Below are 105125 nucleotides of genomic sequence, written 5' to 3' on the forward strand. Positions count from 1 at the left end.
AATTCTATAATCCTGGAAAAGTGACATAGTTTCTATGTGGAAACTAATTGTGAACAAAAGCATGAACATTGTAAAGAGTGATTTTTGACTGTGGATATCAATTCCTAGGCCAAATTTTGGGAATGGTAAATATTACATGATTAAATGGTGAAATGAAGAGCGTTGGACCTAAGCCATTGATATTATGCTGTGTCAGTTGAAGAGCAGCTTGACTGATGGATTTTTAAGCATTTTTAGGATGGAAATGCACACCTCCTAAAAAGTGAAATGAAACATTTAATCTAATATATTTTGATGTGCATATTTTGTGAATCTAATTGCTGCAGCCACTGGCATTCAATGAATGTTTTTACATACAGTTGATTTCAGTCTGAAGGATGTAATGAAGTGGCCAGAAAGCTCTGACCAAATTGAAATGTAATGTTTTTAATTTACAGGAATAGTGAACAGTGGCAGATTTTCACCATGTCGTCCAAGAGAGTACCATTCTATCAAAAAAGTCACAAGCATTTTGATCTGTCTTATCGCAACCGTGATACTAGATACATGCTCCAGGAATATTCAGCAAGGAGGTAAGGGGCATCACCGCTGTTCCCATATGAAAGCAATTCATATCTGTATACCTTTTGATTTATAAAACTAATCAAAGTGAATAATGACAAGAACTATGGTATTATTAGATAGGCAACCTGTTCTACTTTTTGCCTTATTATTATTTGCCTTATTATTATGGGAGGATGACATTAGGAAATGTATGTGAGGCTATTGGGGCCTAAAAAAAATCTCAGGGTGATGAAGAGCTGTCATAAGAACAATGCAATGCAATTTTTTTTAAAAAAAGTTTCAAAATGCTTCTACAGGCATATTTTGAAAAGGATCAGCTCCTATTTGCAGTCGGACCATCATTTTTCAAGGGGTTATGAACTTCTTCCTTCTACAATAACAAGGAATTATTTTAGCAAATAAAATAGAGAAAATCAAACTTGCGTTTTGTTTTATAGAACACAAAATTTGGCATTTTCACCATATCTATCAGAAATATTACATTTATTGTTTTTAGAATAATGAATTTATTGATAAAACATTCTGAATGTTCATGAATGTTCCTATTACAGTGATACCTCAGTACTCATTGTTCTGGGAGGTGCAAAAAACGATGAGTACCAAACAAATTTTTCCCATAAGGAATAATGTAGTGAGTCACAAGGCAGTCAACATTGACAAATTCTAGCTTGTGCATTGAATACCAAACAAATGATGAGTACTGAGACAAACTTTTCATGTCAAAAAGTGTTGAGTACCAAATTCAATGAGTTTCAAAGCAGTAGAATACCAAGGTATCACTGTATTCTGTTCCCATTTGAATCTCTAATGGGACCCTAGTTCCTCTCAGCACAGAAGTAGAAATGTATCCTCACTATATTCTCTTGACTGCATGTGGGACTTAGTGAGCCTGAAAGATTCCCTGCATTCAGAAAGTCTGAGACATATGAGATAAGACTTCTGGGAGATATGAACTCCAACAAAAGAAAGAAATACAAATTTGCCAATCTCAACCTTCACTAGTTACTCTGCTTTAGAGGGTGGTTCAAGAGATCACAGGATTTCAGATGATTTGCCCCTTATGGCCCCACCTCCATGCAAGCACCACTTGGGCTATTGCAAACTCCAAGATGGAGAGTTTTATGCAAGAGTCCAGAATTATGCCATGAACAAGCCTCATGGGAGATAACTGAATTATTCTATCTGGGAATGTTTTGCTTGGAAAGAGGAACATCTCCTTCTTTATTGTTTGAAGTTGGTTTATCATTTCAATCAGAATGAGGCTTAGAGTGGGAAAGTGTTGTTTCAGATTCCTACAACTGATGTTGAACGTTAGTGTTTCTGACCTCCTTCCTCTTCTTCTTCTATCTCAAAGCTCAAATTTATTATTTGAAATAATTTCTGTATCAGTTTGACTTTTGTGTGGTAGGTCAAGGATTACACTCCCCAAAAGAATGGCTGGGTGTTAGTGCTAAATTAAAATGCAACTTACTTTAAAATTTAATTAAAACTAAATACAGTTAATATGATTGAAATTGTGCAATTAGTATTCTCTTTTTATCAGAATAAACTTGGTAACACTTTTGCAGATACATATGTAAGAATCATATCTAAGGCATTTGTAGGTTGTACCTCTCTACTCTATGCGATCTAAGACCTTGTCATCTAACCTGAAACAGCAATGGTCTAGATTAGGATCCCAATTCAGAATAAAACATCATATTAGATTATCTTCTTCTATTTAAAAGGTAGGCAAAGGCAGATGTGAAATGTAAGAATAGGTGATGTATACAAATTTGTCGATGGTCAGTTTTTTCTTTGCCTCAAAAGCTATAGAAAGCTTAAACTTGTTCAATGTGTTGCTGCCATTGTTATTATTATCACTACTACTAGAAGTATTATTTTGCATTTTGAAGGGCTGCTTCTAGACAGGCCTACCAAACATCATCCAGCCTAGGAAGAACAACATGCGTACTATGTGCCCGAAAAGTTCATAGAACGTCTGAAGAGGCCACACAGGAATCGCGGGAAAGGTAAAACTTTCTGCAGCTATAACAATAAAGGTATCCAGGGCCAAACATTTGTCTACTGGTTGGCTAAGCAGCTTTAGGGAACTGGCATGTGGAGAAAATGCCCTTGATTGAAATGCTTAGATCTAGCAAAGGTGAGTGAAAAAAGTAGAGTAGCAGTTGGTCCATATAAAGAAGAAAGCCAGAGGTTAGGACATTAGGAAAAAGAAAGAAGAGAAAGATTTTTATTGTCAACAGTTGCTGAAAAAGCAAAGGTCATGTTTACATGTTGAGTTGGAATACTCAGCTAGATCTTGGACAGCATTTTTTTTTAAATTTCTTCTAACATTCCTGGGGAGTGATGCTTATCTCCATAGCTTCACAGATATGGAGTCTCAGGAATATCCCTGAATGTCTCTTGGAACACTGTTGTAAAAACTGTTTAGGGCCCTCTTGCTCTTGCTCTCAAAGGCCTTCAGAAAAGAAAGAAAATTATCTTGAGAATTTTCAAATCCTCAGAGCTCTGGTGGATTGGCTGACGAGAACTGTCAACACGCATATACTTGCTGCATAGCAGGTTTTTCATTAATTTATTAGATCTAGAATACCGAAGCATTGGGTGTCTCCTAAATCTCATATGTGATATGTTCCCATGCTAGAAATAGATTTTAAAATTGGGTTGAACGCAAATCAGTTTTTCGGTTTAAAACAAACATGCAAGGTTCTAGCTAAATGCTGAAACATTGAACGACTTATCTTGAATATAGTTGTCTTCTAATCATTGGGGAGGTTTAAGGTGATCTCACAGTTGAAACCAGGAGATGTCCTCCTGGCAACTCTTTTCCTATTTGTGTGAATGGCTGTGTGCCCACTGACGTTCCGTACAGCAAATATATATCAGTGACCTGCTCCCAGTGTGTTATGAAAAGTAAAGTTATGGCGATATCTTCATCCCATTCCTCTGCAGTTCAGTTGAGGATCCTCATGTTTCCTCTTGGCAGTCTTACTTCTGCAATGAAGATGAATGCTGACCTTGGTTCAAGTGACCAATCTATAGCTAGTGATTTGGTCTACCATGAGGAACTGGGTCCAGAATGTAAAAAAATAGCTGGGATTCCTCATGAGGAAAAATGGTTGCCATGATAGGGAAGACTTCCCTGTTTAGTTCTCATACTGCCTCAGTACCACTAATATGGTGGTCCCTTGGAAACAAGGGAGCTAGCATTCACATTAGGAATACCCCAGAGGAGAAAGTGGGATATGTGTTTCTCTCTCTGTGTGAGTGTGTGTGTGTGTGAGAGAGAGAAAGAGAGAGAGAGAGAGAGAGGGAGGGAGAGAGAGAGAGAGAGAGAGAGAGAGAGAGAGAGAGAGAGAGAGAGAGAGAGAGAGAGAGAGAGAGAGAGAGAGAGAGAGAGAGACTTATCTGACTACCTCACCTCACCAAATCATATTAGCATGTCTGTCATCAATATTTTATAGCAGTTCTGCCATGGCAGTATGATAGCATCAGCTCTTCGAATATGCTGCATAACCAACTACGCAATAGAAAAAGGTGACAATATTGAAAATATTTTACTTATCCTGTCAGCCCTTTGCTCATTTAAAGTCATATTTATTTTAGAGATGTATAGACACACATGCACACAGGGTATGGCTTTGGAATGAGTTGGATATGCTGGGCTATTTATCCAGATATCTGAATCATGTATTGCTATTTGAGAAACCTGAAATGGTATTTTTAGTACTTAAAATATCTCTCTAGTGCTTGAAGCAATTCCAAGTTATTTATAAAAAGGTAAAGGTAAAGGTTCCCTCTCACATGCGTGCTAGTCGTTTCCGACTCTAGGGGCCGGTGCTCATCTCCATTTCAAAGCCGAAGAGCCAGCGCTTTTCCGAGGACATCTCCGTGGTCATGTGGCAGGCATGACTAGACGCCAAAGGCGCATGGAACGCTGTTACCTTCCCACCATAGTGGTCCCTATTTTTCTACTTGCATTTTTACGTGCTTTCGAACTGCTAGGTTGGCAGAAGCTGGGACGAGTAACAGGCGCTCACTCTGTTATTTATTTAAGTTATTTATGTAGGTGTCTAAATGTTCTTCTTATTGGTTTCACTTCTTTAGAGAGATGTACCAAGATTCTTTCTTTCTTTCTTTCTTTCTTTCTTTCTTTCTTTCTTTCTTTCTTTCTTTCTTTCTTTCTTTCTTTCTTTCTTTCTTTCTTTCTTTCTTCCTTCCTTCCTTCCTTCCTTCCTTCCTTCCTTCCTTCCTTTCTTTCTTTCTTTCTTTCTTTCTTTCTTTCTTTCTTTCTTTCTTTCTTTCTTTCTTTCTTTCTTCCTTCCTTCCTTCCTTCCTTCCTTCCTTCCTTCCTTCCTTCCTTCCTTTCTTTCTTTCTTTCTTTCTTTCTTTCTTTCTTTCTTTCTTTCTTTCTTTCTTTCTTTTTTCCTTCCTTCCTTCCTTCCTTCCTTCCTTCCTTCCTTCCTTCCTTCCTTCCTCCCTCCCTCCCTCCCTCCCTCCCTCCCTCCCTCCCTCCCTTGTTATGTAAAGCAGAGGAGGGCTGGCTAACATTGGTTTTTGGGTGTCAAGAAAGATGATAGAGTGGAGACAGGAGGAATTGTTCCCTGGAAATTTGTTTTGTGTAAACCTCTCTGTAAAGACAACACAAAACATCTTTGTTCAAAATAGGGACTTTCCTGCTTTTTGATGAATTTCTTTTCTGTGATAGAGGATTCTCCACCAAAGAATCTCAAGATAGTCTAACATATTTAGTGCATTAGATTAAATCTGGACAATACTATGCCCTTATTGGATGTTTCATTGTTTATTGTACGATTTTGATCACAGTATTACCAACCACAAGGAATTTTTGTGAGGATAAAATGGGATGTACATGGAGGCATCTTATAGGAAAGGTTCAGCTTACCTGTAATTAAAGAGAGATTGCAAAGTTCTCAGTCACTTTTATAGAATTTATTTATTTATTAGATTTTGAACCCACCTTTACTATTTTTGTAAATAACTCAAGGCGGTGAACTTACCCGATACTCCTTTCTCTTCCTATTTTTCCTATTCTTTTTGGGCTGAGAGAGAGTGACTGGTCCAAGGTCACCCAAAAGGCTTTCATGGCTAAGGAGGGACTAGAACTCCCAATCTCCTGGTTTCTAGGCCAGTGCCTTCACCACACACCAGAATGTAGTTTTTCCAGCTTAATACTGTCAAAGGGATAACTATCATAACTTTCTTTGGCCTTTTGATAACAGTACTATCACTTTGATACTGGGTGAAATCTAACTAGTTTTCCCTCTGATCTTGCAGGAGTCAGGAGCAAAAGTCCCTGCACTGGAGTGAACAGAGGAGGATCCGATACGTCAGGAGTTTGGCTACTTTAGAGGATGAGCTTCGCATAGCCCGACTCCTTGCTAGAGAACAATTGGATAAAGTTGCCATACAGAGGATGGTACCTTATTTTCATTTCTTTTCTATTGGTAGAAAATAATGTCCATCAATTACTTGTTTTCCTGCCAGAACAGGCTGAACACCAGGGTTCATAACTCACATTCAGCCATCATTTATTTGAACCATGATTTGTTGAATAAGTCAGAAGAGCTGGATTGCCATGTTGTCCTGCATTCCAGGGTGTCTCCAAACTTGGCAACTTTAAGACTTGTGGACTTCTGCTCCTAGAATTCCCTAACCAGCATGGGACTTGAAGTCCACAAGTCTTAAAGTTGCTAAATTTGGAGACCCATAATTTACAAAACATTGTTGCTTGTATAAAGTCAAGGCAAAATGAAGCAAGCCAACCTCATTATCACAACAGTTAAAGTTGGCCCAAAGTCACACTTATCATCGACATCTTTGGTTAATGGACACCATTGCTTGTTTCTTTCTAGAGAGTATTCCTATCCAATGTCTGTAGAATTTGGAGGTTTTTTAAATGCATTTATTAATATTCTATTTTTTTTTATTTAGTGGTAGTTTGAATTAAATGAACTAATTCCAGTTAATAAAATAACACATCTTAGTTGGTCATGTCCTTAGGATTATTAAAAAAAACATTAACATGTGGGCTGTAGATCTTCTAAATTAAAAAAAAAAAACGCTATAAAATTATAACTTAGCTCAATGTATGAACACATGGGCTCTTTCCAGGTTACTGAATTATTTCCCCACAATTACTATACAGGTAGAAGAAAAAATGGCCTTGGAAAGATATGCAGTTGAAGAAAGCATCAGCCGAGCCCCAGAATTTTTAGTGCGGCTGAGATCTCATACTGTGTGGGAAAAGATGTCCGTCAGGCTTTATTGTACAGTCCAAGGATTTCCCACCCCTGTTGTACAATGGTAAGCCTTTGACTCTTTCCAGGAATCTCAAGATGGTGCTAAGTGTTATTCATGTAATAACCCAGCTATTAAATGTCACTTTTATATTGGCTATGTTTAAGAATCTTTTATAATCCTCAAAGACATTCTGGATGGATGCCGTTGCCTTGACATGAATGAAACAGAAGCTTCCGACTATATACTTCAAGGCATATATTGGAGATTTCAGAGCTTGAAATGGGTTACATGCTGAGATGTTCATTGAGAAAAAGATCAGGGGACAGAGTGCCATATGCCATTCTGGACAAAGTTGAATAACCCTTCAATCAGTCATTATGTCCCAATTGATTTTAAGAGAGCTTCTTCATTAGGATATAAAAATATAAAAGCTTGAAGCTCAACAGAGAAAATGACATTCAATTAAAACTATGGATATATGCAGCAAGCATCATATTGTAAATCTAATCTTAAAAGTAAAGGTAAAGGTTCCCCCGCACATGCGTGCTAGTCGTTTCCAACTCTAGGGGCCAGTGCTCATCTCCGTTTCAAAGCTGAAGAGCCAGCGCTTGTCTGAGGACGTCTCCGTGGTCATGTGGCTGGCATGACTAGACGCCAAAGGCGCACGGAACGCTGTTACCTTCCCACCGTAGTGGTCCCTATTTTTCTACTTGTATTTTTTACATGCTTTCGAACTGCTAGGTTGGCAGAAGCTGGGACAAGTAACAGGCACTCACTCTGTTACGCGGCACTCGGGATTCGACCCGCCAAACTGCCGACCTTCTGATCGACAAGCTCAGCATCCTAACCCACTGAGCCACCGCGTCCCTAAAATCTAATCGTGGGGTACCTCAAATCTAACCTCAGGGTACCTCTGTGTGTAACCTTTGCATAGCATGCCAAATCTTGTGGTTTCACCCAAAAACTCATGGTGATTTTGATTCTTGCTTGTTTCTGCAATGGTTTTCTAATACCACTTCTATTTATGTTGATGGTCACCAAAAATGAAGCCAACAGCTAGTGTCTTTCCTGTCAAACTATAGAGTGACATCAGTTTTGCCTGAATTACATTGCAATTTACTTTTCAGCATAAGCTGCAAGCTTTTTTTTTAAAAATCCCATTTATATCCCGCCCTTCTCCGAAGACTCAGGGCAGCTTACAATCTAAAGCACAATGTGCTTAGCAATAGCCTTCATTCTATGTATATACCTGCTTATTAGGGCTTCCCCCCCCAGCGGCATTTTTACAAAGTCAGCTTATTGCCCCCAACAATCTGGGTCCTCATTTTACCTACCTCGGAAGGACGGAAGGCTGAGTCAACCTTGAGCCTGGTGGGATGCGAACCTGCACTAATTGCAGGCAGCTAGTGTTACTTAAGGAGGCATTAGCCCACTGTTCCACCAAGGCTCTTTTTTTTGATTTTTGTATGTTTGGTTTTGCTTCCTAGGTACAAAAATGAAGAACTGATTACTCCTGCAAGTGAGCCTGGGAAATATACAATTGAAAGCAAATATGGAGTGCACATGTTGGATATAAACAGGTACATGTCTCTGATGGAGCCATTATTAAGGCAATTTGATACTTGTTTTACAAAAAATCAATCCCCTCAAAATGCATAAGACTGATTGCCAGTTATGGAGCATAGAAGATCTGCCTACAGTTGAATACATATTGTGGTTTGGGTTCTTTGTGAAAGTTACTTTTCTGTCCACTACCCAACTCTTACATCTGAATTGTCACCCATGAAAAAGACACCATAAGCAAGGGAGATCCTGGCTGGGTCAGATCTACCCACCCATATTATCAACCTTGATAATACTGTATGTCGATGAAATTCTCAGTCATCCAGGTGGAATTGTCTGGAAGGTGAGTCATGGCAGCTGGACTTCTTCTTCTTCTTCTTCTTGTTCTAACCCCTAGGCCACAAATGCCTAATGTGCAATCAGCCCAGGTTCGAATCTCAGAAGGGTATGGCTGACTGATGAGAACAAATACGTTTGAAATGCATATCAGTCTCCCTTTAATTCTTTGTTAGCAATACAAAAAATTTACACAAATATGAGCTGTCACTACTGTGATCACTGCCTGTGGATGGCCTTGGGTTAGGCTGAAACAGGAAATAAGATTTGTCCCATGTATATATACTAGTCGTTTCCAACTCTAGGGACCGGTGCTCACCTCCGTTTCAAAGCCGAAGAGCCAGCGCTTGTCCGAGGACGTCTCCGTAATCATGTGGCCGGCATGACTAGACACCAAAGGCACACGGAACGCTGTTACCTTCCCACCGTAGTGGTCCCTATTTTTCTACTTGCATTTTTACGTGCTTTCGAACTGTTAGGTTGGCAGAAGCTGGGACGAGTAACAGGCGCTCACTCTGTTATGTGGCACTTGGGATTCGACCCGCCAAACTGCCGACCATCTGATTGACAAGCTCAGCGTCCTAACCCACTGATCCACCACGTCCCTTGTCATATATATATATATATATATATATATATATATATATATATATATATATATATATATATATATAACATTAAAAATATATCATAAAAAAGGAAGCACCAGGCCTTGAGATGTAATTCTTCTTGTTCCAGTGCAAATCTGATGAAAATCTCCCTATCTTTCCCACAGCAGAAACCCCAAGGAGAGGAGAGTGTGCTTTCCTTTCCGAAGGGACAATGGACAGTCTGAGAGAGCAGAATTTGAAGAGCTTGTAGTTAAAAGAGTTTGATCCACTCTCCCTAGCTGTGCATTATGGTCCTAATGTAAGTTGTCCTCCCTTTGGCCCATTATTATATCTAAATCCAGTTCCAGCTTGCTACACATCTAATGCAGTGGCGTTCATCCCTGGATCTTTGCCACAAGCAATTTGGTTTCCAAACGCTCTGCAGAAGAAAAATCAGATCATAGATGTGACATTTCATCTACTTTGGCCATTGTTTATTAACTATTATAAATCAATGTCCCTGGAATTAGCTGCCATACACATCAGAGGATGTGATTTAGTTGAATGCTAATATCTGAGTGAACTTCCCCTTCGTAGGACTCTTTTCCTTTTATGCAAAGTTGTTTTGGGGGCTATACCAAATATTCCTATTCCCCCCCACTACACGTAATACAGTTATTAAATATCTGAATAACTGCCTGATATTTTCAGGATATCTAATAGTTAGGATTCTCTACGTATTTCAGTATTCTTCTCAGCTGTTCATGCCACTGAGCCGGGTTTCAAGTCATCTGATATGTGGCCACTTAAAGCCCCTGAGCAGTTTCTTGGCTCTCATCTTCCCGGGTCTGTGAAGCTGAGGCTGAGAAAGCCTTTCCTTCTGATGTGAGTGAGTGACATTCATTCCTAGGAACATACGAGTGCTCCTTGGCTCCATTGGGAACATTCTTTAGGAGCCAAAGTGATGGCATCGTCTCATCATTTTAAAGTTGCTACTGGGTACCTTTTTATCTATGCAATTGGACGTCTTGGTGGACTTTTACATCTGTCCTAAAGTCTAAAGGTTTTATATTTTGGTCAAACCAATCCTATCATCTGTCTCTGTCTCTGTCTTTGTCCTCTGTCTCCATCCGTCTATCTATCTATCTATCTATCTATCTATCTATCTATCTATCTATCTATCTATCTATCTATCTATCTATCTATCTATCTATCTATCTATCTATCTATCTATCTATCATCTGTCAGTGGTCATCTATCTATATCTTCTGTCCCCTACCATCTCTCTCTGTCTCTCCCCTAACTACTTAGCTACCATCTATCCATTCTATCTATTATTCTCTCTCTCTCACTCCAAATATGGAATCTTATTTGACTCCACAAAGATATTCATGTACTTCCTTCTTGAAGGTAAACAAAAAGACAGAAGGCTTTACTTTCATTCCCAACTCTTAATTCTTCTTTGTTTCTACACAATGTGCACTATGTGTATAGATTCCAGTACAATTTTTTATGGTCTGGTTTCTTAACCTCTGGCATCCATTGATTTCATCCTGGATCACATTATATGGTTGCTTCTGAGAATGGAAGCTATTTGCCAAAGCAATATATGCTAATGGATGCATTTGCTTAGGTGTGGCTGGGAACATTGCCTGATTATAACTGGATAGCTGCCATAAAAAGGAAAAGACAAAACCATTTTCTAGCCTCTCTCTCTCTCTCTCTCTCTCTCTCTCTCTCTCTCTCTCTCTCTCTCTCTCTCTCTCTCTCTCTCTCTCTCTCTCTCTCTCTCTCTCTCTCTCTCTCTCTCTCTCTCTCTCTCTGTGTGTGTGTGTGTGTATGTGTGAGAGAGAGCATAATAAAATTAGTGGGCATGGAGCCTAACAATTACCAAGAAGTATGTCTGTAGCTACATTGTTGTTGAACCATCTAGACAAATCCTTGTAGTAATTATATTTACTGAATGACAGAAGTGCATATTTAAAATTTTCATTAGTTAAATTCTGTTTTGACATGAAATTCAATTATTCTCTCACATGGATAATCTGATTTAATGCCTTCCTTCCTTCCTTCCTTCCTTCCTTCCTTCCTTCCTTCCTTCCTTCCTTCCTTCCTTCCTTCCTTCCTTCCTTCCTTCCTTCCTTCCTTCCTTCCCTCCCTCCCTCCCTCCCTCCCTCCCTCCTTCCTTCCTTCCTTCCTTCCTTCCGTCACATTCTCTCTTACTAATTCGCTTTTATGAATGTAAACATTCAGGCTTCTCTTTGGGCCAGACTTCCCATGATGCAGATCTGTGATTCTTCTGCAACACAGTCAAGCAGCCTGAGTGAAAGGATGATCCAACTAATAACTTAGGGAATTAATGTTAGAGAAGCCCCGTGCTGTTTTCCCAAGAGAAATGCTCTCCTCACTCCATTTCTGTTAATTCCACTTGGAAGCAAGAAAAAACAGAAGCCTACTGTAAGAACAACAGTGCCCACGGAATAAATTTCTGGAAATACATAGGAAATATCTCTGGTTCAGTGTGGACAGTTGAAATCTATGTGGTCTTTTTCATATTCTTCCTTTTTGTTTTGATACACATTCTTTACTGTGCTACTCCTTTAGCCACAAGATGCTTCAGGAGTGATAATTGTAAGAACTGTTTGTCACCAAGGCTGTTACTTTTTCTCAAGGAAATTGGAAATTTAACACATCTAGGCTGAAGGGAGTTGGCAGTAAACAGAGATCTATAAATATTGATGCGGTAACCACATGAGACTTTCTGTTATATTATTGGTGAACCCCAGAATATATTCTATTTTCTACCATTCCAGCAACATTAAGTTGAAAAATTCACTCCAAAAGGAATAAATCTAACCCAAGGATTAAGTGTTAGCTATGTTGAGGCTCCTTGACATGAACAGCAAGATTTTTTTTAAAAAAAGAAATCCTTTCAATTCAAACTTTATCCCTCACTTTTTTTTAACAGCAATCGTGTCATATATTTTTGTAACACAAGAATTTTTCTGAGCTTTTGTGACTTCTAATAGAACGCAGTGCAATGCATAAGCGAAGATTTGCCTCTAGGGGGAGCTGTAGTCCTTATATATAACTAAAGAGAGTCATTTAGTGAGTTCTCGAAATGAATAGGTTGCTTCTGAGTGATGTCATAATGTCTAAATCCTTTGACTATAAGGTCTTCATGGTTGTTGTTTTTTTTTGTCTTCTTCCTCTTTCAGTCCCTTCTTCTCATTTAAAATAGGGCTCTGATAAGCCTTCTGTCTTTTGTAGAAAATAACCTTGCTTCACCATAAAATCTCCAGCTCTGTGGCAGTTGTTGCCCAGACTTTCTGTGTCACTTTTTGTCCTTCAAACCACTTTGCGTAACATCCCCAGTCAAGTATGAAAGCAACATTACATTTCTTTTCCTGGACGTTCTCAAGAGTTCTTTCCTCCCTCCACTTGAACTTTGGAGAGGAAATCTGATGCTTAAACTTTCAATCAAAGGCATGGAAACTTTAAAGAGACACCCACAAAGATGAAGTCTATAATTTAGTAATATGATCCCAGATGCAGCCACACCTTCTCATTTATATCAGGAGAAGAATTAAAGAGATTATTTTATTTTTTATTTTTCGCAGGAGATTAGGTGCTTGGAGGCCCAGTGAAAACAGCATTCTAATACGAGTCCCTAACAGCTTTTGATATTTTATATTATTCTTACCAAGTCATTTGTTGCAGTGGACAGTTTTGATTCTAATATCAGGTACCTGCCTTTATGAATAGAATTGTAGTTGGTCAACATAGGTTTCCTAATAAAACTTCATTCAGCCATTAATTTGTCTGGGAAGTCAAAGACATTCACAAAATCTTCACGACATTTAGCTGTCCCATGTTACTAATTTAACAAAGAGCAGAATTTATTTCTGTGCTATATTTCTGGATGCCATCTTATACTCTCATCAAAATTGTTTTTATCTGTACTTGCAAGGTTATTTTAAGTTGCTGAGTGGGTGCAGAAGCTACAATAACTCACCGCCCAAAAAAGTAATAGCTTGACCTACAGCTGATCCAGTCCTGATCAAAGGTGGCTTGAACCCATGGCCTCTCATCTTCAGAGAGAAAGACTGATAAAGGACAAGAGAGAGTGTGATGGAAGCAATTGCATTGGCCATTTGTGACACACTTTTATTTAGCAGAAAGAGCTGGGGGGAAATGACGGGAAAGAGAAAGGATAGATCTCATTTACTCTGACAAAGGAAAAAAAATACACAAGAAAATGTAGTTCACGTTGCAGAAGTTTCTCTACTATTATACAGCAAGTGATGTGTAGTGTTTCCCTTTTCCTTGGTTTGATGAAAGCTTATAGTAAATTAAATCTCAGTTATGGAAGTAAGGTAATAAAATGTAGAAGAAAGCAACTACCTGTTAGAAACCAGCATAATCAGAGCCACTAAACATTAAATTGTCTCTCCAGATGCTTGACAATTGTCCCTCCTGTATGCAGGCCACAGAAAGGCCCTTCTGGGTCCGTAGTGGGATTGTGTGATAGTCAAATTCTGTTTGCCTCCTAGATTAGCGCCCCTCCTCCCAAGGGGAGGAGATATCAGTTATTTTCTTTGATGTGATCCATTGTTTGTTCTTTTTGCTGTTTAGGGCTCACTATGATGACACTGCTACCTATACTGCAGTGGCAACAAATGTACATGGACAAGCCTCAACCAATGCCGCTGTGATTGTGAGAAGTGAGTAAAGCCACATGATGATGTGAAACAGATACAAATGTGGGGATACTTGAATGACTTGGTTCACAATGTTATCGCTTTCTTCCAGGATACAGAGGGGACGAAGAACCGTATCCTGTTGGAATATTTCCCTATCGCTGTAAGTTCTCCTTGTAGTTCGAAGCAACTCTAGACCTGTCATAAGCCTCAAAGATGTTCCTTTCCCTAGAATCTCATTTAAAAGACTACCAGAGAAGTTTACTATTAGGCTCAATTCAAGAAGTTGGTTTTGACCTAGAAAGTCAAACCAGTGGATGAGGAGCACTGAACCTTCTATTAACTTGCACTCCGCTTTCAGTTTAAGATGGGCCTCTCTCCTGGATAGGTGCTCTTTCTAATAATTATTTATGCTAAACTTTTTCCCAATTCTGAAAGAGGGTCTTGTGAAATTCCAACACCCAAACCACTTATTAAGATTTCACGGGTACACGTATGTAGGTCTTGGTGTATCCGGGTCTTTTCCTGTGTAAGATTGAGAGTGTCTTAGTGATGTTTCCACGAGGTCATCTTCAGGCTGGTGTCTTTGGCTTGCACAAGCACAGAAATCTCTTTTTTTCCCCCTGACTAGATAGGTAAAGACATTTTTCAGGAGCTTATAGAAGAGCTTGACTCCTAATTCTAACCTAGCTATTGAACCCAATAGGTGGAAATAGAGAACAAGCAATAAACATAATAAAAATAAAAATAACTACCTATTCAGGCACAGAATAAAAATCTCTTAAAAATCTTGAAAGAAAGAGGGTTTTTTAATAAAAAAAACCTGAGGGTTTAGTTTTAGTATTAATTTCATCCCATATTTGCCACAATGTAGCAGAACCTGGCCAGGTATATAGACTATAAGGCTGGAATTACTGAACTATATAATTACATCAGCTATCTAGGTGTCTATGAGTACTGCAGTAATAGCATTGTGGCTTGGTAATTCTTGCTGCCATCAATAATTATCCAAGGTTGTCTTTCTCCTATCCCTGGAATTAAGGCTCTCATACCTACTGCTGGCTTTCCGGCAATAAAAAGGTAAATCAATGAATGAAAATTTCTGAAATGCAACCTCCTGGCTATGTAACTTAGAGGTTTCTGGGTACATAACCCTTCCTTGGGAGATAAACCAATCTCACAAGAGATAAAGTAAATCAAGTGATATTTTTTTTAAAAAGAAGAAATAAAATTTCAAAACAATGTAACGTTAACTGACCCAAATGCACAATTCTAATAATAAAGAACATTAATTACAAATCTATTCAGATTATAGAAAAACAGCAAGTTGATTAAAATAAAATTTGCAAAAAGAAATGTTTCTGGTAGACCACAAGTCTAATACATTAATCTAATATAAATAACTTGAAATAACGAGGCTTCCGGTCTGTGCGTGTGGTGCCAGTGGATGTGCAGGAAGAAGCCTCTCCCCACCATCCAATCTATCTTCCTTGGAGGACCCTAAAAAGGGTCAAAAGTCACCCTGGAGGGGCGACCACCATGAGAAGGCCCTCCTTGTGATTGCGGAAGGGTAGCAACCCTCCGTTTGATCCGGAGCAGCTCCTCTGGCCTGAAGAAGAAGAGATCGGCCGTCACCATGGTCGATCACTAAGCTGCTCCCTGCCAAAAGCCAAAATCACCATCAAGCACAACAAAGCTATCTGGAGGATTTGGGTGAGACCTTACCTTTCTTACTTCCCTAATTACTTCCCTGTGGGACTCTTCTGAAAATCTTCTCCCCCTCTCTTGAAAGATCAGCGACCGCTTACTTGGGGAACTAACCTTAAAGCCTCAAAAGAAACCAAATGACTAAGCTAAATAATTAAACAACCCTATTTGTACCTCTGGAATTTTTGGGCTAGTAAAACGTTCTTATCTTTGTGGGGACCTTCTACCCTATTTATTGCTAAAAATGGACTAATTGGATAAAAGCCTCATATTAATCTGGAAAAAGATTCTACATGTTATTGAGGACATCTTGTGGCAAAACCTGGTATAGCAAGTAAACCTTTTTTTATTGTGAGATCTGGCTGTAACAGATATGTCCTTGACATTATCTGTAAAGATAAGAATTGGGAACAGCTGGCACTGAAAACAACCTTTACGAATAGTGGAGGTGGACATTCACTGATTCTTATTAAAATAGCCTCCACTAAAGACCTATCTGTAAACATCAAAGAAATGGAGAATTATATTCCACCACTTGACTATAAACTTACACTTGACTATAAACTTATACAATTTTGGCAATGACTGAACAAATGAAAGCCAGACTTAAAGACAAATCTGATAGCATAAACCCACTAAATGAGACTCTGACTTCAATTGATGAACTGACAATCCAAAAACTAACAGAAGAGGAGGAAATCAAGAACAAAATAGGGGACTTTAAAGAACAACAAATACAATTTACTGAGAGCCTTAATGCCCAAACTTCGATTTCAACTATAAAATCTACAATTCAACAAACAACATAAGCTGAAGAAAGCAATACTAAGATGGAGGATGCCAAAGGCCTTCAAATACAGTACATTAAGAATCTAACCAAACAAACAAAAACTATAACACCGGACGTGACCTCTTACCTAAGCCAGATGGGACTGAAAGAAGAAGACCAGACTGAATTAATGACAACTATACTATGCCAAACATGGAGACCTGATTTATTACAATGACAATTTAATGACTATAAAGGGGTCACTCTCTTTGAAAAATTGACAACTGGATGGTTTCCCTGGATTCAAACAACACGTGTAGGAAGAAAGGGAGACACATTTGAGAAGTTAAAGGCAATGATATGGAAGCCTGCCTGGCACAAAAAGAAACCTAGAGTTAGATTTAAAAATGGGTTTTTTTAATGTTGGGATTTGTAATAATAAAGCTTAAAATTGTTTTTAATGGGCTAAGGGGAACTGTTAAAAGATACAAACTGATTTTATATTTAGGACCTAGATTTTTAAGGGAATGAAAATTAGCTACTAGAGCATAACTTTGAATTATATTATAGAACTTGGAATGACACAACAAAAGATACCTTGCTAATTATTGATAATTCTAAAGATGATAGATAGAATATGTTTTTGAAATATAACAAGAATGCACTTAAATGAACAATGTATGTATTTCAGATATGATAACTACTATATAATGAAATAGGGGAAATGTGGGTTACCCGAAAATTAAGTTTCTTAGATACCATAGGCTAATTTGGAGCACTGTATTGAAATTAGATAAAACTTAAAAACAGGATGTGGATGTATTAAACTCGACTCCCATTGATTCACTTCAAAGACACCTAGACATATCAAGGCATGTTGATGCATATTAAATAATTTTAAAGGTTTATCTCAACAATGGTCTTTTCAATTAACCTCATTTTTGTTTGCTTCCAGTGCCACTGCCAGATGAAATCTGTTTCACACATTTTGATGTTCAGTTTTTGGAGAGGTTTGGAGTCACCTTTGGTACGGAAGGGGAAACCCTTAATTTAAGGTGTAACATCTTGGTCACACCAGAACTGAAGCGTCTCCATCCTCGGGTTGAATGGTACAGAGATGGTAAGACCCTTAATGATTTAATGTGATTTGCAGAGCTTCCTTTACGTTTCTGAATTTCCTAAGGATTGTTGAAATCCGTGACAACTTTTCGTGAGCTCTCCATCCCAATCACAATAGTTGCCACTTAACCAAATGGCTTTTTTATATTTCTTGAACAGTTCTGCATATTTCTTTCATAACTGGAATACCTCTGCAGAGCTCAGAGCCTAAAATGTAAGGCTCATTGATTAATGGGTGCCTAAGCAAAATAGCTGTTGAGGATCAAAACCCCCATCTCCACAAAAGTCCAAACACAATTACTTGGTCAATTAGTAAGGTAATAGGACAAAAACTAAATAATAGGGTTTACTTTAGCTGAGATAAAACATCCTATATGTTTTATTGCCCCATTGCACTACTCAGTGAGTTTAATTTATATTAAAGTTAGGTTGCAACCTCTCACCTGTGAGAATCACAAACTATTTGACAGGAATGCTCCAAAGATTTCAAATTAAATATATCTTTATAAGAAGCATAAGATTAAACCTAACACTGGCTTTCTCTTGCCTCTTTCCAGGTTTAATGTGAATATATTCCTCAGTTAGCAAATTTTACTGTAAAAGATCAAAAAGATGTAAAAAAATAAGTCTTGATTCTGACTACGGTTGAAACCAAACCAAACATATTTAAATCCTGTTGACTTTAGTGCAGGGTTGTCAAACTGTCAGCCTGCGGGCCGGATGTATTATGTTGAAACCGCACCCACCCCATTTCCAGCAATGGAAAAAAGTTGCAATATGTCGCGACATGTCACGTGATGTTGCAAGTTTGACACCCCTGCTTTAGGGGAAAGAAAACAAGTGATTTATCCCAACTCTGTTAATAGAGTTTTAAAAGCTTTAATGTTGGCTCATACAGGTGCTTGACAAGATTTTTGTGACATGGTTTCAACACACAAATTGTAAAGTTTCAGATTAGTTAACATTGATACAGATTAGTGGACCCCACACAATATCACCAAACTTTGCCAAACAAGGCACAGGTACTTATATATTACTAGAAGTAGCATACATCTGAAGCATGATGGTTTCTTCTAGATATATTTGCTCTAAAATGGCTGATTTGGAGATTGCAATGCAGAATACTTCTTTATTGCTGCTATCTTATTAACATGTATTGAATTGCAAACTGTCTTCCAGATGTGCTAATCAAAGACTCCAAGTGGACAAAGTCCTACTTTGGTGAAGGACAAGCAGCACTGTCTTTCTCTCATTTGCACAAGGACGACGAAGGCTTATATACCCTGCGCATAATTTCTAGAGGCGGAGTGCATGAATATAGTGCATTTCTGTTTGTCAGAGGTAGGATAGCCTTGCTATTTAGGAGCTGATCCTGCTTGATTTTTTTGAGGGATGATCATTAAGGGTAGGGAGTAGGGAATTTTTGGCCTTCCAAAAATGTTGAATCTGTTCCCCTGAAATGTTTAACTATTGTTCTGGTGGTTGTAAACAGACAGACAAAACTTTGGTGTGGTCCGCTTAAAGAGAGAACTCATGGTTAGCAGAGTATTTTGCCATATTTGTATCATGAGAAAGAAAAGGAGAATGGTTGCCATTCTGGTTTGACAAAAAAGGAAGTGACTATATAAGATGGAATGAGGGTCATAATTTGATCTCATCCTGACATGGACAAGTCCCTAGCAAATCTGGATGGGATTATCCGAATCCTTAAGGGCAAAAGTGCAGCTGGAATACCTTCTTTATATACAGCCTTTTAGACTAAGTTAAATATCTAAGCCAGCATTCTCAGCAGATGAAAGCTATAGAGGTGAACTGATTTATAATCTGGGACATTTTGACTCTGGTGACAAGCTCACCATCTTGTAAACAAGTCTAGTTGATTTCAGTGGAATTTACCCAAGCTTACCAACTGACACACAGTAGGTTGTACTTGCAAGCTTTCCACACTGTTCCATTTGTTTTTGCATGGGTGAATGGTAGGAGGACTGCATTTTTTCATTTCTCTCTCGGCTGGAAGCACCAACATTCTCAGTGAAAAAACATAGCAATTCTTATTCCATGCCTTCCCTGGAGCTATGCTGTCTTTTTCTACAATATTGCTCCATGCTGTTCAACAACAGGAAGAAACCAACCTCAGGAGAATAAACATAACACTAGGAGAATTCAGCCAGGGAAGCCAGAGAAAGCTAAAGTTGCCCACTGTTAACTTCAGTCAAATGCTGGGTAACACAACTCCTAAAATATCTTGCTATTAGATCTATTGGCCTGGGTTAATGGGAGTTGGAATCCAAAATAGCTGAAAAGGATTAGTGTGCTAATTTCATATATCCATCCATTAATCCTTAGACTATTGGCATGTGAGCCAATATGAGTTATGAAAATGTTTCCATGTTATGGGCATGCAATATGGAAAGTGTTGGATATGGAGGCCTATCTCCTGGTGTATGTAGGTTCCTCTTTATGAGATTACTGCTGGTTCAGTGTCTCCTGCTGAACAAGTCAGACTGAACCTTCAGCAAATTTGGCTGAAAGCAACTTAATTTACATAAAAGAGCCATTGAGAATGTCAGAGTAAAGCCTGAATTAGGATATAACATCTTTTAAAAGGTCCCACTGCTTACTTCCATAAAGGAATCTTCCATAAAGTTCTTGTTAAGGAAGTAAGAAGATGCCTCACAAAATATTTTTAAAGGACATGTCCTTAGGTAGCTACTTTTGTCTCATCTCCAACCCCCCCATGGAGACAGGAATATTTAGCTATTCCATTTTGAAAGTAGCATTTTCCCTCTTTTCTTGAGTTCTGCCCTCCAAATGATTGATAATGCATACTTCCTTGATAATGCTTGTGATAAAGTAATCAAGATCTGGGATCTGCTTAATTCTGATTGGTCACTTTGGACTGCTCCTTCCCTCTTTTCTTTCATACTTGAGTTTTGTTTTCCAGGTTCATTCTGCTTTTATCAGCTGGAGAGACCGGTTTTTTTCAGACTGGCCTCTCCTCTTATATATTGCCCATCTATAGTAACAATGAGCCTTTAGTAGCACATCCCACTCTGTTTAGAACAGTGCAGCTGTCAACCCAACTTGTCTATGATCTACAATGTCCCCATAGTTTGAGCTCAGGCTGAACAGGAAAGCAAATCTTATTTGAAAAAAGTCCCAAGATGTGGTTAACATCTCTTACTTTCTCTAGCTGAAAGGAAGTCAAGGAATTTAGGTGAGGTTTAGTGGGCATGTGGGTCCTCCTCCCATCATCCATAAATGATAGTCTCTTGCAAATTCTCAGCAGCAATTACTATTTTTTTAAAACTTCACATGCTCCCTGTCCCTATACCTCAAGAGGAGCAACTTGGTCAAGAAAGATGTTCAAGCAGCTTCTGACAATTAGGAGAATAGAGGGATAATTTAGGATGGAGTTTTCCCACTAAACTCTGCAACCATCTTTTCAGCAATCCTCCATTTCGGTCTCTTTTTTGACATGGATATGGAATTGTTTCAGAATACCCTGCTTTGGAACAGAACAGAATTCTATTCCAGAATAGTGTTATTCCATGCATAAAACCTAGAGCAAGATTTGATAGATGACTAAAATCACTGATGTAGCCATTGGTTAAAATTCATCTACTCTCCATCCCCCAGCCCAGCCTTTCCTTTATTAAGGAAAAGTTATTGATGAATGTTTTTGCTAACAACCTGTGACGTTTGCTGGAAGGGGAAATTCAGTCTGGGGAATCCCCCAATCACGTTCTTAACATGACTCACACTAAACAGTAAGGACAGTACCATTCTGTGTCTTTGTTTTTAAAAGCAGCAAAGATGATCAGGGGACTGGAGGCTAAAACATATAAAGAGCAGTTGCTGGAATTGGGTACGTCTAGTTTAATGAAGAGAAGGACTAGGGGTGACATGATAGCAGTCTTCCACTATCTCAGGGGCTGCCACAAAGAAGAGGGAGTCAAGCTATTCCCCAAAGCACCTGAAGGCAGGACAAGAAGCAAAGGATGGAAGCTAATCAAGGAGAGAAGCAACCTAGAACTAAGGAGAAATTTCCTGACAGTTAGAACAATGAATCAGTGGAAGAACCTGACTCCAGAAGTTGTGAATGCTCCAACGCTGAAAGTTTTTAAGAAGAGATTGGACAACCATTTGTCTGAAATGGTATAGGGTTTCTTGCCTGAGCAGGGGCTTGGATTAGAAGACCTCCAAGGTCCCTTCCAATTCTATTATTCTAATTCTAATTCTAAAAAACAGAAAAGGGATCTGCAATGAAGACAGTGAGAGGTCTTTGGTGTTCTCTGAGCCTGGTTGTTTTCTTGCAGACATTTCATTACTCAAACTAGGAAACATCATCAGTGCTAGAAGGGAATGGGGTTTGCTCTTAATTTAAAGTCTAGTGGCTTGCCCTGTCAGTATTGGTGAGACTGGTCTTAGAGGCTTTTTGATTCATCTGGGTGTTGATTGCTCTGACAAATTGGCTATCAATGGACATATGTACATAAACAACATCTACATATATGCAAAAGAGACAATCGACAACTCAGAAAAGACCCAAACACCTCCCCACTAGCAATCGATACCCAGATGAGCATAGATTAACACCATGGTCAACATCAGACCAATGATCAAGAAGTAAACAATACCCAATCAAGGAACTGCCAAACAAGCCAACAATAAACCGCCCAACCAAAAAGTCTCCAAGACTATTCCCACCCACAACCAACCAAGCTCAGAGAGCACCAAGGACTCCCTCATTTCAACCCTGATCTACAAATATTCTCCCTTAATGAAGACAGCACAATTAATGCTGGTATACTTTTCTCCTAGTAAAAGAATGGGGGAAAAAATGAATTCACTTGATTGTGAGGGAAACCCCACTGTTACCCAGTAGTGTTATTTATGGTGTCATATTTATAGTAGCTGAATTATAGAAGAGTGATTTTATCTGAGCTTTTCTTGGGGTTTTAGATGCTGATGCCCTAGTGATGGGGGCCCCTGGGGCACCAATGGATGTGAGCTGCCACGATGCCAACAGAGATTATGTTATTGTTACCTGGAAACCACCAAATACAACCCATGAAGCTTCAGTGATCGGCTATTTTGTGGACAGGTATATGTGGAAGGAGTAGCATTTGATTCTTCTGTATTTCAAATAAATTACCAGTGCTCAAAAACACAGTTTTTGAACTTGATGTAGGTTTTGCTTTCTGTGGAAAGTTACTATAATATTGTTAAAATTTTATTTCAATGGAATTTATGGCATTTTGTGGTTTATCAACGAGTTACAAACCTCCAACTCAATTTGGATCTCTTTGAATTGGTTTACACATACATGAAGATCTTTTAATTGCTCAATATGTGATAAATTAGCCCTGAAAAAATGATTACTCCATTGAATAGGCCTGTCCTGGATATAAAATATATAACATATTTTGTTATAAAGATCAGTCCTTTATTTCAGAAACCTGTCCTAGATTTATTTATTGTTTTTTTTTAAAAAAACTCATTTTAGTCCTTTATTTTGGTCATTTAAATTTTACCGTGCAAATGAGATGACTTAATCATGTACAATCCTATTATATTCATGTGAAAACTATGGATTTTAAGGAGATAGATGCCCTATTTGATTTTAGGTATTTTTATTAGAATATACATTTTTGTAAAGTTTTTGTTTTGCTCTTGAATTATCCTTCATAAAGCAGAGTTTAAACAATCACAATTTTTATCTAATGAATCTCTTTCAGATTTGCCCCTGTTTCAGGTCATATTTTTTATTTTTTTCTGAGAAAATATAGTCACTGTAATTATGGCACAAGCATGATCTACACTACACATCCCTCCCTGCAAGTTGCTGCTTGGTGATCACAATTACCAAGTGATCGACATACACATGTGGATCATTTAGTTCCTTACTTTCTGGTTTCTTACTTGTTAGGTTAATGTGTTAATTTCCCTTTTTATTACATGATAGTGGGATTATTTTATTTTATTTATTTGATTTTTATCCTGTCTTTATTATTATTTTAAAGTGATTGGCCCAAGATCACCCAATTGGCTTCCATGCTTAAGGAGGGACCCATTGTCTCCTGGTTCCTAGGCCAGCACCTAAACCACTAGACCACACTGGCTCTCCTGGTCTTATTTATCTCCAATGACTGATGTCCAAGCTTCATTAACGTCACTTCTTGAATGTGTATTCAGTGACCCTGCTAACGATACACATGCTTTGTCCATTCCACATAATCCCATAGGTTAAATTGTCAAACATTCCTGAGTCATCCTAATCATTTCCTGGGAAATATCCCATGTTCATCTTATATAAAAATGGTCCTGCTGTTCGAGTCAAGAACCAACTTAGTTTAGCATTTTGCCAAATTCCTTGAAGGGGACTTGGAAGTGGGACACAGAAACATACCCCTCCCTTGCCATTGCTGCCCCGCTATTATTATTTCAAGGCACACAATCCTCTACCTTGCATCTCAGCTCTACCAGCCCTTGATAGATTTGTCATCCATTAAGTTCTCCAATTCCCCTTGATAATCTATTTAGGAGAGTGCCTGTGCTAGTTTGGGCTAGTGGCTAAAGCACCAGTCTGGAAATATGGAGACCTTGCTTTTAGCTCCATCTTAGGCACAGCTGGGTGACATCTTGGGCCAATCATACTTCTCAGCCCTAGGAAGGAGGCAAGGACAAACCACTTTTGAACTCTTGCCTAGGAAATTTCTGGGGCTTGAAGGAGATGCATAGGAACCCTGCTGGTGCAGTGGTTAGAATGCAGCATTGCAGGCTAACTCTGCTCACTGCCAGGAGTTTGATCCTGACCTGCTCAAGGTTGACTCCCTTCCATCCTTCTGAGGTCGGTAAAATGAAGACCCAGATTGTTGGGGGCAATATGTTGACTCTGTAAACTGCCTAGAGAGGGCTGTAAAGCACTGTGAAGAGGTATATAAGTCTAAGTGTTATTGCTATTGCTTTCCAGAGCAATAGTCACTGGCTTTAAAATGTGTATAAAAGGGAGCAGGACCACAACTGCCTGGTTGTGCCTACTATTTGGCAGCCAATTAACATCATTGTGGTTGCCCATGTCCATGAGTCCATGAGTCCATGAGACAGCTACTACAATTTCCTTTTTCCTCACTGTATACCTGTGAAGTTACAATATTTTATCCTAATACGTATTATTTAATACTTACTTCATTTCAACTATCTTTGGCATCTGATTCAGTCAGTCTCCCAGTTTAAAGAAATCATTCTCACAGTTTCGGCAGATTGTTAGAAAACCTGAAGTTTTCCTCTCCATCTTTTTGTCATTTGCTAAAACCAGATGTGAAGTGGGTACTGAAAACTGGGTGCAATGCAATGATGCTCCTGTAAAAATCTGCAAATATCCAGTCACCGGTTTGTTGGAAGGGCGTTCCTACATTTTCCAAGTGAGGGCAGTCAACCAGGCAGGGATCAGCCGGCCCTCCAGATCCTCTGATGCTGTGGCAGCTCTTGACCCCGTGGACCTGGAGAGATCACAGAGTAAGAAAAAAAGGCATATTTCTTCAGGGGAAATTATAAGCAGTCTTATAAAAGATGAATCTTGCTGCTAAATGAGTGGGGCAGGTTACATTTCATTTCTGAGCCAGCCATAAATCACGCTCGCAAGCTTACTTATGGCTACTTAAAATAAGTGTTATGATTTCAGCCTATGTATGTAATGTATGTATGTATGTATGTATGTATCATCATCATTTTAGCCATTGTCTATCCAGGATGAAGTTCTCTTCCACATGTTTCCATGTATGTATGTATATATCTACACACACACACACACACACACACACACACACAAAGAGTGGAGGTCCCATTGTGAACTATTATGGCTAATAACTTTCAACAATTGTCTCACGCTCTGTATATAAGTAGTCCTTGACTTGTTCAAAATTACAACAGCACTGGTAAAAGTGACATGATGATTTTTTTCACTCTTATGACCCTTGCAACATCACCATGGTCATGTGATCAAAATTCAGACATTTGGCAACTGGCATGTAGTTATGACAGTTGCAGTGTCCTGGGGGTTCTGCAATCACTATTGGTAACCTTTCCAGCTGGCCTTTCACAAGCAAAGTCAATGGGGGAAGCCAGACTCATTTAACGACCACATGAGTCACTTAACAACTACAATGACCTGTTTAACAACGGTGGCAAAAAAGGTGGTTAAAATGAGCACAATTGTCTTTAACAACCGTCTTGCTTACCAGTGGAAATCTTGAGCTCAGTTGTTGTTGTAAGTCGAGGATTCCACTGATAAATTATATTAGGCCTAACATGTGCTTCATTTTTGTCCGAAGTGTCAGGGGTTTCTGGTCAGTTGATTAATTTGTTCAGAATAAAAATGTGATCTTTTAAGGGTTTGTTCACCTTTAGCATGGAAAGAGCACTCATCTGAATTAATAACCTCAGATGCTAGAGCTATCAGTATTTGCATAATGCTGCTGATATAAAAATCCATAACAGTGAGAAGCAATCAAATGCTACAAAGAGGATGATTCAATCTAATGTTCAGAAGGCGTTCTGTTAGTACAGAAACTTAAATATAAATAATGTTTTCTTTCACCTTCAGCCATTCACATGGAAGGAGGCAGGGACATTGTCTTCCATCATGATGACTTTGAAGGTATGCTAAAACTTTTGTCTTCCGGCTGACATTCAGATTTCTTTTTCTGGCTAGACTCCTTTTGTTATGCATTTAATATAGAGGTAAACATATGCATCTCTCTTGTTGTCCACATGAGGAATTTAGTAGAAGGAGAACTTCAGAACTAAGTTAATACATTCTTGAGTGATTACTGTTTGTGAGTACCGGGAAAGTATTCCATTTTCATTTTGTGCACGTAAGCATTATGCATGTTTGCATTATCAGGCTATCCCAGTATTGCTGTTTTAATTTTTCTGGTTTTCCAACAGGATCTTAAGAACAGTAATTTGTTGAAGTGCTTTAAAGTTTAAAGCGCAATAAATCATACCCGCTGATGCAGTTTAAGACCACAGTGTAAATATATTTTAACATTTGTCTTCCCAGAGCAGAAACATCTTTTTTGCTCTTTTGAATATGGAACATAAGAGGGCCAGAAAAGGCTAGTTAATCAGCACAGGGCTTATTTCCTTCCAAATTCAAATTGCAATGCAAAATGTATATGTACAATGTGCTAAAATGCACAGTGATAGTTCTCTCAGTGCCTAGAGAATGCATGTCGATGATAATAGTTAAGACAAATCAAGTCACAGGTTTTATTCCCCCCCACCACTCTTTCTGTGACAAGCTATTTTGCCTACCAAATATCTCAGGGCTCAGCTTTTGAAAGAAAACAGGTGTGGAGATACCAGATACAAGAGCTGCGCCAGTAGTCATAGTATTAAGAAAAAGTGCTGGGGATTTTCTCTGACTAGGACTAAAATTAAACCAGCTCAGCAAGCTGATCCATCCCAGATGGATCTTAAAACTCCCATTGTCTCTTTGAACTGCTGATCTTTGGTGAGAAACAGAGAGCAGCCACAGCTGTTACAGGAAAATGACAATTCATTCCTATGCCACATATTACCCAATGATTGTAATTGTCATTCCTAAACTAGGAGAGGTTTCTACATCCTACTTTTTTTTTTTGCCGGTACAACTTTATATTTAATTGCTGTGATTCTTCATGAAAATTTTCCTCCTGGCTCATTTTTCAGAGGCAAGGAACTATCAGGCTCCTCACTTTCATCAACCTGTCTCCTATTTGCATAAAGCATTAAGACTTTATCAGGGCATTTAGTACCGCACACGAAAGCGATTCAAATACGATCAAAGTAAAACAAAAATCTTAGGAGATGAATGCAATCTTTCCTCCTTCTCCCTTCATTTTTTTTTAAAGCCAGCTATGAAAAATAGCTGCTACTCTTCTTGCTTGGTTTTCACAAACTGGAAACAAATTAGCTTTGATAAGTCACAGAGCTGATGTTGAGCCCTTAATAGCTGAGCAGTGCGCTCTAATGAGATAGTTTGGAAATACAACTTTTTGCATCAATGCTAGCCTGGGAGATTAATCTGGCGCTGAGCAGTCATTGAATGTATTACTCTTCTAGGTGATGTTAAAATCCTTGGACCTCCCACCAATGTGCATGCTTCTGAAACCAGCAGGACATATGTCGTTCTCAGTTGGGACCCACCTGTTCCTCGTGGCAGAGACCCACTATCATATTTCATCGAGAAGGTACTATGCTTTATAGGGGTATTTGCCTGGATGGCATTTCAGGACCACATCCATTTCAAATAGGGTGCTCAGTAGCAGAAAAGGAAAAAATATGAACATTAGCAGAACAAAGTTTGAAGGGATCTTGGAGGTCTTCTAGCTCAGAGGTGTCCAAACTTGAAAACTTTTAAGACTTGTGGACTTCAACTGCCAGAATTCCTTAGCTAGCCATGCTGGCTGGGGAATTCTGGGAGCTGAAGTCCACAAGCCTTAAAGTTGCCAGGTTTGGAGAGCCCTATTCTAGTGCAATCCCCTGCTCAAGCTGGAGACCCTATACCATTTCATTCAAATGGTTGTCCAATCTCTTCTTAAAAACAAATCCGGGAATGTAATAGGGATGGTTGAAGAGATCCAAGACAAAAAAAATATATGCTTTAATTACATTTATTTAAATGACACTGAAATTGAGGATCAGGGGAAAAGTGCTTTTTTCCATACTGGGGAACATTGGATAGATAAGACTTGGGAGTAAGCAAGCCACAGGAGCAGCATAGATGCTGAAGTAGTTTAGCCTTCCTTCTAAAAAAATCTACAGGTGAAACTCGAAAAATTAGAATATCGTGCAAAAGTTCATTTATTTCAGTAACACAACTTAAAAGGGGAAACTAATATATGAGATAGACTCATTACATGCAAAGCAAGATAGTTCAAGCCGTGATTTGTCATAATTGTGATGATTATGGCGTACAGCTCATGAAAATCCCAAATCCACAATCTCGGTAATTAGAATATTGTGAAAAGGTGCAATATTCCAGGCTCAAAGTGTCCCACTCTAATCAGCTAATTAAGCCATAACACCTGCAAAGGGTTCCTGAGCCTTTAAATGGTCTCTCAGTCTGGTTCAGTAGGAATCACAATCATGGGGAAGACTGCTGACCTGACAGTTCTGCAGAAAACCATCACTGACACCCTCCATAAGGAGGGAAAGCCTCAAAAGGTAATTGCAAAAGAAGTTGGATGTTCCCAAAGTGCTGTATCAAAGCACATTAATAGAAAGTTATGTGGAAGGGATAAGTGTGGAAGAAAAAGGTGCACAAGTAGCAGGGATGACCGCAGCCTGGAGAGGATTGTCAGGAAAAGGCCATTCAAAAGTTTTGGGGACTTTCACAAGGAGTGGACTGAGGCTGGAGTCAGTGCATCAAGAGCCACCACACACAGACAGATCCTGGACATGGGCTTCAAATGTCGTATTCCTCTAGTCAAGCCGCTCCTGAACAACAAACAACGTCAGAAGCATCTTACCTGGACTAAAGAAAAACAGACCTGGTCTGTTGCTCAGTGGTCCAAAGTCCTCTTTTCTGATGAGAGCAACTTTTGCATCTCATTTGGAAACCAAGGACCCAGAGTCTGGAGGAAGAATGGAGAGGCACACACTGCAAGATGCTTGAAGTCCAGTGTGAAGTTTCCACAGTCTGTGTTGATATGGGGAGCCATGTCGTCTGCTGGTGTTGGTCAACTGTGGTTCATTAAATCCAGGGTCAATGCACCTGTCTACCAGGAGATTTTGGAGCACTTCATGCTTCCTTCCACAGACGAGCTTTATGGGGATGCTGACTTCATTTTCCAGCAGGACGTGGCACCTGCCCACACTGCCAAAAGCACCAAAACCTGGTTCAATGACCGTGGGATTACTGTGCTTGATTGGTCAGCAAACTCACCTGACCTGAACCCCATAGAGAATCTATGGGGCATTGCCAAGAAAAAGATGAGAGACATGAGACCGAACAATGCAGAAGAGCTGAAGGCCGCTATTGAAGCATCCTGGTCTTCCATAACACCTCAGCAGTGACACAGGCTGATAGCTTCCATGCCACACCGCATTGAGGCAGTAATTGCTGCAAAAGGGGCCCAAACTAAGTACTGAGTACATATGCATGCTTATACTTTTCAGAGGTCAGATATTGTTCTATGTACACTCCTTGTTTTATTGATTGCATGTAATATTCTAATTTTCTGAGATTGTGGATTTGGGGTTTTCATGAGCTGTACGCTATAATCATCACAATTATGACAAATCATGGCTTGAACTATCTTGCTTTGCATGTAATGAGTCTATCTCATATATTAGTTTCCCCTTTTAAGTTGTATTACTGAAATAAATGAACTTTTGCATGATATTCTAATTTTTCAAGTTTCACCTGTAGCATGTGTGGAGCTACCTAAGCAGAAAGACTGGTACTTGTTCTGATCTTACCATCTCTGAATAGATAAATTAGTCTAATCTACCCCAACCTAAGCAAAATCTCTCCCAAGATAACCTGAATTCCTGGTGGGTAGAACATAATATGTGTTGTTTTCTAGGCAATACTAGGAGAAAGTGCTGCTATTGATGCCATCTGGGATGTTTTGCGATCTAGTTTACAGTCAGTAGATTTTTTTAAATTGTTATTTTACACTAGAATACTAACCAGGTTTGATCCAGTTTAACTTTGAGGGCTATTGCCAAAAACAGCTCAATGATATCATCTGGCATGCTGAGTGGCACTCCGGGAGTTGCCCTCTCAATATATCTGAAGAGCTGAAGGTTCTCGATGGCTGACTTAAGCTATCTTAGGACATTATCACTCCATTGGCCAGAGCTGATACTCACTAGCCCAGTATTTTTCAACTTCGGCAGATTGAAGATGTGTGGACTTCAACTCTCAGAAATGCTGGCTGGGGAATTCTGGGAGCTGAAGTACACATGTCTTCAAGTTGCCAAGGCTGAGAAACATTGCATTGTCTATGATGGCAATATGCAAAGGAAAATAAGGCTCCCCTAACTCCATAATATTGTGTGTGATAAGAAAAAGCAGTTCAGTGACTAAAGTTGCAACACTGTACACCAGCTTTCCCTACATAGAACCTGCTCAAACTTTACAATTCTCAGCAGCATGGCCAGCATCAGGTTACTTGGGGAATCATGGAAGCTGAAACCCCATACATTTAGAGGGGAGCAGATTAAGCAAAACTCCTTTGATGCACCTATCTCAGAGAGAATCCCCGTGTAGCTTTTATTTCTGGAAAAATACGCTCAGGCTGGGCCTTGAATGAACTAATGACATCCTGTAGAATAGATCAGTGGACCTCCAGCTTGGCAGCCTGGCGGTGGGGTGGGGGGAAGAGGGGATGATTCTGTGGGAGTGGAAGGCATGCATGCAAGTGCGTGCATCTCCATTTGCCAAAATGGTGGGTGCATGTACCCGCTGCTCACACAAATAGATCTTTGTGTGCTAGCACAAGCACCCACCACTCATGCAAATGGAGCTGTACGTGGACACAAACTCACTTGCCACTCAAGTGGCCCACTTCTGAAAGGCCGAAGCCTGGTAGTGGGGTGTGGCTCAGGGCTTGGGAACCCCTGCTCTAGAACATGCTGTGTCAACTCTGGCCACTTTAAAATGTGTGGGCTTCAACTTCCAGAAAGCTGGCTGGGGAATTCTTGGAACTGAAGTCCATCCTTCTTAAAGTGGCCAAGGTTGATAATCATAACAAAATCGTAACATGACTAGAATTGAGCAAGACTCACAATATATTTATTTGTCAGATTGCTCTAAATGGTATCAAAACTCTCAGAAATCAAAATCCCTGCTTGAACGAAGTCTATTTGTATCTATTTGTATGAAGTAGAGGAATTTATTGCTTTAACTGTTTAAAGTCAAACACAGTCACCAACTAGAGCAAGCAAATCCATGTGCTTCCATATCGCATCTGGCAGATTACCTAAGAAATAGAAGATTGTGTCGCTATAGTTCATTAATTCAAGCACTTTTAATTCAAGTACTTTGAGGGCCTTTGCAACTCTGTACATGCAGTAATGATCTTGATCTTTTCTTTACAGTCTGTTGTTGGCAGTGGGACTTGGCAGAGGGTGAACGCTCAAGTGCCAGTCCGATCTCCTCGCTATGCAGTGTTTGATCTTGCGGAAGGGAAATCCTATGTTTTCCGAGTTTTGTCAGCCAACAAGCACGGGATTAGTGATCCTTCTGAAATAACACCACCTATTCAGGCAAAAGAGGCCATCGGTGAGGAATCTACTGCATTGGATTAGAGCTAGGATAATTCAGGAGCAAATCTGTCTCCAGCTATGAAACTCTGTCTAATTTTGGGCCCACCTTCAGCACTGTGTAATTTTCAGAATCATTATTATGGGGGGAAATTGAAGGGAAATGTTATTTGCAGGGCTAGCTGTAGACATGTTGGCACCCTAGACAAAATCATAAACTGACACCTCGTATGATTTGACTCATCTTCCCATTTGGGTAGGAATTGCAAAAAAGTGCCCTTTTACGAGTTTTACGATTTTTAGGTTTGGAAAATTGTTTTATTTTCCTTTTCTCAGACATTTTCACCCTATTGCACATTGAGTAACAGAATTAGAGAGTGGGAAGGGACCTTGGAGGTCTTCTAGTCCAACCTCCTGGGTCGAGCAGGGAATCGTTTACCATTTCAAACAAATGGTTGTTAACATTACATCAGCACCCATTTTTGCCTTATGGTAACATTTCTGTGAAATTGTATTTCACCCTCAAGCAGGCACACTAGCTAATGGGTTCTGCTGCTACTGCTTTTTGCTTTTTTACTGTGGTTTTTGGAAGTCTTTACCATTTTGATACCCCTTATATTTTGGTGCCTCTCGGCTGGTGCTTTCTTATCCTTAGCTTAAAAACAGCCCTGGTTATTTGTTTTGACATCTTGGAAGGAAGGGAGAATATAAATCTGTCAAATAAATACAAATAAACTTAAAGTATGTGATAGATGGGAAAACTCTTGATGGTCAAGGCCAGACAGCTTGATTGTTTTTGAAGGGAGAAAGGATACAGCTGGATCAGACAGGGGGATAAAGTGGGTAAGAGCTAATTTTCCAGCTTCTCTTTAGGTTGAAAAAGTTCAGGGTTTTCCTTATTTCTTTAAACTTTTAACTTATTTTCTCATAATGCAGATGTTATATTTCCCACTCAAAATGGCTCTAAACTATGTCTGATTTTCAGTGATAGCTATCAAAGGGGATCCCAGAAACCATGACTAGTAGGAATTTCATCCTGAGCCCTCAGGATGCCTAGCCCTTATATAGAACAAGAAACGATGCTGGGAAAAGGGCTCAATGAGAATTAATTTAGTAATGAACAACCTTGTGTTTGGCAACATAAAACTGACTGAGATACTTTGAGATAACTTGTTAAAGCTCAGAGTACAAATCATGGCCTAGTATTTCCTAGGAACCATTGCTTTCCAAAACACACCCATCTAACTTGTTATGATTTGTGCTGTACAATAGCGGTCCTCAGTCTTTCTGTGTGGCAGCCCAGCATGGAGGCAGGGGGAGAGGGGATTGTTATGTGTGAGTGGTGGCAGGCATGCACACACCCACAAGCACATCTCCATTTGTGTAAACACCTGGTGCTTGTGCAGCCTGGCAGTGGGTCACAGCTCGGGGGTTGAGAACCCCTGCTATAAAATGGTGTTTCTCAGGGATTTTGATTACCATTTCTAAAAATTTGTTTTAATAGAACTACCACACAATACTGTCCAGAGCAGTACGTATTGTATGTATGTCAAAATTGGCAAGAGGCTGGACGGAATGTTGCAATGAAAGCCCTGCCCCTTTTATATGGCCCATGTATGAAAAGAGGCGGGGCTGGCTTCATGACATTCCATCCACCATCTTCCTAGTTTGGAACACCCTTGCAAGCACTGTTGTTATAGTTCCTGGGCTGCAAAACTCCAGACATTCACAACTTATTTCCTGTATGTCTTTGTTGCCACCTCAGGATTTGTTGCCACCTGTTCTTTTGCAGGACATATACAGTAGTCCTGGTGCTATCACAGCAGTCAGTAGAGTCTGTGTAATATGACTTCGTCATCAACTGTTTTCTACCAAGGCCCTTTGTGAATGTGGCTTTAAAAATTCTGTTTTCAAGAGAAAAAAATACACAAGAATTCCTCTTGGTTAAATGTTTAGAATCAAGATATTTAGTCATTAGCATCTTTGAAGAACACTAGAAAAAGTCCAATTCTGATGAGTTCCATATGGTTCCTAATTTTTATGAGTGCATTCTTTCTTTGTGGGAGACAGGGTCATTATCACAGTGGGGTTGAGGGTTGTAGGGAAGGAGACATTAGCTCCAGGGGTGTCTCAGGCATCAGCACTTTTGAAATACATAGGACAGGTCCAGCTGCTACTGAAATGGGTATTAGTTGTCATGGAGAAGCTCCATCTTCTCCCTGATCTTTTTTGTGTGCAAACAGAGGCAGATCCCAGTGAATGAGGGAGGAGGAATTTTAATGAGTTTTTCTCCCCAAGGTCAGCCTTGTGAATTTCTCCAAAGGTCTCATTTACATACTGTATTTCTTAGAGGGATTCTGGACTTATTTTCAACTTGGAAATCCCTAGACCAATTGATAGTTCAGAAACCAAGATCGCTTTTTGAAAATTACACCTCCTCCCCTTTTAGAAATGTTAAGACCAATTCAGGAATTTAGTAATGGAAAGGACTTGATAGGTAGACAAAAATGCCAGATTCAGTCTAAATATCTGACTAAAATATTATTATTTTAAATTTGCAGTGTATAGCACCTTCTAATATTTGCTAGGAAAATCACATGGAAGACTTGAGAAAAGTTGGTTATATTATTTATTTATTTATTAGGCTTGTATGCTGCCCATCTTGCCTAGAGGTGACTCTGGACAGTTTACAAATATATACCAATATTTGGTATACCATATATCAAGGACATACATTCAGTTTTGCAGTTACTAATATTGTTGGCCGTGCAAGTACAAAGATAGCCAGGGAAATGATTGAAGCCTGGAAAACGGGTGCCTTATTAGTCTACAGGAGTGTTGATTTACCACCAGCTTATCAGGTGCTTAGGAGCTGAGGACTTGGCAGCACAAGGAAACAACAGCTAATCACCAGCCATCAACACACCAATTAACAAATAGGAAGGCACCACATAAATACTACTCATAGAATATTCCAAAGCATGTATTCCAGCACAGACAAATTCCCTGAAGCTGAGCTCTGAAGGATGAGTCTGAAAGCTTGGAAGATTAAAACTCTGGTCCCAGTGACTGACCCAAATTCAATCTTGAAATATACCAATGTGTTGCTATGGAGAGAGTAAGTGTCTTTGTTTGTGCTGCAGTGGCGCCATCAGCCCCTGGACGTGTTGTTGCGACAAGAAACACAAAAACCTCTGTTACTGTGAACTGGGACAAGCCCAAATATGAAGAAGATCTGATCGGCTATTACATTGATTATTCTGTGGTAGGAACAAATCACTGGGAACCGTGTAACCATAAGCCAATCAAGTATAACAGGTAAAAGCAATGTAATGTGTTTAAAGAATTGCTTGCTGTTCTAAATATGCATGTGTAGATTTTGGTTAGTCCATTCTACAAGCATGGCTGGCTGGAGAATTCTGGGAGTTGAAATCCTGAGGTCTTAAAGTTGCCAAGGTTGAACACCCTTCTACTAGGGTGAGGATAATCAACTGATTTAATGAGCAACCACAAGATTATTAATAAATAAATAACAAACAAATAAATACAATAAACAAACAAACAAATAAAACAGCAGAGAACACAGCAGGAGGGCTACATAGGAATGTCACTGGCTGCTGGTGGGAGGGAGTTGCCGGCTTTGCAGCCAATCATCGTGGGGCCTCTTTCTGGAATGGAATGACACGCTGGGGATCATCTACACTTAAAGGGCTTAAGACAGCTCAGGTAGGAAACCAGTGAATTAAATTGAATTAAAGCTGGAAAACAAAGGCATTTGCAATGGTGTTGGAGTGGCAGAATGTCCCCACAAAGCGGTGAGTAACTGGCCCGCACCTACAACGGGCCAAGCAGAAAGTGTGCATCTGTCTTCTGTCCCAAAGACTAGAAATAAAACAATCTTCTCTGAAAAGAGCAAGTACAATTTCTCTGAGCCATCCGTTGTCTGTGTAAAATGGCAACTGGTCAACAGTCTGCAAAAATCCCATTGGGCATATCAGGACGGATTAGATAACCTGTTCAGGCCTCCTATCTTAAAAACAGTGCGGGCGTGTTTGTAGATTCATGGTTTTCCACCTCACGTCTCTTTTGCTCCAATAAATTGTTTGTTGCATGGACAGGGGAAGCCTTTTCATTTTGTAACAATCCAAGCATATGCCTTTAAAATTAAACCACAATAGCAGCTCACTGCCCTGTTTTTTTCAGGTTCACTGCGCACGGCCTGACAACAGGAGAGAAATACATCTTCCGTGTGAAAGCAGCCAATGCAGTGGGGATGAGTGAAAATTCTCAGGAGTCTGACCCCATCACGGTACAGGCAGCCCTCAGTAAGTGGGACTTGGTTAGGCAGATGCCTTGAAAGATTAAGTAGTGGTCTGATCCATTAGAAACCATTTCTCCCTAGTAACACTATAGTAGCTACAGCCAATAGCAGCAGCCATTACGGGTAGCCCTCAACTTACAGCCATTCGTTTAGTGACTGTTTTAAGTTACAACAGCACTGAAAACAGTGACTTATGACCAGTGCTTTTTTTGTAAAAGAAAAGGTGCTGGAACTCACCCGCCTTGCCTACCCTACAAGGTTCCATCCAAAAAAGGTGCCGGAACTCCGTTCTGGGCATTCTATGACAAAAAAAGCCCTGCTTATGACCATCTTTCACACTTATGACTATAGTGCATCCTCGTGGTCACATGATCAAAATTTCATACTAAATACTGGGGTGTATTTATGACGGTTGCAGAGTCCCGGGGTCATGTGAATCCTCTTTTGTGATCTTCCCAGTCAATTTCCGACAAACAAAGTCAATGGGGAAGCCAGATTCACTTAATGACCAATTGATTCACTTAACAACAGCAATGATTTGCGCCACAGTCTGTGACAAAAAAGTCGTGAAATGGGACAAAACTCATTTAACAACTGTTTTGCTTAGCAACAGAAATTTTGGGCTTAAATTGTGTTTGCACGTTGAGGATTACCTGTACTCTCAATAATGTACACTTTTCCCATTTTTTTAAAGAAAATTTTATTAAATGTATATTTAAAAACAAAAATGGACATGATTCAACTTCCCTGGCTACAACACTACTATTAATATTACCTTATGTTACAGAAAGAAAAACAAAAACTTAAAATACATTCTATGAGAGGACAGAGTATAACAAATTGTACATATAACATCTGTAATTTTTTTGGTAAACTGTCTTTCAGTCATCAGCGTTATATTTACATATCTTTCAGTTGTGTCCTGATATAGGTGCTAATAAGAAGTCCTTTCCTTTGCATCCTGTAATAATTTTAATTTAATTCTCAGTTTTCTACCTTGCCAGATAAATTTGGATGTAATTCTGTTTAAATTTTCAAAAAAAATCCTTACTTAATTTAATTGGTACACATTGGAATAAAAAGAGTAATTTGGGAAGTATATTCATCTTAATTGTCACTATTCTCCCCATAAAGGAGAGCTGCAAGTTTTTCCATCTGTCTAGGTCTGCTGTAATTTGGTCTATTAACTTGTCATAATTTTCTCTTTTGAGTGTAATACATCTTGCCGACAGTTGGATCCCCAAGTACCTTACTCTTTTGGAAGTCTGGATATTAATTTTTTTCTACTAGCTCAGTTTCTTGTAAATTGGACATATTTTAAACTAACATTTTAGTTTTTTCAGTATTGATCTTCAATCCCGCAACATGTCCATAATTTTCCAGCACCTGTAATAATCTTGTTCCAGATTCTAAGGGGTCTTCCAGAATGAAAACTAAATCGTCTGCATAAGCCTGTAATTTAAATGTCTCTTTTCTGATTTCTAATCTTTTAATCAGCTTACCTTTTCAGATTATTCTTGTGAGTGCTTCTAAAGAAAGAATGAGTAATAAAGGAGATAGTGGACAGCCTTGTCTCGTACCTTTTTGTATTTGAATGCTATTTGTTAATTCTCCGTTTATGATTACTTTTTACTCTTGTTTGGAATAGATTGCTTTAAACATATTTATAAATTCCCCCCCCCCCCCAAATTCCATCTGTTTGAGTTGAGTCAACATAAAATTCCATTTGACATTATCAAACGCTTTCTGAGCACCAACAAAAATTAATGCCACTTGTTTTTCCCTGTGTAATTCATAATATTCTAAGATGTATAGTATGATCCTGACATTATGTCTAATTTGTCTTTTAGGCAAGAAGCTGTTTTGGTCAGCTAAATATTTTTTTAATCTTTCTGCTATTATAGTTGTGAAAATCTGTGTTCAGTAAAGAAATGGGCCTATAGTTTTTAATGCAGGTCAAATCAGAGTTTTCTTTAGGAATTAGTGAGGTGATTGCTTCTTTCCATGAGTTTGGGTTTTTTGCTGTGTTTAGTACCTCATTAAATAAATCCAATAGGGTTGGGACCAAAAGTTCTTGGAGGTTTTTATATATTTCAGATGGTAATCCATCAGGGACAAGTGTTTTATTACTTTTTTGTTTTTTAATGGCTTCTATAATTTCCTGGACTGTTATATCTTTATTTAAAATATTTTGAAATTCTTCCGGAACCTTCGGTAAGTCTACTTTCATAAGATATTGTGATATTCTCTCCTCAGTGATCATTTCATCCTCTTTATAAAGATTTTTATAGAATTCATGTCACCCATTTTTCCCCTTCATTTTGATGTACTCTCTCCCCTGCTTGATTACATAATTTACTAATCCATCTATTATCTTTTTGTTTTTTCAATCTATAGGCCAGCCATCTCCCGGGTTTATTTGCCTGTTCAAAAAAAATTGTCTAATGCTTTTTATTTTTTGTGCCATTTCTCCCTTTTCTACAATATTCACTTTTCCCATCTTGATGCCTCCATCCTTTGCTAGCATGAGGACGTTTCACATAATTGTAAGCTTCCACATGATGTCATTGTTACATGAAAATGTGGGTACCTGCTATGCGGAAAGGGCTAGACTTATAAAAGGAGACTAATATCAAAGAAGAATATGTAAACTGGAAGAAGAACATGTAAAGTTGGAGAGAACAACCTTATTTTATCTTTTATCTAAGACTTTAGGGCAAATTATTTCAGCAAATAAAGTTATACACACAGAAAGAAGAAAATATTGTTCCAAGAAAGGCAGAAGTAATATTCTGGTTAAGTTTACTTAACTTCTAATATACCTAGATTTAAAAATGCTATTCTATATATTTATTATGGATAATCCCCATTGATGATAAAGGGTCTTACCTCTTAGAAAACATTCATGACTGCCTTAAATGCATCATTTTCTTAGACAAGTCAATCCATAAATTCATCATAATGTAATCAAAGTATAAAAGAAAACAATAAGATATTATTGCATTGTATGTGAACTATTCAGAAGTTTGCTTGACTTTTATAGCTTGCCCGTCCTATCCTTATGGTATCACCCTTCTCAACTGCAATGGCCAATCTATGACTATTGGCTGGAAGCTTCCAAGATACAGCGGTGGATCAACTATTCTGGGTTATTACATAGACAAACGGGAGGCAGAACACCACAACTGGCATGAAGTCAACTCTTCCCTTGTTAAAGAGAGGATTTATAAGGTCTGTATTGTTGCATACTCTAAATACTTGCAGCCAAGATTGCTTGAGTTTGCCAATTTCATAGCAGATGTGATGGACTGATCCAGATCAGATTCCACAATATAGACTAAGCAGTATTTTATTTTTGTGTATCTTTCACACTACACTTTTTTTAAAAAAAAATAACAATATTATTTTTTCATTATCTAAGTACAAATCCGATATTAACTATATTGATGAACATACCATACACATAGAAATAATAGCAATAGCAATAGCACTTAGACTTATACAACCATCTCTAAGCGGTTTACAGAATCAGCATATTCTTGGGCCTCATTTTACTGACCTCAGAAGAATGGAAGGCTGAGTCAACCTTGAGCTGGTAAGACTCGAACTGCTAAATTGCAGGCAGCCAGCAGTCAGCAGAAGTAGCCTGCAGTACTCCATTCTAACCACTGTGCCATGGCTCTCAATAATGCCTGTTCATGTTCATACACACACACATACAAACATACATTATAAGAAAAAAAATGAAATGTTCAAAACTCATTTCTTTGTTTATTGATTTGTCTGAATCTATTCTATTCTATTCTATTCTATTCTATTCTATTCTATTCTATTCTATTCTATTCTATTCTATTCTATTCTATTCTATTCTATTCTATTCTATTCTATTCTATTCTATTCTATTCTATTCTATTCTTTCATTCAATGGTATCATTTCCAGTCACAATCAATAGATTGATACTGGTTGGATCTGAACAAAGTGGACACTGCACTTGCAGGAAACTGCAAGCAAGGAAAAAAAACTATAGAAAGTTAATATAATGCAATTTAATTCCTGCCTGATTTGAAATTATGCACCCTCTGATGATCCAGATTATCAAACTTGTCTCTCTTGCATCGACCTTCCAAATTAGCAACCTCACATAGAAAGCTTGGGTTATCTCAGCGTAACATAAAGCTATTTGTTGATCCTATGGAAGCAGTTTGAGCTGAGTCTAGGAAAGGACAAAAATATACTTTACTAGGAAACCAGCCAAAAGAGTTGTGATTTGGGAGGTTTCTTTTCAGCCAGCAAAACAGAGTGTTTCTTAATGCCCTCTCCACTCAATAAGTAGTTGTATCTCTCTTTTGTATTATTATTGAGGATGCATATTATGCTTGCTTAGGTCAAATAGTAAGATACGCTGTTCCTCTTTCTCACCCATTGGAATAATTCTCCTTCAGAATGTATTCTGAATCATTCTGATCAAGAAAACCTAGTGTACACCCTATTTTCCTGATCCAATATGGGAGTGGAACTTGCATGAGACTGCAGCAAAGCCTGTGTAGATAGACACAGCTGTAGTGTGCTCAAGATTATTGTACGTTGCCCAGCATTAAATATGATAAATAGGTAAAAGAAATTAGTTAATTTATTGGAATATGAACAATTTTGAACAAGAGCGGACTCAACTCTAGGCTGCCATCTACAAATGTTCACAATGCCAAAAGCTATTTTATCCATTAAGGCAGGGGTCCCCAACTTCTGGTCCATGGATCAGCAGTGGTCCGCAGCATGCCAAAAACCAGGGTGCACAAACAAGCAAAGCCCCATCCACAGGATGCAGGCAGCACATGAAACCATGCCCCCTCTGGTCCGTGGAAAAACTTCTTTCCATGGATCTGGTCCCTGGTGGCCAAAAGGTTGGGGGCCGCTGCTTTAAGGCATCACAGGTCGCTTTTCCATCATTACTTTTGAATTGCAAACAAGCTTCCCTTTTAGGATTTCACCATATTTGTAATCATTTTTATTTTCTTTTTTAAAAAAATCTTGTTTATTCAGCTTTGCAGGAATTAAGTCCAGGTGAAATAAACAGTTTTTAACTGGTTTTCTCTTATTATGAGGTCATACAGTTATTACCTACATTAATTTTGGATTATTATTATTTTTTTAATGCTAACTCTTCTGTAAAGGTAGAGGATTTGCAAGAAAATGCATACTATGAATTCAAAATTGCTGCTACAAATATTACTGGCGTAGGGAAATCATCTGAACCCAGTGAGCTTTTCAAATGTGAGGCTTGGAACATGCCAGAACCAGGTAGGTAATTTGGATATGAAAGTAATTACCATCTTTAACATCGATTAGTGTTCAAAAAATGCTGTATCTTAATAATAATTAACATGCTTGTTTTTAAACCATACTTCCTATGTATCCCATAGCTAAGAGCATGCCCACGTTGTCAGGATTCTAAAACTTAGAAGCCAGGGGAAGATACAGTTGGTTCTGAGGAGCAGCCGTTATGTTCCAAGCAGGAGTGTCTATGGGCTGGGAATGGGGAATTAAGAAGTTAAGATGGCAGCTATGACTGCATAATGGAAACTTTGCCTCTTTTTTACATGTATCATATACATTAAAAAGGTGCAGGAGTTCATCCACATGGTCACAGCTGTCTTCTTCACTTCTTTAACCTTCCACCCACAAATGCTCCTGGTTCCAAGTTTGCTTTGGATTGACTCAGATCTTTCTTTCCTTCCTTCCTTCCTTCCTTCCTTCCTTCCTTCCTTCCTTCCTTCCTTCCTTCCTTCCTTCCTTCCTTCCTTCCTTCCTTCCTTCCTTCCTTCCTTCCTCCCTCCCTCCCTCCCTCCCTCCCTCCCTCCCTTCCCATTTCTCAAAACCCTTTCCTTATTCTGCTTTTACCTTCCCCAACTAAGTGAGTCAGTTCTTCAAACCCCAAAGCACACACTTGGCATTGAAGTATGAGGAATAGGAGCAGGCACAGAAGAAATGTTTGTATCAAGATTCAAGACACCAAGGGAACATGGGACATGCAGTTTTTGAAGGGAAAAATTTTCCCCAGTTCCTGCTTTTTTTAAAAGGTTCTTTAAAGGTTGAAGGTAAAATTTAGATAATTTCCAAGTTTAACCCAAGTTAGCTTTGGATTGTTTGTTTGTCTCTATAATTAAGGAAAGCAAACAGCAATTTATACTTAATGTTTGTTTCTTTTGTTGTGGGGAATATGCCTTTAGGCTCAAGTTTTTGATCCAAAATGAATGAAGCTGTCAAGAAAACAACAATTCTCATGCTGATAGGGAAGGAATTGTTGTTTATCTCCCAGAGTCCTTTCTCTCACCTTCTACTATAGATTATTGCCTTTGTACATGTTTGCAAAGTGTCTGTTGAATTTCAAGCAGTCCCTTCATCTACAACGGATGCATCCGGAACAGAGAAAATGTTTGGTTTATATACAACCTGCTTTGTCCTGCATTATTTGAATAAAAGGGATTGAATAATGAAGTAGGGAGATTGGCACAAATCTGCTCTTGTTCTTTTAATAGGATGTTATTTTAATACTGAGATATAAATATTAATATGGAGAGCTGTCTGCACTGGCATTACTAAGTTCGCAACCAGAAAGACTCAAAAGATGGTGCCAGATTCTTCCTTCCTTTTAAGGGCCCCTCCATCAATGGCCTTTCTGTCAATCTGATATCAATCTTGCATGTGGTGTTCCAACAACATTGCTCTTCCGCCTTGGTGGTGACACAGCTCACAATGCAGAACTTCCACGTAGCAGTTTGTGAAGCTGGAGCTCCAAGGCCTTGGCAACAGGAAAGTTTCCCAGAGTCTGTGGTCTTATCTTGTTTCCTGCTACCTAAGCTGGGGATTTCAGTTGGATTGCATGGGCAACCCTTTCAATCTTTTCATAGTCATGCACCTTCCTTCCTTCCTTCCTTCCTTCCTTCCTTCCTTCCTTCCTTCCTTCCTTCCTTCCTTCCTTCCTTCCTTCCTTCCTTCCTTCCTTCCTTCCTTCCTTCCTTCCTTCCTTCCTTCCATAACAGAGTAACAGAGTTGGAAGGGACCTGGAGGTCTGCTAGTCCAACCCCCTGCTCAAGCAGGAAATCCTATAACATTTCAGACAAATGGTCTCTTTTGATCCTAACACCTCTGCATGGAAATGATTTGGAAAATGCTGGAATAGCTGTACCACTCCCTTTGTAGCTCACAACAAGACCAGCTTTGGTTGTCTGCACTATTAACACAGGATGCAATCAAATTATGACATAAAACAAACAAGATTATGTAGCTAAGGAAATAATGATGGGTGAAAGATCATTTCTGCAATACACACACACATACACACACATACACACACACACACACACACACACACACACAATGTCATACAATGCTCCATAAAACTCATATGTCTTCTTTTTGGAGAAAAGAGGCCTCTTTTAAAAAAAATAGCAATAGTAATAGCACTTAGACTTATATACTGCTTCACAGTGCTTTACAGCCATCTCTGTGCGGTTTACAGGGTCAGCAAATGGTATCTTTTAGATCTGGGCATTACAACAGTTAACTAACATGAATTACTTGATTGATATTAAATTGAAGTTAAGCATTAGCCGTTTTGTCCAAAGTAAGGAACCACTTTTATGATTTGATGGGAGATTTAGATCCAGATCATCCATTAAGAAACTCCACATTTGCGTACCAAAATTGTGTTTGGATTAAAAATGGGACAATATATGCTTTTGATCTCCCAAACTAAAATTGTAATAAAAAGGACATCATATATCCTATGTACCCGGTGAGCTCTACAATATTAGAGCCACACAAACAGATTTCAAACTTACGCATATTTTAATTTGAATCTACTGATTGGTGCCTAGGGAAAAAAAAGTCTCCATTCGGATTAAATAATTTTTAATACACTGGAGCATGTCAGAACGCCATTCTTTTGCCCAAAAATCGGTATCGTCATTTCAGCAATATTGTGGACGTGATGGGGGTTGGCAGATGTGGCACATTTTGTGGCTTGGATTGCTAAATCAAATGTAGGCATTCAGATGCTCAGAGACACAGACTTTTCCTTTGATAGCCAGCAGATGTCTGCTCCTAGTTGGCTTTTTAAAAAAATAAATAAATCTTTTAAATAAGATATATTTATATTTATATTTATTAAATTTTTATACCGCCCTTCTCCCGAAGGACTCAGGGCGGTGTACAGGGCAATAAATATTAAAAAACAAAGTACAATGATGCACCATCCTTTATCTCTTTAGGTCCTCCCTATGATCTTACATTTTGCGAGATTAGAAATACCTCCCTTGTAATACTCTGGAAAGCTCCTATTTATATTGGGAACAGCCCTGTTACTGGATATTTTGTTGACTATAAAGAGGAAGAAGAGGAAAACTGGACCACGTTCAGTGAGAAACCAATATCACACCGTTACTTAAAGGTAAAAACTTGTTCTGTGGGCTGCATTTTTGCTTTAATTTTGTAATTCCGCCAGTCTTAACAATTACACTTAATCAGTGCCTTTTTTGTAAGAAAAAAAGACGCCAGAACTCATATTTTGTTTATCTTTTATTAAAAAAAAAATTCAATTCTTAACATAAATTTAATGTATTGTGTTTAAGGCAAATGTTCATAGTAAATTTTACACTAAAAATTAAAAAAGTATTTTCAATTCACCAACCATTTTTTAAAAGAAAGAAATTATTTACCTTTTCCACGTAGTCAATCGCTGTACACACACCCACACATGTCAGTTGTGTAACGAAACATAACGGTCGCCACTCACAGTAAGCACTCAGCAGGCGACCACACAACCAATCACAAGCCGAGCAGTGCCACAAGCCGAGCAGCGCTATCACAACCAGCGCAGATGAAGTATGGATATATCAGACTCAACACACAAGCAGCACGCGTGCACTGTTTTAATGATTTTGCTGCCGACCTGCTATGCTCGAGAGGGTGATTCAAATCCACATGGACCAAACATCAAATTTTCAAAAGTTACTTTTAAAACTTGGAAAATCCATCAAAATAAGGTACCAGAACTCCGTTCTGGTGTGTTCTATGACAAAAAGCACTGTACTTAATATATTTAAAAATAAGTATGCTGTTAATAATTTACTTCTTTTGGTTGAGCTGTTTTGAGCTCCAGGATTTAGTGATTATGGTCTAAACAACAGATTTCCTGACATTTCACCAAAATTGTACTTAGTATCTTCAGAAACAAGGTGGTCTGCTATGACTCCAGGCAGTTGAGCAGGGGTCCTGTCTTTATAGCTGGGTAACCTAACTTTGATTGGTCTTTGGCTGAGCTATTTTCCAAATGGTGCAGATTGGTGAAGACTCATCTCCATTGGTTCTTTCTTTTTGCCTGATCTTGATTGGTCACTTTGATAGTCTTGGTTCCTGACTGGTCCTTTGCTCATGATGACTTCCGATTGGTCAGTTTTGAAGTGCTGATTCCTGATTGATTCTTAGTACATGCTGGGTTCTAGTTGGTTAATCTAAGCAGCTGTGTCCTTATTGGGTCTTTGTGTAGCAGACCACCTTGCTATGGAAGAGGCCAGACATAGTTCCTAGTGAAACATCAGGAAATCTGCAATCCAGATCATAGCCACTAAACCTTTGAAGCTCAACATTGTCCAACAGATACAGCCCATGAAAGCCTATACCAATTAACCATTTTGTTTGCTATTTTTTTTAAACAATAAACTAAAGTACCAGTCATTCTTTGTCCCTCATTGCTATAATTCTCTTAACCCTTTGTTAACCAGCTTTATGCATTTTATTGTTATAGTTTCTTTTCTATGAATAAGACAAGGGAACCACTAGGGAAGATTTTGGATTTACAAGTTTGCAAAAATGTATTTGACAGAGAGGATCTATTAGAGCCAAACCCAAGAAAGACATATGCTGATTGATCCAACTAGATTTCTTTACTGTTCCATACTTATAGACAGAATCTTGCCAAACTGAACACCATCTATATGCATCTACCATGCATTCTGAGAATTATTAGGAAGAGGCTGTCTTCACCGTCTTTCTCTCACACATAACATCTGGACATCTTACTCCCCTCCCTCCTGGGAATTCACGTCCTTACTACATTCTATCACAGTATCAAAGCAAACTCTTACACTATTTCTTAAGTTCCATGAACTATATATTTGACTTATTAAATCTTCTTGGTGTATCTTCTTTCAGGTCACAGAACTACATGAAGGCAAATGCTACATGTTTCGAGTTCGCCCAGTGAATAATGCTGGTATAGGCAAGCCGTCTGATGTTTCTGAAGCTGTCCTTGTACAGGCTAAGCCTGGTAAGAAATAGGACCTCACTCTGTCAGATTTGTTTACTCCTAAAGCCAAGTTTTTTTAAAAAAACCTTTCATTCTTTTTCAGCCATTTAAAGTTTGCAAAGGTTGGTAGGTTCATATCATAACTGATCAGAACCACAGATGTTCCCACAACCAAATTCGGTAGAAGCACTTGTTCTCATGATATAAAATAAAAACACAGAGCTGCTACTGAAAATTTATCACCTAAAACATGGCTGAATATGCAGGGATTAAGAAATCCAAAACATGGTATTCAAAAGCCTCCAGCTCCCCTTCAGATTTTATTTTGACCTCCAGTTCTTTCTGTTCCAGTTTATCAAGAGATTTGTGGATTCATTTCAGGGAACAAAATGATCCATTTTCCCCTTCAAAGTTGACCGAGGGCATATTAAGACAGGGAATTTGCTGGGAATGATACCTTCAGAAGGATGAGGGACCATAGAAAGATGCAGAAATTCATACTGTATAGCACCAATGATCTCTTTAAACAATACAGAAGATGAGATGACGGGTCATTCGGTATGGTTAAGCGTGCTGGTAACTATGGCAGGCACTGCGGCTGCTACTAGGATAACAAGTCTAGAGGTACTGCATGGATACAGACTCGAGCAATGTCACCAATTTTTTTTGCACTCTGCCTGCTTCTGGCATTTGATTCTGTGAATATGCTGGATGAAGTATTACCAACTTCAACAGTTCTGTTTTTTATTTTTCTGTAAAGAATTCTAAAATTAAGCTGCCTTTCTTTTTTGATTTGTAATTTCTATGAATTCTTTCAGGTTGCAGCAGGAAAGTGAAATAATTAAGAGAACGTTTGGACTAATTAAAGCCAATAAAGCCTTTGTAATGTATTGGGTTTTGTCTTACTAAAGAGTATCATGTGGGGTTAATTGCTGGAAGGTTGTTTAAGCAGGGAAGCTGGCTAACAGCTCCCAGCTCCTCAGACAACCTGTCTTCAGCGCTGCCATTGGCTGCCTCTAGGGTGGCAATTGGTTGCTTTAAACCTATTGGCTGCCACCTATAGGCCAAGGTATAAATAGCTGCATTCGCAGCCCTGTTTCTCAGTTCAGTTCCTGTAAGCAAATAAAGAATGATTCTTGCTGAACTCACTTGCCTCGTCTCATCAATCAAGCAATGAACCCAGTATATAAAAGCCTTAATGACTCAGATTTGGGGAGAACAAACATTTATCCCAATGCTTATATTTCGAACTACAATCCTGTCTTATAGGTACAAAGGAGATCAGTGCTGGTGTGAATGAGGAAGGCAATATTTATCTTGAGTTCGACTGCAAAGAAATTTCAGATGCTTCTCATTTCACCTGGAGTAAGTTCTATGAAGAGATAGAGGATACCAATAAATTTAACATCGAAACCATTGGAGATCAGTAAGTTTGTCAGGTTCTTTATGAATGTTTTTAAAAGTATGGTTCCCTTTAGCAAAATACTGATCTTCCTTTTTTTGCAAATTAAAAACATATATTTCAGCTCTAAACTTTATTTTAAAAATCCTGACAAAGATGATTTGGGAACTTACTCCGTTGCTGTTAGTGATACTGATGGTGTCTCATCTAGTTTCGTTATGGACGAAGAAGGTAAAAACAAAATTTATATTTTCCTCTTAATCTGCACATTTGAGTAAAGCTGTTATCCACATTTTCTTCTTTCTAGGCCTGAAAGGATTTGTTACATTTTTAAAAGAAAAAAGCTATTCATAAAATAAATATTTGGAATTTTAAACCGGCAGAATTGGCATTTTTGTGTTGTAAATATGCATTAATATTTTACAATCAAAGTCTTCCACAAAATTCATTAGGGTTATTCCCTCAAGACATTATTGTATTCAAAGCCAACCTTCACCAACTTTTGTATCTCATGGGGAGTAATATCTCTCTGTTTCTATAGATAATAAAACTTTTAAATGGGCTAGCTTGCTTCTAATAAAGATAGAAATGAGAGCTAAACATTTGTTCGTTTCTTCAATGTTACACTAGTTAATTTTGTCATTTCATTTTGTTATTTGAAAATTGGCAGACCCTGCAATTACTTCCACTTCCTGAGACTTTATTAGCAATTCTAATATGTTAAGTCGAGCTAATCCTAGTCTCCAGTGCTTTGCACAATTTTTGTGAGAGCTTACTGACAGTTACTACATACACTAAAAAACATTTGCTCTTCACCAGATTTCATGCTTTTGCTGAAATGAGACCCCTTTTAAAATGATATGCTATGGAATTATGTTGGCAGATAAAGCAAGATATAGAACCTGTGGATATTTTACCTCATATTTACATTTTAGTGCATTTCTTTATCATTAAAATGTGGGCCATTATTTTTAAACTTGTGTTGCATTGGATTATTATGATAAGCTATGATTTAGCATGAGAACGTGTCTACATTTCCTGAACTATTGTATTTTCCTCACTTTTTAGTGGAGCTGTAAGAAGGTCAAAAATTCTTGCTTCATTATTTGAGCTATAGCCAGCATCAGTTATAGTTGCTTTAATAATCCAGTTTTGAAAGCAATGGTTGAATGGTAGCTTGTTTCTATTAGACCACAATTAAAATTACACATTTGGTGGTTGGATGATACAACTAAAATGAATCTTTAAAGATAGTGCCCCTTCAGGTTTTATCCAAGGGGAATACATGGGATGGGGGTGCAGCTAAGCTTGATTCTGTCACAAGATAGTTTATCATCAAGGTTTGATTCCATCATAGGATGCTTTGTCATGATACCAGAATCCAAACTTTGCCTCTTCTTATCTCCTGTGTTTCAAGGCTTGAATTTTCAGACTTGTGTTCCTTTATTCTAAAGTTTCTTGGTATTTCATGGACTCATACATTCTTATTAATGTTTAGTTTGACAACCAACATATATTAAAACAATAGGTTAAAATTTGCTCTTCATTTCAGAGCTTGAACGTTTGATGACACTAAGCCGTGAAGTCAAGAATCCAAGTAAGTAGGAGGTCTGAATCTAATGCGCAGTCCCTGAAGTAATGCATTTGTACACGGTGATTGAAGTTAAGCAATAAAAACCTTTTTAGTAGAACAGCTTGCTTATCCTTGTATTAATTAAATGCAAATATTAGTTTCTGTTTAAGGGAGATCTTCTTCACTATTGCAAATGTATTTGGATGAATGGAGTCATATGGAATATATCCAATATTTGTTGGATTATGTATTTAAGAGCTGTAAATGGTGAAATAAATGCAGGTGAAGTTTGTGTCCTTAATTGTGCAGAATGTTTTTTTAATAAATACCTGTGATACAGGCAGAAGAGAATATTTGTAGCTCAGGGTTGAATTGTGGCATCCTTGGTGGTTTTCTTGCAGATGTTCCGTTACTCAACTAGGTAGTAGCAATAGCAATAGCACTTAGACTTATATACCACTTCATAGTGCTTTACAGCCCTCTCTAAGCGGTTTACTGAGTTAGTATATTGCCCCCAACAATCTGAGTTTACTGACCTTGGAAGGATGGAAGGCTGAGTCAACCTTGAGCTGGTGAGACTCGAACTGCTGAAATGCTGGAATCAGCAATCAACAGAAGTAGCTCCAGTACTGCATTCTAACCACTATGCCAGTTCGGCTCGGTAACATCACAAGTGCAGAGAGGATGATGATGCTCATCAATGCTGATGTTATCTAGTTGGGTAATGAAATATCTGCAAGAAAATCACTAAGCTCAGAAAGCATCAAAGACTCCACATACCTGTGAAAATACACTGGAAAAGTTGCAAAGCTTTCATTGTATTTCTGTTGTGTGTTGGTTAGGATTTTTAGAAGCGTCAAGCTACTGGCACTTATGTTCTGGATAGGTCTTCACAGAGTTGCTTTATATATGCTGTTTTCTTCCAGCTATTCCTCTGAAGTCTGAATTAGCCTATGAGATTTTGGACAAAGGAGAAGTGCGTTTCTGGATTCAGACGGAGAGCCTTTCATCTGAGGCCACCTATCGATTTGTAATCAATGATAATGAAGTTTCCAATGATGATGTAAGTATAAAATGTGGATGATATAAAGCAAACTTGGGAGAAGTAGTCCAATTCAGTCATGAAAGAATGCAAAATTTTATTGTATATATATATATATATATATATATATATATATATATATATATATATATATATATATATATATATATATATATATATATATATATATATATATATATATATATATATATATATATATATATATATATATATATATATATATATATATATATATATATATATATGAAATGCAGATAACAGGCATAACTTTATAAAATTGTTTGCAATTTAATTAATTTCCCACCTATGTGGCAAATATCTTTAGTGATATTATGACTGAGCAAAACATATATTTTTAAAAAAGGCAATCACACATGAAGATGTTTTAAATGGCAGCATTAAAAAGCTCCTCTTACAACCACAACTGAACCTAAAATTTCCACTGCTAAGCAAAAGTTATTCAGCTTCGCCCTTTTTATGGCCTTTCTTGCCACAGTTGTTAAGTGAATCACTGCAGTTGTTTAGTCAGTAACACAGTTGTTAAGTAAAACTGGCTTTCCCATTAACTTTGCTTGTCAGAAGTTCCCAAAAGGTGATCACATGACCCTGGGACACTGCAACCATCATAAATATGATGGGATATGCCATCCGAATTTTGATCACCTAACAGTTGTATGTGTGAAAAATAGTCATAAGTCACCTTTTTTTCAGTGCAGTTGTAACATCAAATGGTCATTAAACGAATGGGTGCAAGTCGAGCACTACCTGCAAACTTATTAAAAATTAAGATTAAATGCCTTTTTGGAAAAGGTAGGGCTTTGCTTGGCATCTGAACAATTCAATGTCCAATGGGTGGTGGATTGCCCAAGGGATGACTTTGACATGTCAGGTGCAAACTGTTAATTAGAGAAATGCCTTCCAGTAATGTCAGGATAGAGGAAATAACATAAAGTTGATGTTTGTTAGGAATACAGAGTAGCACCAGCCACATATGGGTTGCACAGGCAAGACAAACTCTTATCCAAGAACCTCTGTGAAAAGATCTGATGGGCCTTTCCTTCATTTTAGTGAAGGTACCGCAGAGGCAGACACCAAAAATATTCTGACATCAACCTTTCCCATAATGCCCCAGAAGACTGATCTGCCCCAGGAACATGTGGGAAAATAATCATTTCTTCTTGTAGCATTAGGAAGATGTGCTTTAATTATGGACATTAGGTAGGAGGACATGAGGAATCTGGTGAAAATGTCAGGTGCTGGTGCTCAACCTGCTTGGTGGGAATTGGCTAATAGAGAAGCTGAGAATTTGTCCCCAGCTTCATTTTTCTATCCTTCCTTAACTTTTCCTAACTTTCTGCAGTAGACAGTGTTAAAGATGGAGGGCAATCACATTAGTCCATAAGATGTCTGTGCCTATAGTGCATAATTTCCTTTATTGCCCTTGAGGGGTATGGATAACTTTTTGCAAAGCAGTATTTTTAAAGCATGAACCACTGTTTTAACAAAGAGAGGACAGTCTTGCTTCTGGCGTCCTCATTTGCACCCTCCGGTTCTTCATTACATTATACGAGAAGTAGTTCTTGCTCCTTTTACTACAAAGAGCAAGGTGTTCTGCTTCCCTCTAAGTTTCATAGGACCAACTAGGAGGTCATTTCCCTTTCATTCCTTCTCTTTCAATGTTTTAGAGTACAATGCAGATTCCAATTTTTTTTGAAACTGAGCCCTCCTCTCAACCCAAGTAAGGTCTCCACTCCCGATGACTTCAGAGGCATAGTCAAATAGTTTTTCTGTTCACAATATAAACATGGCTCGCCACTGCCTTCTTTTGTGGCATTTTCCCCAAAATTAACATTCTAGTTTACAGCTGTCTCCATCTCATCTTGCTTAGCTTCTTTCTTTCAGCCAAGGTCAGCTCAGTCAGCTTCCTAGATGAGTCCATCTCAGTGAATGCCTGGAATTAAATGTACAAATAGAAATGGGTTTAGTAGCATCAGTATATTTAAAAATGCACATACATTTTCCCCTTTTTCTTCACTGAAGAGGTTTTATAATGCTAGTGTTACATGAAAAGCTTTTTAGGTCTTATAAAATATTCTTTCATTTCATTTCACTGTTCTATTATATAGAGACAGGTCTAAACAAGAAACATTCTGCATTAGAAAATTGTAACTTGCTCACTGTTCATACTCTTAGTGGAGTCCTAAAATCCTGACTGACAGTAGCTGATTTTTGTTGTTTGCATTCCCAGAGCGAATAAACTCTTAATTTTCCCTTTCTTTTTTAACTTCTATATTTTTGGCAATGCTACAAAAGCTTTAGCATCAGGGCCACTGTTTTTATTTTCAAAGTACTATATATTATTTTGAGGGATGCGGTGGCTCAGTGGGTTAGGACGCTGAGCTTGTTGATCAGAAGGTCGGCAGTTTGGTGGGTCGAATCCCCAGTGCTGCGTAACAGAGTGAGCGCCTGTTACTCGTCCCAGCTTCTGCCAACCTAGCAGTTCGAAAGCACGTAAAAATGCAAGTAGAAAAATAGGGACCACTATGGTGGGAAGGGAACAGCGCTCCGTGCACCTTTGGTGTCTAGTCATGCCAGCCACATGACCATGGAGATGTCCTCGGACAAGCGCTGGCTCTTCAGCTTTGAAACGGAGATGAGCACTGGTCCCTAGAGTTGGAAACAACGAGCACGCATGTGCAGGGGAACCTTTACCTTTACCTATATATTATTTTATCTCTGAAATATATATTTAAAATAAAAATGTATCATTAAAAGAAGATGAATTTTATTAATATCTCTAGCTGGTAGTTTTTATCTCAGGAACTGTGGCTATAAAATAGGAAAGGTATTATATGCAAACATCACATGAACAACAAATTGTATGTTTCTTTTTGGCTAAGACTGAGAACCAATAGCTTGTTGAACTACACCTCCCGGCATTCTATTTCAGTAGCTGATCCAGCAAGTCCTATTGGGAATTATAACTCAACCATAACTAGTGGCCAAAACTTTCCACATCCAGTGTAGAAAGGGTACAGTTAAGGTTAGAGGCTCCCATAGAGCCTCCAAACTTGGCAACTTAAAGACTTGTGGACTTCAACTCCCAGAATTCCTCAGCCAGTCTTAAAGTTGCCAGGTTTGGAGGCCCCTGCCCTAGAGGGTGGTCAATATTTCCATAACTGTGGGTGTGACTCAGCAATGTAGCCCCACCCATTTTCTATCTTAGAAGAAGTTTTCAGTGTCTGTTAAATAGGAGGTACACCTTTGATTATCGGGTTGCATCCACCATTTTGACTTGGTGTCCCTTCCGAGTGAACGTTCTTGGTTAATATTTCTCTTTTCTATATCAATTTAGGGACAGAATATCTTTTCTGGGAGTTTGGTAGGATTCTCTGCTTTTATTCTATTATTAAAAGCAGAGTTGGTCCAAGCACTAAGAGTGCTTCCGTCCTACATCCTCATCTGAATATTCAGTTTTGATTTGGGTAGTATTTATCCTATCACAGATTCATTAGAGGAAAGAAATTGTCCTTTGTTCCCAGCAGAATTCCTGCCAGATTTTTTTTTTAACGCCCTTCCGGGGAACAATTTTATGTGCCTTTGTCATGGATTTCTTTCCCTGTGGACCAAGATAGCTATGATTGTTTTTCACATACATAAGATTAAACAAAGGCTGCACAGCATATGCATGCATCAGTTCCCTGCTGTGCAAGTATCTAAAATGGAGCCTGGGGCACTGTAGAATTGCAGTAGCCATTTGAAGCAGGTCTTCGTTCTCATACCATCTAAACAAGGAATGTGTAAAGATAGTGAAGGGGAATACCTGATAAGTAAATCTTTTTTTTTTTGAGACAGAGTGAGTCCCTGCTGTTATAGAAGTGGCAGATAGTACGGACAGATCCATAGATGTGATCCATAGGATGCAACCATTTTTAACTTCCTTGGGACCTCTCTTCATATTTAAAAGGTCCTTAAAGGGTGTGTGCCTAAGTGCACTAATTTGCCTATCATCCCTGTCACATTTTAATTTTCTTATTTTGCTTATTCAAATTTGTAATTTTTGTTTGATGAATAAAAAATAAATATAAAAGACCCAGTTGTTAAACTCTGTCTACTCCTTAAGAGAGATTAAGGTACTGTAGTTATAATTCCCACTGAGTTAATTTCGTCTCCAAGATTTCAATCATTGTGCCAGCATATTTCATTCTGTGGCAATTCTCAGCTGCAGCTATCCTATGCCTCAGATCATCTTTGACCTATCTATTTTCCAGACACATAAGATTAAGTGTGACCATGCAACTGGCACTATTGAGATGGTTATGGACCACTTTACTCTTGAAAATGAAGGTACCTACACAGTTCAACTTCAAGATGGGAAAGCCAAGGGTCAATCCTCTTTGGTTCTCATTGGTGATGGTAAGTGGCCTAAATTTTTTGACCTGGATTGTATATGATAAGTTTAAAAAAATCTTTTGGAATATCTGATTCATCCGTTTATTCCTCCTCTTGTGTTCTTTTTCAGCTTTTAAGGCTGTTTTGGCTGAGGCCCAATTGCAGAGAAAGGAATTCCTGAGGAAACAAGGTAAAATGGGATCAACTGGAGAATAGTATTCCTTTTTTTTTGTTTCTTTCATGGCAGGAACATTCTATAAAAACAACACACATCCTTAATTCACACTGGGATTAGCGAGGTCTACATAACACAATTGAAAATACAAAAGAAAGCAATATTTTTTTTATTTATTTTTATTTTATTTTAATTCCATTTATATCCCGCCCTTCTCCGAAGACTCAGGGCGGCTTACAAGCTTAGCAGTAGCCTTCATTCTATGTATATGCCTGCTTGTTAGGGCTTTCACACACACCCCAAGCGGCATTATTACAAAGTCAGCTTAATTGCCCCCAACAATCTGGGTCCTATGCTGAATTTAATTTGGTTATTACATACTTTTGTCAATTTTATATTCTTTCTGAATAATTTCTAATATATCTCCATACTGTAGCAAATAAATTCAGTTTCCTCCTGCTTCACCCTATTCATTTGCCATTGTTAACATAAGGCAAGCAGTTTAGTGATAATAACATTGGATTATGATTTGCTCTCAAACTCTTTTTTGGAACACAAAAATAAAAGTAATATAGGAGCTTCATGCAGAATATATAAAATATAATTCCAAGTCAATATTTTTTCAGTGCAGCAAAAATATTTGGCACTCTGTCTTTTTGTTTTCTTGTCTCACATGCATTTAGTTTCCCCTATATTTTAGAAATTTCTTTCTTCCCTCCCTCCCTCCCTCCCTCCCTCCCTTCCTTCCTTCCTTCCTTCCTTCCTTCCTTCCATTTTGCTTAGAGTTTTGTATTTAAAAAGCCAGTACTTTATTCATGGATACTTTTGTGAAGATAAATGTTAAATTACCACAATTTAATCAAACACTGTGCATTTTCCCCCAGAATGAGGATTGTCTTTGGCCTTTGACTAATATGGAGAAACTGCTGGATGGAACCAAAATAGAACTTTTTCTGGTTTCTTTAATCTTTATAATTTATGTATATAATATTCTCTAATCTGTGTTCACTAATTATCATGCCTTTTCACCCAAGACACTACAAGCTATTATCAGTCCAATGTTTAAAGATAGCTGGGAACTTCTGGGATTCCATGTGAACCTGGAACCTCAGATTTTGCTCATCTGCTTTATTTTATTCCCATTCCCATTCCAAAGCCTATTCATCTACACATTTTTTTCAGTTCTTATATGTCAATAATAGGGAACCTCTTTTATTTCCCTTGTGACCTGTGCCTGATCTCCTGTGCCACCCTAGACATCAGGAGCTCTCTGAAGTGTTGTTCCAATAGTTCTGTTTCTAACAGAATCTCTGGAAAGTACCCAAGGTTTCTGGCATGCAGCATTTTGATACACACAACTGCAATAATGTATGCATCCCAAATCCAGAGAAAAACAATACAATAAATTCAGATTTTTGGGATGTTGGACTTTCTGAGTTATAAAGGAGAATTAACATTGCCTCAGTTCATAATTCAGGGCTAACTTGGGTGAGTGTAGAGTATGTTTTGCTCTCTTTTTTTCATCCTGAACAGTGGTGCTTTCATCACTGTAGGAGCTTCTAAAGTTGATAAATCAGTATTCAACATACGATGACTTCCTCCTCAACAGATCCAGTTGCTGAAAAACCACTTTGGTTATGGGGTTGCAATTTTAACATCTTCCTTTTAATATTGGAATAATGAACCCAGCTACGTTCTTACTAAGTCTTTATAGAAAGTTAACATTTCTAAAACACTTATTTATCTTTGCTGAAGAACTGGAACAGTCCTACAAACTTTCTCTGCTCACAAATCCAAGGATTCCATTCACTTAATAAGTAGCTTTCTTAAATGGACAAACCAGGTGTATTCACTTAATGAACAATCTCTTTCCAGATTTATTTTTCCTGTCATATTTATGAATTCTCTGAAGATTTGAATATGGTATATCTACATTTTTTTCCCTCCTAGGTCCTCATTTTGAGGAGTATTTGCACTGGGAGGTTTCTGATGAATGTGAAGTCCTGCTGCTGTGTAAGGTGAACAATTATTTTTGGATGTATTTTAACAAAATTACTTCCCGAAGGGCCACATATGTCATTTCTTGCAACGAGAGTATGAATTTAAAACAAAGGTATGCTCTTTATTTATGAAATATTTTGTAATTTGGAGCTGTTTTGCAGAAACAACAAAACAAATAAGCTAAAACAAATGAACTCATGATTATGCCAATCAGGCTTAAGCATATTTGCAGTATAATCATGTGCTTGTTATCTCCGAACAAGTCCCATTAAGTACAATAGAATAATGCAAAAAAAATATATTTCTGGATTGCAGTACCAAAGTATTAATTCTGTCTATATTTAATGCTAAATATCTCTTAAAAGTGTGCATATACCCATGTGCACATACATACAAACACATACATATAGTATATACACACTAAAATACTTCATACCTTTTGAAAGGGACCTTATCTGATTAACTGAGATTCTTGACTCCTGTACTTATTTTAAAGTTTAGAAGGTTCAGATTTTCCTCAGTCCTCCTTTAATTATCAGAATTTGGGGTGTTTCACTTTCTGTCTGTTTCCCACCTTCTGATGGGCAATAGTTAGCCTCAGACCCATGGTTATATCTATATTTTAAAAAAAATTGCTGATCACAGAGCTATGTTAATGAATACAGAGCAATATCCACAGCCTTCATAACACGATCAAGTGCACATATCAGTGGAGTAAACTGTAATTATGAGACAAACAGATGATCCTTGAAAGACCATGTGGTACTACCACAAGCCACAAAACAGTACTGTAGTTGGGGAGAAACAGTAACTCGCTGATTCAAACTTTCTTTTTTTTAAGTCTGTTAGCTGCAGGATCATTTACCCAGAGATGCAGGAATATTGTATTTTTAAAATAAAGATTGCATAGAGTGTACCTCACAACCTTGCTGCATAATTTCTGAAGTTTGCTGTTGTTTTTTGAGAAGAGCAATTCCACATACATCTATACAACTAAGCAAGAATTCAGTTTTTAAAATAAAATAGTGACTTTATTCACTGCTACACAGATGTCCCTTCCCTTCCACCTGAAATCAAAATTGGGGGGGGGGGGAATGTAGGATTTCTTTTGACTGATCAAGGACACAAGCCACAGAGAACCATCTGGCTCTTGGGATGGGATTTTTCATTGTGTTTACTGTTGTCCTTATTCAGGTGGCAAATACCAAGAAGGAGACTTTTATGAAGTGGTACCGAGATGGAGCTGGGATGGATGTCAAAGAGCCACCCGACTTGCAAAAAGGCATTTGCTGCCTGACTATTCCAAAGGTATGAATACAATGGACCTTAAACTGTGCCTCTGGGTAGCTCAGCAGCATAGAGTTGTATTGCCTGGATAGTCTGGAAGTGTAAAAGTAAAAGTTTCATTCTTGATAATATTCAGTGCTTCCTCTTCCCAGGCCACTGCATGTGCAGGTTATATTTTTAAACAAATGTCAGCCAGGATAGACAATAACTTTTTAGTTATTAATAAAAACATTGTGTTAATAACTTAAAACTTAAGGAAGTTAAGCCATCATAATGAAGGCTTTAAGGATGAGCCAGCAGTGTGCTGCAGCTGCCAAAAAAGCTAACACAATCCTGGACTGCATCAACAGAGAATAGCATCAAGATTTTGGAAACTGATAGTGCCACTCTATACTGCACTGGTGAGGCCACACTTAAAATACTGCATCCAGTTTTGGTCACCACGTTACAAAAATGACATGGAGGCCCTAGAAAGTGTGCAGAGAATAGTTACAAAGATAACAAGGCATCTGGAAGCTAAATTGCTAAGGACACTTGATATGTTTAGCCCAATCAAGAGAAGGTTCAGAGGAGACCTGTTAGCAGTCTTCCAATACTTGAAGGATTGTCACAGGGAAGAGGGGATTGATTTATTCTCCATAGCACCTGAGGGCAGGAGAAGAAGTCATGGGTGGAAGCTCATCAGAAAGAGATCCAACCTGAAATTAAGGAAGAATATCCTGAAAGTGACAAATAAATGGAACAGCTTCACTGAAAGTTTCAAGACAAAATTGGCCAACTATTTGTCCTGGATGGCATAAGGGCAGGAGGTTAGACTAAAAGACTTCCAAGGTCTCCTCCAGTGTTATGATGTTAAAATTTTATGAAGGCAGATATGTAAAAAGATGGACAGCCCTCCTGTTCTAACTGTGGATAAAGATGTTGCCCTCAATACCGACAGAGAATGGTTGGATTTACCAAAGTTTTAATAACAATGATGTAAAAGGTAAAGGTAAAGGTTCCCCCGCACATGCGTGCTAGTCGTTTCCAACTCTAGGGGCCGGTGCTCATCGTACTTGACTATAAAAGCCAACCAGACTTGGAGAACCATGTTTTAATTGTGTCAAAATGTTTGCCTGCCTTTTTGAAACAACAAACATTCTGAGAGCCTATTTAAAAGAGGCAAAAGAGCTCTGTGACACCTCTTTCAACTCTCTGGATATCAGTCTTCAGGCTTACTTGTTCTTTAGCTTTATTTTCAGGATACTCTTTCTTCAGTGGTACAAAAGCAGTTCTATTTGCTTTATGATTTCCTTTTAACCTTAGCCAATTTTTACAACTATACTTTTATTGACTTTTAGCTTCCTCATTATCAAAAAGGTGTAGCTAATGGAGCAAAATAAGATCTTTACCCTATTTAACAGATCCCCAGATATTCCCAAACTTTTAAACTTCTATTTTTGTTCAATATGTACAGTTTCTTTTGATTACAAAATGTTGTAACTCCTGCATAACACTGCTTTAATGGCCTCATTTGAAACATTTGACTTTGGGAAGGAAGGAAGGAAGGAAGGAAGGAAGGAAGGAAGGAAGGAAGGAAGGAAGGAAGGAAAAAGATAGAAACTTGCTGTTCATGCATTCTTAGATCAGTCCTAATTACAGATATAATCTAACCAAACTCACATGTATTATCTTTTTTTAAAAAAATTTATTAAATATACATTTAAAAACAAAAGTGGACATGATTCAACTTCCCTAACTACAACACTATTATTAGTATTATCTTATGTTACAGAAAGAAATAACAAAAACCTAAAATACAATCTATAACAGGACAGTGTATAAAAAAATGTACATATAAGATCTGGTCGTTTTTTTTTTAGTAAACTGTCATTCAGTCCTCAGCGTTATATTTACATATCTTTCAGTTATATGTAAATATAGATGCTAATAAAAAATCCTTACATTATCAACCAATCAAACAATGTTCATCTCAGCGATCCTCCTTAACTCTAACCAATTGTACAAATTTTGCCAAATTTCATAATACTCCGTTTCGTTCTTATTTTTGATCTCTAGGGTTAACCTGTCCATTTCAGCGCAGGATAAAATTTTATCTATTATTTCTTCTTCAATGGGTGTTTCCTCTCTTTTCCATTTTTGGGCATATGCCAGTCTTGCTGCGGTTAAGATATGTACTAATAAGTAGAGAGATGCTTTACTGAGATTATCGTTAATAATCCCTAATAAAAAAATTCTGGTTTTAAATCATTTTTTTTGTTGTAATATTTCTTCCAACCATTTTTTAATCCGCTGCTAAAAATTTTTCCCTTCTGAACATTCCCACCACATATGATAATAAGTCCCTGGAAGCCTTCTGCATTTCCAGCACATTGGTGAGACTTTTTTATCTATTTTTGCTAACCTTGTAGGGGGAAGATGCCATCCATAAAACATCTTGTACAAATTCTCTTTATAGGAGGTGGCTAGTGTTAACCCCCTATTTCTATCCCATAGTAGTTGCCAATTATCTAAGTCAATATTATAACCAAAATTTTTACTCCAGGTTAACATTGTTTCTTTTACCTGTTCTTCTAATAAATCCTGTTCTAATAAATATTGGTATATCTTTTTTATCAATCGATCTTCTGTTCCTAGAAGAATTTTATCTAATTGTGTATGCTCTAATTTTATCCCTGGTTCTTTTTTATCTTTTCTGTATCGTGACTGTTATTTGTAAGTATGCCCACCATTCCAACTCTACACCATCTTCTGATAATCTTTTTCCTTGTTTTCAGGTCTCCATTTTCATCTAAAAGGTCTTTATATGTAATTACACTTCCTAGATTTATAAATTTGGGGTGCATAAAAATCTCTAATATAGATAGCCAATTGGGAATTTCTATATAATTATTTTTTTTAATTTTTATCCACACATCTAATAATGCCCGTCTAATATGATTCTGAAAATACTGATGAGCCTTATATTTTCCATCCCACATTATAGCATGCCACCCAATTTGCATGTCATGACCTTCTAAGGCTAGTAGTCTTCTATTCCTTAAATGTATCCAATCCTTTATCCATACCGCTATTGCTGTTTGATTATATTTTTCCCAATCTGGGAGGCCGAGCCCTCCTCTTTCCTTTGCATCCTGTAATAATTTTAACTTGATTCTTGGTTTTTTACCTTGCCAGATAAATTTAGATGTAACTCTATTTAAATTTTCAAAAAAATCCTTACCTAATTTAATTGGTACACATTGGAATAAAAAGAGTAATTTGGGCAGTATATTCATCTTGATCGTTGCTATTCTTCCCATAAAAGAGAGCTGCAGGTTTTTCCATCTATCTAGGTCTACTATAATTTGGTCCATTAATTTATCATAATTTTCTCTTTTAAGTGTAGTACATCTTGCTGATAGTTGGATCCCCAAATACTTTACTCTTTTAGATGTCTGGATGTCAATTTTTTTCTACTAACTCAGTCTCTTGTAAGTTGTAAGTTGGGCATATTTTTAACGAGCATTTTAGTTTTTTCTTTGTTAATTTTGTTAATTTTTAATCCGCAACATCTCCATAATTTTCCAGCACCTGTATTAATCTTGTTCCAGATTCTAAAGGAAAACTAAATCATCCGCATAAACCTGTAATTTAAATGTCTCTTTTCTGATTTCTAATCCTTTAATTATCTTATCTTTTCGGATTATTCTTGTAAGTACTTCTAAAGAAAGAATGAATAATAAAGGAGATAGTGGACAGCCTTGTCTCGTACCTTTTTGTATTTGAATGCTATTTGTTAATTCTCCGTTTATGATTACTTTTGCCTCTTGCTTGGAATAGATTGCTTTAAACATATTTATAAATTTTTCTCCGAATTCCATCTGTTTGAGTTCAGTCAACATAAAATTCCATTTGACATTATCAAAGGCTTTCTGAGCATCGACAAAAATTAATGCCACTTGTTTTTCGCTATGAAATTCATAGTATTCTAAGATGTCTAGTATGATCCTGATGTTATGTCTAATTTGTCCTTTAGGCAAGAAGCCGTTTTGGTCAGTATGAATAAATTCCGCTAAATATTTTTAAAATCTTTCTGCTATTATATTCATGAAAATCTTATAATCCATGTTCAGTAAAGAAATGGGTCTATAATTTTTCATACAGGTCAAATCAGAGTTTTCTTTAGGGATTAGTGAGGTGATTGCTTCTTTCCATGAGTTTGGAATTTTTGGTGTGTTTAGTACCTCATTAAATAAATCCAATAGTGTTGGGACCATAGGTTCTTGGAAGTTTTTATATATTTCGGACGGTAGTCCATCAGGGCCAGGTGTTTTATTACTTTTTCATTTTTTAATAGCTTCCATAATTTCCTGAACTGTTATATCTTTATTTAATATATTTTGAAATTCTTCTGAAACCTTCGGTAGGTCTGCTTTCATAAGATATTGTGATATTCTTTCCTCAGTGATCATTTCCTCCTCTTTATAAAGATTTTTATAGAATTCATACGTCACCGATTTTTTCCCATCATTTTGATGTACTATCTCCCCTGCTTGATTACGTAATTTACTAATCCATCTATTATCTTTTTGTTTTTTCAACCTATAGGCCAGCCATCTCCCAGGTTTATTTGCCTGCTCAAAAAATTTTGTCTAGTGCTTTTTATTTTTTGTGCCAATTCTCCCTTTTCTATAATATTCAATTTATGCTTATTTAAATCCAACTGTTGTTTTAAATTTCTACATTGTGGGTTTTTTTGTAGTTCTAATTCTAATTGTTTATGTTCATCCTCTAAACTTTTTCGATATTGCCTTTTCTTTTTATATTCATTGGCCATATACGCAATTGCAGTTCCTCTCATAACTGCTTTGGCCGTATCCCATAAATTTTGAGTGCTAGTCTCCTCTTTCTTATTTATCTGGAAGAATGTCCGCATTTGTTCCTCCATCTTATGTTTAAATTCTGTTTGGTTTAGGATTGCCTTTTTAAGAGTCCACCTCCTTGTTGTTGTCTTCTGTTCTTTCCATTTAATTACAATGGGATTATGATCTGCCCAAGTATCATCAATATCTGAATTTAGTTCTTTCATTGTCCAGACCATATCAATTCTAGACCACAATTGATGCCGCCCTGAATTGTATGTAAATTGCTTTTCATTCAATATCTTCAATATCCGGTTCCGGTGGCTGCGCAGCGCCGGAGACAGCCTTCCCGGGCTGCCCACGGCTCAGCTGAGTAATTTTCACCCAAAACAGCGTCGATCAGCTGTTCGGGTGAATTTGAAGCCCCCTCCTCGAGAGAAGAGGAGGGGGTGAGGCCCCAGGTAGGGGTTGAGTTCTCCGGGGCCGCCTGAGCTTGTAGCTTGGGCGGCTGAAGGATCGAACTCCCCCGTAGCCTGGGTCGCTCCCAGCTGGTCAGCGTCTCTGCTCCGGATTTCTTGGAGCAGAGCCAGGCGTTTGCGACCACCCCTGCCTGAAGGAAGGACTATGGAATAAAAAGAGCAGGCAGAGCGGTACAAGAGGAAAAGGTGAAGAGGATTATTTTATTTTACTCTCGAGCTTGATGGACTTTTTAAACTTAAAGTGAAAGTGCGTCACAATTGAAAGTAAAAGATGGCGGCTAAACCTCCCTCAAAAACTCTTCGGAGTGCTGGAACTTCTCCGACGCAACAATCATCATTGCAGGCGTTGCATCCTCCTGATGTATTGACACCGAAGGATCTACAAGATGCTCTTGAAAAACATGCCCAGGTAATTCTGGAATCAATGGGTGATAAATTTGCACGGATGGAGGAGAAATTGGAGAAATTGGAGGAGAGAATGGAAGAGAGGATGGAACAGAAGTTCAGTGTGATGAAGGCAGACATTTTGTCTTCAGTGTATAAAGTGGCTGAATGTGTGGAAGACCTGGATGAAAAAGTGGAAGATTTGACTCAAAAGAATGCCATATCAGAAGCAAAAGTATTGGAGAATGAAGATTTAAGAGACAAAATGGACAGAGAATTGAGTCTTGCTCAATATTATCAGATGCAGTTTGCTGTTAGAATCAGAGGCTTAAAAGAGAATATTAAGGAAGATCTAAAGCAGCTGATTTCTGAGGCTCTGGAAGTGGTATTGAACCAGCCAGCATCTGAAATAAAGGGAGGCATGGATAAAGTGTTTCGTGTGAATTCATGGATTGCTAGACAGAGAAAGCTGCCTAGAGATGTGGTGGTTTATTTTGTAAAGAGGGAAATTAGAGATGAAGTTATACAAGCTGCCTATGATTCTAAAGTTGTGATTGCTGATCAAGAAGTTTTGGTTCTAAAAGAAATTCCTCCAAAGATTTTAAGGAGAAGGAAGGATTTTACATTTCTTGTGCAAGAGCTCAAACAACGAGATATAAGGTTCAGATGGGAGATCCCAGTTGGGTTGATGGTGATGCACGAAGGTAAAAGGTACCGTTTGGTTACTGTGATGCAGGCGCGTGATTTTTACAATAACGTTTTAAAAGCAACCCCATTATTACTTTTGGAAGCTGCAAAGAGATCTGGAGAAGGAGAACATCAAGAGGCTGAAGATGGACAGACAGAGGAGAACGGTGCTGGAGGAGATCAAGCTACAACTTCTTTGGATGATCTTAGAGAGCAGAGGGTGATGCGTGCTGCTTTAAAATGATTAAAAAATAAAAAATAAAAGAACAAGATCAGCAGAAGTCTATGGAACTTTCACAACGTACTTATAGCCAAGCAGTGGGAGGAGCACGGCCTAAAAAAGATAGTCCTATCAGAGCAGCGCTTTAAGAGCTTTGGGATGATATGCATGACAACTAAATTTTTAACTTGGAACGTTAATGGACTAAATTCACCACAGAAGAGGCAGAAAGTTTTTCAATATTTAAAACAATTCAAGATAGATGTTATATGTTTGTAAGAAACGTATATTAGGGTTGTGGATCAAAAGTATTTACTGAACTCAAGGTTGGGTACGCGATCTGTTGCTTCTGCAATGAATAAGAAAAATGGAGTGGTTGTTTATGTTAAAAGTGCTTTAACAGCAGACTTAATTGAAGCAGATAAGCATGGAAGATACGTTATGATAGAGCTGCTGCTAGAAGGCAAAAAGACGCTTTTAGTTGGATTATATGCTCCTAATTAACAACAAGCTGACTTTTTTAGTTTACTTTATACAAAGCTTACCCAGTTGGATTATAAATCTGTTATTTTTATGGGGGATTGGAATGGTGTTTTGGATGTACAGATGGACAAGGCTGGAGCTTTTAAGTGCGTCCCAAGTCATGCTAGATTGCCTAAATCCTTTTTTTGAAATGAAGATTTTATATTAATAGTGTTTGTAGTTATTCTATATGAGCTAGAGAGTGATAGATTTTAGAGTTTACGGTTGTTAGCATGTGGTTGTTTATGATTCTTTTTTTTGTTTTTTATACCTTGTACTTAGCTCTGGGAAGTCGGGGGGGGAGGGGGGGAGGGGTAAGGAGGGAGGGATAGGGGAGGGGTAGGGGGGTTTGTTAAAGATAAAATGTATGATAAAACTTTTTAATAAAAAAAAATATCTTCAATATCTGCCCTGAGTCCTTCGGGAGAAGGGCGGTATATAAATCAAATAAATATAAATATATCTTGAATATTTAATTCCTCCACCATTTAAAAAAAAGTACCGGGTAATATTCTCCTGGTTCGTTTCCTAACTTCCTCACTCTTATAATCTAATTCTCTGTCTGTAATTGCATTAAAATCACCAATTATACAAATATTCTCATAATCCATATCAGCAATAACCTTGCGCAATTTCTTATAAAATTGTCTTTGTTTTTCATTGGGGCCATAAATTCCTACCAGGGCGACCTTTTTTTGTTCAAGGAAATTTCAATAATCAATATTCTACCTTCCTCATCTCGATAAATTTGTCTTGCTGGGATTCTTTCTTTAACGTATATCACAATACCTCTGTTGTGATTCAGGGTCAGCCTGTGGGTTCAGCAGTTGGGTCGGACGACTCAGAGGAGGAGGGGGGTGTTGAAGACCTTGCTGAGGGGGTTGAAGATCTTGCTGATGAGAGCCCTCAGCCAGGCCCCTCCCACTTGGTCACCACGGAGACCCAGCTGTGTGAGCCTGACAGCGTGGATGAAGATGACCCACAGCTGGCCCTGTTCAAGGACACCCGACGCAGGAGGCAGTCAATTAGGAGTAAACAGAGGAAGGCAATGGGGCTCCTCGGAAGGAGGCAGAGAGAAGCCACGCCCTAAACTCTATATAAGGGGAATGTGTGGGAGGGCTGGTTTGCTGAAGGCAACCGCTTGGATAGTTCCTGTTTCTTAAAGCTCCTGTTTCATGGTTGGTGTCTGTTTTATGTTAATAAACTTGGCAGGCTTTATTCCAGCCTCTTGCCGTTTGTAAAGGGGTTGTCCCTGCCTTTTCTGCAGGGCCGGTAGCAGGCTGGTACAGAACAACCTCCTTTCTTCTGCTGTGAAAGTGATACAAATGTAATTTCTAACTTAGGGTAGTTTAATAAATCCTGATCTTGAGTCTTTATATGTGTTTCTTGTAGAATTGTTATATCTAAATTTTTCTTACTGAGCTTATTCAAAATAATATTTCTCTTAGCTGGGGAGTTTAGTTCATTCACATTTAATGATAATACTGTTAATATTTCTATATTACTGCCTCTGTTTTGATCTTGTTGCCCTTGTCGGTCTATCTTCCTTAACTTCTTTGTGTCTACACTCATCATTGTTGTCATGGTGCATTCTCAATTTTTCTCTTCTCTGTTTCCTGTTCTTTGTCTTGTGATTCCCATGTCTTTCTATTATATCTCTCTGCATTGTTCCCTTCTCTTAACTCTCTTCTAGTTCATCTTCATTTCCTAGATGCTGCTGGAAAAACTCTTCTGCTTTATCAATCGAATCTAACCTATATCTCTTTTCTTGCCAGGTCACCATAATCTCTTCCGGCATCAGCCACCTAAAATTAATTTTTTGTCTTATTAATTTTGATGTAATATGCTGGTAGGGCCTTCTCAGATCTCTTACCCTCCTAGGGACTTGTTTGAGGACAATTAGTTCTTTACCTCTATATTCTATTGGGTCGTCCCTTGTTCTGTGCAAAATCTCATCCCTAATTGACTTCTTCACAAATCTGATATGTATCTTCTTGGGTAAGTTATTTCTTCTCGCATAATTTGTGTGAATTCTATATATTTCATCAATCTCATTTGCCATCTCATCTTTCCCTGTCCCTAGGGCCCTTGCTAGCAAGTCCATCATCATTTCTGGGAGGTCCTCCCCCTTCTCTTCCTTCACGTTTTGGAAACGTAAATAGTGGTCTGCTTTCTCAGTTTCAAGCAGTATAATGGTTTTTTCTAACTCTTTATTTGCTTGCAAAAGTTTTTCATTCATTTCATCTACTCTTCTTTCCTCCTTATTCATTCTATCCTCCATTTCTAATAATTTCTGTTCATTTTTCAATATTTGCTGTTGAAAACATTCAAATATTCCATCCATTGCTCCCATCCTCTCTTTGAGTTCTCCAGTATCATTCCTTATTTCACCTATTTCTCTTTTTAAATCCTCATGATTTCTCAACATAACCTCTTGCATGGATTGTAATATTGCTTGTATTCTTTAAGTGAGCTTGCTGTCTCCCGCGGCATCATCTCCTCTATAGATCTTTGCCCTGCTGGGCTTAATTCTGCTGATGCAGCTTGGGTCATCTGCCTTCTTCCAGTCCCAACTCTAGTGAGATTTGGGATGCTTGACATCTTTCTAAATGACGTCAGCCAACCCTCCCACTTATACACAATCTTTGTCTTTCCGTCCACCACACTTGGGGAGTTTATTGTTCTTCCAAGGTTATAATCACTAGTGACTTATATCTTAACAATGCTAGATTTTGTTGCTAACACAATATCCAACCTATTACACCTATTACACTAAAACATAATAATCATTATTAATCAATTTCAAATATCTATATTCCAAACAGTCCTAACTTTTCTATATAGAAACATGTAACAATAATATAACCAATATTATTCAATTCTTTAACAATAAAAACCAGATTTCACAGTCAGTTCAGTTATAAATATTATTATATACAACAAGGGGAGAAATAGATTTTCTCTCCCTCCTTAAACATTCAACTTTTTGTTCCTAATTAGTCTCCTCCAAATCAATCATACAATAGGTTATATTCAATTAATTCTTATTGGTCTAAATTCTCAAAACAATTACCATTTATCCCTTTTGTTTTAGAAACTTTTTGAAACAAATACCGTAGTTTCCGGCGTATAAGACTACTTTTTAACCCATGAAAATCTTCTCAAAAGTCAGGGATCGTCTTATACACCGGGTGCTGAAAATTTAGGGACAGGGCTGGCTGGAAAACCTGGAGCGGATCTCCCATTTAGTCTGCGCAGGGAAAGCGGGACCAATTGGAGAAGAAGCTGCAGTCTGTGATTTTTTTACAGGCTGGGGTCTGGGCGTCTTTCCTTCTAAAGTTGAAGAGCAGCTGTAGTATATCCCAACTTGAAAGGCAGGTGGGGAAGGCAGCAGCCAGAGCAGCGGCTTAGCTCTAAGGACACATTTGACTCAGGAACTGGGCGGGCTGGCTGGAAAACCTGGAGCGGATCTCCCATTTGGTCTTTTTTTTTTTTTTTTAAAAAAATCCCATTTATATCCTGCCCTTCTCCGAAGACTCAGGGTGGCTTACAATTTAAAGCACAAATCAATGTGCTTAGCAATAGCCTTCATTCTGTGTATATGCCTGTTTATTAGGGCTTTCACCCCCCCCCCAAGCAGCATTATTACAAAGTCAGCTTATTGCCCCCAACAATCTGGGTCCTCATTTTACCTACCTTGGAAGGATGGAAAGCTGAGTCAACCTTGAGCCTGGTGGGATGCGAACCTGCACTAATTGCAGGCAGCTGGGGTTACTTAAGGCTCTGCGCAGGGAAAGCTTTAGAGTGAATTAGGAAAAGTGAAAAAGTGAATTAGGAAAATAGGGAACAGTTGCTGGAATTGGGTATGTGTAGTTTAATAAAGAGAAGGGTGAGGGGTGACATGATAGCAGGGATCCAATATCTAAGGGGCTGCCACAAAGAAGAGGGAGCCAAGCTATTCTCCAAAGGACCTGAAAGCAGGACAAGAAGCAATGGATGGAAACTAGTCAAGGAGAGAAGCAACCTAGAACTAAGGAGAAACTTCCTGACAGTTAGAACAATTAACCAGTGGAACAACCTGCCTCCAGAAGTGGTGAATGCTCCAACACTGGAAGTTTTTAAGAAGAGACTGGACAGCCATTTGTCTGAAATGGTATAGGGTTTCCTGCCTTAGCAGGGGGTTGGACTAGATGACCTCCAAGGTCCCCTCCAAGGGCGCCATCCGGAGCTCTACCGGTAGCTGATTCCACAGCTCCGGAGCGCCCACAGAGAAGGATCTCCCCCTGGGGGCCACCAATCGACATTCTCTGATCGGTGGCACCCTGAGGAGGCCCTCTCTGTGGGAACGCACAGGGCGCAGGGAGCTTGATGCCGGCAGCAGATGTTCCCTAAGGTACTCCGGCCCCATGCCATGGAGGGCTTTGAACACCATTTCTCCACTAATGCCTCCTTTAAGAACTGGGTTCTTCTTCTTCTTCTTCTTCTTCTTCTTCTTCTTCTTCTTCTTCTTCTTCTTCTTCTTCTTCTTCTTCTTCTTATTATTATTATTATTATTATTATTATTATTATTATAGTTTAATCCACTTGCACTGTTTTATGTTTACATGTTTGATGACAAACAGCCTTATGTTTATAAGTGACAGTTTTCCTACTAAGCACCTGCATGTCATAAGCATTTGAATTAAAATTACCATATTAAAATCAAATCTGATGTTTTTTAATTTTTATTTGGTGTGCGTTGGAAGAGGGGTAGTCTTATATGGCGAGTATAGCCCAAACCCTATAATTTAACAGGAAATGTAGGGGGTTGTCTTATACGCCCAGTCGTCTTATACGCCGGAAAATACGGTAGTTCACTTCTTAAGTTATGTGTATCACTCTTCCCTCCTTTGATGCTAATTGGTCGTTAGTTTTTCTTCAAGATGTCCGCTCTCTCAGCTCAGTCCACGCTGTCACTCTTCAAGTTTATTTTGTTTTTTTTAAAACTCCTTCTTGGCTTTACTGCAAGAGCCAGAAAGAGAAACCACCCATGATCTCCAGTCCTTACAGCCTGTGAGCCTGTTGCTTTAAGGTCAGATCTCTTTTTCCCCTGTCTCCTTCTCGCCGTTATCTGACAGGGGAGATGAATTCCCCTTTTGCTCTGGGGCCTCTCCTCTTCTCTTCTCTTCTGTGAAATTCTCCGGAAAGATTTCACCATCCGGAAAACTTACAAGAGTTCACTGAGTGTTTCTTCTGCCAGGTTAGATGAATTGCTGTCCCACTGGCTCACCACTATTTTTGACAGCTGTCATTTCTTCACGGCCGCCATAATGGGCCGTCTCCTTCACCTGGCTCTCTCCTAGGCTTTCCTGCTTTCTGCAGCTCGAACCGCTGTCCTGAGCTGCTCAGTTGGGCGCCTCTGCTTCTAATCTCCCTCCGAGAGATCTGGGGCTTTTAAAAAACCCACCAGGAACAGAGAAACAGCTGTGAGATCAGCACGCTCATTTGGAGCGGCGTCTCAACACAACCATTCCATTTGACAGCTGGCTCCACCTCCCCCACATGTATTATCAATTGATTTCTCTGGAAAAATAAAATTTATATTCAAGTTCAGAACTGAAATCACTGGGGCTAAAAGATTTGACTGGATTATAACTGAAATTTATTGTTGATTTCAAGGCTTCCAAATAACTATGCTTACATGGATGCATTCTCCAGTTCATTTACAAGGTGGCAATTGCTAGATAATTTCTTGTTTTAGATGAAAATGTATAATAATGGATGTAAACAGAAACTGAGAAGACATGTTCAGAAGTGCTTCTGTATAAGCATTTAATACCTGATTGCCTTTCTGTCAAAATGAGTAAATCCCTGAGCTTTATCGAGTCATTTGTGATTTATATAGATTATGCTCACTTAAGATTGCCTTTTGAATTAAAAAGTGTGATAGGCAGCTTTGTTCATTTGAAGTGGAAGGTGTTAAAAGTACGAATACAATAATTGCCTCAACTTGCTAGGCCCACATTGGGAATCTCCTCATGTCGTTTCTGCTCAGACAAAATTCAAAAGAAATTTGCTTTCTGATAGAGGGAATGTAGCCTGATTATAAATAGTTTTTATTAATTTTCATGTCACAATAATGTTACCGTATTTTTCTCCTAGCTGTCCAAAAAGGACCAAGGTGAATATAAGGCAACACTGTCAGACGACAGAGGCCAGGATATTTCAGAACTTGACTTATCAGGGAAAGGTAATGCCACATTTTGAGCAAGTGAATGGTTCATCATTATCCCGAAACATGAGAAAGAGTTTCATTTAGTTAGGGTTGACTGGAAGAGGACATCCAGTTGCTTTCCAGATATTTTGAATGCCACTGCCACAAATGTCTTTCCAGTGGCCATACTGGTTGGGCTGGAAAATCCTAAAACTGAAGACCACAGGAACAAAGTAGTATTTTGCCTTTTCTTAAAGTAGGCAATATGAATATTCCTCTATGCTGCATCTAGTGTAGACAGGTCCCACAAAATATTTCTCACAGCGCTCTAGAAACTTCCCTCGAACCACGAAGAATGATCCTTTCCTTTAAAACTGAAAGTGGCAACTTTTGGATTTTTGACTTGGGATGGAGAAAGGAGATTTACCAAGCCCAGCAGAAGCCAGAAATCCAGTAGAACCTGGTTCAGCATTGCCATAACCATAGCTTGTGTATTGTCTCCTACCACTTAGAACCACACAGAATTGCTAACACTCATGCACCCACATGCCTAATATTGCAATTACACACATTCCCTTTGGCAATTCCCACAATTTAGGAGGGATGAAGAAGAACAACATATTTGGTGATCTCAGGTTCTCCATAATTGTCCTCTAACTTGGCACCACAGTTCTCCATCTGTTGTGGTTGTTCTTCTATGGGTACCTCACAAGATTTAGAGCCTGTTTTCTGATGCCTTCCTTTAAATCTAAAATACAAGTTATAGAAAAACTCGACATCTTTCAGATATGTTGGGGCCTGTAACCTCCTGCTGTCACTTGTGACAACCTCATGAAAACATTTTACAGTATTTCAGAGTGGCGTTTGTGTAGTGTCTGCTGCTACACATAAATTAAGCTAGATTAAGTTAAAATTAAGCAAGTTATTTGTAATTCATTAATTGAGGAGACTCAGCCATTGTCTCACATTATTGTGTGAATCAGATAGTTCATGAAATAGAGTGGTTTATTGGACAACATAAGGCATGGGAACATGGGAAGTAGATTGGTTAATTCCAGAGGTTTGCGTATGTGACATGAAGCAACAATGCATGCAAAAAGAGAATACAAACGTAGCTTTCACAGATTTCCACTTGATAGCAACTGATAAAGAAACCTTATCAGCAGCCTCTGTTTGTTCTACAGGACAATTACAGCCTAATATCCACCATAGCAACCTTTTCAGGAAAGAGGAATGTCTGTGGAAGGATAAGCCATTTGACATTTGTCATCCCAGAGTGCTTTACTCTGGCTCCTGATAGACTCACAGCCACAAAGAAGCTTACCCATCCATGAGTTGGCTGGGAGGTCAATCACAAATGCCAATCTCTCCCTTCTCTTGCTGACATCTCAATTCTCCCGAGGGTACGGTAACATCTGCTACCTAATGATTCTTTGCACAGTGGCAAACTTTGGAGAAAAAGAGGATGGAGGAGATTTGTTATTCTTTAAAATAAGAAAAAAAAAGATAATTGGAGAAAATGATAACAAATGTCCCCAGGATGTTAGCAAATGAGCAGGTGTGTGAACACACCTTTGCAATCATTAACCTTCCTATCTTTGAGATAATGATTTCAAGCAGTACAAAAATGTCCTTTAGAAAGCTCCACATATTTCCAAACTCTTCCCTATTTCCAAATGGCAGTTCTATTCTTTTTGAGACTTAAGTGTCCTGCTTTTGGGCAAATACTTCCTACTTAATGAAAACAGCAGCATTATTAGGAGTAGCAATTAAAACTTGCAGCTGTTGTCCAGTTTGCACTGCCAGTTTTATTAATTCAGAGTAGAAAAAGAAAAAAAAGATACTTCCCAGAAGTGTACACTTTTTGAGAGAGCTGTGCTCATGAGCAAAAGTCAGTTTAGGCCTTTGTTCTCTGAGGCAGCAGTTGCCTCATAGGTATTGTTCTCTGACCATGTCCATTTAATGGGCCTCCGAAGATGGTTTTACTTTTGTGCTTGATAGTTGTCTTCTAAGTGTTGTGTTCCTTCGGCAGTTGATACAACTGCTGCCATCTCCTCCTCTTAGGATTCCTGTTTTGCTGCCACTTTAAATGCATACCCGTCTGTAAAATGGCAACACTGTTGGTTGGCAACAGATTTATCAAAATCACCAATGAGACACAATGTACCAGAGGCAAAGTTTAAACAGGTCTCATTAGGCTTATCTGTGTACTTTACCTCTATGAGGACTACAACAGGTAAATGCAAAAGGAAGAGATACAAACTGTAAGGTTTTCTGAAATAATTCTTATGGCATTTTTGATGTTTATCTGAATGTTTTCTCAAATGAATACCACATAGCAGTCTGTTCTATACTGATTGAATATTGTTTCTCCTTTTCTCCTCAGTATATGATGATATAATTCAGGGATTGAGTAGAATCAGTGGTGAGTAAATGTCATTTGTATTTGTTTTATTTAGATTTATATGGCCGCTCATCTTAAGCACAACTCTGGATAGCTCAGAACAATAAAATGAATAACTATAAAATCATAAACCAAGCAGCGCGGTGGCTCAGTGGTTAAGAGGCTGGACTTGTCGGCTGGAAAGCCGGCAGCCTAGGTTTGAGACCCGAGTGCCACGTGACGGGGTGAGCTCCCGTTCTTGCTACAGCTCCTGCCAACCTAGCAGTTTGAAAGCATACAAATACTAGTGGACAAATAGGTACCAATTTGGTGGGAAGGTAACAGCACTCCATGACATCATGATTGCAGAAACGTCTTCAGACCGAGCTCTTTCAATGGCCTTGAAAGGGAGATGAGCCCGCTATAGTCAGCATCATCTCCTTGGGATACCTCACCACCAGCTTCAGATATCCTCATACTGTCCCAGTGCCTGGGTAAAAGGCCAGCTCTGATGGCCTTCTGAAAGGTTAAAAGGTGATCATTGAAGATTACTCTGTAAGAAGAGAACCAACCTAGAACTAAGGAGAAATTTTCTGACAGTTAAACAATTAATCAGTGGAACAACCCGCCTCCAGAAGTTCTGGTACTCTATCACTGGAGGTTTTAAAGAAGATATTAGACAACCATTTGTCTGAAATGGTGTAGGTAGGATTTCCTGCCTGAACAGCGTGTTGGACTAGAAGACCTCCAAGGTCCTTCCAACTCTGTTATTCTGTATTTCCAGGTTTTAGGAAATAAATATAAAATCTTTGAGCATTCATTAACATAGAGAATATTACGTAGCATATTCCTATCACCTGGGTGGTTAGAATTTGATTAGAATCCAAGTACTAAAGAGGTGCAGTTGTGCTTAGCTTGAGGTGACCCAGAATCAGCAAGGTGCTACTATCTGGCAGAAGTAAAATATTTTTCCATCTGTTAGGTTTTGCTTCATTTATTGAAGTAGACTTAAGACAATACAGTTTGTTATATCTGTAAATAAGAATCTATCAGACAGTACCATGTTCTTAGTCAAGGATTCAATTCAATACTAAATCATTTTAAATTTAGTACATCACCTTAAATAGAAATGCATGTCTTAAACTAAAAATTAGAAAATTGGCATTTACTGGCACTTTATAAGAATAGCAGAAGGTGATAGTAATATTTTCTATTTTTGACATTTATCATTATTATGTAGTAAATAGTAATAGCACTTAGACTTATATATTGCTTCACAGTGCTTTATAGCACCTCTCTGAGTAGTTGACAGAGTCAGCATAATTGCCTCCAACAATCTGGGTCCTCATTTTACCAACCTCAGAAGGATGGAAGGTAGAGTCAACCTTGAGCTGGTGAGACTCGAACTGCTAAACTGCTGGCAGCCGGCAGTCAACCGAAGTAGCCTGCAGTACTGCATTCTAACCACTGCGCCACGGCTCATAATGTTTGTACATTTTGGTAATGAAGATAATACTTTGTAATTTGGAGAGAGGACATTGGAGAGTTTTCTGATGGCAGAATTTTTTTTTAATCGATCAACAAGGGCCAGTAACAACTTTTGAAATAAATGTCATTTATGTTTACATATAACAAAAGTCTCTTGTACAGTTTTAAGGTGAGGTGTATTTTGTGGAAAACCTCCAGTAGAAGTATTTGGGGTTTCAAACTGTGAATTTTGAGCACAAAGCCCACTGCATTAAGAAACTGCTGTTATTATTTAAGAGGTTAGACCTTATAATTTAAGACTGTTTATGAACAACGTTTTTTTTCTGACTGCAGGTAAATCAGCTTTTCCTCTGAAGATCCATTGCACTCCGGAAGGAATAAGGCTGCAGTGTTTCTTGAAATATTACATGGAGGAAATGAAATCAAGCTGGTATCACAAGTAAGAGAGAACAAAGTTCTGCATCCTGCATGAATGTCATCTGGTATTCAGTAGCTATTGAAAACTCATTTTGGGAATGATGCTGATGATGCAGGCAGGAAAATTACAGCTCAGATGGTCATTTCCAACTTTTTTAAAAAGGAATAAATTATATTCCCCAGTGACAGGTTTTGCATGACAAATGAGCCGATATATGTTTTCATACTGTCATCAGCACAGCTGGCAGCATTGGCTGCAAATCCCCAGTCATCCCTGAATCATCCTCAGGACCTTGCAAAGCAGGAAGCCTGGGACAAATCTTCAAGCCAGCGGCCACTCACAGCAGCCAATCATCCACCCACTGAAAAGTGGAGATCTAATGGAGCTTCAAGCTGTAGGTCTGTTTGGCTGAGGAAGTTGATGCTTATTATTTATTGATTTTCCCACCCCCACCTTTATTACTTTATGAATAACTCAAGACAATAAACACACCTAATACTCTTTCCTCCTCCTATTTTCCCCCACAACAACCCTGTGATGCACCCAGCTGGCTTTCATGGCAGAGATGGGACTAGAATTCACAGTCTCCTGGTTTCTAGGACAACACATTAATCACTACATCTTTAACCATTCCTTCATAGATCAGTTTCTTGTTAGGTCAAATCCCATCAATTTGTATTGTTCTGTTCTGGACAGGTGGAATGTGAGCTGGTTCTTTTCCTGATTTAATCTCACACTCTACCGGGGAGCAATTTAGACCTCAGCATTAAATATGCAAAGCAATATGAAGGTCATCGTACCTAAAGTTATCAGTTAACAAAAGCACAAAGAAGTAAAGCATGCTATGATTCCCAGAGACTTTTTTAAACTTGAAAACTTTAGATGAAATATCAGGTTTCCTTTGAATTTTTCATGACTGCCCCATAGGATTGAAGAAATGTCTCTGATTCTTCAGCTATTCTTCTTCATAGCCAGCACCTCATTTCTGAATGTGGCTGCAGTTCTACAAAGTTCATAATTATCTGCTACAGTTGTTAGTAGTTCTATGAAGCTCCAAATAAGTGTTTTCCCAGCCCTGTCTGCAGGTATTGGAGACTGTACTGAGGATATGTTTTGATCCAGAGCTGAACGTGCCATTTTTCTTTGCCTCTCTTTTCTTCCTGTGTGTGACTCACAAAATTTTGATTAACCAGTCATACAACTGCATGCTTTTGCTTGCTCTCCTTTTGTGCATCTCTTTAATTGTGCCAATTTCCCCTCAGAATATTCAGCTACTCTTCCTTGTCTTTTTCCCCCTCACCCCTCTCTCTCTCAGAAAATGCAAGATACATCCTGAAACCACTATAAATGATAAACAGCAGAAGTAATATAAAACTCCCTAGGAGGGAAATGCTTTTCTTTAAAAAGCAAAAGAAAAACAAAATGAAATGCTTTTAAGCTTCATGTAGATTATTACATTGAAATACAAACAGAGCAAAAATAAGTATAAAATAGAAATGAAAGAGGAAAGAATTTAAAGGAAAGGCCAGCTGGAGATGTTATTTTCTGAAAAAAACAATCTTGCTGATTTTTTTTAAAAAATTATCTCAGAATTTCCTGTTCTTTATAGGTACAGAGGATATAATGCTTCAACAGTCTTTTTGCTCAAAGACAGTCCTTCGGATTGAAGTTTGCAAATTCCCAATCTTTTGCAAGATTGTATTGAGGCTGCAATGTGAAGAAAAATCAGCTTTTTTTAATTATTAGATTTCTTGATAGTCAGATAGCTCACATACCTCCAATAATGAAAATGTAGAAAACTTTTCTTGAACTGCAGCTTCAGTACTCTCTTGCAACAAACTTACATTTACAACTTTAACTATAATATCTATGTTTGCTTGCTTAAGATACACAAAGGATTTGAACATAATTGGTGGAATTTATTGGTACTTTTTTGAACACCAGCTTCCCACAGACATTTTTTTAAACATGCACTTTTAGGATTCATGTGGCATTTATACTTTTGCTTGAGACTTTCTGGCTGCTTGAAACTAGTTTTAAGAGAAACAGGAACATCCCTGTCAGCTGCCACCTTGTGCTTGCTTGTGTTTTGCTGTTATGCAGTGACAGACTGCCATGAACTGTGGGGAGCGGGGATGAAGAAGAGAATGCTTTGGGAAATGAAAGTAACTGCTATATCTCCTCGAGATGCTGCCTCAAGGTCACCCAGTTGAAAGAAGGAGGGGGCTGCATAGCAAACTACGCTTGGACTGACCATTAGGAAAACATCAATGCCTGAACCTGATTGGTTATACTGGCAGGGCAATGAAGACAGTTAAGGGAAGGAAAAGTAGAACCTAGGGATTTTGGCACATCATTTTCAGTTCTGGCTTTGCAATACTGCAATACACTTGATCTCTAATAAACTATGCCTTTCTCAACAAGTGGAGCCCACTATCATTTCTATTTAGGGATTTCAGTTGTGGCAGATCTGACAACCCCTCTCCTGTTTTGTAACATCCAGGTATATCAAAATGGTGCATGTTTGCTTGAATGCGGCCTCTTTGTTTAACTAGGGAAGCTAAGGTTTCTTCAAGTGAAAAGATGAGAATCGGTGGTAGCGATGAAGTTGCATGGATGCAGATATGTGAGCCTACTGAAAAAGATAAAGGGAAATATACTTTTGAGCTGTTTGATGGCAAAGAAGCCCACAAGCGGACAATCGACCTATCTGGGCAAGGTAGGAATTTTTACCACCCATTGAACATCAAACATATTGTGGAAATTGCCTATTTTCTCTTTGGTTTATTAATAAGCACTAATTGTGTGCTTGGAATGTTCAAGGAACATGCATTATCTTTATTCATTCCACGTCTCATGAAGACTGACTTTGATTCCTGTTTTTAGATTTTATATCACACTGTAGGCTGTGGCCGGGCCGGGGGGAGGGTGCAGAAAGAAATACATGCTAGCATTTCTGCCAACTCATGAAGTCAACTTCCTAACATGCTGAAATGTTTCACTGCAGCTTTCGATGAGGCCTATGAAGAATTCCAACGGCTCAAGTAAGATTTTAACTTTTTTTTTTTGCTTTAGACACAAATTTTGCAATTACTTTATTTGGGCCATCAGCATCATTGTACGGGGATGTTAATTTTCTCTACTTTTTTCCTCACTTTAGGGCAGCTGCTTTTGCTGAGAAAAGTGAGTATTTGAAAGTAAATATATAAAGGAATATCCAGTATGAATATGGAAGAATAGGAGATAGCATTCTAATAAAAATGAAAAGTTTTGATTGTATTATGAAAATTTAATTTAATTTAATTTAATGATATTTATATACTGCCCTTCTCCCTGAGGACTCAGGGCGGTTCACAGGGCAGAATAAAATACTGAATACAAACATTAAAAAGAGATTAAATAATTGCCCAAGTAAAACAATTGGAATACAATTCTAAAACCCCAAGATAAAATTAAGACACCAAAAATAAAAAACCCCACCAATCCCCATCAGGCTAGGCCGGCTTGTACAAACAGAAACGTCTTGAGATCGCGACGAAAGGAGCGAAGATCGGGCGCCATCCGGAGCTCTACCGGTAGCTGATTCCACAGCTCCGGAGCGCCCACAGAGAAGGATCTCCCCCTGGGGGCCACCAATCGACATTCTCTGATCGGTGGCACCCTGAGGAGGCCCTCTCTGTGGGAACGCACAGGGCGCAGGGAGCTTGATGCCGGCAGCAGATGTTCCCTAAGGTACTCCGGCCCCATGCCATGGAGGGCTTTGAACACCGTTACCAGTACCTTGAATCTCACCCGGAAGACAACTGGCAACCAATGCAGCTCACGGAGCAGAGGTGTAACGTGGGAGTATCGGGAGACTCCCAACACAACTCTCGCGGCTGCATTCTGTACCAGTTGGAGCTTCCGGGTGGTCCTCAAGGGCAGCCCCATGTAGAGAGCGTTGCAGTAGTCCAGACGAGAGGACACGAGCGCATGAGTGACCGTGCACAAATCATCCCGGCTAAGATAGGGCCGCAACTGGCGCACCAGGCGAACCTGGGCGAAGGCCCCCCTAGTCACAGCTCCTATATGGTCTTCCAAGGTGAGCCGTGAATCTAGGAGGACTCCCAAGTTGCGAGCCCTATCTACGGGGGGTAATAGTTCACCCCCCATAGCCAGAGGTGGGATGTCCGAATAAACCCGGGATGAAGGTATGCAAAGCCACTCAGTCTTGTCGGGGTTGAGTTGAAGTCTGTTCCTCCCCATCCAGACCCGAACCGCCTCCAGGCAACGGGACATCACGTTGAGGGCATCACTGGGGTGGTTTGGGGTCGAAAGGAAAAGTTAGGTATCATCAGCGTACTGATGATACCCAACTCCAAAGCCACGAATGATCTCACCCAGCGGTTTCATGTAGATGTTGAACAGGAGAGGCGAGAGGACCGACCCCTGAGGAACTCCACAAATGAGAGACCTCGCGGTCGACCTCTGCCCTCCTGCCAACACCGACTGCGAACGTCCCTGGAGATAGGAGGAGAACCACTGTAAGACTGTGCCTCCCACTCCCAGCCCCCTGAGACGCCGCAGCAAGATACCATGGTCGATGGTATCGAAAGCCGCCGAGAGGTCTAATAGGACTAGAACAGAGGAATATCCCCTGTCCCGAGCCCTCCAGAGATCATTCACCAGCGCGACCAATGCCGTCTCCGTGCTGTGCCCGGGCCTGAAACCCGATTGGTACGGGTCTAGATAATCCGCTTCATCCAGGACCAGAGGGAGCTGATGCGCCACCACACTCTCAACAACCTTCGCAAGAAAGCGAAGGTTGGAGACAGGACGAAAGTTGTTCAATACAGCTGGGTCCAAGGCAGGCTTCTTGAGGAGAGGCCTCACCACCGCCTCCTTCAAGACGGCGGGGAAGCTACCCTCACTCAGAGAAGCCGATATAACTGCCTGGAACCAGCTGCGTGTCCTCTCCCGGGCTGCATAGACCAGCCAGGAAGGGCACGGGTCCAATAAACATGTGGTGGTGCTCAGCCTCCCCATGATCCTGTCCACTTCCTCCGGAGTCACAGAATCAAACTCCTCCCAGGTGATATCGACAAGACCGCCCGTGTCCTGATCGTCAGACTCTGCCCAGTCAGAGTCCAGACCGGTCCGAATCCGAGCGATTTTGTCCGACAGATGTTGGTTAAACTCCTCGGCACGACCCTGCAAGGGATCCTCCCTCACCTCCTGATTTAGGAGGGAGCGAGTCACCCTAAACAGGGCGGCCGGGCGATTATCTGCGGACGCGATAAGGGTGGCGAAGTGGTTAGACCTCGCCTCCCTTATCGCAGCGAGATAAGACCTAATGTAGGCTCTTTGTCGCAATCGGTCGGATTCGGATCGGCTGGACCTCCAACCGCTCTCTAGGCCCCGTCTCCGACGCTTCATCTCCCGGAGCTCCGCAGAGAACCATGGAGCTCTATGGGATCTGCACCGGGTCAGGGGCCGCAGGGGTACAACTCGGTCAAGAGCCTCAGTGGCCGTCCTTTCCCAGGCTTCCACTAAGGCATCTGCCGAGCTGTGAGCAAGGGAGGCAGGTGGGGACCCCAGCGCCGCCTGGAACCTCTGGGGATCCATTAAGCGTCTGGGGCAGTACCATTTAATTGGTTCCAAACACCCACGGCGGGGGGTGGCAAAACGGAAGACCAGCCGCAGGAGATGATGATCGGTCCATGACAGGGGCATAATAATTGGAGAGCCCCCACCAAGATCATCTAACCACCGTCCAGATAAGAAAACTAGGTCAAGGGTGTGGCCTCCCTCATGAGTCGGTCCCGAAATTACTTGCGTCAGGTCCATGGCCGTCATGGAAGCCATGAACTCCCGAGCCAACTCAGATGATCCTCCCAGCGATGGTAGATTGAAGTCCCCCAAAACTATAAGTTTCGGGAACTCAACCACCAGCCCAGAGAGGACATCGAGCAGCTCAGGCAGGGCTGCTGCTGCGTGACTAGGCGAAAGGTACACCAGCAGCAAGCCCAACTGCGCACCAGGGCCGCATCTCAAAAAGAGAGACTCACACCCGACTATCTGGGGAACGGTGGCCTCCCGTGGACACAAGGTCTCCCTCATAACAACAGCCACTCCCCCACCCCTACCCTGAGCCCGAGGCCGGTGCAGCACCCGGAAACCTGGTGGGCAAAGATCAACCAGAGGAATGCCGCCCTCTGGGCCCAACCAAGTTTCCGTGATGCAAGCCAGGTCCGCCTGCTCACCCTGTATAAGGTGGTCTTATACAAAGAATGATTCTCATCAAAAATGCTTAATGATTGTGGTAGAAATATGAGTTGTGTACAGCTAACCAGATTTGCTTCTTTGGTTTAGTGAGTTGGCAAACAATTTGACCCACCTTAGACTGACCAGGACATTCCCTTCCCCATTCGGTCAAGAAACATGAATACAAATCTTGATCCAGAAATCTGTTTCCCCTCTTTTATCTAGTTAATAATTTGATATTATTGGATGGATGAATGAATTCTTTATTATTGCTGAGGGCTATCCAATAGTTTAGAACTAGAACATCCAAGCAATAATATATATGCAATAAAACAGGTGTAGACAAACATAGAAGTGATAGACTATAAGATTGCAACTGGGGAGAGTGATGGATTATCAGTTCTGCTGGTGCCCCGTCAGCAGAAGATAATGAGAGTACGTCAGCAAAACTGAGAGGCAATTTCTCTCAACAGATCCAGTTGTCTCATACAATCTCATGTTGCTTTCTCTTATTATTGTGTTATGGTATGGATGTTTACTGCAGAAGGCTATTTGAACTGCTAGCCATTGGCTATAATAAAGAATTCATTAGTTTGGTAAATGAACTTCAACAAATAACTAGAATTTTTTTTTCCACATTGACGGAATGGAATAAAAACAGTGAGAATAGAAATAGACATGACTTACGAGGTATAAGGCATGTCAAATATTAAGTGCAAAAATGCTCTTACGTTCGTCATCTTTTGGTTAAAAGAAATGAAATTTCAGATGCAATTTTTGTTTCTCGGTGAACTGGAAATTTGTAGACAAAGTTGACCCTACTGCAAGGATTGAGCTTGATAATTTTCATATGATTAGGCTGATGTACTTGTACACAACAGAATTCTTTCCATTAGGGCATTCCCTAATGGTGGCGCAGTGGTCAGAATGCAGTATTGCAGGCTCATTGTGCGACTGACAGCAGTTCAATTCTCACCTGCTCATGGTTGACTCAGCCTTCCATCCATCCAAGGTCCATAAAATGAGGACCCAGGTTGTTGGGGGAAATATGCTGACTCAGTAAACCGCTTAGAGAGGGCTGTAAAGCACTGTGAAGTGGTACGTAAGTCTAAGTGCTACTGCTATTGCTATCCCCTCCTTTGAAATAAAAATGATCATGGTAAGGATTTGTGTGTATGCAAATGCATACAGTATCAAGGTTGCCCTTGCTAAGAAGCTCACAATATTTTAGAACTGTGGTCCCCCAACCGTTCTGGCTTTGCGGACCAGCAGAGGGGAGGAGAGGGGGTGTGTGGGAGTACATACCGTTCCACTTGCACAAGTGGAGCTCCATTTGTGCAAGTGAAACTGCTTGCGCGCATGCTCGTCCACCATTTGCACAGCCCAGTTCCGGGCCATGGCTCTGGGGTTGGGGGCCCTTGTTTTACAAGGATAGATGCAAGCTTCACATTCATCTTGGACGGCAAGCTTCACATTCGTCTGGATAGATTATATCTGTGGGAGGGCATGTTTTTCAGTCGTTTGCCTTTCCATAGGGGTATTACTGGTAGGGCAATTTATTTGAAAAATGTTCCAAAGAAAAGAGCTGCCCTAAGGCAATAAATCTGGAAAATTATAGAAGATTTCAAAAAAGATAGGTGCAAGGATTATGGTAGGATGATATTAAGTCTTTTTTTTTGACCCCAAAGAAAATTATAATGGTAGTTCACCCCACTTTCCAAATGGATATTTAAAGATGTGCTCTTGCATCCCCCCCACAAACACATTTTACACCAAAGCAGGGTGTACTGAGATAAAAGCAACGAGCACTGAGAATTAGAATATTGCTATGATATTTCACTATGATATTTCACTGCTCCTAAAGCACTTTAGGCAATCAGTCTGGAAAACAATTCACCATAATTTGAAGCTAGGGCTGTCAGCTGCACACTGTGACTGTCCTCTCTGTTCCTTTCTCCATTTGCTATCCTAGTATTATTCTTAAGTGGGAAAAATATATCTGTTTCTTCCCTGAGACTCCACTTGTGACACCTCAATGGTTTCTGTCAAGTTTATCTGCACAAGCTAGGTATGTTTGGGGAATCAAATGAATACACCTACCTGGAATAAAATCCACAGCTTGGGAATATGTAGGTATGCCTTTGGGGAGACCTACATAACTCAGTGTATTGCATATTTATTTTATTTTTATTTATTTTATTGGATTTATATACCGCCCTTCTCCTGAAGGACTCGGGGTGGTGTACAGGGCAGTTAAAACACAATATACTAAGTTAAAAATAAATTAAATTAAATTAGCCCCAACAAATAAATCACATTCTAAAAATTTAAAATTCCAATCCCTCAGTCCAGGCCGGCAAGCTCAAATAACCAAGTTTTCAGGTCGTGGCAAAAGGAGCGAAGGTCGGGAGACATCCGGAGCTCAACAGGGAGCTGGTTCCAGAGGGCAGGTGCACCCACAGAGAATTCTCTCCCCCTGGGGGCCGCCAGTCGGCATTCCCTGGCTGATGGCACCCTGAGGAGGCCCACTCTGTGGGAGCGCACAGGACGATGAGAAGTTAACACCAGCAGAAGGTGCTCCCGTAAATAATCCGGACCCATTCCATTTAGGGCTTTATAGGTCATCACCAGCACCTTGAATCTCACCCGAAGGGCAACTGGAAGCCAATGCAGCTCACTGAGCAGAGGTGTTATATGGGAGTATCGGGAGACCCCCATCACCACTCGCGCGGCCGCATTCTGCACCAGTTGGAGCCTCCGAGTGGTCCTCAAGGGCAGCCCCATGTAGAGAGCATTGCAGTAGTAAATCCAAGAGGTCATGAGCACATGAGTGACTGTACGTAGGGCATCTCGGTCCAAATAGGGCCACAACTAACGCACCAGGCGAACCTGGGCAAAAGCCCCCCTGGTCACAGCTCCTATATGATCTTCTAAACTGAGCTGTGAATCCAGGAGGACACCCAAGTTGCGAGCCCTATCTACAGGGGGTAACACCTCACCCCCCATAGTTAAAGATGGAATAAACTGGGTAACCCAAGATGCCGGTATGCACAGCCACTCAGTCTTGTCAGGATTAAGACAAAGCCTGTTCCTCCCCATCCAGACCCTCACCGCCTCCAGGCAACGGGACATCACGGCGAGGGCATCACTTGGTTGATTTGGGGTGGAAATAAAAAAGTTGGGTATCATCAACATACTGATGATACCCCACCCCCAAACCACGAATGATCTCACCCAGCGGCTTCATATAGATGTTGAACAGGAGGGGCGAGAGGACAGACCCCTGAGGGACTCCACAAATGAGAAGCCTTGAGGCCGACCTCTGCCCCCCTGCCAACACTGACTGCGAACGACCCAGGAGGTAGGAGGAGAACCACTGTAAAACAGTGCCACCCACTCCCAACCCCCTGAGGCGCCGCAGTAAGATACCATGGTCAATGGTATCAAAAGCCGCTGAGAGGTCTAAAAGGACTAGGACAGAGGAACAACCCCTGTCCCGAGCCCGCCAGAGATCATTCACCAGCGCGACCAATGCCGTCTCCATGCTGTACCCGGGCCTAAAACCCGATTGGTAGGGGTCCAGATAATCTGCTTCCTCCAGGAACAGAGGGAGCTGATGTGCCACCACACTCTCAACAACCTTTGCTACAAAGCGAAGGTTGGAGACCGGACAATAGTTGTTCAAAATAGCCGGGTCCAGGGCAGGCTTCTTGAGGAGGGGCCTCACCACCACCCCCTTCAAGGCAGCAGGGAAGCTACCCTCCCTCAAAGAAGCAGTTATTACTGCCTGGAGCAGCCTTGTGTCCCCTCCTGAGCTGCATATACCAGCCAGGAGGGGCACAGGTCCAATAAACACGTGGTGGAACTCAGCCTCCCCATTATCCTGTCCACCTCTTCCGGAGTCACAGGGTCGAATTCTTCCCAGATAACATTCCCAAGACCGCTCATCTCCCCCCATCAGACTCCGCCCAGTCGGAGTCCAGACCGGCCTGAATCTGAGTGATTTTGTCCGCCAGATGTTGACTAAACTCCTCGGCACGATCCTGCAAGGGCTCCTCCCTCACCTCCTGATTAAGGAGGGAGCGAGTCATCCTAAACAGGGTGGCCGGCCGATTATCTGCGGACGCGATGAGGGCAGCAAAGTAGTTGGACTTCGCTGCCTCCATCGCTGCGAGATAAGACCTCATAAAGGTTCTTAACCGCAATCGGTAAGATTCAGACCGGCTGGATCTCCCAACAGCTCTCTAGGCTCCGCATATGTGATATCTTTCAGGGAACAATACAAATCTTCTTTTTTGCTATGTGCATGGAAGTGAAGAAAAGCTGGGGGATGATTAGTAACCTGGCAAAGAGAAATTAAATATTTGAATAATTCTAGGAAGTGAGTTAGCAGGTGAGAATAAGTAGTGTTAATCTTCAAGCTCAATAGCTATCTTAATTTGTGTTTAAGAACTAACAGTGGTACAGGTAAATTTCTGTAAGGCCTATTAGAGACAAGGGGCACAGTGGCTCAGTGGTTAAAGATGCTGAGCTTGTCAGCTGGAAAACTGGCATCCTGGGTTCGAGTCCAGCTACTTGCCCCTGTTCCTGCGAACCTATCAATTCGAAAGCAGGCAAATGCGAGTAGATTATAGGCACCACTTTGGTGGGAAGGGAACAGCATTCTGTGTGCCTTGGTGTATAGCCATGCTGGCCACATGACCATGGAAGCATCTTCAAACAACACTGTCTCACTCGGCCAAGAAACAGAGATGAACACTGCCCCCCCCTAAACTTGGACATGACTGGATAAAGGAACTGTTACCTTTACTTTTTATTAGAGACACAAAAACAGTCTGTGAGTTAGCGAGGTGCCAAGAAGTTTAGATGGTGCAGAAATATCAGAGGATTATCTTCATAAGTTGTGTAACGCACTTGGCATCTCAGCCCCAAGCACAGTTAAGAATTTAGGAAGATCTCATGGCCTCAGGCCTACATCAGCTTTCTACATCCACAATGGGTGATCAGTTATGGATGTTAGAGGTGGGGAAGAAGCAAAATGTGTGCCACAATATCAAAGTGCAAATTCCATCCTGTTTGTACTTGTGTCCTGAGGTTGTATGTTTTGCTATTTAGATGAAACATCCATTTGCTGCAGACATCCATTGGACCAGTGCTTATAGGAAGCTCCCAAGAAAGAGACAGGGGTACTAAACTCTGCTGCCCAATTTCCTAGCAATTGATATTGAGAGGCATAAGTGCCTCTGATAATGGAGATAATAAAGAACCACATTAATCAAAGAGGCATAAAGCCACCCAAGTTAGTAGCCATCATTGCATCTTGAGTTAGCAAATTTTCTAGTTTAGCTATGATGAAGGACTTCATGTCTCTCGAATCTTTCCTCATTCAGCTTCCTCAAAGGTGTCATTTTATATGGCTATATCAGGTTCCACTTATTCATCCTTTTTTCCCTAAAAGCTGAAACTTTCCTTGCGAGCAGTTGCTTCTGCCCCTGGAATCTAAATAATGCTTGTTTCCCTTCTATGTACAATTTCTAGCTATACAGGCTCAGAACTGGGTGCAATATTCCAAATTCAGTTGTATCATAGATTTATATAAAAGCTTGTTTGCAGTTCTATTTTAGAATTTGCCATTTCACAGCTGCCACATCTGGGGTTTATGTTTTCATCCAACTATATATCATAACCCTCCAGGATGCCTTTGCTTCTTTTTTAAATTCTAATTACCCCAAACAAGTCCAGATTGCCGGCAAACATGGTCCTCTCAGTGCTCCTATCTAACTTCAGATCTCTTTCTGTGACTCTAATGTGTTTAGTATTGTCATCTAACATCAGGCTTTCAGCAGTATGTCTTATTTCATCATTGAGTCCTAGACATTTGCTAATGCAGTCTGTTGCCATTTTGATGAAGCATCCTGATGACCTTGTGGTCATTTCATTTCTAATCATGACTATATCCAGTCATTTCAGATTTTCTGTAGCAACTCTTTACTACTACTGAATGAATCAATATTTCCCCCCCACTAATATCTGTACAAAAAGCCTGCTAAACCGATAGATGCAAACTAGGCTCTCTACTATGGTTAAAAAACAAATGTTCAAGAATGTCTGCTTCATTCTTGCACTGAGATTCTCTTTTCAAAGATGGGTGGCAAAGGTAACCACATCCAACTCTCTTGAGGGCTGTTGTGGGCTTAAAGCACTGCTAGAGTAGGACAGAGTCCTGATCTGGAGTGAGGTTTTGAGGTAGCAAAGGCTGCTGTGGTGTTCTTCTGGTTTCTGCAGACTTCCTTCCTTCCTTCCTTCCTTCCTTCCTTCCTTCCTTCCTTCCTTCCTTCCTTCCTTCCTTCCTTCCTTCCTCCCTCCCTCTTTCTTTCTTTCTCTTTCTTTCTTTCTTTCTTTCTTTCTTTCTTTCTTTCTTTCTTTCTTTCTTTCTTTCTTTCTTTCTTTCTTTCTTTCTTTCTTTCTTTCCCTTTCTTTCTTTCCCTTTCTTCTTTCTCTCTTTCTTTATTTCATATTTCTTAATTGCCCATGTCCATCAGAGTCATAGGAGATTCTTTTGGAGTGGCTGCCATAGATCCCATAAAGCATGGCGTCAGAGCACCTAGGCTCCTGCATAAGAAGGACTGGGTGCTATTTGAACTTGCTATGCTATATTTTCTCTGAAGTAGCCAGAGGACTTGGACAGAGCATAGTAACTTTATATTTGTATATTCACAGATCGTGGTAAACTGGTTGGTGGTTTGCCAGATGTTGTGACCATAATGGAAGACAAGGTATGGATAAAACAACTTGGTTGGCTTGGATAGTTTTGAATAGGAGCCTTTGTGTATAGAGCAAAAAGGGCTTCCTCGAGAGAACATTTGAGTAATATGAACCCATTCAACTTTGAAGAAGCAGGATAGAAAGTGTATAGATGTTTTTAAATTTGATATTGGAGAAAATGCCCAAGAATACCAAGAATAAATAAATGATAGATAGATAAGGCAGATAGACAGATAGACAGACAGACAGACAGACAGACAGACAGACAGACAGACAGATAGATAGATAGATGAATCAGCAAACAAATCTACCTAGAGTTTTTTCTTGATGCACAAATGACCAGGCTCAAATCATCATACTCAGAAAAAATATGTGAAGACCCACCTCTTGGAAGAGAAGAAGATGATTACAAAGGTGAATGAACTCAGTTGTAGTACCAATGGGTGTCCCATTGGACGACCCAGAGAATCAGGTTGGGGACAGAATGTATTGGAGAAAATCCATCTATGTGAGAATTTACATCAACTCAATAGCATACAATCAATCAGTAAAAGATACATCCCATATAAGTCTACAATAGATGCTAATTTGCAGGTATATCTAATGCAAATTTATTTTTGAAGAACACGCTTAGTGTTTTTGGTATTGCAGCTAAGACAAGAAGAAATTGTGAATAAACACACAAGAGATTTAATGAACGGCATCATGGAAGCAGCATACCAAACCACACACACACAAAAAAAACCCCACAACAAAGTCTTTAGCCAGTGCCAGGGTAGAGTGAGGCCAGTTTACAATGACTTGGGTATGAAGTTAAATAAATGGAAGAAATTTTTCTCATCCTCTCTTGGATTCTCTTATATACAGTCTGAAATTCTGGAGTGTTCTACAATCTTCCCTTTCCCTAAACCTCTCATTGTCTAAAACCACTGCTTATTTTTTTCTTCTTCTTTTTCTTTTAGACCCTGAATCTGACCTGCACCGTGTTTGGTAGTCCTGATCCTGATGTGATCTGGTTTAAGAATGACAGGGAAATCGAACAGAGTGATCATTACATAGCTAAATTGGAACAAGGGAAGCTTGCCAGTTTGGTAATTAAGGGGGTGTCATCAGAAGACTCTGGAAAATACAGCATCAGTGTCAAGAACAAATATGGGGGAGAGATAGTAGATGTCACCATCAGCGTGTACAAGCACGGGGAAGAGATACCTGACATTAAACCTCTCTCAGGTGATAGAGTAAAGGCGATACCTGCGAAGCCAGGTGAATAATTATAAATGGGAAGAAACATTTTGGGAAACGAGTGTGCTTGATGAACAAAAGGCTAGAGAGAAGCTGTAGTTTTGCTTGTATAGTAGCTCTGCAATAGAAAATTGGCGATGTCTAGAAGACAGTTATGTTTTTCTGAAGGCTGCACCTTAGTCTCTTTCTTATTAATGGCATCACAGTTGGCAATGACATCACTCCCAATAGGAGTGTCCTATGGCTTGCCAGTAGTAAAAGACAATAACCATGGCAGCTGTCAGGAGCTTCTGTTTCAATCATGGTTCTTTCTATCCATGAAATGCAATTCTCTGTCTTGCAAGTGGAAATTGGGAACTGCTTAGCTATAGATCAGGAGCGCCGCTTCTTAATCTGAGCTGTGACTCTCGTGGCTTTTGCAAATCCCCGCTGAACTAAAAAACAACAACGCTGTAGCAATGTAAACAAATCGAGGACTGCAGCTGCAAATAAATCAGAGGAGCTGAACACATGACCTTCTAAGTTATCCTTTGTGACATTGCTATTTTGTAGTGCAAGCAAATCTTTAGTCATACTTTACAATCACTGCGGACTCATTTAAATCATAAGTTTCACAGTTGTTTGTTTCTCCCCCCTGCTTTGTGCTAATAAAAAGCTCCAAAAAAGTCACCTTGTGGTTGTCTCTCTGCACCAAATGACTCTTAACTTAGTTGTGTTTCCTTCCTTTGGCTGTTTAATTATGGTCTGTTGCAGTTTCACAGCTGGCAGGAGGCAGATCATGGATTCACAATAAAACAAGTAAATGATGGCTACTTAGAGTCGCTCCATTGTACTTAGCCACATTATTTTCCCTTTTTATAGTGGAAGTTGGAAACCAGGAACTGGTATTTGGTAGCAGCCTAGGGTGATGCAGTATTGCAGGCTAATTCTGCCGACTGCCAGCAGTTTGATCCTTACCAGCTCAAGGTTGACTCAGCCTTCCATCCTTCTGAGTTAGGTAAACTGAGGAGCCAGATTGTTAGGGACAATATGCAGACTCTATAAACCACCTAGAGAGGGCTGTAAAGCACCATTTATTTTATTTATTTTATTTTATTAGTTTTCTATACCGCCCTATTCCCGAAGGACTCAGGGCAGTTTACAGGGCAGAATATAAAAGACAATATAAAAAAATAATATAAAATTAAAATGAATTAAATTAATTAAAGCCCAACAGTTAAAACAATATTAAAAAGCTAAAACCCGTTCAGTCCAGGCCTGATAAATCAAAAAGGCAGGTTTTCAGGTCCCGGCGAAATGATCGCAGATTGGGGGCGGTCCGGAGTTCCACAGGTAAATCATTCCAAAGGGCAGGCGCGCCCACAGAAAATGCCCTCCCTCTGGGGATCACCTGCTGGCACTCCCTAACTGGCGGCACCCTAAGGAGGCCCTCTCTATGGGAGCGCACAGGACGATGGGAAGTTGATGCTGGCAGCAGGTGCTCCCTAAGATAATCCGGACCCATGCCATGTAGGGCTTTATAGGTCATCACCAGCACCTTGAATCTCACCCAGAGGGCAACTGGAAGCCAATGCAGCTCGCAGAGAAGAGGTGTTACACGGGAGTATTGGGAGACTCCCATCACAACTCGCGCGGCTGCATTCTGCACCAGCTGAAGCCTCCGAGTGGTCCTCAAGGGCAGCCCCATGTAGAGAGCATTGCAGTAGTCTAACTGGGAGGTCACGAGCGCATGAGTGACTGTGCGTTGGGCATCTCGGTCCAGTTAGGGCCACAACTGGCGCATGAGGTGAACCTGGGCAAAAGCCCCCCTGGTCACGGCTCCTATGTGGTCTTCCAAACTGAGCCGTGAATCCAGGAGGACACCCAAGTTGCGGGCCCTATCTACAGGGGGTAACACCTCACCCCTCATAGTTAATGATGGACAAAACTGGTTCTCCCGAGATGCCGGTATGCACAGCCACTCAGTCTTGGCGGGATTGAGTCGAAGCCTGTTCTTCCCCATCCAAACCCGGACCACCTCCAGGCAACGGGACATCACGTCGAGGGCAACACTGGGTTGGTTGGTTTGGGGTGGAAAGAAAAAGCTGGGTATCATCAGCGTACTGATGATACCCCACCCCGAAACCACGAATGATCTCACCCAGTGGCTTCATATAGATGTTGAACAAGAGGGGAGAGAGAACCAACCCCTGAGAAACTCCACAAACGAGAGGCCTCGGGGCGGATCTCTGCCCTCCCATCAACACCGACTGCAAACGGCACAGGAGGTAGGAGGAGAACCACTGTAAAACAGTGCCCCCACTCCCAACCCTCTAAGATGCCGCAGTAGGATACCATCGTCGATGGTATCAAAAGCCGCTGAGAGGTCTAATAGGACTAGGACAGAGGAACAACCCCTGTCTCGAGCCCGCCAGAGATCATTCACCAGTGTGACCAATGCCATCTCTGTGCTGTACCTGGGCCTAAAGCCCGATTGGTATGGGTCTAGATAATCAGTTTCCTCCAGGAACAAAGGGAGCTGATGCGCCACCACACTCTCAACAACCTTTGCCAAAAAGCGAAGGTTGGAGACTGGACGATAGTTATTCAAAATAGCCGGGTCCAGAGCAGGCTTCTTGAGAAGAGGCCTCACCACCACCTCTTTCAAGGCGGTAGGGAAGGTACCCTCTCTCAAAGAAGCAGTTATTACTGCCTGGAACCAGCCTCATGTCTCCTCTCGAGCTGAATACACCAGCCAGGAGGGGCACAGGTCCAATAAACACATGGTGGAACTCAGTCTCCTCATGGTCCTGTCCACCTCATCTGGGGTAACAGGATCAAACTCACTCCAAATGACATTCTCAAGACCGCTCGATTCCTCCCCATCAGTCTCTGCCCAGTCAGTGTCCAGACCGGCCCGAATCTGAGCGATTTTGTCTGCAAGATGGTCTGCAAGGGCTCCTCCCTCACCTCCCGATTAAGGAGGGAGCGAGTCACCCTAAACAGGGCGGCCGGGTGATTATCGGCGGACGCGATGAGGGCAGCAAATTAGTTAGACTTCGCCGTCCTCATCGCCACGAGGTAAGTCCTCGTAGCGGCTCTCAACCACAATCGGTCAGATTCGGTTCCGCAGCCCAGCAGTGAGGGGTGGCAAAACGGAAGACCAGCCACAGGAGGTGATGATCGGACCATGACAGGGGGACAATAGTTGGCGAGCCCCCTCCCAGATCATCAAACCACTGTCCAGATAGAAAAACTAGGTTGAGAATGTGCCTCCCCCTCATGAGTCAGACTCTGAATTATTTGGGTCAAGTCCATGGCCATCATGGAGGCCATGAACTCCCGAGCTAATTCTGATGATCCCCCCAGGGAAGGAAGGTTAAAGTCCCCCAAAACTATAAGTTTGGGAAACTCAACCACCAACCCTGAAAGGGTGTCGAGAAGCTCAGGCAGGGCCCTTGCTACAGTGCTGGGCACCAGGTATGTCAGCAACAAGCCCAACTGAGCCCCATGGCCGCACCTCAGGAGGAGCGACTCACTCCCGCCCATCTGTACAACAGTAGTTTCCCGCGGACATAAGGTCTCTTGTATAACCACCGCCACATCCCCGCCCCTACCCGAGCCCACGGCCGGTGAAGCATGCAGAAACCCGGAGGGCAAAGCTCAGTCAGAGGGACACCTCCCTCTGAGCCCAACCAGGTTTCGGTAATGCATGCCAGATCCACGTGTTCCTCCTCGATCAAGTCACAGATGAGGGGAGCTTTGTTCACAATGGATCTGGCATTAAAATATACCAGCCTGAGATCAGGGGCCTGATCCCCCTCACCCCCGGATAAATGGGTACCAGCCAGAGGGTCGGAGCATGCCACCGCTTGAAGGTAGTGGGGGCGTGATCCCAGATGTTGATATGGCCCTCCGTGTAACCACCTGCTGCCATTCCCAATCATCGTGGGGATTGAAAACCCCACCCCACTGCTGGGAAAACTGGAGGTCCCCAACCCCAACCCCGTCTCGCCGGGAACCGTCTCAGGCCCGGACTGACAACCGGTTGATAAAATACACCCCATATCCCTCCCAACCCTACCATTCCCCTCCATCCCTAACCCCTTAAAACAACCGGCTAAAAAACATACGTTTCCACCAATGGACCCTTTCAATGCCCAACCACCTCTCAGGGTCCCAACAATTGGGCCCGTCCTTAAGGGAAGCAAGGGATAGAGCAGCAGGTCGTACCCAGGAGGGAGGAACCCTCCTGAGGGCATACAAGTCTGTGCTAGAATAATACAACAGAACTATATACTAACAATGTCTGCTAGGGCAGTTATGAACAGGCAGATGGTCAATTAATGTTACAATGAAGTTAAGAATGTTAAGTCCGGAGAATGTCTCAGATCCACCAATCCGGCTACGCTCTCACCCGAGCCGGCAACCCGACAAAGGAACCACAACTGTCCTCTCACAGCAGTTTGGGTGTCAAATCTGGGGTAGACTGATCACAGACCTCCGGGATAGACCCACCCCAACTGATCTCTCACATCAGTGGGGTGGGTAGATGGTCAGTTCAACCGCCCTCTCACCACGGTTGATTCCTGGGTCCATTCCAGGCTATTCAGAGGAGAGTCATGGAAGCAAGAATATATCCACCATGTCCATATCCAGCCAAGCCGACCCAATGGGTGGCAAGGTAGCAATTGGCGGAGATGTTCCAGGGACATGCTTTGGGGGGAGGGAACCGCATCATAGAGCGGTACCCATAAACAGTTCCAAGGCGCAATTGTGGCCACGATTGATCTTCAAGCCACCATGATATCCCAGCCATTGTCACCATTCCAAAAGGAAGGAAGGCAAAGCAGCATCTAATCGCTATTCCGAGGTGCAAGATTAATCTCAGGCTCTTTTATGACAATCCCCAATCTTTATGCCACAGAAATGGCGCCCATCAGCTGATTCCAAGGCAGCCAAAAACGACCTATAGCTGCCATAATCTTCCAGCTATCAATTACCACTGGGGGGGGAAGGCCACAGCGTCCTAAAAACGGCGTCCATCAGTTGTTTTAAATGGCAAAAAAGTCCATGAATGCCAAGCCTCTCAAACCCCTAACCACCATTCTGGAGGGAGGAAGAAACCTCAGCGCCGCCGAAAACGGCATCCACAGCTGATCCGTGGCATCTACAGCTGATCCGTGGCATCCACAGCTGATCCGCGGCAACGAGGGCTCCAGAAACCAAACAGCGTGGCATGAAAAGGTATATAAGTGCTATTGCTATTGTATTTGCAACCATAGGTGTCTTTGGGTGAGGTAGGGAGAGACCAATGATGTGTGTTGTGGTGCAAATCTTACCCATTATCTACTTGAATGGGATGGAGAAGCAAAAGGACTGAGCTTACAGTATGTCATGATATCACAACTCATCTTCATCCTTTTGGCATGATCATAGTCAGGAATGGACACCTTTGCTTTTCACTAGGGTCTTCTTCAGGTAGTCAACTCCCTCTCTCTGTCTTTGTAGCCCAAGCCAGAAATTTCACATTACTTTAGTAGGATTATTCATTGGTTTTGTATCAGGGAGTTAGATAAGAACATGAAATTTATTATTTATTTATTTATTTATGCTGGCCAATACATTTTACTACCTGAGGTAAAAAATAAGATGGGTTCCCTAACGTTCCACATACAGGAAGTGACCAAAGTTATAGTTTATTCTTATTCCAATATTGATTATGGTACATACTCCTCTGTCTTATTTGAGGAAAGGAGACAAATTTAGGAGATTTAGGGTATCTGCCTGGAACATACAGCATTGTCCTCTAATAGAATTGCTTTGAAGCAAGATGAATGGCAAATAAATAATAAACGTTGCCCTGATACCTCCAATTCTACGTGGGGGAAAAAAACCCCGAATGACCAACAAACACCTGCGAAAACCTCAGAATATATATATATATATATATGTGTGGAGTTGAAGTCCTCAGATCCTAAAGTTACTAAGGTTCAGAAACAGTAATCTAAAGTAATCCAGATTCACTGATGATATCCTTTTAGCAAACACACCTGCATACACAGAGGGGGTGAGATGGGGAGAAAAATAGAGACTCTATTTATTATTTTGCATTCCGGCAGCCTTTGAGAAGTATCCTTGGGCACTGAAGACAAGGTTAAACTCCTCTTGACTATGCTGTTAGCTGGCCCATTTTAGCTAACTAAGCCTCAGCCATTACCTTTCAGGTATGAGGGAAAGAATTTATGATGACATTTAATCTTTTGCTGAAGTAAAGAAATTAGTACTTGCCAGAATGCTATTTTCAAAAGATTTTTTTAATAATGGCCACCTAGATCCCCCCTTCTTAGACTTCAGAGAAGCTACTTTATTTGATTTTTTTTAAGGTTTGTGCAGAGAGATGGCATACCATAATAGCCTGTTTACAGATAGTCCTCTACTTACAACAGTTTGTTTAGGGACCGTTTAGAGTTAGAACGGCACTGAAAAAAAAGTGACTTATGACTGTTTTACACACTTACGTCCATTGCAGCATCTCCACAGTCATGCGATCAGAAATTAGGAGGACGAATTTTGGGCTCAATTGGGGTTGTAAGTGAAGGACTACTAATCTCTAGTCGTATATTAAATAATGTTTTTTTTTCTATTACTATACATTGAAAACAGGCAACATGGCAACCAAAATGTCTCTATGAACAAAAGCTAAAATGCTCAGGACTTAGGAAACGGGTGCTTTTGACATGACAGAGGCAGGTAAAATCATGCAATGCATGGACAAAATGGGCAGGGAGGAAAATGGTAAAATATGGGGCCATGTATGGAAGGGGATGATGATCTAGCACTGACCAAAACAAGCATTTCTGCAACAGCCTATCAATAACTTATGAGTTTATTCTCCTGAGACAGGCCATTTGTCTCTAACCTGAAGAGGAGGTTACAACGGCACTGAAAGAAGTGATTTATGACAATTTTTCACATTTACAACCATTGCAGCATCCCCAGGGTCACGTGATCAGAATTCAGATGCATAGCAACTGGCATGTATTTATGACAGTTGAGGGTCCTGGGGTCATGTGATCAATTTTTGCAACTTTCTGATGAGCAAAGTCAACAGGGAAGCCAGATTCACTTCACAACCATGCTACTAACTTAACAACAGCAATGGGTCACTTTAACAACTGGGGCAAGAAAGGTTGTGAAGTGGTGTGAAAACTCACTTAACAAATGTCTCACTTAGGAACAGAAATTTTGGACTCAGCTGTGGTTTTAAGTCGAGGACTATATTTCACAAGGATCCTGTGGCGGGCATGTGGTACAATGGAAAAGAGATCCATTGGCAGACTTTGAATCTGTCACTCTCTCTTTGTCCAGCTTTACACACAGAACTGCTGCTGTGGGAAAATAGGAGGAGGCAGTCTATGATAATTGCTTTAAGCTCCTGAATCCAATGTAAATCGGATCCAGCCAGGCTATTCCTATGTTTTTTTGCATTTAAAATGATAATTTAGCCTTGACTTTTGCCAATTGTCCAGCTAGGCTAATGCACCCAATCAATTGTGGCTGATTTTGAAATGTGAACTGGAGCTGGACCTGTTTATATTTGGGTGGGGGACTACCAGGAAATCATGGTGCTGCACATCAGACTGAGAAGTCAAATCCCAAAAAAGGCCATTGGGAAACTAGAGTAATGTTGCCAAGAAAAGAGCACAAATGTTTTCCATGAAATGATCCAAAGTTGAGATTTACAGTAGTTGGGCTTTATTTTTTTTCTTTAGAGGTCACCAAGGGTGGCACCAGAGTTTTTCCATGCCAGCATAAAGCAGGGATCTCCATGCTTAGCAACTTTAAGACTTGTGGACTTCTACTCCCAGAATTCCTCAGCCAGGAGTTCTGGGAGTTGAAGTCCACAAGTCTTAAAGTTTCCAAGTTTGGAGACCCATGGCACAGAGCATTGGGGCCTCCAGCTGGGCATTCTGCTTTGTGACAAGCAGGCAACAAATTAGTTGTCAAACTCATTTTGTCCAATTCTTGCTTGAGAGACCAAAGAACCATCAGCTGCCCAGGCATAGCCAGCAGATAGGGGTGCCATTCCTACAGGTGCTACACTCACACAAGATTGGAAGCACTTCTGCACCTTTCTTTGAAGCAGCTCTAGGCAGCACATGCTCATGGTAAATTCTGGGCCATTTAAGTTTGAAAGGCAGTCTGGAGCCGATCATTTTTTAAGGCACAGTTTTTCCTATAGCATGATTGTCCTTCATTGAGAATGGTTCATCTCAGTCTAAATGAGGTGGAATCTTCATAATTAAAGCTGTCTCTGTACAAGGCCAAGAATGGGAAATATATTGCTAAGCTCATTGGTCCTTGTAGGAGAGTAGTGGAGTAGTGGTTAGGGCACCAGGTTAGAAACCAGGACACCATGAATTATAGTTCTGCTTAAGGTAGCGGTCCCCAACCTTTCCAGCTCTGCAGACTGGTGACAGTGTGGGGATAGAGGGGATGATTATAACAGGCCTGGTGCTTACGCAAATGCAGCTTTGCGCTTGCCTGCAGCTTGCATGGCCCAGTTCCCAACAGGGCACAGCCTGATACTGGGTCATGGACCAAGGATTGGGAAGGCACAAAGCCAGCTGGGCCAGTCACTCTCTCTCAGGGCTAGGAAGCAAACAATGGTAAATCATTTCTGAAAAAACACCTGCCAAGAAAACTGCAGGGTCTAATCTAAACAGTGACCAGGAATCAAAAAAAGACTCAAAGGGACAAAGAGAGAGAGAGAGAGAGAGAGAGAGAGAGAGAGAGAAGAAAGAAGTGGGAGGAGAAGGAGGAGGAGGAGGAGGAGGAGGAGGAGGAGGAGAAGGAGAAGGAGAAGGAGAAGGAGAAGGAGAAGAAGAAGAAGAAGAAGAAGAAGAAGAAGAAGAAGAAGAAGAAGAAGAAGAAGAAGAAGAAGAAGAAGAAGAAGAAGAAGAAGAAGAAGAAGAACAACAACAACAACAACAACAACAACAACAACCCAGTTCTTAAAGGAGGCATTAGTGGAGAAAATAAAGTGGATTTTTTGAAAACTTGTGAGTATGATGACGAGACCTCTAGATGGCACCGAAAGAACAAAGTTTCAAAAGAAAGCTTCAGGAAAAACAGTCCAATTCTTTTCACTTCAGTCGTTTCGATGCAAACGTGTCATTTGGGGAATGGGAGATTATTAAAAGCATTATACTTCTGCCAGAAAATTATAGCTTCCAGGAGATGAGTAGTCCTTTGTTTTTGTTTTTGACAATGCAACTGGATGACTTCACCCACTGAAATGCAAAATGAAGCCTGTGAGGCATTGCCTACGTCTTTCGATGCTGTACTTTTTTTTTTTAGTGAGGATGACCGTAAAGAAGCTCACAATGCAGCCATTGCAACTGGTCATAAGGAAGAGAAATGCAAACGATCGCTTTACATGCCAAACTTTGAGACTTTGTGGAATTGGACATGGAAGTACAAGTAGTCCTCAATTTACAACTGCTTGTTTAATGACCATTTGAAGTTACAACAGCACTGAAAAAAATGACTCACAACTCGACCTCACACTCGTGACTGTTGCAGAATTCCCAGGGTCCTGTAATCAAAATTTGGGCACTTGGCAACCCAGCATTCATTTTCAACAATTACAGCATCCTGGGGTCCTGTGGTTGCCATTTGCGACCTTCCCATCCAGTCTGTGACAAGCAAATTCCAAGACAGAAGACAGTTTTGCTTAATGCCTTCAGAGTTCCGCTTAACAACTGCAGCAATTTGCTTAATAACCATAGCAAAAAAAAGAAAGAAAGATGTGATGTCAGGCCTGAGTCCCTTAACAATCACCTTCTAATTGCTTAAAATTCTGGTTTCCAGTTGCAGTTGTAAATCAAGAACTATATCAGTCTACAAATGTTTTAGAAGAGGGGATAGCAAGAAATGTATGGGAAGGAAGGTTTTTCAGATTGGTAGAATTTATATACTTCTGTATTATTATTCAGTCATGCAGCCATTTTATATATATGACTTTGGGCAGCTACGAATAATTAAAAACAAATCTAAAAACCACAACAATTCCAAAGCGATAGGAAAACATACAAAAAGCCATCACAAAATACATAGAACTTGCAGCTGAGGTATTCCAATTCATCAAAGCAATGGGAGCAGGGGGTTGGACTAGAAGACCTCCAACATCCCTTCCAACTCTGCTATCCCATCCCATCCCATCCCATCCCATCCCATCCCATTCCATTCCATTCCATTCCATTCCATTCCATTCCATTCCATTCCATTCCATTCCATTCCATTCTATTCTATTCTATTCTATTCTATTCTATTCTATTCTATTCTATTCTATTCTATTCTATTCTATTCTATTCTATTCTATTCTATTCTATTCTATTCTATTCTATTCTATTCTATTCTATTCTATTCTATTCTATTCTATTCTATTCATACAGCCACTCCACTGGCTCTACCACATTTCTAGATCCCCATGCCTATCTGTCTTCAGGGTCTTGTAAAAAAAACAGCAGGTTTAGGGCCGATCCGATTTCCTGGCGGGAGGCTTGATCTGAAAAAGATTTAGATGCCGCTGGTTTCAGTCTCAATGGGTACGTTACTTTTGAACACCGGGAAATACTAATTCTCTCCAGAGATAAAATGAATATTATGACAGGTAGTCCTCAATTTACAACTATTCATGTCATGACTGTTCGAAGTTATAACAGCACTGGAAAAGGTTGTTTTTCACACTTACTACCACTGCTGCCTCCACACAGTCATGTGATCAAAATTCAGGTGCTTTGGGCAACTGTTGTGTATTTGTGGCAGTAGCACTGTCCTGGGTTCCTGTGATCACCTTTTGTAACCTTCCCAGCCGGCTTCCGACAAGCAAAGCCAATGGGGGAAGCCGGATTTGTCTAAAAATCACATGATTCACTTAACAACTGCAGTGATTCACTTAGCAACTGTGGCAAACATGGTCGTAAAATGGGGCACAGCTCAGTTCACAACTGCCTTGCTTAACAGCAGAAACGTTGGGCTCAGTCATGCTCAGAAGTCGAGGACTACCTGTATTGCATTTCTACGCTCATCGGTCAACCTGTGAGTCCTGTGTCATCTGAAATCTAAGAGGTTTTTCTAAATGAATCATCATCGGTTAGTTCACCTTACATCCTTCAGAATTAGGAGACAAAAATCTTTACAGCGCAGAGTATTTGCTGAGTATCTTTCCTTTCACAGGAATCTTCCAGAATGTTCTTTTTTAAAAAAAAGACAGAAAGAAATAGTTTTATTTACCATTTTAGTAACTGGTCCGTGGGATTGCTATCATGCCTGACCACTCACTGCGGATGGTAAATGGATCTCTTCCACTGTCGGAAGATAAGTAGTAAAGGGGTGAGGGAAGAGAGAAAATGGTGAGAATGCAGCACTATGTATTCCTAAAAACTTTAACCAGGGATTGCAAAGTGCTTCTTACACAGAGTGGACTACGTGGCGGGGAATAGATTAGATAACCTTTATTGTCATTTTTTACTGTGGGCACAATGGCACACATTAAAAATGAAATTTAGTTGCTTGCTCTGAAAGTGTATGGATACATAACACATTTAAACATACTATATACAACATAAAATATACAACATAAAACATACTATATACAACATACTATATACAACATAAAATAGCCCCTGACTTACAACCACAATTGAGACCAAAATTTCCATTGCTAAGCAAGACAGTTGTCAAGTGAGTTTTATGACCATTCTTGTCACAGTTGTTAAGTGCATCACTGCAGTTGTTCAGTTAGCAACACGGCTGTAAAATGAATCTGGCTTTCCCATTGACTTCGCTTGTTGGAAAGGTCGCAAAGGTGATCCTGGGAGAGTGCAACCGTCATAAATACATGCCAGTTGCCAAGCATCCAAATTTTGATCACATGACCACTGAGAAGCTGCAAGGGTCACAAGTGTGAAAAAATAGTCATAAGTCACTTCTTTCAGTTCCTTTGTAACTTTCAAATAGTCACTAGTCCGTCTGCAGATAATCGCCCGGCCGCTCTGTTTAGGGTGACTCGCTCCCTTCTTAATCAGGAGGTGAGGGAGGAGCCCTTGCAGGGTCGGGCCGAGGAGTTTAGTCATCATCTGACGGACAAAATCGCTCAGATTCGGGCCGGTTTGGACTCTGGGCAGAGTCTGACATGGAGGAATCGGACGGTCTTGAGCATGTTATCTGGACTGAGTTCGATCCTGTTTCCCCTGATGATGTGGACAGGATTATGGGGAGGCTGAGCTACACCACCTGTTTATTGGACCTGTGTCCCTCTAATGGCAGAAAGTCAAGAAGAACTAAAGAGCCTCTTGTTGCGGGTGAAGAAGGAGAGTGCAAAACTTGGGTTGAAACTAAACATTAAGAAAACCAAGATCATGGCATCCGGCCCTCTCAATTCCTGGCAAATAGATGGGGAAGAAATGGAGGTAGTGACAGATTTTATTTTCCTGGGCTCCAAGATCACTGCAGATGGGGACTGTAGCCAAGAAATTAAAAGACGCTTGCTCCTTGGGAGGAAAGCCATGGCAAATCTAGACAGCACACTAAAAAGCAGAGACATCACCCTGTCAACAAAAGTGCGTATAGTCAAGGTTATGGTCTTCCCAGTTGCAATGTATGGCAGTGAAAGCTGGACCATAAGAAAGGCTGAGCGCCAAAGAATTGAAGCCTTTGAACTATGGTGCTGGAGAAGACTCCTGCGAGTCCCTTGGACTGCAAGGCGATCAAACCGGTCAGTCCTAGAGGAGATCAACCCTGACTGCTCTTTAGAAGGCCAGATCCTGAAGCTAAAACTCAAATACTTTGGCCACCTAATGAGAAGGAAGGACTCACTGGAGAAGAGCCTAATGCTGGGAAAGATCGAGGGCAAGAGAAGAAGGGGATGACAGAGAATGAGGTGGCTGGATGGAGTCACTGAAGCAGTAGGCGTGAGCCTAGATGGACTCCAGAAGATGGTAGAGGACAGGAAGGCCTGGAGGAACATTGTCCATAGGGTCGCGATGGGTTGGACACGACTTCGCAACTAACAACAACAACATCCCTCCTGGCTGATTTATGCAGCTCAGGAGAAGACACGAAGCTGGTTCCAGGCAGTAATATCTGCCTCTTTGAGTGAGGGTGTCTTCCCCGCCACTTTGAAGGAGGCGATGGTGAGTCCCCTTCTCAAGAAGCCTGCCCTGGACCCAGCGATTTTAAATAATTATTGTCCAGTCTCCAACCTTCACTTTTTGGCAAAGGTTGTTGAGAGTGTGGTGGGCGCATCAGCTTCCTCTGTTCCTGGAGGAAACTGATTACCTTGACCCGTACCAATCGGGCTTCAGGCCCGGGTACAGCACGGAGACGGCATTGGTCGCGCTGGTGAATGATGTCTGGCGGGCTTGGGACAGGGGTTGTTCCTCTGTCCTAGTCCTATTAGATCTCTCAGCGGCTTTTGATACCATTGACCATGGTATCCTACTGCGGCGTCTCAGAGGGTTGGGAGTGGGGGGCACTGTTTTACAGTGGTTCTCCTCCTACCTCCTGGGCTGTTCACAGTCGGTGTTGACAGGAGGGCAGAGATCTGCCCCGAGGCCTCTCGTTTGTGGAGTTCCTCAGGGGTCGGTTCTCTCTCCCCTCCTGTTCAACATCTATATGAAGCTGCTGGGTGAGATCATTCGTGGTTTCGGGGTGGGGTATCATCAGTATGCTGATGATACCCAACTTTTTCTTTCCACCCTGAACCAACCCAGCGATGCCCTTGCCGTGATGTCCTGTTGCCTGGAGGCTGTCTGGGTCTGGATGGGGAGAAACAGGCTTCATCTCAATCCTGCTAAGACTGAGTGGCTGTGAGTACTGGCATCTCGGGTTAACCAGTCCATTCCACCTTTAATGATGGGGGGGGTGAGGTGTTACCCCCCATTGATAGGGCTCGCAACTTGGGTGTCCTCCTGGATTTGCGGCTCAGTTTTGAAGATCATATAGGAGCCGTGACCAGGGGGGCCTTTGCCCAGGTTCGCCTGGTGTACCAGTTGCAGCCCTATCTGGACCGAGATGCCCTACACACAGTCACTCATGCGCTTGTGACCTCCCGGTTGGACTACTGCAACGCTCTCTACATGGGGCTGCCCTTGAGGACCACTCAGAGGCTTCAGCTGGTGCAGAATGCAGCCACACGAGTTGTGATGGGGGTTTCCCGATACTCCCATGTAACACCTCTGCTCCGTGAGCTGCATTGGCTTCCAGTTGCCCTCCGGGTGAGATTCAAGGTGCTGGTGATGACCCATAAAGCCCTAAATGGCTTGGGTCCGGGATATTTGAGGGAACACCTGCTGCCAGCATCAAGCTCCCTTCGTCCTGTGCGCTCCCACAGGGAGGGCCTTCTCCGGGTGCTGCCGGCAAAGGATTGCCGGTGGGTAACACCCAGGGGGAGGGCCTTCTCTGTGGGTGTGTCTGCCCTTTGGAACCAGCTGCCCGTAGAGCTCAGGACTGCCCCTGACCTTTGTTCATTTCGCCGGGACCTGAAGACCTGGCTCTTTGAGCTTTCCGGCCAGGACTGAGAATTTTAATTTTAATTTTATTTTAATTGGGTTTTAATTGGAGTTTAACAGGGGTTTTATTTTATTCAAGGACTAAATTTAATTATTTTAATTGTTCTTAACTTTTGTAATTTGTATTGTTATTTTAAATACCTTGTGAACCGCCCTGAGTCCTACGGGAGAAGGGCGGTATATAAGTCCAATAAACATAAACATAAACATAAACAACACTAAATGAAGGATTGTAATTCAAGGACTACCTGTCTACTGCATAGGCGGGATTCCCATATGCAAAGTTCCTCTGTCCAGTGTC

General features: G+C 40.3%; 1 protein-coding gene across 1 annotated transcript; it reads left to right on the top strand.

Moving 5' to 3' along the window:
- Positions 1–465: 465 nt before the first annotated feature.
- Positions 466–90295, top strand: MYOM2 (myomesin 2; the record flags this gene model as incomplete). Its single annotated transcript, XM_081345699.1, is given in 36 exon segments — positions 466–572; positions 2460–2576; positions 5866–6007; positions 6737–6894; positions 8319–8411; positions 13956–14044; positions 14133–14183; positions 17452–17616; positions 18795–18956; positions 22581–22722; positions 24937–25136; positions 26224–26277; positions 27726–27853; positions 31713–31896; positions 35021–35195; positions 36081–36202; positions 39242–39432; positions 41377–41497; positions 44470–44648; positions 46412–46526; positions 47775–47931; positions 48032–48138; positions 49460–49504; positions 50407–50543; positions 54815–54959; positions 55066–55125; positions 57061–57128; positions 58306–58419; positions 71676–71763; positions 74114–74152; positions 75932–76037; positions 78572–78735; positions 79024–79060; positions 79177–79199; positions 88980–89035; positions 89987–90295. Coding segments are annotated over 36 exon segments (4350 nt in total).
- Positions 90296–105125: the final 14830 nt, after the last annotated feature.

Source organism: Vipera berus (genome assembly GCF_964194415.1).
Source record: "Vipera berus genome assembly, chromosome: 1".
Classification (NCBI taxonomy): Eukaryota; Metazoa; Chordata; class Lepidosauria; order Squamata; family Viperidae; genus Vipera; species Vipera berus.